The 144179-nt window shown below is 46.1% G+C and overlaps 1 protein-coding gene across 1 annotated transcript; it reads left to right on the plus strand.

Annotated features, from left to right (window-relative positions):
- Positions 1 to 24523: 24523 nt before the first annotated feature.
- On the plus strand, positions 24524 to 100250 carry LOC143766818 (uncharacterized). The gene is made up of 7 exons (XM_077254791.1): positions 24524 to 24563; positions 78043 to 78192; positions 78322 to 78501; positions 78585 to 78708; positions 78792 to 78889; positions 79088 to 79178; positions 97897 to 100250. Exons 2-7 carry the CDS (start codon positions 78115 to 78117, stop codon positions 99840 to 99842), a joined length of 2517 nt encoding a protein of 838 aa, XP_077110906.1. The 5' UTR covers positions 24524 to 24563; positions 78043 to 78114; the 3' UTR covers positions 99843 to 100250.
- The last annotated feature ends 43929 nt before the right edge of the window (positions 100251 to 144179 follow it).

Genomic DNA, 144179 nt, shown 5'->3' on the forward strand with positions numbered 1-144179 from the left:
GTTTGGGTGACTTACTAGGCTAGTCATGAGAGACGGGAGGGTCAGACTAGCCACACATCCACACACCCATCCAGGGGTGTGGTTTCAGGTATATAATGTGACCAGGATGTGGGTCACATGAGAGGCGTGTCCGGCAGGTCCTGTGTGAAACCTGTGTGGTTCCTGTGTATGGACCTGGCCGGGGGGATTGTCCTAGGAATGACTAGGGTCCCGGGGATTGTCCTAGGAATGACTAGGGTCCCGAACAATGCTGACCGGTGGGACCGTCCTAGGAATGACTAGGGTCCCGGGGACTGTCCTAGGAATGACTAGGGTCCCGAAGATGCAGGACTGTCCTAGGAATGACTAGGGTCCTGAATGCTGCTGGATTGTCCTAGGAACGACTAGGGTCCTGCAAGCACCAGAGAACGAGGTGAAGGTGCTGGATTGTCCTAGGAACGACTAGGGTCCTACAAGCACCTGAGAACATGGACTAGGCCACCGGCGTGATCCTGGTAACCTAAGGTAACGGGTGGAGGACGGGGTCCAGGACCTAAGCTGATAGGTGGAGGACGGGGTCCAGGACCTAAGCTGACAGGCGGAGGACGGGGTCCAGGACCTGTTGTGACAGGTGGAGGATGGGGTCCAGGGCCTAAGCTGATAGGTGGAGGACGGGGTCCAGGACCTAAGCTAACAGGTGGAGGACGGGGTCCAGGACCTGTGGGTACGAGGTGAGCACCAGGATCTGCTGGGCCGGTGTCTGTTACTGTGTGGGGAAGCTGGAGTCCTTCGGTGAGGTCTGGACTGACTACTGTGTGCCGGACAGGCGAGTTGGTGACCTCCGTTAGGCAGCTTACCCGGAAGAGGGTTAACAGAGTGTGGGGAAGCTGGAGTCCTTCGGTGAGGTCTGGACTGACTACTGTGTATTGACCAGGCGAGTTGGTGATCCCCGTTAGGCAGCTTACCCAAAGGCTGTTGAAGAGTCGGCAAGGTGGAGCAGGAGCTCCCGTCAGGTACCAAAGAGACTGTTGGTGCCTGTTGTGTTTTATGTAATGAACTGTGTTTAAACCCGGTTTATGTGGCTTAATAAACCGTATGGACTGTTTTGATATAAAAACCCATGCTGTGTGCTTAAATATCGCGGCTAAGCGAGTGTCCCCCAACACTCTCAGTAAGAGAAACCTTACAGTATCCAAACACATATTAATCACATTGCCTGTTATGGGGAAGATATATAGATGATGTTTTTTGCTTATGGAGAGGGACCCCCTGAGATGTTAAATCAATTTTTAGATCAGTTAAACAACATAGGGACCAAACTTACTTTCACCTTGAATAGCCATCAAACAGAAATTAAATTTCTTGATACTAAGATCATATGAGATACCCAAGGTAATCTAACAGCTGACCTTTGCATTAAAGACACATATAGGAATAATTTGTTGTTTTATCAAAGTTGTCAACCGGTGGCAGTAAAAAAATCCATTCCTACTTCTCAATTTGAAAGAGTTAGGAGAATTGTTAGTGATCCTATAAAATGTTCTCAATGGTTGGATGATATGGAAGATCAATTTTATCAGAGGGGTTATCCCAGTCGGTTACTACAATGTTAGCACAATGTCACACGTCCTCAACACAACTCAATGGTAAATCAAAGGATACCATTGGTCCATACGTTTCATCCTTTCATGCATAGACTCCATAAGAAAATCCGTAAACATTGGCCAATACTTAAAAATAATCTTCCGGAGGTCCCTGAATTTCAAGTACCTTTTCTCCTGTGTTTCTGATAACCGAGTAATATCAGAAACAAAATTGTTCGAGCAGATTTTGGTTCAGCATTAAAAATCCCTAGACAAATGTTTTTACAAACACAAAGGAAAGGCGCATTCCCTTGCCTCCAATGTGCTAATGTCTTAAAAGGCCCAAGGATCTCACATCCTCTTACAGGGGTAGATATGCCAATCAAAGGATTCTACACCTGTGAATCAAAATTCGTAGTATATGCTATAAATGCCCTGGTGGCAAAATTTATGTAGAGGAAACATCACAGGAGATTAAGGAGTGAGGAGTATGAGGCGTACGGAGCGGAGCCATGTGTGTGCAAGGTATGCGGAGCGGAGCAGCGTGTGCAATGTGTATGGAGCGGAGCTGTGTGTGTATGAGGTGTATGGAGCGGAGCCGTGTGTGTACGAGGTGTACGGAGTGGAGCCATGTGTGTATGAGGTGTACGGAGCGGAGCCATGTGTGTATGAGGTGTATGGAGCGGAGCCGCATGTGCAAGGTGTATGGAGCGCAGTTGTGTGTGTACGAGGTGTACGGAGTGAAGCCATGTGTGTACGAGGTGTACGGAGCGGAGCGTGTGTGTACGAGGTGTACGGAGCACAGCCGTGTGTGTACGAGGTGTACGGAGCACAGCCGTGTGTGTACGAGGTGTACGGAGCGCAGTTGTGTGTGTACGAGGTGAGCGGAGTGTGTGTGTACGAGGTGTACGGAGAGGAGCCGTGTGTGTATGAGGTGTACGGAGCGGAGCCATGTGTGTACGAGGTGTATGGGGAGGAGCCATGTGTGTACGAGGTGTACGGAGCGGAGCCGCATGTGCAAGTTGTATGTAGCAGAATCATGTGTGTACGCGGTGTATGGAGCGGAGTCGCATGTGTACGAGGTGTACGGAGCGGAGCCACATGTGCAAGTTGTATGGAGCAGAGTCGTGTATGTACGAGATGTATGGAGCGGAGTCGCATGTGTACGAGGTGTACGGAGTGGACAATGGCTGTGTCGGATCAGAGCAGATATTGCTCCTCGCTCTGACACTGACTGGCACAGGAGACACAGAGAGGTCTTTATCAGTGGCGTATCACAGCTGCAGCGATGTGAGCAGTCAGCGGCGCAGCTGGATGACACCATTCAGCGCCGTGGGACTGGAAGCTGCCGGCTGCTGCAAGGGTGCGCGGTGAAAGGTGTGTATATGTAGTGATGGAGAAGACAATGATGGGGGTGGGGTAACCATGTGTGACCATTATACTGTACCCAGCATTGTGTGGGGCCATTATACTGTATGGAGCATTGTGTGGGGCAAGTATACTGTATGCAGCATCATGTTGGGCCATTGTACAGTATTCAGCATAATGTGGCCATTAATACAGTATGGAGCATTATATGTGGCCATTATACAGTATGGGGCACTGTGTGGCCATTATACAGTATGAAGCATCATGTGGAGCCATTATACAGTAAGGAGCATCATGTGTGGCCATTATACAGTATGGAGCATCATGTGTGGCCATTATACAGTACGCAACATCATGTGTGGCCATTATACAGTACGAAGCATCATGTGGGGCTATTATACAGTATGGAGCATAATGTGGCCATTATACAGTATGGAGCATCATGTGTGGCCATTATACAGTATGGAGCATCATGTGTAGCCATTATATAGTATGGAGCATCATGTGGCCATTATACAGTATGGAGCATCATGTGTGGCCATTATACAGTATGGAGCACTGTGTGGCCATTATACAGTATGGAGCACTGTGTGGCCAATATACAGTATGGAGCATCATGTGGAGCAATCATACAGTATGGAGCATCATGTGTGGCCATTATACAGTATGGAGCATCATGTGGGCCCATTATACTGTATGGAGCATCATGTGGGGCCAGTACACTGTACGCAGCATCATTTGGGGCCATTATACAGTATGGAGCATCATGTGTGGCCATTATACAGTATGGAGCATCACATGGGGCCAGTACACTGTACGCAGCATAATTTGGGGCCTTTATACAGTATGGAGCATCATGTGTGGCCATTATACAGTATGGAGCATCATGTGTGGCCATTATACAGTATGAAGCATCATGTGGAGCCATTATACAGTAAGGAGCATCATGTGTGGCCATTATACAGTATGGAGCATCATGTGTGGCCATTATACAGTACGCAACATCATGTGTGGCCATTATACAGTACGAAGCATCATGTGGGGCTATTATACAGTATGGAGCATAATGTGGCCATTATACAGTATGGAGCATCATGTGTGGCCATTATACAGTATGGAGCATCATGTGTAGCCATTATATAGTATGGAGCATCATGTGGCCATTATACAGTATGGAGCATCATGTGTGGCCATTATACAGTATGGAGCACTGTGTGGCCATTATACAGTATGGAGCACTGTGTGGCCAATATACAGTATGGAGCATCATGTGGAGAAATCATACAGTATGGAGCATCATGTGTGGCCATTATACAGTATAGAGCATCATGTGGGCCCATTATACTGTATGGAGCATCATGTGGGGCCAGTACACTGTACGCAGCATCATTTGGGGCCATTATACAGTATGGAGCATCATGTGTGGCCATTATACAGTATGGAGCATCACATGGGGCCAGTACACTGTACGCAGCATAATTTGGGGCCTTTATACAGTATGGAGCATCATGTGTGGCCATTATACAGTATGGAGCATCATGTGTGGCCATTATACAGTACGCAACATCATGTGTGGCCATTATACAGTACGAAGCATCATGTGGGGCTATTATACAGTATGGAGCATAATGTGGCCATTATACAGTATGGAGCATCATGTGTGGCCATTATACAGTATGGAGCATCATGTGTAGCCATTATATAGTATGGAGCATCATGTGGCCATTATACAGTATGGAGCATCATGTGTGGCCATTATACAGTATGGAGCACTGTGTGGCCATTATACAGTATGGAGCACTGTGTGGCCAATATACAGTATGGAGCATCATGTGGAGCAATCATACAGTATGGAGCATCATGTGTGGCCATTATACAGTATGGAGCATCATGTGGGCCCATTATACTGTATGGAGCATCATGTGGGGCCAGTACACTGTACGCAGCATCATTTGGGGCCATTATACAGTATGGAGCATCATGTGTGGCCATTATACAGTATGGAGCATCACATGGGGCCAGTACACTGTACGCAGCATAATTTGGGGCCATTATACAGTATGGAGCATCATGTGTGGCCATTATACAGTATGCAGCATCATGTAGGCCCATTATACTGTATGGAGCATCATGTGGGGCCAGTGCACTGTACGCAGCATCATTTGGGGCCATTATACAGTATGGAGTGTCATGTGGGGCCATTATACAGTATGGAGCATCACGTGGAAAGAGGGACAAAGTTAGAGGCGCGCGCAGCGGCAAATTTTAGCTACACCTCTGACCACACCCATTTCACAACTAGTCATGCCCCAACCACACCCATTTAACACTTCTGATCACAATGTTTCGTAAACAATAATTATAAGCAAAAAAAAATGGCCACACAGTGCTCCATACTGTATAATGGCCACACATGATGCTCCATACTGTATAATGGCCCCAAATGATGCTGCATACAGTGTACTGGCCCCACTTGATGCTCCATACTGTATACTGGCCCCACGTGATGCTCCATACTGTATAATGGCCCCACATGACACTCCATACTGTATAATGGCTCCAAATGATGCTGCGTACAGTGCAATACTGTTATTGCCCATGCAGTGAGTGGCTGGGCTGCCAAAAATCAGGACGCACCCCAATAACCCTTTCACGAGACGTACAGGAGGGCCTCCTGAAAAAATGTTCCCATTATAAGAAAGTGGGTCTCCCATAGTGTTTGCCTATGCATTGAATGCAAGGCCTGCCCTGCCCTGCCCCAAAGTTACATGCACCCCAATAACCTTTGAACCCACATACTGGATGGCCACAGGAAACCAAGTTCACATTATTATTTTTTTTAAGTCACCTAAAGTTTGCCCATGAAGTGAATACAAGGCTTGCCCCAAATTTACACGCACTCCAATCACCCAAGGAAGAAATGTGGAGGATGGCCTCCTAAAAATGTTTTCCCAGGTTAAAGGAGCGGGTCTCCTATATTTGTAATGCCCATACACTAAGTGCATGGGCTGACAAACATTTCACCCTGAGGGGTACGCATCAACCTACTTTGTCAACATTTTTTATAATGGCATCATAAACACCCTTGCCAACAGTAACGTGGCTGTTACATCAAGGATCACATTCTCCCTGGTGATCAAGTGGTGGTGGATGATGAGGATGAGAAGGATAACAGCAAATAGCCAAAATCTGGAAGCGTATACCCATGTGTGGACGTGAAAAGGTGCATGGGAATATACCTCCCCCCAAAATATCTAGATTTCAGGTTAGGTTTCATTTTTATCATGCGCTGGTGTACAGAAGTCTGACCCAATCCAGCTCTTGTTCATTTTTATAAGATTCAGTCTGTCAGCATTTTCAGTTATCAGGCGGATGTGCTTATCAGTTATAATTCCACCAGCAGCACTAAAAACGCGTTCTGACAAAATGCTAGCAGCAGGGTAGGCCAGGACCTCCAAGGCATAGAGAGCCAGTTCATGCCACGTGCCCAGCTTTGAGACCCAATAATTATAAGGCACAGGGGAATCACAGAGGATGTTGGTACGGTCAGAAAGGTACAACCTCAGCATCTTCCAAAACTTTCACACCTTGTGACAGTACAAGGCGCCTCATGGGCACTCCGATGGGAGGGTCTGAGAAAACTGTCCCAGAATGTTGCCAGTGTTCCCCAGCCTCTGCTGTATTGGAGTTGTGATTCTCTAGCCTGTACTCCTTGGTTGTCCAACGAACTGTGACCTCTGCCACCAGCGTTTACAGATGGGAATTTTGTAATAATTCCGCAATGAGGGCTTTTTGCTAAAGCACCATTTTAGTACACCTGTCTGCCTCTGGAAGGGGAGATTGAAAGTTCTTCCTGTAGTGTGGGTCTAAAAGTGTCACTAACCAGTAATGACTGTCACCCAAAATTTTGCGAATACAAGGGTCAAGGGAAAGGCAGCACAACATAAAGTCAGCCATGTGAGCGAGACTGGCAACAGGCAAGACTTCTGTGTCCTCACCAAGAGGACGACTGACCATGCTCTCCTCCTCCTTTCTGTTGTCAGGCCATCCACGCTGAATAGACGGTATGACAGTAGTGCTTGTAATACCATCTATAGCGCGTGAAAGGAGCTCCTGTTCTTCCTCCTCCTCATTGTCACCCAAGCCATGTTGGGATGAGATGAGGCTGGGCTGTGTGTAATCACCCTGAATGGTTCCTTGCTCCATCTCATCGTGCTCCGCCTGCAATGCAACCTCTTTGATTGTGAGTAGAGAGCAACTCAGAACACAGAGAAGCGGGATGGTGAAGCTAATTAAGGCATCATCGCTGCTCACCATCTTGGTGGAGTCCTCAAAGTTTTGGAGGATGGTACATATGTCTGACATCCATGTCCACTCCTGAGGTCTTATGGAGACTAAGCTGAATAACAACAGCCTTGTTGATGCTGGTAGTCAACAACAGCCCTCTTCTGCTCACAAATCAGTTTCAACATATGCAGTTGTAAGAGCATGACAAGCAGATGCGGCAGCTCCGGGTAGGTTTTGAGAAACCGCTGAACCACGAGGTTCAGGCATGGCACTGTGTGAGCTCGCCTCGCCTCAGAGCTGCCATCAGGTTCTGGCCATTGTCACAAATGACCATGCATGGCTGTAATTTCAGCGGTGTCAGCCACAGATCTGCCTGCTCTTTCAGAGCTGTCCATAACTCTTCAGCATTGTGCGGTTTGTCACCTAAGCATATTAGCTTCAGTTCAGCCTGTTGCCGCTTGGCTGAGGCAGTGCTGCAGTGATTCCAGCTTGTGACTGATGTGGTCATTTCAGAGATGGTGGCTGAGGAGGAGGAGGAAGTGCAGGAGCTGTAGACTGTGGGGGCAACCCTGATTGATGTAGGGCTCGCAATCCTCGGCATCGGGAGTACGTGTTCCATCACAAGGTCCTGGCTTCCACTATGTTAACCCAGTGTGCCGTCAGTGAGATGTACCATCCCTGCCCACAAACACTTGTCCACATGTCCGTGTTAGGTGGACATTCCCAGTAACAGCATTGTTGAGGGCACGGGTAATGTTATGGGATATGCACTTGAGTAATGCTGGGACGGCACACTGGGAGAAATAGTGGCGGCTGGGGACCGAATACCTTGGGACAGTCGTCGCCATTTCAAGTGCAAGCAGATGAGAAAGGACCATGGGGTTCTCGGAACCGGGCCAGTTCTTAAAGTGGATGTGTCACGGCAGCAGTGACCTGGTCCATGGCCCTGGGCAACCAATCAAAGGGGAATTGAAATGGGAATAAAGTTTATGGGATGAATGTTCGTGACGCCACCTGTGGTACTCCGCAAATATGAGGTGTTAGCCGACGCTGCTTAAAGAGACTGCTGAGACTGATGGTGATGCAGCAGAGTTGGTACAGCTCTCCATAGGCAGAGCTTTAGTCCCAGGGCACTTTGGTCGTAAATGATAGTGATGCTGACGGTAGATGTGGTGCAAGGTGGGTGGCGTACTAAATAAATGTGAGGACACAGCGTGGTGGTTTCCAATGCTTTGCTCACAGTTCTTAGTTGCCCCAGCCGGGGTGCAGGCTCCCCTCCTGTGACCTCATCACAGGTCCTGTGCGCACAGAGCAGCCATATATGTGGAGTGCGGCTCTGCAGGTGGAGGTATGTGGAGATTCCCCATTACTGAGCGTGGGGGACATTAACCCCTTTCTTCACTAAGACTCTTTTGGGGTTTTTGTTGCCACTTTATAAGAATCATAACGTTGTTGTGCTGTTTCCTGTAATAGATACATACGACCCAACTATGGAGGACAGGAAGTGAGGGAATGGATTGTTCTCCTAGTACAGGGCCCCTTTCTTGGCCCCCACACAGTGTAAGGGTACGTGTCCATGTTCAGGATGGCCGGCGGATTGGACGGAGTGGCAAACTTGCTCCGCCCAAAGCTCTGCCCCCTTCTGGGGACGCGATGACGCCGGATGTGTTCATTGCACACATCCAGTATCATCGCATCCCACACATAGGGCCCTGTGTTATACCTTGCGGCGGCGCAGCGGCGCCGCAAGGTAAACTGACATGCTGCGATCTAAAAAGACGCGCCACATGTCCAGAATCGCAGGGCTGCCGGGTGCGTGTTACCACGCATAGTGGAGACGGGATTTCATTAAATCCCCTCCACTATGCTGTAACATCTGGACGCTGCGTGTTTGACGCTGCGTCTCTCTGCAGCGTCAAACACGCAGCGTTTCCTGAACGTGGAAACATACCCTAATGCCCCTGTAAGCAGGGTTCTGCCCCACACCCAGCTGCCTCGGGCACTTTACCAGGAGCTGGTACCTCAGATTCTTCCCCGCACCCCTTTCCTTTGTTGGCGCCAAATCTGTTCTGCCTTGGGTGCTCTGGCCTTTATAATATCAGTAACCTGCGTCATCAAGGTCTCCTGACCAGGTGCACCCTCTAGACTCTTCCCTCCTGAACCCCTCCCTCTTCCCATTGATGTCACATGGTCCCGTCTGGGCGGCAGATAGCAGTCTGTACAAATGCAGCACAGCCCTGAGGAGGCTTTTTTATGACTCTCCTTTTTACACCCCTTATGCAATATATATGATGCCGCTCACACAGTATAATGTTTCCACAGTACTGGCATCTCTCGTAAAAAAGGTATTTTTACACTACCGCCATACCCCCACACAGTATAATGTTCTCATAGTACCGCCATACCCCCACACACAGTATAATGTTCTCATAGTACCGCCATACCCCCACACACAGTATAATGTTCTCACAGTACCGCCATACCCCCACACACAGTATAGATCTCACAGTATCGCCATACCCCCACACACAGTATAATGTTCCTACAGTACCTCCATCCCACCACACACAGTAAAATCTTCTCATAGTACCGCCATACCCCCACACAGTATAATGTTCCTATGGTACCTCCATCTCACCACACACAGTATAATGTTCTCATAGTACCTCCATCTCACCACACACAGTATAATGTTCTCATAGTACCGCCATACCCCCACACACAGTATAATGTTCTCATAGTACCTCCATCTCACCACACACAGTATAATGTTCTCATAGTACCGCCATACCCCCACACACAGTATAATGTTCTCATAGTACCTCCATCTCACCACACACAGTATAATCTTCTGATAGTACCGCCATACCCCCACACAGTATAATGTTCCTATGGTACCTCCATCTCACCACACACAGTATAATGTTCTCATAGTACCTCCATCTCACCACACACAGTATAATGTTCTCATAGTACCGCCATACCCCCACACACAGTATAATGTTCTCATAGTACCGCCATACCCCCACACACAGTATAATGTTCTCACAGTACCGCCATACCCCCACACACAGTATAGATCTCACAGTATCGCCATACCCCCACACACAGTATAATATTCCTACAGTACCTCCATCCCACCACACACAGTAAAATCTTCTCATAGTACCGCCATACCCCCACACAGTATAATGTTCCTATGGTACCTCCATCTCACCACACACAGTATAATGTTCTCATAGTACCTCCATCTCACCACACACAGTATAATGTTCTCATAGTACCGCCATACCCCCACACACAGTATAATGTTCTCATAGTACCTCCATCTCACCACACACAGTATAATGTTCTCATAGTACCTCCATCTCACCACACACAGTATAATGTTCTCATAGTACCTCCATCTCACCACACACAGTATAATGTTCTCATAGTACCTCCATCTCACCACACACAGTATAATGTTCTCATAGTACCGCCATACCCCCACACACAGTATAATGTTCTCATAGTACCTCCATCTCACCACACACAGTATAATGTTCTCATAGTACCTCCATCTCACCACACACAGTATAATGTTCTCATAGTACCTCCATCTCACCACACACAGTATAATGTTCTCATAGTACCTCCATCTCACCACACACAGTATAATGTTCTCATAGTACCGCCATACCCCCATACACAGTATAATCTTCTCATAGTACCACCATACCCCCACACACAGTATAATGTTCTCATAGTACCACCATACCACCACACACAGTATAATGTTCCTACAGTACCTCCATCCCACCACACACAGTATAATCTTCTCATAGTACTGCCATACCCCCACACACAGTATAAAGTTCCCACAGTACCATCATCCCATCACACTCAGTATTTTGGTCCCACTATAGTGGCGTCCCACAGACACAGGATAATGTTTCCACAGGACTGGCATCCCCCTCACACACTATAATGTCCCCACAGTACTGCCATCCCCCCACTTTCTAAGGTTCCCACAGTACTGCCCGCTATATGCACAATATGGTACCATCCACCTCACTGACTACCTCCATCCACCGACAGTTAAAGGGAATCTGTCACCCCAAAATTGGCATATAAACTAAGGCCACCGGCATCAGGGGCTTATCTACAGAATTCTGCAATGCTGTAGATAAACCCCTGATGTATCCTGTTGTGAATTTGCTTTTTGCTCCCTCTAGTGGTTACTAGTTTTTTGACTCTGGTTTTTCTGTCATTCCTTTTATCCGCACCTGGGTCGTTAGTTAGGGGTGTTGCTATATAAGCTCCCTGGACCTTCAGTTCAATGCCTGGCAACGTAGTTATCAGAGCTAGTCTGCTGTGCTCTTGTCTACTGATCCTGGTTCCAGTTATATCAGCTAAGTCTGCCTTTTGCTTTTTGCTATTTGTTTTGTTTTTGTATTTTTGTCCAGCTTGTTCCAAATCTATATCCTGACCTTTGCTGGAAGCTCTAGGGGGCTGGTGTCTCCCCCCGGACCGTTAGACGGTTCGGGGGTTCTTGAATTTCCAGTGTGGATTTTGATAGGGTTTTTGTTGACCATATAAGTTACCTTTCTTTATTCTGCTATCAGTAAGCGGGCCTCTCTGTGCTAAACCTGGTTCATTTCTGTGTTTGTCATTTCCTCTTACCTAACCGTCATTATTTGTGGGGGGCTTCTATCCAGCTTTGGGGTCCCCTTCTCTGGAGGCAAGAAAGGTCTTTGTTTTCCTCTACTAGGGGTAGCTAGATTCTCCGGCTGGCGCGTGTCATCTAGAATCAACGTAGGAATGATCCCCGGCTACTTCTAGTGTTGGCGTTAGGAGTAGATATATGGTCAACCCAGTTACCACTGCCCTATGAGCTGGATTTTAGTATTCTGCAGACTTCCACGTTCCTCTGAGACCCTCGCCATTGGGGTCATAACAGTTTGCCAGGCAGTATTAAATGTTTAATGCATTGCAGAAGAGGGATTATAAGAAAGAAGATTCTGAGTTTTTTTTTCTTCTTCCCCTTTACCTCAGAGTGGCTATGCTTGCTGCAGACATGAATGTCCAGACCTTGATTACAAGTGTGGACCAGCTGGCTACTCGTGTGCAGGGCATACAAGACTATGTTATCAGAAATCCTAGGTCAGAACCTAAAATACCGATTCCTGAACTGTTTTCCGGAGACAGGTTTAAGTTTAGGAATTTCGTGAATAATTGTAAATTGTTTTTGTCCCTGAGACCCTGTTCATCTGGAGATTCTGCTCAGCAAGTAAAGATTGTTATTTCGTTCTTACGGGGCGACCCTCAGGATTGGGCTTTTTCGCTGGCGCCAGGAGATCCGGCATTGGCTGATCTTGATGCGTTTTTTCTGGCGCTCGGTTTACTTTATGAGGAACCCAATCTTGAGATTCAGGCAGAAAAGGCCTTGCTGGCTATGTCTCAGGGGCAGGACGAGGCTGAAGTGTATTGCCAAAAATTTCGGAAATGGTCCGTGCTGACACATTGGAACGAGTGTGCACTGGCCGCTAATTTTAGAAATGGCCTTTCTGAAGCCATTAAGAATGTTATGGTGGGTTTTCCCATTCCCACAGGTCTGAATGATACTATGGCACTGGCTATTCAAATTGACCGGCGGTTGCGGGAGCGCAAAACCGCAAATTCCCTCATGGTGTTGTCTGAACAGACACCTAATTCGGTGCAATGTGATAGAAAAACCGCAAATTCCCTCATGGTGTTGTCTGAACAGACACCTGATTTAATGCAATGTGATAGAATCCTGACTAGAAATGAGCGGAAAATTCATAGACGCCGGAATGGCTTGTGCTACTACTGTGGTGATTCTACACATGTTATCTCAGCATGCTCTAAACGTATAGCTAAGGTTGTTAGTCCTGTCACCGTTGGTAATTTGCAACCTAAATTTATTCTGTCTGTAACTTTGATTTGCTCACTGTCATCTTATCCTGTCATGGCGTTTGTAGATTCAGGTGCTGCCCTGAGTCTCATGGATCTCTCATTTGCTAAGCGCTGTGGTTTTACTCTTGAACCATTAGAAAATCCTATTCCTCTTAGGGGTATTGATGCTACACCATTGGCAGCAAATAAACCGCAGTATTGGACACAGGTTACCATGTGCATGACTCCTGAACACCGCGAGGTGATACGTTTCCTGGTTTTACATAAAATGCATGATTTGGTTGTTTTAGGGCTGCCATGGTTACAGACCCATAATCCAGTCCTGGACTGGAAGGCTATGTCAGTCTCAAGTTGGGGCTGTCGTGGTATTCATGGGGATTCCCTGCCTGTGTCTATTGCTTCTTCTACGCCTTCGGAAGTTCCGGAGTATTTGTCTGATTATCAGGATGTCTTCAGTGAGTCTGAGTCCAGTGCACTGCCTCCTCATAGGGACTGTGACTGTGCTATAGATTTGATCCCAGGCAGTAAATTTCCTAAGGGAAGACTGTTTAATCTGTCGGTACCTGAACATACCGCTATGCGTTCATATATCAAGGAGTCTCTGGAGAAAGGACATATTCGTCCGTCTTCTTCCCCTCTTGGTGCGGGATTCTTTTTTGTGGCAAAAAAGGACGGATCTTTGAGACCTTGTATTGATTATCGGCTTTTAAATAAGATCACTGTCAAATTTCAGTATCCTTTACCGCTGTTGTCTGACTTGTTTGCCCGGATTAAGGGTGCCAAGTGGTTCACCAAGATAGACCTTCGTGGTGCGTACAACCTTGTGCGCATTAAGCAAGGTGATGAATGGAAAACCGCATTCAATACGCCCGAAGGTCATTTTGAGTACTTGGTGATGCCTTTTGGGCTCTCCAATGCGCCTTCAGTTTTTCAGTCCTTTATGCATGACATTTTCCGGAAGTATCTGGATAAATTTTTGATTGTTTATCTGGATGATATTTTGGTTTTTTCTGATAATTGGGATTCGCATGTGGAGCAGGTCAGGTTGGTCTTTAAAATTTTGCGTGAAAATTCTTTGTTTGTCAAGGGCTCAAAGTGTCTCTTTGGTGTACAGAAGGTTCCCTTTTTGGGGTTCATTTTTTCCCCTTCTGCTGTGGAGATGGACCCAGTCAAGGTCCGAGCTATTCTTGATTGGACTCAGCCCTCGTCAGTTAAGAGTCTTCAGAAGTTCTTGGGCTTCGCTAACTTCTACCGTCGTTTTATCGCTAATTTTTCTAGCATTGTGAAACCTTTGACGGATATGACCAAGAAGGGCTCCGATGTAGCTAACTGGGCTCCTGCTGCCGTGGAGGCTTTCCAGGAGTTGAAACGCCGGTTTACTTCGGCGCCGGTTTTGTGCCAGCCTGACGTCTCACTTCCCTTTCAGGTTGAGGTGGATGCTTCGGAGATTGGGGCAGGGGCCGTTTTGTCGCAGAGAGGCCCTGGTTGCTCTGTTATGAAACCTTGTGCCTTTTTCTCTAGGAAGTTTTCGCCTGCCGAGCGAAATTATGATGTGGGCAATCGGGAGTTGTTGGCCATGAAATGGGCATTTGAGGAGTGGCGTCATTGGCTCGAGGGTGCTAAGCATCGTGTGGTGGTCTTGACTGATCACAAAAATCTGATGTATCTCGAGTCTGCTAAACGCCTTAATCCGAGACAGGCCCGCTGGTCATTGTTTTTCTCCCGCTTTGATTTTGTTGTCTCGTATTTACCAGGTTCAAAGAATGTGAAGGCCGATGCTCTTTCTAGGAGCTTTGTGCCTGATGCTCCTGGAGTCGCTGATCCTGTTGGTATTCTTAAAGATGGAGTTATCTTGTCAGCTATTTCTCCGGATCTGCGACGTGTGTTGCAGAGATTTCAGGCTGATAGGCCTGAGTCTTGTCCACCTGACAGACTGTTTGTCCCGGATAAGTGGACCAGCAGAGTCATTTCCGAGGTTCATTCCTCGGTGTTGGCAGGTCACCCGGGAATTTTTGGCACCAGAGATCTGGTGGCCAGGTCCTTTTGGTGGCCTTCCTTGTCAAGGGATGTGCGGTCATTTGTGCAGTCCTGTGGGACTTGTGCTCGAGCTAAGCCTTGCTGTTCTCGTGCCAGCGGTTTGCTCTTGCCCTTGCCTGTCCCGAAGAGACCTTGGACACATATCTCCATGGATTTCATTTCTGATCTTCCGCTATCTCAGGGCATGTCCGTTATCTGGGTGATATGTGATCGCTTCTCCAAGATGGTCCATTTGGTTCCTTTGCCTAAGCTGCCTTCCTCTTCCGATCTGGTTCCTGTGTTTTTCCAGAACGTGGTTCGTTTGCACGGCATCCCTGAGAATATTGTGTCAGACAGAGGATCCCAGTTCGTTTCCAGGTTCTGGCGATCCTTTTGTAGTAGGATGGGCATTGATTTGTCGTTTTCGTCTGCTTTCCATCCTCAGACTAATGGACAGACGGAGCGAACCAATCAGACTTTGGAGGCTTATTTGAGGTGTTTTGTCTCTGCTGATCAGGACGATTGGGTGACATTCTTGCCGTTGGCTGAGTTTGCCCTTAATAATCGGGCTAGTTCCGCCACCTTGGTTTCGCCTTTTTTCTGCAACTCTGGTTTCCATCCTCGCTTTTCTTCGGGTCATGTGGAGCCTTCTGACTGTCCTGGGGTGGATTCTGTGGTGGATAGGTTGCAGCAGATCTGGAATCATGTGGTGGACAACTTGAAGTTGTCACAGGAGAAGGCTCAGCGCTTTGCCAACCGCCGCCGCGGTGTGGGTCCCCGACTACGCGTTGGGGATTTGGTATGGCTTTCTTCCCGCTTTGTTCCTATGAAGGTCTCCTCTCCCAAATTTAAACCTCGTTTTATTGGGCCTTACAAGATATTGGAAATCCTTAATCCTGTATCTTTTCGTCTGGATCTTCCTGGGTCGTTTGCTATTCACAATGTATTTCATAGGTCCTTGTTGCGGCGGTACATTGTGCCTGTAGTTCCTTCTGCTGAGCCTCCTGCTCCGGTGTTGGTTGAGGGCGAGTTGGAGTACGTGGTGGAGAAGATCTTGGATTCTCGCCTCTCCAGGCAGAGGCTTCAGTACCTGGTCAAGTGGAAGGGCTATGGTCAGGAGGATAATTCCTGGGTGGTCGCCTCTGATGTTCATGCGGCCGATTTAGTTCGTGCCTTTCATGCCGCTCATCCTGATCGCCCTGGTGGTCGTGGTGAGGGTTCGGTGACCCCTCACTAAGGGGGGGGTACTGTTGTGAATTTGCTTTTTGCTCCCTCTAGTGGTTACTAGTTTTTTGACTCTGGTTTTTCTGTCATTCCTTTTATCCGCACCTGGGTCGTTAGTTAGGGGTGTTGCTATATAAGCTCCCTGGACCTTCAGTTCAATGCCTGGCAACGTAGTTATCAGAGCTAGTCTGCTGTGCTCTTGTCTACTGATCCTGGTTCCAGTTATATCAGCTAAGTCTGCCTTTTGCTTTTTGCTATTTGTTTTGTTTTTGTATTTTTGTCCAGCTTGTTCCAAATCTATATCCTGACCTTTGCTGGAAGCTCTAGGGGGCTGGTGTCTCCCCCCGGACCGTTAGACGGTTCGGGGGTTCTTGAATTTCCAGTGTGGATTTTGATAGGGTTTTTGTTGACCATATAAGTTACCTTTCTTTATTCTGCTATCAGTAAGCGGGCCTCTCTGTGCTAAACCTGGTTCATTTCTGTGTTTGTCATTTCCTCTTACCTAACCGTCATTATTTGTGGGGGGCTTCTATCCAGCTTTGGGGTCCCCTTCTCTGGAGGCAAGAAAGGTCTTTGTTTTCCTCTACTAGGGGTAGCTAGATTCTCCGGCTGGCGCGTGTCATCTAGAATCAACGTAGGAATGATCCCCGGCTACTTCTAGTGTTGGCGTTAGGAGTAGATATATGGTCAACCCAGTTACCACTGCCCTATGAGCTGGATTTTAGTATTCTGCAGACTTCCACGTTCCTCTGAGACCCTCGCCATTGGGGTCATAACAGTATCCTTAAAGATAAGAAAATGAGGTTATATTATACTTACCTGTGGGCGGTCCCTGTGCAGTTCGGGTCCATTGGGCGTCGCGGTTCGGGTCCATTGGGCGTCGCGTTCCGGGTCCATTGGGCGTCGCGGTTCGGGTCCATTGGGCGTCGCGTTCCGGGTCCGGCGCCTCATATCTTCATACGATGTCGTCCTCTTTTTTTCCTGCCACGGCTCCTGCACAGGCGTACTTTGTCTGCCCTGTTCAGGGCAGAGCAAAGTACTGCAGTGCGCAGGCGCTGGGAAAGGTCAGAGGGGCCCAGCGCCTGCGCACTGCAGTACTTTGCTCTGCCCTCAACAGGGCAGACAAAGTACGCCTGCGCAGGAGCCGCAGCAGGAAGCAAAGAAGAGGACATTATCGTATGAAGATGCATTACAGAATGCTGTAGATAAGCCCTGATGACAGTGGCCTTAGTTTATAGGCCAATTTTGGGGTGACAGATTCCCTTTAATTAATAAATACTCACTTAGCCTCATTCTTGGTGCAAATACTAATGAACCCAGGATCTATGAGATATTTACCATACAATAGTTGGATAGGCAGGAGTGTATCATCCATAAAGGTAGCTCACTCGGTTGCTATGATGCCTATGAATTGACAGGGCTCGGTGGGGTGTGGTATTGGTCACCCTCTCCTTCCCATCGTCACAATTTCTGCGATATCCACACTCCCATACCGCTGAATAGATTAGGCTACTTTCACACTTCCGTCGGTACGGGCACGTCGCAATGCGTCGGGCCGACGTACCGACGGACGTTGTGAAATAACTGCAAGATGTGGGCAGCGGATGCAGTTTTTCAATGCATCCGCTGCCCATTCTGCAGTCTGGGGAGGAGGGGACGGAGTTTCGGCCGTGCATGCGCGGTAGAAAATGGCAGACACGTCGCACAAAAAAAGTTACAATGAACGTTTTTTTGTGCGTCGCGTCCGCCAAAACACAACGGATCCGTCGCACGACGGATGAGACGTGTGCCCATCCGTCGCGATCCGTCGGTAATACAAGTGTATGGGCAAAAAACGCATCCTGCAAGCACATTTTCAGGATCCGTTTTTTGCCCATAACGACGGATTGCGACGGAGGACAAAAGACGGAAGTGTGAAAGAAGCCTTAGTGAATCAGGGAGTGGAAAGCTCCGGATCCACCATTCAGCCTTTGCTTCTGAGTCTGAGACTCCGTGCACTGCAGGCACAATGACGTCACTACATCACACCTGTAGTATGGAGCCTCAGTACTCACACCGCACAGACCAGAGCAGCGCTCCTCAGGAACCGGGTTGGCTGAGTAGTGTGTGGGTTTTTATCTCAAATATCAGGAATTGTGGGGGCATCATATTAAGAGAAGAGCTGTTGGGACTCTCATACTGAATGTGTGGCTGGTAGGGGCCATTATACTGGGGTTGTGGTGGACTGTAAATGCCTCCATACTGAGTGGGGTTTTTTATTTTGTGTAGCAGTATGTGGTGGCCATAATTAGAGATGAGCGAATATGTTCAGGAAGCGATCACCAAACATAAATTCGGCAGGAATATGATACATTCGGATTCATGATCGGTAACACGAGCATTTTTCTTAACATCGGAAAAAGTCAGTAACATTCAGTAAAAGATATAATAGAAGCCGGCAATACATGTGCTGCATTTAGTAAAATCACAGCCACCAATGTGGGAGACTGGGGATCAAATCCTGGCTCTGACCTGTTGGACATAATATACCAGTAGTGGTCCATAACACTATGGTGCCTACCTCAATAAACATGAGTGTCACGAGCAGAGATTCATGCCGGCTCAGACGACGACTGGATTCACAAGGTCCGCGTCAGATGTTAAGGAACCAGGACAATCTTATGATAAATGGACTACTGGACCGAACCATACATATGCCCTGCCAGTTATTAGATACCCTGCTGGCATAGTGTGCTGGCCAAAAGAAGAGATTGAAGCTGCAGATGTGAAAACACAAAAGCTCCTCACAATGCATGGAGGTCTCCACCCTAAGACTAACACCCAAAGATTGTATACCAACAGAAAGGAGGGTGGTCGAGGCTTGATAAGCATCCAAGCCACCATCACGGATGAGACAAGAAGAATCCAGGAATACATCAGAAAAATGGCACCAAAAGATGAGACGCTGAGAGAAAGCCTAAGGCAGCAACAGCAACAGATCTGGAAGGAAGAACAGGAACAGGAACCGCCATGGCAAGACTAGCAGCTGCATGGGCTGTACCATCGACAGATAATGGAGGTGGTTGACATGAAGAAATCCTGCCAATGGCTGGAGAAAGCTGGACTCCGAGACAGAACAGAGGCACAAATCATAGCGGCACAAGAGCAAGCACTAAGTGCCAGATTCACAGAAGCTGGAATCTACCACTCAAGACAAGACCCAAGGTGCAGACTATGCAAAGAAATCTCAGAAACCATCCAACACATAGTGGCAGGATGCAAAATGAAAGCAGGAACAGCGTATACTGAACACCACAACCAAGTAGCGGGAATTGTATACAGGAACATCTGCACAGCATATGGGCTAATTCCCCCTAAGTCCAGGTGGGAGACCCCAGAAAAAGTGGTGAAGGAAAGGGTTAAAATCCTGTGGGACTTCAAGATCCAGATGGATAAGCAGGTGTTGGCTAACCAACCAGACATTGTGATAGTAGACAAGAATCAAAAGACAGCAATGATAATAGATGTGGCAGTGCCAAGTGACCGCAACATCAGAAAGAAGGAATATGAGAAGCTGTAGAAAGACCAGGGCCTCAAAGGAGAACTGAAGATGTGGAAGGTGAAGGCAACAGTGATTCCAGTGGTGATAGGAGCACTTGGAGCCATGATCCCTGAGTGGGAAGAATGGCTACAACAGATCCCAGGAGCAACATCTGAGCTCTCTGTCCAGAAAAGTGCAATGCTGGGAACAACTAAGATCCTGTGCAGAACCCTCTAACTCCCAGGTCTCTGGTAGAGGACCCGAGAATGAGAAAGGACAACAAAGACCACTAAAGGCTAAGTATACAGTTGTGAGCTGATATTAATAGCCTGGGAAGGTTCATGGGTATTACCCCCTTCCCAGGCTATAAACATCGGCCCCCAGCCATCGGCTTCCCTCTTCTGGTTACGAAAATTATGCGGGAGCCCATGCCATTTTTTTTCAGAAAAATTATCTTTTATGAATTAAATAAATGTACAGTAAGCTGCACACACTGTACTAATTGTATATGTCAGACATCTGTATATGTATATCTACCTATTCTACCTATTCTATTTGTATTTACTGTATGTAATCCATCTCTTCTATCCTGTTAGCTCCTGCCGTGATTTTACACTAACGCAGATGGTGAATCACAGGCTTTTCTTCTATCTGTCTATCTATCTATCTATCTATCTATCTATACACAGTACAGACCAAAAGTTTGGACATACCTTCTCATTTAAAGATTTTTCTGTATTTTCATGACTATGAAAATTGTAAATTCACACTGAAGGCATCAAAACTATGAATTAACACATGTAGAATTATATACTTAACGAAAAATTGTGAAACAACTGAAAATATGTCTTATATTCTAGGTTCTTCAAAGTAGCCACCTTTTGCTTTGATGACTGCTTTGCACACTCTTGGCATTCTCTTGATGAGCTTCAGAAGGTAGTCACCGGAAATGGTTTTCACTTCACAGGTGTGCCCTGTCAGGTTTAATAAGTGGGATTTCTTGCCTTATAAATGGGGTTGGGACCATCAGTTGTGTTGAGCAGAAGTCTGGTGGATACACAGCTGATAGTCCTACTGAATAGACTGTTAGAATTTGTATTATGGCAAGAGAAAAGCAGCTAAGTAAAGAAAAACGAGTGGCCATCATTACTTTAAGAAATGAAGGTCAGTCAGTCCGAAAAATTGGGAAAACTTTGTTTTTGCCACTGCACTTGGGACACTTTCAATCAAGCGCTACAAGGAAATTGGCTCACATGAGGACCACCCTACGAAAGGATGACCAAGAGTCACCTCTGCTTCTGAGGATAAGTTTATCTGAGTCACCAGCCTCAGAAATCGCAGGTTAGCAGCAGCTCAGATTAGAGACCAGGTCAATGCCACACAGAGTTCTAGCAGCAGACACATCTCTACAACAACTGTTAAGAGGAAACTTTGTGCAGCAGGCCTTCATGGTAAAATAGCTGCTAGGAAACCACTGCTAAGGACAGGCAACAAGCAGAAGAGACTTGTTTGGGCTAAAGAACACAAGGAATGGACATTAGACCAGTGGAAATCTGTGCTTTGGTCTGATGAGTCCAAATTTGAAATCTTTGGTTCCAACCACCGTGTCTTTGTGCGTTGCAGAAAAGGTGAACCGATGGACTCTACATGCCTGGTTCCCACCGTGAAGCATGGAGGAGGAGGTGTGATGGTGTGGGGGGGCTTTGCTGGTGACAATGTTGGGGATTTATTCAAAATTGAAGGCATACTGAACCAGCATGGCTACCACAGCATCTTGCAGTGGCATGCTATTCCATCCGGTTTGCGTTTAGTTGGACCATCATTTATTTTTCAACAGGACAATGACCCCAAACACACCTCCAGGCTGTGTAAGGGCTATTTGACCAAGAAGGAGAGTGATGGGGTGCTACACCAGATGACCTGGCCTCCACAGTCACCAGACCTCAACCCAATCAAGATGGTTTGGGGTGAGCTGGATTGCAGAGTGAAGGCAAAAGAGCCAACAAGTGCTAAGCATCTCTGGGAACTCCTTAAAGATTGTTGGAATACCATTTCCAGTGACTACCTCTTGAAGCTCATCAAGAGAATGCCAAGAGTGTGCAAAGCAGTCATCAAAGCAAAAGGTGACTACTTTGAATAACCTAGAATATAAGACATAATTTCAGTTGTTTCACAGTTTTTTGTTAAGTATATAATTCCACATGTGTTAATTCATAGTTTTGATGCCTTCAGTGTGAATTTACAATTTTCATAGTCATGAAAATGCAGAAAAATCTTTAAATGAGAATGTGTGTCCAAACTTGTGGTCTGTACTGTATATATTTTTATTTAATACAGAGCTAGATAGCAGAAAAGCCGGTAATTCAATTGTCGGCTTTTGCTATCTCCTTATCAAACCCGACAGGGTATGAGACATGATTACATACAGTAAACCATTTCATATACGTTATACATTTACATATTCCTCACTAATAATGTTAGAAGTGTCTGTGTGTAAAATTTGGGAGCTCTAGGTGTTAAAATAAAGGGTTAAATCACAGAAAAAACTGGCGTGGGCTCCCGCGCAATTTTCTCCGCCAGAGTGGGAAAGCCAGTGACTGAGGGCAGATAATAATAGTCTAGAGAGGGACCATGGTTATTGGCCCCCCTGGCTAATAACATCTGCCCCCAGCCACCCCAGAAAAGGCGCATGTGTAAGATGCGCCTATTCTGGCACTTAGCCTCTCTCTTCCCACTCCCCTGTAGCATTGGCATATGGGGTAATAAGGGGTTAATGTCACCTTGCTAAGTTGACATTAAGCCTGGTTAATAATGGAGAGTTGTCAATAAGACACCTATCCATTATTAGTCCAATGGTTATAAAGGGTTAAATAAACACACACATTATGAATAAAGTATTTTAATAAAATAAACACGTGGGTTTTAATATCTTTATTGTACTGTCAATCCAACTGACGACCCTCGTTTTTCTGAAAAAAAAAAGGAAAAATAAAAAAGCAACAATATCCCATACCTATCCGCCATACTGTCATGTTCAACGATGTAAATCCATCTGAAGGGGTTAAATAAATTTACAACCAGAAGCCTGATAATGCAGGCTTTGTAGACTTGCGGTGATGCGCCCCCTGGTGGCATAAACTTAGATGAACTCTAGAGTGAAAAAATATTCAGAAAAATTCCCACGCTAGAGTTCATATGAGTTTATGTCACCAGGGGGCGCATCACTGCAAGTCTACGAAGCCTGCATTAGCAGACTCCTGGTTGTAAATTTATTTAAACCCTTCAGATGGATTTACATCATGGGACATGACTGTACAGCGGACAGGTATGGGATATTGTTGTTTTTTATTTTTCTTTTTTTTCAGAAGATCGAGGGTCATCAGTTACATTGAGAGTACAATAAAGATATTAAAACCCCATGTTTTTTATTTATTTCATTAAAATACTTTATTCATAATGTGTGTTTATTTAACCCTTTATTACTGTTGGAATAATAATGAATGTGTCTTATTGACGCCTATCCATTATTAACCTGGCTTAATGTCACCTTACATTAGCAAGCTGACATTAACCCTTTACTACCCCATATCCCACCGCTACACGGGAGTGGGAAGAGAGTGGCCAAGTGCCAGAATAGGCGCATCTTCCAGATGTGCCTTTTCTGGGGTGGCTAGGGGCAGATGTTTGTAGCCAGGGGGGGCCAATAACCATGGACCCTCTCCTGGCTATTAATATCTGCCCTCAGTCACTAGCTTTACCACTCTGGTGGAGAAAATTGCGCGGGAGCCCACGTCAGTTTTTTCCGTGATTTAACCCTTTATTTTAACAGCTAGAGCTACAAAATTTTACACACACACACACTTCTAACATTATTAGTGAGGAATATATAACAATAAAAGAGATATGCAATGGTTTACTGTATATAATCATGTCGCATATCCTGTCGGGTTTGGTAAGGAGACAGCAAAAGCCGGCAATTGAATTATTTGCTTTTATACTGTCTAGCTCTGTATTAAATCTAAATACATGTGTGTCTCACTGACATATATATATATATATATATATATATATATATATATATATATATATATATAGCCCATGGATCCATTATATGTCCATTTTGCAAGCCAGTGAGAAAATCTCGCCGTACGGATGACACACGGATATTTTTTAGAGAAAAAAATCGCATCCTCGCACTGAATTCGGATCACTGTTCAGGAACTTTTCTGTGTATCTCGGCCGTAAAAAAATGGACCATATTTTGATACGTTACGTCTGACCCAAGCCTTAGCCGGACACTGGAAGGGGTTAATAAGCGGGATTTTGGCATTTTAGCCCCTGGTGTGGAGGCGATAGCACAATCATATGCCGCCATATACTAGACGTCCGGTAACCGGTGATAATCCCCTCATGTGTGGGGTCTATTTGTCTCCAGAGAAATCACACGTTACATTCCACACAGAACATTGTGTAGAAAAGGCGGCGCGAGGTGATTGTGCCAGTAGTGAGGGCGAATAATGGCGGGAATGTCACTGACTGAGGAGAAGTCTCCATGTAGCGTCTTCACTGCGGATCACGTGACCCCTGACTCCTCCCCCTGTGACCTCATCACAGGTCCTGTGCGCACAGAGCAGCCATATCTGTGGAGTGCGGCTCTGCAGGTGGAGGTATGTGGAGATTCCCCAGTACTGAGCGCAGCCGGGGACATTAACCCCTTCTGCACGGAGGAGACTCTTTTGGGGTTGTTGTTGCCCCTTTATAAGAACCATAACGTTGTTGTTCTGTTTCCTGTAATAGATACATACGAGCCAACTATGGAAGACAGGAAGCGAGGGAAGGCTACTTTCACACTTGCGTTTTTTTGCTGTCCGTCGTGGTGCAGCAAAATGACGTATCGACTGACGTTACGAAAATAGGGAAATCCTTGTGCGACGGATCCAATGTAATGACGGATGCGTCATACACAAATTCCGGGAATTAAATGTCCGGGGACGAGAGAGAGAGACTTTTTTCCGGAAATGAAATTCCTTCTGGGCATGCTCAGAGTTGAAAAACTGGATCCGTCGCTGGATTCCAGTGTGTGACGGTCAGCGATGGATCCTGCTTCCATTAAAGCCGACGACGGACAGCGCAGGATGTGTCGCTGACCGATTTTCTGACGTGCAGAAAAAGCGTTCCTATGAATGTTTTCCTTGCACGACGGACCGCTATTTCCCGACGGATCCAGTGCATGACAGACGCAACAGATGTCCATCCGTCACAATCTGTCGCTAATACAAGTCTATGGGAAAATGCAGGATCCTGCATTCTCAAAAAAGGACGGATTGTGACAGATTCAAAAAAATGCAAGTGTGAAAGTAGCCGAACAGATTGTTCTCCTAGTACAGGGCCCTTTTCTTGGCCCCCACACATCAGGGAGTGGAAAGCTCCTGATCCACCATTCAGCCTTCACTTCTGAGTCTGAGACTCCGTGCACTGCAGGCACAATGACGTCACTACATCACACCTGTAGTACGGAGCCTCAGTACTCACACCGCACACACCAGAGCAGCGCACCTCAGGAACCGGGTTGGGTGAGTAGTGTGTGTGTTTTTCTCTCAAATATCAGGAATTGTGGGGGCATCATATTAAGAGAAGAGCTTATATATAAAACAAACATCAGTTATAAGTAATTCCAAAAAAAGATATTGTTGGCGACTCTAGTAGCAATATTGAAACCCAGGAGAACTAAGAATCCAAAACAAGCCCTGAGGAAGCGGGATTTATCACACGCGAAACGCACGTTGGGGTAGCTGACCGGGATCTGGACGGGACCTGTTACATTTATGGGTAATTAACTTTAATCCCATTCTTTACATTATAAATTGGATTTGTATGGACATGCGGCAATATTATTGGCAGTATTTGTGCAGCTTACACTTGTTTAATTGAATCGCCACATGCCTAAGACAGCTTTACTGATATGTTGGTGACATATTGACTGCATATTTGGCAACGTGTGTTCGCATTTGGCATGTCTAATAATGTCCTGGTTCTTACTGGTCCCTGATTCCGGATCACTGTTTGTATCCATCCATGGATCACTCACATGGATCACTCACATGGTTTTAATTGACTACTTAATGGTAATTTTATATTCTTGTAATGTTTAAATAAAGTTACATTAGATTATTTACCTTTTGGCTTGTTTTGGATTCTTAGTTCTCCTGGGTTTCAATATTAAGAGAAGAGCTGTTGGGACTCTCATACTGAATGTGTGGCTGGTAGGGGCCATTATACTGGGGTTGTGGTAGACTGTAAATGCCTCCATACTGAGTGGGATTTTTTATTTTGTGTAGCAGGTTGTGGTGGCCATAATTAGAGATGAGCGAATATGTTCGGAAAATGATCGCCAAACATTAATTTGGCACGAATATGGTACATTCAGATGCATGATCGGTAACATGAGCATTTTTCTTAACATCGGAAAAAGTCAGTAACATTCGGTAAAAGATATAATAGAAGCCGGCAATACATGTGCCGCGTTTAGTAAAATCACAGCCACCAATGTGGGAGACTGAGGTTCAAATCCTCGCTCTGCCCTGTTGGACATAATATACCAGTAGTGGTCCTTTAACACTATGGTGCCTACCTCAATAAACACGAGAGTGTCACGAGCAAAGAGAGTCATGCCGGCTCAGACGTCGCCTGGATTAACAAGGTCGGCGTCAGATGTCGAGAAACCAGGACAATCTTATGATAAATGGGTATCATGTCGGATGCTGTTCAGACCAGGTCGTCCGACAGACAGCGGTAATTCTGCTTTTGTCCACTATGCGCTCATTGGCGTCGGCTAGATTTTATCTAGCTGGTCCAGGGTTAATTTACCTGGTGCTCGGATTGGAAGCTGGGCCATGCCCACTGCCTTTAAATAGTTCTCCGATTATAGCTTCTGTCTTGTGCGTGGTTATCTCGGTCTGGAGTGGTGAGCTAGTAGTTGGAGTATCGTTGCTGGTGGTGTATTTCCCTTTGTCTTATTTGCTCCTTCCTATATTTGTATTTGTTTTGCCCTTTGCATTTATAGTGTATTCCTGAGTGACTGCGGCGTGGTGCTTATTTTTCCGTTATCCTTGTCTGTGCTTACTGTGGGTATTGGAGTGTGGACTCTTCACTGGGTGGTGGGTGGTAGTTTCAGCCTAGGGTTGAAACAGGAGATAGGGCGAGGGTGTAGGCCCAGACATGCACACCATCAGTGTAAACTCTGGGAGAGGGTCAGTCAGGGTTTCCCTAGTCTGAGGGAAATCGCAGGGGCCCGGGTTATTAGCTCTTTCCTACCTAGGTCTCCCGTGACATTATAATCGGCCAACATTATTTCCATGGATCCCATGATTTCCATAACCCGCCAGTTGGAGGCGCTGTCCCTACAGGTCACTGAGTTAAGGGGGGCAGTGCAGCAACAGGGACTAGCAGTGTCTAATGTGCAAGCTGGAGTTACAGGTAAAGTTGCTGAGCCTAAGTTTCCTTTGCCTGAAAAATTTGCTAGGGAACTCAGTAAATTTGTTTCTTTTCGTGAAGCTTGCAAACTGTATTTCCGTATGCGACCGATCTCCTCCAGTAATGAGGCTCAGCGTGTGGGCCTGGTGTTGTCATTATTAAGCGGGGATCCCCAAGCATGGGTGTTTTCTTTGCGGTCTGATTCTGCTACATTTAACTCTGTGGAGAGTTTTTTTTCTGCTCTAGGACACATTTACGACGATCCGGACAGAATGGCTCTAGCAGAATCTAAGATACGCACTATTTGCCAGGGGGAGCGTGTTGCAGAGGATTACTGTTCTAAATTTCGCCGCTGGGCGGTCAACACAAAGTGGAATGATCCCGCGCTGCGGAGTCACTTTATTTATGGAGTTTCTAATAGGGTTAAAAATGCCCTCCTGATGTACGAGACTCCTGCTTCACTAGATTCCGCTATGAGTCTTGTTGTCCGCATTGATCGCCGTTTGCGTCAGGGGGATCATGAGACGCCGCCTGTGGGTAAAGGTTTAGGTTCACGTGAGGTTGCAGCAGGTGAGCCCACGGAACCTATGCAAATCGCAGGGGTATCACATGTTAAGAATTGAGCCCCTGTACTCAGGAAGCAGGGAGCCTGTTTTTACTGCAGTAAAACTGGTCATTTTATTAATATCTGTCCTCTGCTGTCAAAGAAAAACGCAACGGCGGAAAACTTCTAAGCTCAGAGGGTGTGGAGGAGTCCAATCTGAGCTTATGCATATCCTCCATGATGGTTTCTCAGTGCATGCTCCCTGCCAAAGTTGTTGTCGCTGGCAGAGAGCTGCCAATCACGGTTTTTGTGGATAGTGGTTCTGCCACAAATCTCATTGATGAGGAGTTTGCGCGCACTGCTGGTTTTAGGATCGAAAAACTCCCTCATCCTATCTGCGTGGTCACCATCAATTCTGCTCCTCTCCCACAGGGGGAGATTACTGAGTTTGTGGCTGAGGTTAAACTCCACATTGGGGTTCTTCATTTCGAGCAGGTTACATGTAAGGTGCTCAAGAGTCTTCTGGCACAATTGGTTCTGGGTTTTCCATGGTTGTCTACACACAACCCGGTTATTGACTGGAAAACTCAGGACATAATTCAGTGGAGTGATTTCTGTCAGGAGAATTGCTTGGCCACATGTGTTTCTGCTGTGACTCCAAGTGTTCCTGAGTCACTTCTGGATTTTGTGGATGTGTTCTCTGAGAAGGGTTGTTCAGAGTTGCCACCACATCACTCCTATGACTGTTCTATCAGGTTTAAACCAGGGGCCAAGTTGCCAAAAGCAAGGATGTTTAACATCTCCGGTCCGGAGAGACAAGCGCTAAAGGATTACATTGCTGAAAGTTTGAGCAAAGGACACATCAGGCCTTCATCCTCACCAGTGGCAGCAGGGTTCTTCTTCGTTAAGAAGAAAGATGGTGGACTACGACCGTGTCTGGATTTCATGGAGTTAAACCAGATTACGGTTCGTGATCCATACCCTATGCCATTGATTCCGGATTTGTTCAACCAGGTGGCAGGTGCTAAGTGGTTTACCAAGCTTGACCTCAGGGGGGCGTACAACCTCATAAGAGTCCGTCAGGGTGATGAGTTTTGAAAATGTGGTGATGCCATTTGGGTTGACAAACGCACCTGCAGTGTTTCAACATTTCATAAATGATGTGTTCTAGCATGTTTTGGGGAAATTCGTTATTGTGTACCTAGATGACATCCTCATATATTCTTGCGACCGTGATACTCATTTAGATCATGTCAGGCAGGTGTTACAGCTTCTCAGAGAGAATAAGCTATATGCTAAACTGGAGAAATGTGTATTTTCTCTAGTAACCCCCCACGACAGCACACCTGGAGGAGGATGTTACCCCTTTCCTAATAGGGACAGGAAATGACAAGAGGTTAAATAACCCCTCCCTCATCCTCCCTTCAGTGTTCTTTCCTGTCCCTACTAGGGATGAAGAGGTCATCCCAGGTGCACTGTGCCGGCAGCGGTCACCGGGGGGTATACAGACAATCTGGCCGGGCAGCTGGGATCAGACTTACGTCCATTCCCTGTCGCTGCTCCCGTCTCCTCTGACTCGGGACTCTCCGCCGCCATTCCGCACCTGCGGGTAAGGTCTGGGGCGTTCTTCGGCTGGAGGCCTCTCGGAGCTCTCCAGCCCTTCTCCTCCTCCGTACACGCGCGCGTGTAGGTACTTCCGGTCTGAAGCCGGCGGCCGGATATGACGTCAGATGCCGGCCGGCTTCTTTGAATCAGGAAGTTCCTCGTGCGTTCCAGCCAGGAACGCTAGGCAGAAAGCAGGGAAGACGTCGGCGTCCTCCCCCCACGTACTTCCGGACACCGGAGGAGGAGGTCCTCATGCAGGAGGACAGGTGCTACGTCCGGTCGCCTATATATTCAGGCCCTGGACAGGAAGACATCGCAGGTAGGACCACTGTGTGGTGAAGACTATGGAGATGTCTGCTTCCTCGCGCTCTGCACCTGCAGAACACAGCACCATCCCGGCCCCAGTGAGTAATCTGGCCCCGGGTGTCCATTCCCTGATGTGGGTTGTAGTCTTATGATTCCTTCTCCCCTTCCTTTTTAGGGGGACAAGGAACCCACATCAGGAAGCAAAACAAAAATGACCCGCAAATGCGCAGTCTGTATGAAGAAGCTGTCCTCTTCATATAAAAAATCTTTGTGCAAAGAATGCACAGACAAAATTGTCAGCGAGGAACGGCCATCCCTGATAGAAGAGATTAAAACCTTAATCCAGCAGGAGATTAAAACATCTCTAGCCACTCTTTCCCAACCTACACCATCTCCTAGTGCCCCTCCTGAGGCTAAGAAAAGAAAACTTAATCCACAGGAGGAAGAGCAGGAGGACTCTCAGGGAGAGACATCGGACGAACCCCCAGAGGAGGGTGAATTATCCCTGGACTCTGAGACTGTCCAGCAAGAAAGATACTACTTCTCTTCATCTGATATGGAAGAACTCCTTACGGCTGTAAGGAAAACTATGGAGGTTGAGGAAGAAAAGACGGCCCACTCGGTGCAAGAGGAGATGTTTGGAGGACTTCGTTCTAGGAAGCGTCAGGTGTTTCCTATTCACCAAAACATCCGAGATTTAGTTCGGGACGAGTGGGAATCCCCAGAAAAGAAGCTGACTACTCCAGCAGAAATTAAAGACAGATTTCCTGTAGATGCCGAAACAGCGTCATGCTGGTCAGAAGTCCCAAAAGTTGACGTCCAGATTGCCAGAGTAGCCAAAAAGACCACGCTACCATTCGAGGATGCCTCCCAACTGAGAGACCCTCTGGAACGCAAGATGGACGGACTACTAAGGAAGTCGTGGGAGACGTCAGCATCTTTACTGAGCATCAATTCAGTATCCACTTGCGTTGCTAGATCGATGCATCGCTGGCTGGGACAGCTAGAGGAGCACTTGTCCTCAGGTACTCCAAGAGAAGATATTCTGGCCTCCTTGCCTATCTTCCAGAAAGCAACAGGCTTTTTAGCAGATGCTTCTGCAGAATCCGTGAGAGTGACGGCGAGATCATCCGCACTGTCAAACTCAGTAAGGCGTGCACTCTGGCTAAGATCCTGGTCTGGGGATATGACTTCCAAGATGAGGCTGTGTTCCATTCCTTTTAAAGGAAAGTATATGTTTGGACCAGCCTTGGATGATCTTTTGGAAAAGGCTTCAGACAAGAAAAAGACCTTACCTGAACCTAGAAACCCTAGGAAAAGACCCTTCCGCGCTCAGCAGGAGCATACCCCTCAATACAGAGGGAAGGGTAAAACAGGTCGCTGGAGCTATCCGAAAGGAGGGAAAGACAGGAATCTTTTTCTTTCACAACCCCAAAACCAGAGAAAGCAATGACGCCGTCATAGTGGGGGGTCGGATTTCGAACTTCCTCCCAGTCTGGCAAAAGATCGGGGTGGATCAGTGGACCTTAAAATTGGTCAAAGAGGGGATGAAAATAGAGTTTACATCATACCCCCAAAAAAGAATGAAAACTACAACGTTATCAACACCAAAGCTACAGTCCACCCTGATAACTGGGATAGAAGATCTCTTAATCAACAATGTGATCTCCCCAGTCCCAAAAGACGAAAGAAACAAGGGCCATTATTCCAGCCTATTTCTGATAAGGAAACCAAACGGAACCCATCGGATGATAATCAATCTGAAACCGCTGAATCAATATGTAACCTACAGAAGATTCAGAATGGAGTCCATCAGATCAACAGTACCCTTAATAGGGCAAGACTTCGTCATGGCAACCATCGATTTACAGGACGCATATTACCACGTCCCAGTCCATCCAACCTATCGGAAATTCCTAAGGTTTGCAGTCACCAGCGGAGAAGTTATAGACCACTTCCAGTTCAATGTCCTCCCATTCGGACTATCAGCAGCTCCAAGGATCTTTACAAAGGTCATGTCCGAGGTGATGGCGTACATCAGAAGTCGGCAGATATGCATAATCCCATACCTCGACGACCTCTTGGTAGTGGGCCCCACGGTTCCAATTCTACAGGAACACCTTCAGACAACAGTCCAGATCCTGTCATCCCTGGGTTGGGTGATAAACCCCAAAAAATCGGATATGGTTCCGTCCACAACAAAGATCTTTTTAGGGGTCTTATTAGACTCCCACAGACAAACCTCTTTCTTACCCGAGCAAAAACGGTCCCTGCTTACATCAAAGATAAGAACATTACGGGACAAGAAGTGTGTATCTCTAAGATGGGCCATGTCGGTTCTAGGTACCATGACATCTTGCATCCAGATGGTGGCATGGGCTCAAGCCCACACCAGGATACTTCAGACATTTATTCTGTCAAGCTGGGACGGATCCCCAGGTTCTCTAGACAAAAAGATCCGGATACCACCGTATGTAAAGTCCTCATTAACATGGTGGCTACAAAAAGAGAACCTAATAAGAGGAGTTCCCTGGTTGCAGGTCCCAGCAGTGACCATAACAGTAGATGCCAGTGGAAAAGGTTGGGGAGCCACGGTAGACCAGCACATATTCCAGGGATCCTGGTCAGCCGAAATAGCACAAAAATCCTCAAATTTCAAAGAGCTAAAGGCAGTGGAAGAAGTCCTCAAAACAGCGGTAATTCTTGTACAAAATTCCCACATAAAAATATACTCAGACAACATGACAACAGTTGCCCACCTTCGCCACCAGGGAAGTACAAGACACGAAGATCTAAAGACAATATCAGCAAGAATATTTTCGTGGGCCGAAGAACATGTTCTCTCCATATCCGCCCTACATATAAAAGGGGAGATAAACGTACAAGCCGACTTCTTGAGCAGAACAGAGGTCCATCCAGGGGAATGGAGCCTAAACCCAGAAGTCTTTCAGATACTAGTCAAAAGATGGGGTCAGCCAGAAGTGGACTTGTTCGCAAACAGCCAGAACACAAAGGTAGACCAGTTCTTCTCGCTAGATCCGATGAATCCGGGGTTAGCTGTGGACGCATTGGTCCAGCCATGGACATTCACGCTAGCATACGCTTTCCCGCCATTGCCAGTCCTACCAAAAGTCCTGCAGAAAATAAGGGCAGAAAAACTCAAGGTGATCCTAGTGGCTCCACTTTGGCCCAAAAGAGGTTGGTTCGGGGCCCTCATCAGTCTAAAGATAGATGGGCCAATAGCACTTCCACCGGTCAAAGACCTTCTCTACCAGGGGCCAATACTGCATCCAGATCCCGAGAGGCTACACCTAAATGCCTGGCTTCTGAATTCTCAATTTTGAGAACTAGAGGACTATCAAAGAGGGTAATTAAAACATTACAAAAGAGCCGCAAAACGGTTACTAATTCTATTTACCATAAGATCTGGAAGACGTTCATCACATGGTGTGCTCCTGAACAACCTAACCCAGATAAGCCAAACCTAGCCAAGATCCTGGATTTTCTACAAGATGGGCTAGAGAAGGGTCTCAGACCCAGCACCCTCAAGGTACAAGTAGCAGCCTTGAGCTCCTATTTTAACCAGTCTTTAGCGGAACATAGATGGGTAAGAAGATTCATGACGGCGGCATCCCGCATATCTCCAAGACCCATAAATATAGTTCCATCCTGGGACCTGAATATAGTCCTGAAAGGACTTACACTGCCACCGTTTGAACCCTTATCTTCCATAACCATGGATAAACTCGCTTGGAAGACCACCTTCCTAGTAGCCATAACAACAGCCAGAAGAGTGGGTGAACTACAAGCCCTATCAATCAATGAGCCCTACATGAAGATTCTTCAAGACAGGCTTATCTTGCGATTAGACCCATCCTTTCTCCCAAAGGTAGTCTCCGATTTCCACAAATCGCAGGAGATAATTCTTCCATCTTTCTATCAAGAACCAAAGGATGAGGAAGAGGAACATTTCCATACCTTGGATGTTCGAAGAATGGTACTCTATTATCTTCATGCATCAGAGAAGTTTAGGAAAGATCAAAATCTGTTTATTCATCTTCTCGGCCAGAATAAAGGGAAGAAGACTTCCAGATCCACAATTGCAAATTGGATAAAACGAGCAATCCTGGAGGCTTATCAAATTCAAGGCCTTCCACCACCAGGAAAGCTCACAGCCCATTCTACTAGAGCAACAGCTGTCTCCTGGGCCGAGAAAGCCAGTGCTTCCATCGAGCAAATTTGCAGAGCGGCTACGTGGTCCTCGGTCCATATGTTCTCCAAACATTACAGGCTTGACCTGATGTCAAAAGAAGACTTAGCCTTCGGAGAAAAAGTCCTTAGTGCTGTAGTCCCTCCCTAAAAATTACTCTTGGGTACTGCTCCAGGTGTGCTGTCGTGGGGGGTTACTAGAGAAAATAGAATTATTCTTACCGTTAATTCGGTTTCTAGTAACCCACCACGACAGCAGGAGTAATCCCTCCCTTTGCTTAATATACGTTCTGAAAAGAATAAATATAATTTGAAGCATTCATTCTCCTGTGGTCCTTTATAATAACACTGAAGGGAGGATGAGGGAGGGGTTATTTAACCTCTTGTCATTTCCTGTCCCTATTAGGAAAGGGGTAACATCCTCCTCCAGGTGTGCTGTCGTGGTGGGTTACTAGAAACCGAATTAACGGTAAGAATAATTCTATTTTCAGTACAGGAGTTGCCTTTCTTGGGCTATATTGTGTCTGTTTCTGGTTTTAAAATGGACGCCGCTAAGGTGCAAGCGGTGTTGCATTGGGAATGGCCTGATAACCTAAAAGCACTTCAGCGGTTCCTTGGGATTTCTAACTACTATAGGAAGTTTATCAAGGATTTTTCTATCATTGCTAAACTGCTAACTGACATGACTAAAAAGGGTACCAATTTCTCCGTTTGGCCTGAGGCTGCTGTGTGCGCATTTGAATCTCTTAAAAACAGGTTTGTTTCGGCTCCCATTCTGGTGCAGCCTGATGTATCGAAACCTTTTGTTGTAGAAGTCGATGCGTCTGAGGTTGGTGTGGGAGCGGTGCTGTCACAAGGCTCATCCTTGAGCGGTTTGCGTCCATGCGCCTATTTTTCCAAGAAACTGTCACCCGCCGAACGTAACTACGATATCGGCAACAGAGAGTTTTTGGCAATCAAATTGGCCTTTGAGGAATGGCGACACTTCTTGGAGGGGTCGGTTCATCAGGTTACTGTTATTACCGACCATAAAAATTTGCTTTATTTGGAGTCTGCCAAGCGTCTGTCTCCCAGGCAGGCTCGCTGGGCATTGTTTTTCACGCGGTTCAACTTTGTTGTCACTTACAGACCTGGTTCTAAAAACACTAAGGCGGATGCTTTGTCCAGGTGTTTTCCAGGGGGAGAGCCTCGGGAAGATCCAGTACCCATCCTCCAAAAGGGTGTTGTGGTTTCGGCTCTCAGTACCGAGGTTGAGGCTGAGATTGCCGAGGCCCAGGAGGAGGTACCATCTGAGCTCCCATCAACAAATCTTTTGTACCGCTTCATCTCCGCTTAAAGGTTTTGGCAGAGCATTATGATGCTGTCCTGGCTGGCCATCCTGGGGTTAGGGGTACCTTGGAGTTGGTGTCACATCGGTTTTGGTGGCCAAAGATCCGACAGGACGTGGTCTCATACGTGTCAGCTTGCACCACGTGCGCTAGGACTAAGACGCCCCGCTCCCGTCCTGTTGGCACACTACTTCCTCTCGAGGTACCTAGTAAGCCATGGACGGAAATCTCCATGGATTTTATCACTGACTTGCCCTCCTCAGCTGGGAACAAGGTCATCTTGGTGATTGTTGATCGGTTCTCAAAAATGTTGCACTTTGTGTCTTTGCCTTCATTGCCTAACGCTAAGACTCTGGCTCAGGTATTTGTGCAAGAGGTGGTCAGACTTCATGGGGTTCCGTCTGACATTGTTTCTGATAGGGGGTCTCAGTTTGTGGCAAAATTTTGGAAAGCATTTTGTTCACGGCTGGGGATCAAGTTGTCTCATTCTTCGGCGTTTCATCCTCAGTCAAATGGTAAGACCGAGCGTATGAACCAAAATTTGGAACAGTACTTACGCTGCTTTGTTTTGGATAACCAGGAGGAGTGGTCGAAGTTCCTTCCTTTGGCTGAGTTTGCCATCAATAATCACCATCAGGAGTAATCTGGGGAGTCTCCGTTTTTTTGTGTTTACGGGCCTCATCCTCAATTTTGTACTTTGAGTCAGGGGGGCTCTTCCGGCGTCCCAGAGGAAGACCAGTTAGGAGCACAATTATCATCAGTCTGGAGGAGAGTTAAGTAGCGCCTGTTGAGTGTGGTGCTAGGTACAAACGTGTGGCTGACAGTAGGCGTGTGCCAGGTCCGGACCTGAGTGTGGATGACTGGGTGTGGTTATCCACAAAAAACATAAGACTCAAAATACCATCCCTTAAATTGGGTCCACGGTTTATTGGTCCATTTAGGGTCGCCGCTGTCATTAACACAACGTGTTCCACAGATCGTTGTTAAAGAAGGTGGTGGGTCTTGTGGACACGACACCAATGCCTTCTCCAGTCTTGGTGGATTGTAATTTGGAATTTGAAGTCTCCAAGGTGGTTGACTCTCTTGTAGTACGCCGCACTTTACAGTACTTGGTACACTGGCGTGGTTATGGGCCTGAGGAGAGGTCCTGGGTAACAGCCTCGGACGTTCATGCGGATCGGCTGGTCAGGTTGTTTCACCGCCGCCATCCGGACAAGCCAGGTCCTATAAGCCGTGAGGGCCCTGGGGTCCCTCGTAGAAGGCGGGGTACTGTCATGTCGGATGCTGTTCAAACCAGGTCGTCCAACAGACAGCGGTAATTCCGCTTTTGTCCACCATGCGCTCATTGGCGTCGGCTAGATTTTATCTAGCTGGTCCAGGGTTAATTTACCTGATGCTCGGATTGGAAGCTGGGCCATGCCCACTGCCTTTAAATAGTCCTCCTGAACATTGGGCGTCGCCGATTATAGCCTGTCTTGTGCGTGGTTATCTCGGTCTGGAGTGGTGAGCTAGTAGTTGGAGTATCGTTGCTGGTGGTGTATTTCCCTTTGTCTTATTTGCTCCTTCCTATATTTGCATTTGTTTTGCCCTTTGCATTAATAGTGTATTCCTGAGTGACTGCGGCGTGGTGCTTATTTTTCCGTTATACTTGTCTGTGCTTACTGTGGGTATTGGAGTGTGGACTCTTCACTGGGTGGTGGGTGGTGGTTTCAGCCTAGGGTTGAAACAGGAGATAGGGCGAGGGTGTAGGCCCAGACATGCACACCATCAGTGTAAACTCTGGGAGAGGGTCAGTCAGGGTTTCCCTAGTCTGAGGGAAATCGCAGGGGCCCGGGTTATTAGCTCTTTCCTACCTAGGTCTCCCGTGACAATGGGCTACTGGACCAAACCATACATGGACAAGGCAAGAGAACCTGGATCTGATGAAATGCTACTATAACATCAGACCAAATGGGAGAGGATATATGAAGCATATGAGGAAGCTCTGGATGGACACAAACCCTGCATGTCCACTAACTGAGAAACAACTAGTCACCCAACTTTTCAATGTCATAAAGAGAAAGCTATTATCACATATATGAGATGGATCACCTGCACTGCAGATCCACCACACATGGAAGAACAACATGTGCAATGCCATGAAGATCCTGATCCAACCCTGCAACTAGAGATCTCTGTAGCTTGTCTGAAACAGAGGATCTTAAACTAAATACCATCAATACCAGAAATAGACTGCCAAGGTTCAGCAAAGAAACACCACCAGACAGTATGCTAGAGGACGCCAATAGAGCAGCTCTTGCATCAATACCTACCACCACCATAACTCAAACTAATAACCTGATCTATGCTACTGCCTCAGCAATCATGGAAATGCTTGGCCATACAACCAGCAAGAACAACAGAAGTACGTGCTCCCCTTGGAAAAGAAGACTGTAGACAAAGATCAAGGTGCCACAAAGGGGAAGTCAGCCAACTATCAGAAATACAGAAGTGTGTAATGATTAAGAATAAGACCAAGCTGGACAAGTACAAAGGCCTGACCCCCAACTGAAGAGACTGCTAAACAAAGGCTCACAGCACTTGTGGCAAGACTAGGGAGATACATTAGAGAAGCTGAGGCCAAGAAGATAAATGCCTTGTTCTCCAAAGCACCATCCAAAGTGTAAAAAACACAACAGCAGTGCAATGTGGCTGCAATATCTGAGAATCAAACACAGCAACCACCTAGAGCAAGAACCAGTCATCATTACAGAAGCAGACATCCAACAGCGGGTCAAGAACATGAAGAGCTGGACAGCACCTGGCACAGACATGATCCTCACCTACTGGCTAAAGAAATTCACATCGGTACAAGAATGCATAGCAATGCAGATGAACCAACTGCTAGAAGCAGGCCACCACCCATCTTGGCTAACAAAAGGAACAACAGTGCTGATCATGAAGGATCCTCACAAAGGAACAATTCCATCCAACTACCGCCTAATAAACTGCCTTACAACAGCATGGAAACTTCTGTCAGGCATCATAGCCACCAAGCTACAGAACCATATGAATCAGTACATGAATTCAGCTCAGAAAGGCATTGGGACTGACACCAGAATCTCTAAGCACCAGCTCCTAGTAGATAGAGTAGTCGCTCAAGACTCAAGATCCAGACAGACCAATCTCAGCACAGCCTGGATTGACTACAGGAAAGCCTATGACTCAGTGCCACACACATGGATCTGTGAATGCTTGGCTCTGTACAATGTCAACAGAAAATTGCAAACCTTCCTCAGAAACTCAATGGGGCTATGGAGAACAATATTGGAAGTCAACTCAAGACAACTAGCACAAGTGACCATCAAATGCGGTATATTACAAGGTGGTGCACTGTCCCCATTGCTGTTCTGCATAGGCTTGAACCCCCTCAGTCAGATAACACAGGTCAACAAAAAAAAAAATTTTTTCTGGTGTCCAAAATATTTTAATGAATTTAGGGTATTTTTGGGGTGCTGATTCTGAATATGCTATCAGTTTTGCCAGATTGGCTCAAGTTTTTGACATTTTTGGTATCTTATTTATAGCACTTGTTGGTAAATGCGACGCATCATCTCATTAATTTCTTTGGATTAGTACTTGAACTGAGCAGTTCTCAATATAGTTTTGTGTTAATTAGTGTTCTAAAAGTTTGTTCATAGCTTGATTTTTGCACTAACTTTATGTTGTTGTCTGTTTTCCAGTGAAAAGCATGAACTCATCAAGAAGAAGTTGTCTTAACGATCCAGACTCATTCTGTTACATTTGTGGTGAATACACACTGCCAAAACATAGAAGAAACATAACAGACTTCTTAAAAAAAGTGTATTTTGCCTATTTTGGGGTTATGCTTGGGGACCAAGACAAGTTTTGGGCACCACACATAGTGTGCAAAGCATGTATCGAATTATTACGAAAATGGAGCAAAGGACAAAGAAAAAGCTTCAAATTTGGTGTTCCAATGGTGTGGAGAGAGCCAAAAAATCATCATGATGACTGTTATTTCTGTGCAGTGCAAGTGCAAGGATTCAATAAGCATAAGAAACGAAAATGGGAGTAACATGGAATCTGCAAGAAGGCCTGTCCCTCATTGTGAAGATGTGCCTGTACCTGTGTTTACCATAAATAACAGTCATCATGATGATTTTTTGGCTCTCTCCACACCATTGGAACACCAAATTTGAAGCTTTTTCTTTGTCCTTTGCTCCATTTTCGTAATAATTCGATACATGCTTTGCACACTATGTGTGGTGCCCAAAACTTGTCTTGGTCCCCAAGCATAACCCCAAAATAAGCAAAATACACTTTTTTTACGAAGTCTGTTATGTTTCTTCTATGTTTTGGCAGTGTGTATTCACCACAAATGTAACAGAATGAGTCTGGATCGTTAAGACAACTTCTTCTTGATGAGTTCATGCTTTTCACTGGAAAACAGACAACAACATAAAGTTAGTGCAAAAATCAAGCTATGAACAAACTTTTAGAACACTAATTAACACAAAACTATATTGAGAACTGCTCAGTTCAAGTACTAATCCAAAGAAATTAATGAGATGATGCGTCGCATTTACCAACAAGTGCTATAAATAAGATACCAAAAATCTCAAAAACTTGAGCCAATCTGGCAAAACTGATGACATATTCAGAATCAGCACCCCAAAAATACCCTAAATTCGATGAAATATCTTTGGCACCAAAAATGCTGTTGACCAGTGTAATTACAGAGTCTGGCTATGGATACAAGTTCAAGAGTGGAAGCCCCATCAGCCACCTTCTCTATATGGATGACATCAAGCTGTATGCTAAAAACGAAGCAGACATCAATTCACTGATCCACCTGACAAGGATTTACAGTGAAGACATCGGGATGTCCTTCCAACTGGAGAAGTGTGGCTGGTTGGTAATAAAGAGAGGCAAGGTAGTCCAGACTGATGGAGTGGAATTACCAGCAGGGCACATAGCAGATGTACAGACATGCTACAAGTAGTGTTGAGCATTCCGATACCTCAAGTATCGGGTATCGGCCGATACTTAGCGGTATCGGAATTCCGATACCGAGATCCGATACTTGCCGCGTATCGGATACCGGAATCGGAAGTTCCCAGGATTCAAACTGCACAAATTTGCACGAATTCAGCCAATGAGAATGATTCCAAGTGTGGGCACATCCTGTTCAGCATGGAGGGCATGAAACTACTGGCAAGGCTGTGATTGGCTGCTGAAATGATGTCATGCTGCAGTTTAAAAGTCGCTGGCGCCATTTTGCGCTCACTCTGCTGTGAATTCAGATAGTGACAGGACGCTGTTTGCTGACTGAGGGCCAGTTTAGAGATAGCGATTTGCTTCATTGTTCTTTTCCAAGGCTAATTTAGCAACCGCTGTGTTCACCTACTAATCACCTTGCTTTTGCCTTGCAGCGCTGTTTTCACAGCGATCTGCAAGGTCTGTGTGTGTGTGTGTGTGTGTGTGTGAGTGCAGCCCACTCTCTAGTCTGTGTGCAGCCAATAGGCCATAGCTGGTTGTATTCAGTTCAGGGAGGGTGGTTCATTGCCTCATACTGTTCTATTTTATTTTTTTTTTCAAGTAGTGTAGTCTGCTGCTCATTTTTTCTAATAATTCCTATTAGTGACTTTCCACCCGTATCCAGCTAACTTGTGGAAAAACACTACATAGGATAAAGTAGAGGAGGTTTTTTGGGCCTTGCAGCGCCGTTTACGGCTGTCTGCATGGTCTCCGTGTGACTGCAGCTCACCCTGTAGTCTGTGAGCAGCCATAGCCTGGTTGTATCCAGCTCAGGGTTCTTCACTGCGTCATACCGTCAAATCAATTTTCCTTTTGTTTTAAGTAGTGTAGTCTGCTGCTCATTTTTTCTAATAAATAATTCCTATTAGTGACTTTCCACCCGTATCCAGCTAACTTGTGGAAAAACACTACATAGGATAACGTAGAGGAGGGTTTTTGGGCCTTGCAGCGCCGTTTACGGCTGTCTGCACGGTCTCCGTGTGACTGCAGCTCTCTCTGTTGTCAGTTCAGCCCCCAAAAAATAAATAATAAAGTTCACCAAACACACCACTTTACATTTGTGTAGGCCACATTAGCTCATATTAAAGTCTAGTCCACACTTTAGAAAATTAGTTTTTCTTATACCTGTTAGGAGCTGTTCAGGAATAAGCACACAAAGCCGTTAGTACTTTTCTGCTTATCTTTATCAGTCAACCAAGATGAAGAAGGCAGGGAGTAAGGCACGTGGGCGTGGGCGCGGAGCAGGGAGAGGACGTGGGGATTCTGTGCCTGCTGCGGGTACCGGTGACTCATCAGCACCCACTTTCAGCAGGGAACAGTCGTTCATGCGCAGCTTTGTCGGAGAGCGCCGTACACCGCTGCTGCATGAAGACCAAATTGTTGGATGGATGGCAGCTAATGCATCAACTTCAATTAGTGCCACATCCTCTCAGACACAGAGCACTGGAGAGCACCCATCTGTCTCTTCACCACCTGCCAAATTGCCCAAGCAGACAGAGAGCCCAGGATAGGAGCCGTCTCTACTTCTGTTCTCTGAATCTCTTGGCTTGGAAACAGGGGGCCAGCCAAGCAGCATTGGAGAAATGGAAGAAGAGGCAGGGTGCAGTGATGCCCAACCGCTTTTTCTCTCTTCCTCTGAAGAGGCGGGTGGGCCAGTGCCTCCGGTCACCACATCGCAGGACGCATCCGCTGATGACACTCAGGTGCCACTTTCTGGTGCGTGCTCTGCTGCTGAGACTACCCAGGAGGAGCAGTTGGTGGCAGAGGGTAGTGTAGATGATGAGGTCCTTGACCCATCTTGGCGTGAGGGACAGGAAGGTGGTGGGAGCAGCTCTGAGGAAGAGATTCCCCGAACGGGCCAAAGAGGCAGAGGGAGGGGGAAGACTGCGGATCCTGCAGCCTCCGCTTTGGCACCCATTCGGAGCGTGTCTCTTCCAAAAGCCAAAAAGGGCGCTCCAAAGACTTGCAGTGCCTGGTCCTTTTTTGACACAGTTGCAGATGACATTTGCTATGTCAAATGCAAGGTTGTGTCATCACAAAGTTAAAAGAGGTTAAAATGTCAGCAACCTCAATACCTCCAACATGTGGAAACATGTGCGCACCAGGCACGCGGCGGAGTTCGAAAAACACACTGTAGAGCTAGGCCAACCAACAGCGGCAGCTACCACCTCTTCAGCTCGTGTTGCCTCTTCCTCCAGCTCACACGCAGCTGGTTCGGCTTCCTCCCAGGATCGCCGTGGAAGAACCTCTGGCCCTGTTGTCCAGAGACCCACTGTAATTCCACCCGCAGCACCACGTTCCCAGTCATCCACACACTCCCAGCCCAGTCTACAGCCATCGGTAGTACAGGCATGGGAGAAAAGGCGGCCTTTCTCGTCAAACCACCCACGAGCACAGGCTCTGACTGCAGGCATTGCCAAACTTCTGTCACTGGAAATGCTGTCATTCAGGCTGGTGGAGACTGACAGCTTCCGTGACTTGATGTCATTGGCAGTCCCACAGTACAATGTGCCCAGCCGCTTTTACTTCAGCAGGCAAGCTGTCCCTGCCCTGCACAAGCATGTGGAGGGACACATAAAACACGCGCTACTGAACGCCGTCAGTAGCAAGGTCCACCTCACTACCGATGCATGGACCAGTCAACATGGACAGGGGCGATACCTTTCCCTCACTGCCCATTGGGTTAATGTTGTTGAGCCGGGTACAGATCATGCGAGTGGCGCAGGACGTGTCCTGCCCACTCCAAGGATTGCAGGAATCCATTCTGTACGCATTGACTCCTCCTCCTACACCAGTTCCTCAGAATCATCGCTGCAGGAGCCGTCACAGTCCACCTCCACATGGACCCGTGATGAACGTTTACCTGTTATGACCGACAAGAGCACAGCCGTGGCCAAACGTCAACAGGCCGTCTTGAAATTAATTTCTTTGGGGAATCGAAGCACACAGCGCAGGAGCTCTGGAATGCCATAAAGCAGGAGAGCGATGTGTGGTTTGTGGCAGCGAATCTCCAGCCAGGCATGGTAGTGTGTGATAATGGCCGAAATCTGGTGGCAGCTCTGGGCCTTGGCAACCTCACTCACATCCCATGTCTGGCACATGTGCTCAATTTGGTTGTGCAGAGTTTTTTGAGGGACTATCCGGATCTTGATGCACTGCTGCACAAGGTCCGCCTAGAGTGTGCTCACTTGCGGCGTTCCAGCACGGCAAAATCACGCATTGCGGCTCTGCAGCGCCGACACCGCCTGCCGGAACATTGCATCATATGTGGCCTACCTACCAGGTGGAATTCCACGTTACATATGTTGGAGCGGTTGTGTGAGCAGCAGCAAGCTGTAATGGAGTACCAGCTGCATCAGGCGCAAAGAAGTCGCACTCCGCGCCATTCAGACTTCACAACCACAGAGTGGGCCACTATGAAGGACGTCTGCCAGGTTTTGCGTCCCTTCGATTATTCCACGCGGATGGCGAGTGCAGATGATGCACTAGTCAGCATGACTGTCCCCCTTATCTGCCTGCTTGAAAAATCACTGCAAGCGCTAAGGGATGATGTTGTGGAAGAGGTGGAGGATGAGGATTCACCATTTCCATCATCTTCTGGACAGTCAGCGCCATGTGGTTCCTCACAAACGCGTAGGCAGGGGACACTTTGTGAGGAGGAGTCAATGGAGGAGGAAGACATCCGTCCAGAGGAGGGAGTTACACAATTGTCCAGTACTCAGTGTGTACAGCGAGGGTGGGGTGATGACGAGCGGGCAGAGATCACGCCTCCAGCAGGGGACAGCGTTTCTTGGCCAGTTGGCAGTCTGCAGCACATGGTGGATTACATGCTGCAGTGCCTGAGAAACGACCGCCGCATCGCCCACATTCTCAACATGTCTGATTATTGGGTGTTCACCCTCCTCGATCCTCGCTACCGGGACAACGTAGAAAGCCTCATCACACCGTTGAACCGGGAGCGAAAAATGCGGGAGTACCAAGACACACTGGTGAATTCCATCATCTTCTCCAGTCCAACTGAGAGAAGTGCTGCTAGTGCATTACAAAGCAGCTCAGTGCGTCCAGGCAGTGGAGGAGGCTCTGCACAAAGAGGGAGCAGAAGCAGTGCCTCTGCCCAAGGCAAGACCAGTATGGCCCAACTGTGGCACACTTTTGTGTGCCCGCCACAAAAGTCTACACTATCACAGACGGCTCCAGTCAGCAGGAGGCAACGGTTCCGTCAGATGGTGACAGACTACATGTCTTGCCCTCTTGCTGTACTCCCAGACGGCTCTTCCCCTTTCAAGTTTTGGGTCTCAAAGCTGGATACATGGCCAGAGCTAAGCCAGTATGCATTGGAGGTGCTGGCTTGCCCTGCGGCTAGTGTATTATCGGAACGCGTCTTTAGTGCTGCAGGTGGTGTACTAACTGACCGTCGCATGCGACTATCCTCCGATAACGTTGACCGGCTTACTTTCCTGAAAATGAACAAGGCCTGGATCTCGCAGGAATTTGCCACTCCTCTTCCTGATTAAATAATTAGGTGACTGTCTACAGTATCCAGGTCTCCTGTTGTGTTCATCTTTCTACTACCTGAACTTAAAATCCTGGGCTCCAACACCGCCAGTTGAGGCTCAGAAGTGCCATCTGCACAGTCAAAACATACGACCCAGTGTTATTGGGTTTCAGTAACGTCAGCTGATCCCCAGCTGTGTAGCCGGCAATGTGTCCTGCGACCGCCACGCTGACACAACAACTGAAATGTAAGGGAACCTGTCCCCCCCCCAAGGCATTTGTTACTGAAAGAGCCACCTTGTGCAGCAGTAATGCTGCACAAGGAAAAGGTAGCTATTTTTGTTTAGCTCCTTACACACGCAGAACTTAACACTTATAAAATGTGTCCACTGATACCGTAAAACCGTCCCGGAGGTGGGACTTTCCTTCGTAATGTGACGCAGCACAGCCGTCATTCTTACCCCCCCCGGCGCGGTGCGCTGGCTCCTCAGCATTGTTTGATGCTGTCTCGAAGCCTGCGCTGTTATGTTATCCCTTGGCCAGGCACACTTAGCGCTGCCCCTCTTCTGACATCATTTGGTGTCAAACACTAAGGTGGAACAATATAAGGTCACCAACATAGTATTTAAACCCAGATAGGGTATATTCAGTACAGAAAAACTGGGACCAAGGGCAGGAACATATAGGACCACTGCCTAAATTAATCAACAACCAAAGGAAAAAGAAGCAGCATAAAGTCCAGATAAATATGTAAACAAACTTTATTAACAATTTATTACAGGTTTAAAATGAGCAGAGGGAAGTGGTCCCCGTGCTGTACTCAGCACGCACCTACAGAAACAGGGGGTATGTGCCTGTAGTATATATATGCCCACATTATAGCCAAGGCTAGTATAGCAGAAAATTAAAGTGACTGTGCATAGGATTCAAAGAAGCCTGCATTGGACACACATGTCCATAAGATTAGCTGACAAGCATATTTCATACTAAGTATATAATACTATACATACCAGGTAATGTGGAAACAAGTCACGGCGTGGATTGGCACTTCACCCCTGTATCCCCCGACGCACGTTTCGGCTATCGCCTTTCTCTTGAGAAAGGCGATAGCCGAAACGTGCGTCGGGGGATACAGGGGTGAAGTGCCAATCCACGCCGTGACTTGTTTCCACATTACCTGGTATGTATAGTATTATATACTTAGTATGAAATATGCTTGTCAGCTAATCTTATGGACATGTGTGTCCAATGCAGGCTTCTTTGAATCCTATGCACAGTCACTTTAATTTTCTGCTATACTAGCCTTGGCTATAATGTGGACTGGGCATATATATACTACAGGCACATACCCCCTGTTTCTGTAGGTGCGTGCTGAGTACAGCACGGGGACCACTTCCCTCTGCTCATTTTAAACCTGTAATAAATTGTTAATAAAGTTTGTTTACATATTTATCTGGACTTTATGCTGCTTCTTTTTCCTTTGGTTGTTGATCATTTGGTGTCAGGCTGACTGCGCCTGTGCGGCCGCACTGGCCGAGATCCCGCCTCGCAGTGTCTTCTGATTTAATCCCACTGGGGGCCTGAGATCCATGGACATGCGCAGTGCATATCTGAATCTCCGCCTCTCACTCATCTCCCTCTGCCTTCTTCAGACTGTGCTCCGTCAGCTGATCCCTAATAGCATGCCACGGCCGTGATGCCGCACAGTCTGAAGAAGCCGAAGGGAGGGGAGTGAGAGGTGAGGATATGCACTGCGCATGGCCACGGATCCCAGGCCCGCGGTGGGATTACATTAGACGACACTGCGAGGCGGGCTCTCGGCCAGCGCGGCTGCACAGGCGCAGCCAGCCTGACACCAAATGATGTCAGAAGATGGGCAGCGCTAAGTGTGCCTGGCCAAGGGATAACATAACAGCGAAGGCTCCGGGACGGAATTAAACAACGCTGAGGAGCCGGGGCACGGCGCCAAGGGGGTAGGAATGACGGCTGTGCTGCGTCATATTACGAAGGAAAGTCCCACCTCCGGGACGGTCTCACGGTTTCAGGGGACACATTTTATAAGTGTTTAGTTCTGTGTTTGCAAGGAGCATAATGAAAAGAGCCACCTTTTCCTTTTGCATCCTTTGTGCTGCACAAGCTGGCTCTTTCAGCTACAAACGCCTTGGGGGGGGGGGTTAAAGGTTCCCTTTCGACTTTCTCCAATCAGGCTTCGGCCTACACTGTGTTCCTCTCCTTCTCCTTCTGTCCCTGGGCTCCAACACCGCTAGTTGTTGTCTGGAAGTGCTGTCCGCACAGTCAACAGTTGCTCCTCTGTTATTGGGGTTCAGTAACGTCAGCTGTTCCCCAGCTGTGTGTGGCAATCCCTCCTCTCTCCTCCACCACCTCCTCCTCCTTCTGTCCCTGGGCTCCAACACCGCTAGTTGTTGTCCGGAAGTGCTGTCCGCACAGTGAACAGTCGCTCCTCTGTTATTGGGGTTCAGTAACGTCAGCTGTTCCCCAGCTGTGTGTGTGGCAATCCCTCCTCTCTCCTCCACCTCCACCTCCTCCTTCTGTCCCTGGGCTCCAACACCGCTAGTTGTTGTCCGGAAGTGCTGTCCGCACAGAGCCAAACACCTCGCCAATGTGTTAGTGGGGTTCAGTAATGCCTGCTGCTCCCCTGCTGTGTATACGGCAACGTGTCATGCGACCGCCACGCAGGCACAACAACTTAAATGTAAGGGAACCTTCCCCCCCCCCCCAGGCGTTTGTTACTGAAAGAGCCACCTTGTGCAGCAGTAATGATGCAAAAGGGAAAAGTGCCTCTTTTCGTGGTGCTCCTTGCATACGCTGAACCGAACACTTCTGAAATGTGTCCCCTCACACCGTTAAACCGTCCGGTCGGAGGGACTTTCCTTTGTCATGTGACGCAGCACAGCCGTCATTCTTACCCCCTTGGCGATGTGCGCCGCCTCCTCAGCGTTGTTTGAATCTGTCCCGGAGCCTGCACTGTTAGGTTAGCCCTTGGCTATGCACACATTTTGCGCTGCCCGTCTTCTGACATCATTTGGTGTCAGGCTGGCTGCGCCTGTGCGGCCGCGCTGGATGAGATCCCGCCTCGTAGTGTCTTCTGATTTAATCCCACTGCGGGCCTGTGATCCATGGACATGCGCAGTGTATATCTTAACATCCGCCTCTCACTCATCTCCCTCCACCTTCAGACTGTGCTCCGTCAGCTGATCCCTAATAGCATGCCACGGCCGTGACGCCGCACACTCTGAAGAAGCTGGAAGGAGGGGAGTGAGAGGTGAAGATATGCACTGCGCATGCCCATGGATCCCAGGCCCGCAGTGGGATTACATTGGACGACACTGCGAGGTGGGATCTTGGCCAGCGCGGCCGCACAGGCGCAGCCAGCCTGACACCAAATGATGTCAGAAGACGGGCAGCGCAAAATGTGTGCATGGCCAAGGGCTAACCTAACAGCGCAGGCTCCGGGACAGATTCAAACAACGCTGAGGAGGCGGCTCACATCGCCAAGGGGGTAAGAATGACGGCTGTGCTGCGTCACATGACAAAGGAAAGTCCCTCCGACCGGACGGTTTAACGGTGTGAGGGGACACATTTCAGAAGTGTCAAGTTCAGCGTTTGCAAGGACCATAATTAAAAGAGCTAAGTTTACCTTTTTCTGCATTAGTGCTGTACAAGATGGCTCTTTCAGCTACAAACACCTGGGGGGGGGTTAAAGGTTCCCTTTCAACTTGCTCCAGTGCAGGCTTCGGCCTACACTCTGCTCCCCCTGCAGAGCCTGGGCTCTAACACCGCCATTTGGTGCCCCGAAGTGCTGGCTGCACAGAGAAAAACACCCGCCAATGTGTCAGTGGGGTTCAGCACCGCCAGCTGTTCCCCTGCTGTGTAGCCCACAACGTGTCCTGCAACAGCCACGCAGACACAAAGCTGCCGCCAGTGCAGGCTTCGGCCTGCACTCTGCTCCCTCTCCTCCTGCTGACCCTGGGCTCTAACACCGCCAGTTGGTGCCCGGTACTGCTAGCTGCACAGAGAAAAACACCAGCCAATGTGTCAGTGGGGTTCAGCACCGCCAGCTGTTCCCCTGCTGTGTAGCCGGCATCGTGTCCTGCAAAAGCCACGCAGACACAAGAACTGAAATTGAAGGGAACCTGTCGCCCCTCCCCCAGGTGTTTGTATGTTTTACAGCCACCTTGTACAGCAGTAATGCTGCATGTGTGCAAGGTGGCTCATAAACTTATTCTCCTTGCACACGTGGAACGGAACACGTCTACAATGTGTCCCCTGAGACCATTAAAACATCCCTGAGGTGTGACTTTCCTTTGTAATGACAGGCTGCAACCCCCTTGGTAGCACAGCCCTTCTTCTGACATCATTGTTTGGCTGGCTGCGCCTCTGCGGCCGCCCTGCCCGACACAACGCCCCTCGGTGTCTTATTTATTTTGACTGCGAGGGTGTGATTGACGGGCATGAGCAGTGCCTATCTTCGCCAGACTGTCACTCAGCTCCTTCCGCCTTCTTCAGACTGTGCGGCTTCATGGCCGTGGCATGCGATAAGGGATCAGCTGACGCCGCACAGTCTGTAGCAGGTGTAAGGACCCTAGCGAGAGGCGAACATATGTACTGCGCCAGGCCATGAATCCCAGCCCCGCAGTGTGAAACACTGTAAAGACACTGCGGGGCTGGGATTCATGGGCATCGCGAACCGCACCAGCTGACATGAAATGATGTCAGAAGACGGGCAGCGCATAGCCAAGGGATAACGCAACAATGCAGACTCCTGTACATCAAAATGCGATGCTCAGGAGGCCGCGCCAAGCACCAAGGTGGTATTTTTGCCAGCTGTGCTGCGTCTCATTACGAAGGGAACTCCCGCCTCCAAGACAGATTGACTGTATAAGGGCCAAAATGTTGTACGTGTTTCATTCAGCTTGTGCAAGGAACAAAATTAAAAGAGCAACCTTTGACTTGTGCAGCACTACTGCTGCATAAGGCGTGGCTCTTCTAGTTTGTAACCCCTGAGGGGGGGGTTAAAGGTTACCTTTAAAATTGGTTCAATTAGGCTTCGGCCTACACTCTGTTCCCCCTGCAGAGCCCGGGCTCCAACACCGCTAGTTGCTGTCCGGAAGTGCTGGCTGTGCAGCGCCCCAGAGTCCTGGTCGTTGCAGTAATGTCGCTCTGCCGCTAAGGGGAGTGATGTTACGTCTGACTGCACTAAAGGAGTTCACCTGATCAGGTAACACTCACACTACACTTCACACTCCGGCCACCAGGGGGGGTGGTTCTATCTAGTAGGCCACTCCTCACACTCTGGTAAAACTGGGGGTTGGACAGGAAGACAGAGAGAAGTAACTGGGAAGAGCTAGAGAGAGGACCTGTCAGGGATGGGATCCTGACAGATTCCTAAGAAAGGACAAGAAGTGAGGTTTATTGTGCTGAGTGAGAAAAGCAGGAATACAGCAAAGAGGCAACAAGGAGAATACCAGAAGGAGTTGTGCTGTAAGACCGAGGCAACATCCTTCTGAGGCGCAAACAGTCGGTGGCCGGAACGCCGAGAAAGTAAGAGACTTTAAGTATCACTTCAAACCACGGCAGGGCAGCCAATTATAGGTTGGCTGTCTCACAAAAACACCTAAGCAGACAATGGAGGCAGCTGTGGGAGAGGGGCGACTCTAGAGTCCCGGAAGAACTCCAGGCCTACCCCGTCATACGGGTGCGTCCTAGCCATATTATCTGGGGGACGGAGAGAACGAAGATCAGAGACAGACAGAATAAGTTGTGAGGACTATCCCGGGGTGCTCAGCAGGGAAGGACTACAACACACAGGCGCTAGAAGGTAGACGCTGATTCCCACCTGTTAAAGGGGACTCCTGATGTGCCTTCGGACCGGCCGGTCTCAGACAGCCCGGTTAACAGTGCCCTGGATTGGACACCTCGAGACCTTCAGTAAAGAGGTAAAGAGACTGCAACCTGGTGTCCTCGTTATTTACTGTGACCAGCACTGCACCGCACTACCACCACCATCCACACCTTTCATTGGGCGCCCCTCAGCAGGGTCACGGACCGGGTCTAGCCACCGTGACAACCCCAGAGCAGAGACTGACAGGCCCGGTATCGGGTACCCCTCGGCCCTGCGGCAGTGGGGGCGCTGCAGCTGCACAGAGCAAAACACCCACCACTCTGTCAGTGGGGTTCAGCACCGCCAGCTGTTCCCCTGCTGTGTAGCCGGCATCGTGTCCTGCAACAGCCACGCAGACACAAAGCTGCCACCAGTGCAGGCTTCAGCCTACACTCCGCTCCCTCTCCTCCTCCTGCTGACCCTGGGCTCTAACAACGCCAGTTGGGGCCCAGAAGTGCTGGCTGCACAGAGCCAAACACCTCGCCAATGTGTCAGTGGGGTTCAGCACCGCCAGCTGTTCCCCTGCTGTGTAGCCGGCATCGTGTCCTGCAACAGCCACGCAGACACAAGAACTGAAATTGAAGGGAACCTGTCCCCCCTCCCCCAAGCGTTTGTATGTTTCACAGCCACCTTGTACAGCAGTAATGCTGCATGTGTGCAAGGTGGCTCAGAAACTTATTCCCCTTGCACACGTGGAACTGAACACGTCTAAAATGTGTCCTCTGTGACCATTACACCGTCCCTGAGGTGTGACTTTCCTTTGTAATGACACGCTGCAACCCCCTTGGTAGCGCTGCCCGTCTTCTGGCATCATTGTTTGGCTGGCTGCGCCTCTGCGGCCGCCCTGGCCCACACAACGCCCCTCAGTGTCTTATTTATTTTGACTGCGAGGGTGTGATTGATGGGCATGAGCAGTGCATATGTTCGCCTGGCCCTCATCTCCTTCGGCCTTCTTCAGACTGTGCGGCTTCATGGCCGTGGCATGCGACAAGGGATCAGCTGACGCTGCAAAGTCTGAAGCAGGTGTAAGGACCCGAGTGTGAGAGGCGAACATATGTACTGCGCCAGGCCATGAATCCCAGCCCCGCAGTGTTTTAACAATGTAAAGACACTGCGGGGCTGGGATTCATGGTCATCGCGAACCGCACCGGCCAACATTAAATGATGTCAGAAGATGGGCAGCGCTAACAGCGCAAGGCCAAGGGATAACACGACAGCGCAGACTCCTGTGCAGCAAATAACGACGCTCAGGAGGCCGCGCCCAGCACCAAGGTGGGATTTTTGACAGCTCTGCTGCGTCTCATTACAAAGGGAACTCACGCCTCCAAAACAGTTTGACTGCTTAAGGGCCTAAATGTTATACGTGTTTCTTTCTGCGTGTGCAAGGAGCAAAATTAAAAGAGCAACCTTTGACTTGTGCAGCATTACTGCTGCCCAAGCTGTGGCTCTTGTAGTTTGTAACCCCTGAGGGGGGGTTAAAGGTTACCTTTAAAATCGGTTCAATTAGGCTTCGGCCTACACTCTGCTCCACCTGCAGAGCCCGGGCTCCAACACCGCTAGTTGCTGTCCGGAAGTGCTGGCTGCACAGAGCAAAACACCCGCCACTCTGTCAGTGAGGTTCAGCACCGCCAGCTGTTCCCCTGCTGTGTAGCCGGCAACGTGTCCTGCAAACGCCACGCAGACACAACAGACCCAAAGCTGACGCCAGTGCAGGCTTCGGCCTACACTCTGCTCCCCCTGCTGACCCTTTGCTCCAACACTGCTAGTTGGGGCTCTAGGAAGACAAGCTTGAATAGGTCCTTATCCTGGTTCCAGCACCGTCCGCTGGTTCCGGGCAGAGCCTTTGGCTTAGGTGCCTCCTTCTGGGTATCCGAGTTCCACCAACGTCAGGTGGTCCTTGGTAGTGCTTTCAGGCACGGGTACCTCCTGCTTAGTAACCGGGTTCCAGTAACGTCAGCTGGTCCTCGGTAGTTCCATTGGCTCTTGGACCTTCGGCTACCCATCCGGGTTCCAGTACCGTCAGCTGGTTCTCGGCAGTGTCTTTTTCTCTTGTACCTTCTGCTCCCCATCCTGGTTCCAGTACCGTCAGCTGGTTCCGGGCAGAGCCTTTGGCTTAGGTGCCTCCCTCTGGGTATCCGAGTTCCACCAACGTCAGGTGGTCCTTGGTAGTGCTTTCAGGCACGGGTACCTCCTGCTTAGAAACTGGGTTCCAGTAACGTCAGCTGGTCCTCGGTAGTTCCATTGGCTCTTGGACATTCGGCTACCCATCCGGGTTCCAGTACCGTCAGCTGGTTCTCGGCAGTGTCTTTTGCTCTTGTACCTTCTGCTCCCCATCCTGGTTCCAGTACCGTCAGCTGGTTCCGGGCAGAGCCTTTGGCTTAGGTGCCTCCCCCTGGGTATCCGAGTTCCACCAACGTCAGGTGGTCCTTGGTAGTGCTTTCAGGCACGGGTACCTCCTGCTTAGTAACCGGGTTCCAGTAACGTCAGCTGGTCCTCGGTAGTTCCATTGGCTCTTGGACCTTCGGTTAGCCATCCGAGTTCCAGTTCCATCAGCTGTTTCTCGGCATTTTCTCAGCCTTCTTGTACCTTCTGCTACATTTCCAAGTTCAAGACCCTAAAGACGACGACCCGGAAGACCACCCCTAAGATGACGACGACACCAGAGACGACAACCACTGAGATGACGACGACCCTGGAGACGATGACCCTGAAGACCACCCCGATGACGACGACCCCGGAGACGACGACCCTGGAGACGACGACGACCTGGAAGACCGAGAAGCAGAAGAACAAGAGGCTGCAGAACAAAGAGCAGAAGAACATTAAGCATAAGACTAAATATCAGAGCAAAAGATATTATCTAAATTATAAGCAGAAGAAGACTAGGCAGTGTATGGGGGTGAGTCCGTTCCTCCTCGTGGTGCCCCTGGATAAAGCCTGATGCTGCAGGCCAAACTGAACGCGGACAAATGTAACTTTTTTGTGATAGGCAGAACGGAAGGTGTAGTCTTCAAACTTTTATAGATAACAACTACGGGAATGCCTGTCACAAATAAGAATATGATGAAGAAGTTGAATATGAAGAAGATAATAGTTAAATAAAAAGAATATGAACAATGTAACAAAAAAAATAATAGGTAGAAGATGAAGAAGAAGATGAAGAAGGTGAAGAAGTTGATGTCAAAGAAGCTGATGATGAGGATAATGAAGAAAGTGTGGGAGAAGTAAAAAAGAAGGTGAAGGGCGTGGAAGTAGTGAAACATCAATATCTGACAAAATAAAAAAAAAAATTAACATAGTCAAAATCTTTCTAACGCCGAACGTCATAAAAAAAACCAAAATCCTGCTATTCTATTTGATTGGGCTAAACCTCTGTGCCTTTAATGTCTCCGCCACCTCCCCCAATATATCCTACATTATTCTTGGTTGTTTTCCTTCATGTAGAATGAACCTACAAGGAAAGAAAGGGTTTATTTTAATTCCGATATTTTCGTCCCATTGACTTGCATTGGGATCGGGTATCGGTATCGGATTAGATCCGATACTTTGACGGTATCGGCTGATACTTTCCGATACCGATACTTTCCGATATCGGAAGGTATCGCTCAACACTAGCTACAAGTACCTCGGCATCCCACAGGGATACGGTAACCATGATGAAGAGGCAAGGAAAGCAGCAACATCCAAATACCATCAAAGTGTAAGACAGGTCCTGAAGAGCCAGCTCAAAGGGGAGAATAAAATCTATGCCATCAATACGTATGCCCTGCCAATTATCAAATACCCTGCTGGCATAGTGTGCTGGCCAAAAGAAGGGATGGAAGCTGCAGATGTGGAAACACAAAAGATCCTCACAATGCATGGAGGTCTCCACCCTCAGTCTAACACCCAAAGACTGTATACCAACAGAAAGAAGGGTGGTCGAGGCTCAATAAGCATCCAAGCCACCATCACGGATGAAACAAGGAGCATCCAGGAATACATCAGAAAAATGGCTCTAAAAGATGAGATGCTGAGAGAAAGCCTAAGGCTACTTTCACACATCAGGTTTTCTGTGTCAGGCAAAATCCGGCTAATGTTGGAAAAAATGGATCCGTTGCAAATAGTGAAAAAACTAATGCAACGGATCCGTTTTTCTGCCGAATCTGATTTTATTTTTAACATGGAGTTTACAGTAAGTTCCTTCCTGGAAATTGAGAGAGAGAGACCAGAACGGAAAATCTGCATGATTTCAATGGAAAATGCTTTGAAAACCGGATCCGGATTCCAGATTCATTGTTTCACAACTCCGTTTCACGTGTTTTTGGCCGGTTCCGTCACTGTGCGCTTTTTTCGCAGCACAAAAAACATTCCTCTGGATGTTTTCTCCGTTCGTCAAACGACAATTTGGACGGATCCGGAAAAAAACGGATGAAACATCTGGCCATCAGGTGCAATCCGGCGCTAGTACAATTCTATGAGAAAAAAACGGATCCGGCATAAAAAAACGGATCCGTTTTTTTCAAAACTTGCCGGATTATGCCTGAAACAAAAAACCTGATGTGTGAAAGTAGCCTAAGGCAGCAACAACAACAGATCTGGAAGGAAGAACAGGAACAGGAACATGAACAGGAACATGAAGTGCCATGGCAAGACAAGCCATTGCATGGGATGTACCATCAACAGGTAATGGAGGTGGCTGACATGGAAAAATCCTACCAATGGCTGGAGAAAGCTAGACTCTGAGACAGCACAGAGGCACTAATCATAGCAAGCACTAAGTACCAGATCCATAGAAGCAGGAATCTACCACACAAGACAAGACCCAAGGTGCAGACTATGCAAAGAAACCTCAGAAACTGTCCAACACATAGTGGCAGGATGCAGGCATGAACAGCGTTTACTGAATGCCATAACCAAGCAGTGGGAATTGTATACAGGAACATCTGCACAGCATATAGGCTAATTCGCCCTAAAGGTACCGTCACACTAAACGATATCGCTAGCAATCCGTGACGTTGCAGCGTCCTGGATAGCGATATCGTTGAGTTTGACACGCAGCAGCGATCAGGATCCTGCTGTGATGTCGCTGGTCGTTGATTAAAGATCAGAACTTTATTTGGTCGTCAGATCGCCGTGTATCGTTGTGTTTGACAGCAAAAGCAATGATACCAGCGATGTTTTACAATGGTAACCAGGGTAAATATCGGGTTACTAAGTGCAGGGCCGCGCTTAGTAACCCGATGTTTACCCTGGTTACCAGTGTAAAATGTAAAAAAACAAACAGTACATACTCATCTTCACGTCCCCCGCCGTCCGCTTCCTGCACTGACTGAGTGCCGGCCGTAAAGTGAAAGCACAGCACAGCGGTGACGTCACCGCTCTGCTGTTAGGGCCGGCACTCAGTCAGTGCAGGAAGCGGACGCCGGGGGACGCGAAGGTGAGTATGTACTGTTTGTTTTTTTACATTTTACACTGGTAACCAGGGTAAACATCGGGATACTAAGCGCGGCCCTGCGCTTAGCAACCCGATGTTTACCCTGGTTACCCAGGGACCTCGGCATCGTTGGTTGCTGGAGAGCGGTCTGTGTGACAGCTCTCCAGCGACCAAACAGCGACGCTGCAGCGATCGGCATCGTTGTCTGTATCGCTGCAGCGTCACTTAGTGTGACGGTACCTTAAGTCCAAGTGGGAGACCCCAGCGGTGGAGAAGGATAGGGCTAAAATCCTGTGGGACTTCAAGATCCAGATGGATAAGCAAGTGTTTGCCAACCAACCAGACATTGTGATAGTAGACAAGGATCAGAAGACAGCAGTGATAATAGATGTGACAGTGCTAAGTGACAGCAACATCAGAAAGAAGGAATATGAGAAGCAGGAGAAATACCAGGGCCTCAAAGGAGAACTGAAGAAGATGTGGAAGGTGAAGGCCACAGTGATTCCAGTGGTGATAGGAGCACTTGGAGCAGTGACCCCTAAGTGGGAAGAATGGCTACAACAGATCCCAGGAGCAACATCTGAGCTCTCTGTCCAGAAAAGCGCAATGCTGGGAACAACTGAGATTCTGCGCAGAACCCTCAAACTCCCAGGTCTTTGGTAGAGGACCCGAGAATGAGAAAGGACAACAAAGACCACTAAAGGCTTAGTACAGTTGTGAGCTGATAATAGCCTGGGTAGCTTCTTGGGTATTACCCCCTTCCCAGGCTATAAACATCGGTCCCCAGCCATCGGCTTCCCTCTTCTGGTTACGAAAATTACGCTGGAGTCTACACCATTTTTTTCAGAAAAATAATCTTTTATGAATTAAATACATGTACAGTAAGCTGCACACACTGTACTAATTGTATATGTCACAGACATCTGTATATGTATATCTACCTATTCTACCTATTCTATTTGTATTTACTGTATGTAATCCATCTCTTCTATTCTGTCGGCTCCTGTGGTGATTTTCACTACCGCAGCTGGTGAATTACTAGCTTTCCTTCTATCTGTCTATCTATGTAATACACACATATATAATGTGTGTGTCACTGACATCTGTATATCTATGTATTCTATGTGTATATATCTGTTCTGTATATTCTATTCTAGCCTTTCATGCTGTGATTTTACTGAACGCGGCACATGAGTTGCCAGCTTTTAGGGGCACCCTCTATACTTGATAACCAACCTTGCTGAAGCTGACAGCTGAGGGTTGCAGCCCCCAGCTGTGAGTTTTTCCTGGCTGGTTATCAAAAATACAGGGGAACCCACGCAGTTTCTTTTTTTGTTATTTATTTACAGCGCAGTAGCGGCTGATGAATACACCCATCATCCGCTCCGGCTTTCACTGATATTAGCAGCTGTAGGTGTCGGATGATGGGAGCTCTAGTCCCATCAGCTGACACCAGTGACCGGAGGTAAACTTTTCACCTCCGATCACAGATGAGCGGTCACGCTGTCTTCTGACCGCCGATCAGAAGCGCTACACCAGTGATTACCACGCTGTCACACAGCTTGGGAAACACCGGCTTTTGTGCTGTGCATGTTCGGCTGTATTCGGTGATTTAAACAAGGATTAAATCAGCGTATATTGCAGAATTCGGTGATTGTGAAATGAACCGAACATTTAAATATTTGCTCATCTTTAGCCATAATACTGTGTGAGGTGCTGTGGGGCCGTCATACTGTGTGGAGACCTCATACTGAGCTACATGGACACACACGAGAACAATTTTCTTGTGATAAGTCAGATAGAAAGTGAGGAGTACAGACCTTTGGTCTATATGATTGCAGTCCTCCTGAATTGATAGGGTGTTGTGTGTCAGGAGGGAGACATCAGATATTACCTTCTGAAGGTAAGCAAAGATATAATGGCAGTAAGAATTCGGATTCCAGGCAGGGAGCATAGTGGAGACAAAGAGCAGGAAGAGGTCATTAGCTCAGGTTTGATGCACTATTGTGGCTTATAACAAAAGTTATGTACTGCCACATGTAACCGGAAAGTTCCTGACTGCACAATGCAGAAGAAGCATTCATAAAGTGTTGTGCTTGCTAGCTGATGGATGTACTTCTCATCAAGTTCTTGTTAAGTAAAGGATAAGTCTATTTTTGTACTTTGGTCTCCCTCATTCATCTCCATACCATCTGGTCTGGGCCTACGACAGCATGCAATCTGCAGAGTCGGGAGATGTCACGGTTCACACCGTGCTGCCAACACTATGTCACAGATCCCTGCAGTATGTCAGGGATCCCGGGGAGGATATCTTTATCGTCCCCACTACTCACCAATTTGTCATGATCCAGGGTTATTTGGTTGCCCCTGGTTCCTTCTGAAGGGGATTTATCTATATCCCAGTTCCGGTTTGGAACTTGCAGCTCTCTGGCACCACCTTTACCCTCAGGTTAAATTAGGCACTGGTAATTAGTTGCCAGAAAGGCTGCCTGCTATGTACTGGCTATTGGGCACACTTCAGCGAGGGCAATATAACTACTCCCACACAGGCGGGAACAATATTTATCAACGCCGCCGTCGCTGCAAAGATTCCCAATCGCACAGAACAAAGTATGCTGCCACCAGCTCCGATTAACGGGTTCAGAGCCAACCCAAATCAGTAACGCAATTCACTTCAGAGGACGCACTGTCATATAGAGCAGAAGAGACAAGCTAGCAATTAAATACTTTACTCCACGAAAAATTAAGCAGTGTTTACAGTACAAAGTATAAAAAGATATTAGAAAGGAGACCATTCGTATGTACATTGCAACTACAAATAAAATAAGGATTAAAATAGAAGATTACACTCACATTTTGCTTAAGTCATTGTGGGCTAACCATGCTGGTTGAGGATCCAGACATCACAATGCATGACAAAGGGTCTTCATGCATTAAAGGTCCCAGGCAAGAATGGAGGCTGGGCTAAGTGGAGTAACTTATACTTCTAGTCTTGTGACATCACTAAGGGGCTGAGTAATGATATGCACTGATCTGATAGTTATTTACGTTCTTAAAGTCTGGAGACAAAGGCATTCCTGAGTGAGAGGGGAGGGACAATGGGTGGCTTTGCAGGATTGGTCACCTGCAGTTTAAAGCCACACCCTGCTCACACACTAGTTTCAAGTTACCCAGTGTTGCTGCTCTAGGCTTTGCCTTTGGGTGGAGGAATGCAGAGGGGGGCAGAAAGGGGGGTCGCAGCTGCATTGTGTGTGTAGAAAGCCATGTCCTTCTGAAACTAAACTCACAATATAATATGGCATTTTTGGCATTATCATGACAGGAGATATGACTCTGCCAAATATATACTGTATACATATAGTAGGTGAAAAGCCCAGCATTGCCCAGGCATAGTAACTAACTGTGGTTAGTTCTAACAAATTATAATGATTATTCTCCATCCCATAGTCCAGAGCCCATATACTATTATTATTATTTATTTACATGGCACCATTGATTCCATGGTGCTGTACATGAGAAGGGGTTACATACAAATTACAGATATCACTTACAGTATACTAACAATTACAGACTGATACAGAGGGGAGAGGACCCTGCCCTTGTTGCCCTTGCGAGCTTACATTCTACAGGATGGTGGGCAAGGAGACAGTAGGTTGGGCGGTTGCAGCAGTTCCGGTGTTGGTGAGGCGGTAGCTCCGGTAGTGGTGAGGAGGCAGCGGGGTCAGTGCAGGCTGTAAGCTTTCCTGAAGAGGTGGGTTTTCAGGTTCCATCTAAAGGATCAGAATGTGGTTCATAGTCGGACATGTTGGGGCACAGAATTCCAGAGGATGGTGGATATTCGGGAGAAGTCTTGGAGGCGGTTGGGTGAGGAGTGAATAAGTGTGGAGGAGAGAAGGAGGTCTTCGGAGGACCGGAGAATATGTGAGAGAAGATATCGGGAGATTAGTTCAGAGACATATGGAGGAGACAGGTTATGGATGGCTTTGTAGGTCAGTATTTGTAACTTGCACTAGATACGCTGAGGGAATGGGAGCCAGTGAAGAGATTTGCAGAGGGGAGAAGCGGAGAAGTAGCGAGGAGAGAGATCATTTAGTCGGGCAGCAAAGTTAAGGATGGACTGGAGAGGTGCAAGGGTTCTAGCAGGGATGCCACAGAATGTGGCCCCATAGCACTTTTTTTTTTCTCAACGCTGTCACCAATTCCCCCTTTTCTGAATCCACAGGCAGATGAGTGGCTGGATTCAGAACATTATATCTTTTTTTATATAAGTCACACATTAATGTCCAAATATTGTTTATACCCGTATTTGATTGGGTAGAGTACCCCTTAAAGAACTAAATTTGATTCACAAAATATGTTACCAAAAGAAAATTATATATATTTACGAAATGTGCTGAGTCATAAAATGGGGGAGCACAATGCCATAGGCCACAGCAAAGCACAAGCTTATTCTAAGAACGTAGCAGCCCTATATAAATTCATAACTAACAGTTTCAAATACAAAAAGAAGGGATTTGAAAAATACCAAATATCAATGCCAGTTGCTTGCGATAAGGTATAAGAAGTGGAAAAGACAAATAAACAGTGACTATGGTTTGAGCCAATATAATGAATGGCTAAAAAAACTATATATCATATGAAGACAACCTAGAAATACATGGTAACTATACCATCTTGTGTAAGGAAACTACTAAACTGGCAAATGAATGGAATTAAGTGTAACTATAATAGGGCATGATTTACCTGTGGTATAATGTGCACGTGGAAGACCGTGGCGTCCCTCTGCCCCAAGTGTTTATATGAAAGGGGACTTGTGACTGTAATACCCTCAGGAGAGTACTGTATAGTGGCCTAGACAGCACTCAACTCTGCTCTCAGCAAATTCATAGGGGTATTGTCACTAACAATAAGTTTGTAAGCACCTCTTGGCTGTCTCGTGATTCTAGTCTTATTTGTTTAGTCATAGGGGCTTCAGTCGCTTGTCCCTTTACCCTCACGCATTCCACAGTCTCGTCAGTAATCATGTCTGGCATTATCAAGTCTTTGTGTACCACAGTTCCAGCTGCCTCAGTGTCAGTCAAGAATTCTGTCTCTTTCCCTCCCGGCCTTGGTATGGTGGTGTTGTGAATTCTGCTCTTGGGCTCCCTCCGGTGGTTGTTAGTGGTAGTGCAGTTGTCTTGGAGTTGTAATCCGGGCAGGTGTTTCTGCTGATTGCAGCTTTACTAGGTATTTAGGTCTGCAGGATCCATTACTCCTGGCCAGTTGTCCATTGTTCTTGGAGGGATTGCTTCTCTCTCTGGTTCCTCATGCTCTGCTGCCAATTCATCTCAGATAAGTGCCTGGTTCTTTGTCTCTGTGCACACATGCAGTGTACTTTGCAATTCAGTACTATTTATTGTGTTTTTGTCCAGCTCAGACTTTGTTTGGATTTTTCAGTCATGCTGGATTCTCAGGAGTTGCAGATATACTTGCTATGTCTTTAGTTAGATGTAGTATATTTGTATTTTCTGCTGTGGATATTTTTAGGATTTTAATACTGACCGCTTAGAATTCTGTCCTATCCTTTTCTATTTAGCTAGAAGTGCCTCTTTTGCTAAATTCTGTTTTTCTGCCTGCGTGTGTCTTCCTCTTATACTCACAGTCAATATTTGTGGGGGGCTGACTATCCTTTGGGGTTCCGCTCTGAGGCAAGATAGATTTCCCATTTCCATCTATAGGGGTATTTAATCCTCCGGCTGTGTCGAGGTGTCTAGGGAGTGTTAGGTACACCCCACGGCTACTTCCAGTTGCGGTGTCAGTTTAGTGTTTGCGGTCAGTACAGATACCACCTACTCCTGAGAAAGTCTCTCATGCGGCTCCACGGTCACCGGATCATAACAGTACAACTGGCCAACAATGAGTTAAATGCATCTCAGAAGAAGGGAAGAAAAGTGTTGAGCCATTTTTTTTTCTGTAGCCTGTTTTTTCTTTCCTTCCCTCTTTTCCTCTGGGTGACTGAGGAGACTTGTGCTAGCATGGATGTTCAGGGATTAGTTTCTCGTGTAGACCAGCTTGCTGCTAGGGTACAGGGTATTTCTGATTATATTGTTCAGACTCCGCTTTTAGAGCCTAGGATTCCTACTCCTGATTTGTTTTTTGGGGACAGGTCCAAATTTTTGAGTTTTAAAAACAACTGTAAACTGTTTTTTGCTCTGAAACCTCGTTCCTCTGGTGATCCCATTCAGCAGGTTAAAATTGTCATCTCCCTGTTGCGTGGTGACCCTCAGGATTGGGCATTTTCACTGGAATCTGGGAATCCGGTCTTGCTTAATGTAGATGCCTTTTTTCAGGCTCTAGGATTATTATACGATGAACCAAATTCTGTGGATCAAGCGGAGAAGACCTTGTTGGCCCTGTCTCAAGGTCAAGAAGCGGCAGAATTGTATTGTCAGAAATTTAGAAAATGGTCTGTGCTGACTAAATGGAATGAGGATGCTTTGGCGGCAATTTTCAGAAAGGGTCTTTCTGAATCTGTTAAAGATGTTATGGTGGGGTTTCCCACGCCTGTTAGTCTGAGTGATTCTATGTCTCTGGCCATTCAGATTGATCGGCGCTTGCGGGAGTGCAGAACTGTGCACGCTGTGGCGTTGTCCTCAGAGCAGATGCCTGAGCCTATGCAGTGTGATAGGACTCTGTCTAGAACGGAACAACAAGGATTCAGACGTCAGAATAGGTTGTGTTTTTATTGTGGCGATGCTTCTCATGTCATTTCAGTCTGCCCTAAGCGTACTAAGAGAATCGCTAGTTCAGTTACCATCAGTACTGTACAACCTAAATTTCTGTTGTCTGTGACCTTGATCTGCTCATTGTCATCATTTTCCGTCATGGCGTTTGTGGATTCAGGCGCCGCTTTGAACTTAATGGATTTTGAATTTGCCAGGCATTGTGGTTTCCCCTTGCAGTCTTTGCAGAACCCTATTCCTTTAAGGGGCATTGATGCTACACCTTTGGCTAAAAATAAACCCCAGTTTTGGACACAGGTGACCATGTGCATGGTGCCAGCCCATCAGGAAGATTGTCATTTTCTGGTGTTGCATAATTTGCATGATGCTATTGTGCTGGGTTTTCCATGGTTGCAGATACATAATCCTGTGTTGGATTGGAAGTCTATGTCTGTGACTAGTTGGGGTTGTCAGAGGGTTCATAATGACGTTCCTTTGATGTCAATGTCCTCTGTTGTGAACTGTGTTTCTGGGCTCCCTCTGGTGGTTACTAATGGTATTGTGTTAGGTATGTCTTGTTGCAGGCCTGAGCTCCAGCTGTATCGTTAAGCAGCGGGTGTTCCCTATTTAAGTCTCTTCTGGACTCAGTCTCTTGCCTGGCATCGTTGTATCCAGACCTATTTGGTCTCCTCTGGATTCCTTTCTGTCTGTCTCATGCAAGAAAAGCTAAGTCCGTTTTGTACTTTTGATCATTTGCATTTTCCAGTATTTTTGTCCAGCTTGCTTACATTTGACTTTCTGGCTCGCTGGAAGCTCTAGGGGGCTGATATTCTCCCCCCCACCATCAGTCGGTGTGGGGGTTCTTGAATATTCAGCGTGGATGTTTTTGTAGGGTTTTCTGCTGACCGCATAGTCCACTATCTATTTTCTGCCTATCTAGACTAGTGGGCCTCACTTTGCTGAATCTAGTTCATCTCTACGTTTGTGTTTTCCTCTTGCCTCACCATTATTATCTGTTGGGGGCTTTCTATCTCTTTGGGGTTCAATTTCTCTGGAGGCAAGTGAGGTCTTATTTTCCCTCTAGGGGTAGTCAGTTCTCCGGCTGGATCGAGACGTCTAGAACCAACGTAGGCACGTTCACCGGCTGCTTTTAGTTGTGTGTGTTAGGATCAGGTATGCGGTTAGCCCAGTTTCCACCTCCCTAGAGCAGTATTTTGGTTTTTGCTATTTTGTCGGTATATCAGAGATCCTCTACCACTGGGATCATAACAGTATGCCAGGCCGAAAAGAAAATGTTTAATGCATCGCAGAAGCGGGATTAAAAAGAAGTTCTGAGGTTTTGTTTTTTTTTTTTTTTTTTTTTTTTTTTTTGTTGCTGCAGTTTGCCTAGCTTCTTCCATCCCCTTTTTATTCTGAGTGGTTGGAGTTCTGCTGCAGACATGAATGTCCAGACTCTGACTTCTAGTGTGGATCAGCTTGCTGCTAGGGTGCAAAGCATTCAGGATTTTGTTATCCATAACCCTATGTCTGAACCCAAAATACCTATTCCTGAGCCGTTTTTTGGAGATAGATCTAAGTTCCTGAATTTTAGGAATAATTGCAGATTGTTTCTGTCTCTGAAACCTCGTTCCTCTGGTGATTCCGCTCAGCAAGTTAAGATTGTTATTTCCTTCTTGCGCGGCGACCCCCAAGATTGGGCCTTTTCTCTGGCGCCAGGAGATCCTGCATTGGTGAATGTTGATGCGTTTTTCCTGGCGCTTGGTTTGCTTTATGAGGAGCCTAATCTTGAAAATCAGGCTGAAAAGATGTTGCTGGCTATCTCTCAGGGTCAGGACGAAGCTGAGGTGTATTGTCAGAAATTTTGGAAATAGTCCGTGCTTACTCAATGGAATGAGTGTGCTCTGGCCGCAAATTTCAGAAATGGTCTTTCTGAAGCCATTAAAGATGTGATGGTGGGGTTTCCTATCCCTACAGGTCTGAATGATTCAATGGCTCTGGCCATTCAAATTGATCGACGTTTGCGGGAGCGCAAATCTGTTAATCCTTTGGCGGTGCTGTCTGAACGGTCACCTGATTCTATGCAATGTGACAGAATTCTGACCAGAGCCGAGCGACAAAATCATAGACGTCAAAATGGGTTGTGTTTTTACTGTGGTGATACAACACATGTTATCTCAGCATGCTCTAAACGTTTAAAAAAAAAAAGGTAATCCTGTCGCCATTGGTACTTTTCAGCCTAAGTTTATTTTGTCTGTGACGTTAATTTGTTCATTATCTTCTTACTCAGTTATGGCTTTTGTGGATTCTGGTGCTGCTTTAAGTCTGATGGATTTGTCGTTTGCCAAGCACTGCGGTTTTGTCCTGGAGCCTTTGGAAAATCCTATTCCTCTTAGAGGAATTGATTCTACGCCATTGGCAGAGAATAAACCTCAGTATTGGACGCAAGTGACCATGTGCATGACTCCTGTACATCAGGAGGTGATTCGTTTTCTGGTACTGCATAAAATGCATGATGTTGTCGTTTTGGGTCTGCCATGGTTACAGGCCCATAATCCAGTTTTAGATTGGAAAGCTATGACTGTGTCTAGTTGGGGGTGTCAGGGGATTCATGGCGATTCTCCATTGGTGTCTATTGCTTCTTCTACTCCTTCTGAGATCCCTGAGTTTTTGTCAGACTTTCAGGATGTATTTAATGAGGCCAGTTCCAGTGCCCTTCCCCCTCATAGGGACTGCGATTGTGCTATAGATTTGATTCCTGGTAGTAAATTTCCTAAGGGACGACTCTTTAATTTATCTGTGCCAGAGCATGCCGCGATGCAGAGCTATATAAAGGAGTCTTTGGAGAAGGGACATATTCGCCCATCCTCTTCTCCCCTTGGTGCAGGATTTTTTTTTGTGGGCAAGAAAGACGGGTCTTTGAGACCTTGTATAGATTATCGTCTTCTAAATAAGATCACGGTTAAATTTCAGTATCCTTTGCCATTGTTGTCTGATTTGTTTGCTCGGATTAAGGGTGCCAGTTGGTTGACCAAGATAGATCTTCGTGGTGCGTATAACCTTGTGCGTATAAAGCAGGGAGATGAATGGAAAACGGCATTTAATACGCCCGAGGGTCATTTTGAGTACCTGGTGATGCCTTTTGGACTATCTAATGCCCCTTCTGTGTTTCAGTCCTTCATGCATGACATCTTCCGGAAATATCTGGATAAATTTATGATTATTTATCTGGATGATATTTTGGTTTTTTCTGATGAATGGGAGTCCCATGTGAACCAGGTCAGGATGGTGTTTCAGGTTCTGCGTGAAAACGCTCTATTTGTGAAGGGCTCAAAATGTATCTTTGGGGTACAGAAGGTTTCTTTTTTGGGTTTTATTTTTTCCCCTTCAACTGTGGAGATGGACCCAGTCAAGGTCCGTGCCATTCATGACTGGACTCAGCCCACGTCTGTTAAGAGCCTGCAGAAGTTCTTGGGCTTTGCTAATTTTAACCGTCGTTTTATCGCTAACTTTTCTAGCGTGGTTAAACCTTTGACGAATATGACCAAGAAGGGTTCTGATGTTGCTAATTGGTCTCCTGCGGCCGTGGAGGCCTTTCGGGAGCTGAAGCGTCGGTTTACTTCAGCGCCAGTCTTGTGCCAGCCGGATGTCTCTCTTCCCTTCCAGGTTGAAGTTGATGCTTCTGAGATTGGTGCAGGGGCTGTTTTGTCGCAAAAAAGTTCTGATGGCTCCGTGATGAAACCATGCACCTTCTTTTCAAGAAAATTTTCGCCTGCTGAGCGGAACTATGATGTTGGTAATCGGGAGTTATTGGCTATGAAGTGGGCATTTGAGGAGTGGCGTCATTGGCTCGAGGGAGCTAGACATCGTGTGGTGGTCTTGACTGATCATAAAAATCTAATTTACCTCGAGTCTGCCAAGCGCCTGAATCCTAGACAGGCTCGTTGGTCATTGTTTTTCTCCTGTTTTAACTTTGTGGTCTCGTTCCTGCCTGGTTCAAAGAACGTGAAGGCTGATGCACTTTCTAGGAGTTTTGTGCCTGACTCTCCGGGAGTCTCGGAGCCGGCTGGTATTCTCAGAGAGGGAGTGATTTTGTCTGCCATTTCCCCAGATTTGCGTCAAGTGCTGCAGAAGTTTCAGGCTGATAGACCTGATCGTTGCCCACCGGAGAGACTATTTGTCCCTGACAGATGGACCAGCAGAGTTATTTCTGAGGTTCATTCTTCAGTGTTGGCGGGGCATCCTGGGATTTTCGGTACCAGAGATTTGGTGGCTAGGTCCTTTTGGTGGCCTTCCTTGTCGCGGGATGTGCGTTCCTTTGTGGAGTCCTGTGGGATTTGTGCTCGGGCTAAGCCTTGCTGTTCTCGTGCCAGCGGGTTGCTTTTGCCCTTGCCTATCCCGAAGAGGCCTTGGACGCACATTTCCATGGATTTCATTTCGGATCTTCCGGTATCTCGGAAGATGTCTGTCATCTGGGTGGTGTGCGACCGTTTCTCCAAAATGGTCCATTTGGTGCCCTTGCCTAAGCTGCCTTCCTCCTCTGATTTGGTTCCTTTGTTCTTTCAGAATGTGGTTCGGTTGCACGGCATCCCTGAGAATATTGTGTCTGACAGAGGATCCCAGTTTGTGTCCAGATTCTGGCGATCCTTTTGTGCTAAGATGGGTATTGATTTGTCTTTTTCGTCGGCTTTTCATCCTCAGACTAATGGCCAGACCGAGCGAACTAATCAGACGTTGGAGACCTATTTGAGATGTTTTGTTTCTGCTGATCAGGACGATTGGGTTACCTTTTTGCCACTGGCCGAGTTTGCCCTTAATAATCGGGCTAGTTCTGCCACTTTGGTTTCGCCCTTTTTCTGCAACTCTGGTTTTCATCCTCGTTTCTCCTCGGGCCAGGTTGAACCTTCTGACTGTCCTGGGGTCGATTCTGTGGTGGATAGGTTGCAGCGGATTTGGAACCATGTGGTGGACAATTTGAAATTGTCACAAGACAAGGCCCAGCGTTTTGCCAACCGCCGCCGCGGTGTGGGTCCCCGACTTCGTGTTGGGGATTTGGTTTGGTTGTCTTCTCGGCATGTTCCTTTGAAGGTCTCCTCTCCTAAGTTCAAGCCTCGCTTTATCGGTCCTTATAAGATTTTGGAAATCCTTAACCCGGTGTCTTTCCGCTTGGACCTTCCAGCGTCATTCGCCATTCATAATGTGTTCCATAGGTCCTTGTTGCGGCGGTACGTGGTGCCTGTGGTTCCTGCTGTTGAGCCTCCTGCCCCGGTTTTGGTTGAGGGCGAGTTGGAGTACGTGGTGGAGAAGATTTTGGATTCTCGTATCTCTAGACGGAAACTCCAGTATTTGGTTAAGTGGAAAGGCTATGGTCAGGAGGATAATTCCTGGGTTGTCGCCTCTGATGTTCATGCGGCTGATTTGGTTCATGCCTTTCACGCTGCTCATCCTGATCGCCCTGGGGGTCTTGGTGAGGGTTCGGTGACCCCTCCTCAAGGGGGGGTACTGTTGTGAACTGTGTTTCTGGGCTCCCTCTGGTGGTTACTAACGGTATTGTGTTAGGCATGTCTTGTTGCAGGCCTGAGCTCCAGCTGTATCGTTAAGCAGCGGGTGTTCCCTATTTAAGTCTCTTCTGGACTCAGTCTCTTGCCTGGCATCGTTGTATCCAGACCTATTTGGTCTCCTCCGGATTCCTTTCTGTCTGTCTCATGCAAGAAAAGCTAAGTCCGTTTTGTACTTTTGATCATTTGCATTTTCCAGTATTTTTGTCCAGCTTGCTTACATTTGATTTTCTGGCTCGCTGGAAGCTCTAGGTGGCTGATATTCTCCCCCCGCACCGTCAGTCGGTGTGGGGGTTCTTGAATATTCAGCGTGGATGTTTTTGTAGGGTTTTCTGCTGACCGCATAGTCCACTATCTATTTTCTGCCTATCTAGACTAGTGGGCCTCACTTTGCTGAATCTAGTTCATCTCTACGTTTGTGTTTTCCTCTTGCCTCACCGTTATTATCTGTTGGGGGCTTTCTATCTCTTTGGGGTTCAATTTCTCTGGAGGCAAGTGAGGTCTTATTTTCCCTCTAGGGGTAGTCAGTTCTCCGGCTGGATCGAGACGTCTAGAACCAACGTAGGCACGTTCACCGGCTGCTTTTAGTTGTGTGTGTTAGGATCAGGTATGCGGTTAGCCCAGTTTTCACCTCCCTAGAGCAGTATTTTGGTTTTTGCTATTTTGTCGGTATATCAGAGATCCTCTACCACTGGGATCATAACAGTCCTCTTCCACCTCTTCTGAGGTTCCAGAGTTTTTGTCTGATTTTCAGGATGTATTCGATGAGCCCAAGTCCAGTTCCCTTCCACCGCATAGGGACTGTGATTGTGCTATCGACTTGATTCCAGGCTGTAAGTTTCCCAAGGGCCGACTTTTCAACCTGTCTGTGCCTGAACTTACCGCCATGTGGAGTTATGTTAAGGAGTCTTTGGAGAAAGGGCATATTCGGCCATCTTCTTCACCGTTGGGAGCGGGATTTTTTTTTGTTGCTAAGAAGGATGGTTCCTTGAGACCCTGTATTGATTATCGCCTCTTGAATAAGATCACGGTCAAGTTTCAATACCCTTTACCTTTGCTTTCTGATTTGTTTGCCAGGATTAAGGGGGCTAGTTGGTTTACTAAGATTGACCTTCGGGGGGCATATAATCTTGTTCGTATTAAGCAGGGTGATGAATGGAAAACTGCATTTAATACGCCCGAAGGCCATTTTGAATACCTTGTGATTCATTCGGACTCTCTAATGCTCCATCTGTTTTTCAGTCCTTCATGCATGATATCTTCCGGAATTATCTTGATAAATTCATGATTGTATATTTGGATGACATCTTGATTTTTTCCGATGATTGGGAGTCTCATGTGGAACAGGTCAGGATGGTATTTCAGATCCTTTGTGATAATGCTTTGTTTGTGAAGGGGTCTAAGTGTCTCTTTGGAGTGCGGAAGGTTTCTTTTTTGGGCTTCATTTTTTCTCTCTCATCTATAGAGATTGATCCGGTTAAGGTTCAGGCCATTCATGATTGGATTCAGCCCACATCCCTGAAGAGCCTTCAGAAATTTTTGGACTTTGCTAATTTTTATCGCAGTTTCATTGCTAACTTCTCCAGTGTGGTTAAACCCCTGACCGATTTGACGAAGAAAGGCGCTGATGTAGCGAATTGGTCCTCTGTGGCTGTCTCTGCCTTTCAGGAGCTTAAACGCTGATTTACTTCTGCCCCGGTGTTGCGTCAGCCGGATGTTTCTCTTCCGTTTCAGGTTGAGGTTGACGCTTCTGAGATTGGCGCAGGGGCCGTTTTGTCCCAGAGGGATCCTGTTGGTTCCTTGATGAAACCGTGTGCCTTTTTTTCCCGTAAGTTTTCGCCTACTGAACGCAATTATGATGTCGGCAATCGGGAGTTGTTGGCTATGAAGTGGGCGTTTGAGGAATGGCGACATTGGCTTGAGGGAGCCAAGCACTATATTGTGGTCTTGACCGATCATAAAAATCTGATTTACCTCGAGTCTGCCAAACGACTGAATCCTAGACAGGCTCGATGTTCCTTGTTTTTCTCCCGTTTTGATTTCGTGGTCTCGTACCTTCCGGGTTCTAAGAATAATAAAGCTGATGCCCTCTCTAGGAGTTTTTTGCCTGATTCTCCTGAGGTACTGGAACCGGTCGGCATTCTGAAGGAAGGGGTGGTCCTTTCTGCCATTTCTCCTGATTTGCGACGGGTTCTGCAGGAATTTCAGGCTGACAAACCTGACCGCTGTCCAGTGGGCAAACTGTTTGTTCCTGACAGATGGACTAGTAGAGTGATTTCTGAGGTTCATTGTTTTGTGTTGGCTGGCCATCCTGGTATTTTTGGTACCAGAGATTTGGTTGGTAGGTCCTTTTGGTGGCCTTTTTTGTCGCGTGATGTGCGTTCCTTTTGTGCAGTCCTGTGGGACTTGTGCGCGGGCCAAGCCTTGTTGTTCCCGTGCTAGTGGGTTGCTTTTGCCTTTGCCGGTCCCTGAGAGGCCCTGGACACATATTTCTATGGATTTTATTTCAAATCTTCCGGTTTCCCAGAGGATGTCGGTTATTTGGGTGATTTGTGACCGGTTCTCTAAGATGGTTCATCTGGTGCCTTTGCCTAAACTGCCTTCCTCTTCTGATTTGGTTCCATTGTTTTTTCAGCATGTGGTTCGTTTGCATGGTATTCCAGAGAATATTGTGTCCGACAGAGGTTCCCAGTTTGTTTCTAGGTTTTGGCGGGCCTTTTGTGCTAAGCTGGGCATTGATTTGTCTTTTTCTTCCGCATTTCATCCGCAGACAAATGGCCAGACCGAGCGAACTAATCAGACTTTGGAAACTTATTTGAGATGCTTTGTGTCTGCTGATCAGGATGATTGGGTGGCTTTCTTGCCATTGGCCGAGTTCGCCCTTAATAATCGGGTTAGTTTGGCTACCTTGGTTTCGCCCTTCTTTTGTAATTTTGGTTTTCATCCTCGTTTTTCTTCAGGGCAGGTTGAGCCTTCTGATTGTCCTGGTGTGGATTCTGTGGTTGACAGGTTGCAGCAGATTTGGGCTCATGTGGTGGACAATTTGGTGTTGTCTCAGGAGGAGGCTCAACGTTTTGCTAACCGTCGTCGGTGTGTTGGTTCCCGGCTTCGGGTTGGGGATTTGGTCTGGTTGTCTTCCCATCATGTTCCTATGAAGGTTTCTTCTCCTAAGTTTAAGCCTCGGTTTATTGGTCCTTATAGGTTTTCTGAGATTATCAACCCGGTGTCTTTTCGTTTGGCCCTTCCGCCCTCTTTTGCCATCCATAATGTTTTCCATAGGTCTTTATTGTGGAAATATGTGGTGCCCGTTGTTCCCTCAGTTGATCCTCCTGCTCCTGTGTTGGTTGTTGGGGAGTTGGAGTATGTGGTTGAGAAGATTTTGGATTCTCGCTTTTCGAGGCGGAGCCTTCAGTACCTTGTCAAATGGAAGGGTTATGGCCAGGAGGATAATTCTTGGGTTTTTGCCTCTGATGTCCATGCTGCTGATTTGGTCCGTGCCTTTCATCTGGCTCGTCCTGATCGGCCTGGGGGCTCTGGTGAGGGTTTGGTGATCACTCTTCAAGGGGGGGGTACTGTTGTGAATTCTGCTCTTGGGCTCCCTCCAGTGGTTGTTAGTAGTAGTGCAGTTGTCTTGTCTTGTCTTGTAATCCGGGCAGGTGTTTCTGCTGATTGCAGCTTTACTAGGTATTTAGGTCTGCAGGATCCATTACTCCTGGCCAGTTGTCCATTGTTCTTGGAGGGATTGCTTCTCTCTGGTTCCTCATGCTCTGCTGCCAATTCATCTAAGATAAGTGCCTGGTTTTTTGTCTCTGTGCACACATGCAGTGTGCTTTGCAATACTGTACTATTTATTGTGTTTTTGTCCAGCCCAGACTTTGTTTGGATTTTTCAGTCATGCTGGATTCTCAGGAGTTGCAGATATACTTGCTATGTCTTTAGTTAGATGTAGTATATTTGTATTTTCTGCTGTGGATATTTTTAGGATTTTAATACTGACCGCTTAGAATTCTGTCCTATCCTTTTCTATTTAGCTAGAAGTGCCTCTTTTGCTAAATTCCGTTTTTCTGCCTGCGTGTGTCTTCCTCTTATACTCACAGTCAATATTTGTGGGGGGCTGACTATCCTTTGGGGTTCTGCTCTGAGGCAAGATAGATTTCCCATTTCCATCTATAGGAGTATTTAGTCCTCCGGCTGTGTCGAGGTGTCTAGGGAGTGTTAGGTACACCCCACGGCTACTTCTAGTTGCGGTGTCAGTTTAGGGTTTGCGGTCAGTACAGATACCACCTACTCCTGAGAAAGTCTCTCATGCGGCTCCACGGTCACCGGATCATAACAGGTGGTCATCAAGGCAGGACCAGGTCCGGAGGGGACAAGAACAGGGCACACATTTGTCACTGGGTTGTCAGTTTCCTAGTCTGAAGGTGAAGGAGGTCGAAGATTTGTCTGAGTGTCCATTTTCTCCACAATTCCAGCACTTCACCGTTTCTAAGTCCTTAGGTCCCTTACTACGTCTACTGTTTTCCTTGTGCTCCAGCCTACATAACACGTCGTCTTATTGTCCTAGTTTGTTCAACTCCTTTAGGAACCTTCAGGAGCACTTTTGAATCTACATTTCTCCATTCAGGTCTGGCTGTCTGTACTGCGTCTCGTAAGTCTTTGGTCATACCGTCAATGAATGTATTTACCAATATTTTAACATCAAGTGGGTTTATGGGACTGTACCCCGTGTCTGCCCATTTCAGCTGTAACCATCCAAAGTACATCTCTACACTCTCTCCTTTTGTCACATCTGTAAAAGTCTTAATTTGCATCCTAGTACGTCACCTGCTTTTGTGCTCACTAACTCCCTAGGTCTGCCCAGGTGTACTTATACGTCCACCATATTGTCTTTATTTGTCTGTAAAATGGGAAAGGTTGGTTCTCAGGGTCAGCCAATTGTTTTAGCGTAGCTAGCTAGCCAGAGGGCCTCCAGGGATAATACTCCTGTATCTGTCTTACCCTACCTGATGTGGTTGGTTCTCTGGTGGTGGGGGTGACTAGATGTCCGGTTGGGGGTGACATGACATGCTGGTCTACAGCTCCTTCCCAAAAGGATTACGGTCAGCTTACTCCCAAAAGTTAATGTCCCCACTACCCACAATCCTGTGTCAGCTTGTTATGTCACTACATGTGATCTTGTCTGGACAGGAGTCAGTGCAATTCACTTAGGTCAGGTTGCAGCACAGATCATACAAGTATTTCAACAGTCTGGGTTTGTCTGACCACAGTGTTTACAAGTCCATCTGTCTTGTCTGGGTCTCTGGTTATACAAAGGTATGACTGTAGCAGTAATATGTCGGTCATAGTCAGACTTTTGAGCATCAAAACATTCATAATACACCTTACTTCCGTCCTGCTGCACTCTCTCAGATGCCATTTATTCACTTGCTATTTTCCTCCCTTGTCTGTGCCTTTTTGTACATTCAAACATCCACACACTGGCATTTTTGCCTTTCTCAATATTGGTCCCACATCTTTCACTGCTTCCTTTTTCAATCTGTATAGCGGATCCCATTGGGGCACTGACTGCACACACAGAACAAGTTGCCCATGGCTTCAACTTATTCCTCAGACAGCTCACCTTTATTCTGCAAATGCCCTTTTTAGTGTGCCTTACCATCTACGGGCGGCCACACGTAGCAAGTCAGAGTGAGTGTCAAGATTTAGCGGGAAGGCTTTTCCTGCCTCTCACCCGGTAGACCTAAAGGATGTAATGGGAAGGCTAAAACTGCCTCTCACCCGTTAGATCAGCTGGCTAGAAAAGGAAGTCCCAGGTGTGTTAGGCCTCTAACCCTCCAGCTCAGCTTCATGGAGTGGGAAGGCTTTTCTTGCCTCTCACCCGCAACAGAAACCAGCTGACTGTAGCAAGAAGGCCCAGGTGTGTTAGGCCTCTCACCTACTACATCAGCAGTGCAGTTGGCTACCTCCTCCATTGATCCTCAATTTGCTATATCAATCACTCACTTGAAGCAGGAGAATCTTTTACCAATCTTTCAATCACACTGATAACCAAACAATCACTTACAAGTTTCCTTCTAAAACTAGGCACAGTTCTTTTCACTTTCAACTTCAACTTACAATATTTCTTTCTACTTCAATACATACAGTACTATTGCTTTAAACACAAATCTCTCAGCGTGTACTAAACCAAGGACAGAATATTTGAGCACAGCTCCATGCCCCCCTTCCTCTGGCACACAGCACAGAGAGGAGAAATCACAAGCAATTCGCGCAGCGATTTGCTTCCCCCCATCAGGTATTAACCACAGATAAGAGCTTGGTGTCTTACACACAGAAACAGAATAAGTCTGAAAACTGCTGCAATCTCTACAAAACATTCATCCTGGACTCTAAACAGTTAGATAAGTAATGATACTTATGTGATCACTCATTCATACGTGCTCATTCAGGGATTGGGTTTTTTTTTTTTTTTTTTTCCTTTCACTTTTCAGTTGATTTTTACAAGAAGAAAATCCCTTATCTCAATCACTCCACCTAATTCAGCTCAAACTGAGTTGAATAATGTCTTCTGTCACATACAGAGGACCATACCTAACGGAACCCCTCATCAATCAGGGAGGGATTTATTTATTTATCCCTTATACTCATTTACTCACCTCTCATCTCATTCAGAGGTGCTCATAGACATACATACAAGGTTCACACAGCCTGCCTATTTTGCACTTTGGAATTAACACAACTCTATATAAAAAAAAACTGCAGCAGTGTCCACTGACACTCTGAAAGCACTTTAAGGCCAAACAACAAAAAACACGGCCTTATACAAAATACAGCTTCATATAATGTACTGCCAATCCAAAATGACCAAAATAACAACACTGCACAGAGCCTGTCCCAGCTCTGTATTACACACACACACTAAACAAATACACAACCAATTAGGATATTGACAAATAATACAGATAAAAATTATCACAATTATCATCTCATAACTCTATTATTCAACTCTCATACGGACATAAACAGACAAAACACAAAACTCACTGGTGATATGGATTCTTTGAACCATGTTCGCAGCCTTTTACCCAGAGGTATGGACAGATCCAGAAGAGAGATTGCAAGTGCAAAACAGATTGTAAGAATAACATTTCTCACCTTGCTGCAGCTGGTGTTTTGCATGTCCAATCTCCCAGGAAGCTCCCACATACGGATTCCGAATAGGCTGGTTACCATGGCCCCACGTTGGGCGCCAATACTGTCGTAGCTGTTTGCGTTCTGACCCAATGTCAGGCACACAGATCACCAGTGAGGCCAAATCAGGTGGTTACGCCCGTCATTTTACAAGCGCGCTTGGAGACAAAAAGACACCTCACACATATCCTGTGAGCAAGTCACTTTTATCTGAAGTAATGCAGCAAGAAGCAATATTTTATACCATTTACAACAAATGTAACACACAATGTAATTCATGTAGCCCCCACCATCACACAGGGTCATACTGACCTTTATTCCTCACCACGTACCAAAAACATGTTGTGACTGACTATTGAGAACATACATGATAAGAAGTGTAGTCTCCTTGAAGGGAAGACCATCAGACTACTGTGTCAACAGATTATAGCAAATAAAGGCAAGAGGCACTTAAAGGCAACCTATTAACCCTTCTATATCAATATAATAAAGAACAAAAATAGGAACAGCATCACATATTACCGCAATCGTAGTGCAAAGCTTTCCAAACCAGTGGTCCAATGGCTTCAATCATAAGAATAAAAAAAGAAAACCGCACACAAAAAAATAGAAAAAAGTGGGCTTTTAATGCGTGAACGGCGTGGCAACGTTTCGGATATGGTATCCTTTTTCAAGCCATCCTTGAAAAAGGCTACCATATCTGAAAGGTTGCCACGCCGTTCAGGCATTAAAAGCCCACTTTTTTCTATTTTTTTGTGTGCTGTTTTCCTTTTTTATTCTTATATATATGGATAGATTTTTTTTCTTTACGTTGGAGGGCCCAATTCCAGCTATTGCTGTCGGACCTGTGATTTCTATCTACTCCACTGTGTACAAGATAATAGAGTATAATAAAGTAGTTATGGATGAGACTTAACTAACTGTGCAGTGACTCTGCTTTCCATATAGTGATGGATATTTCTTGTTGCTGAAACTATGATTTTTTCACTTTAAACCTTTGTTAAACCCCTCTGATCAGTGCGGTCATCCAACATACAAGCCTCTGATGGCTCCGGTGATGCTCTGTACTACTGTAGTGCCGTGTATCATCACTGCTGTCAGTGTAATACTAACGGCCCCTTACACATGAGATAAGAGTTGGCTGAACGGTCATTTGGCAGACCGCCATCTCTCCCGACTCCCCCATACACACAAATATTCCAGCTTTTCTGGGGTCTGTATGAGAGAGTCGCCTCCAGACTCCTCTAGTGGAGGATTATCTACAGGAAGAACAAACGGATTATCCTCTGAAATTTAGGATGTCAGATCCTTCTCTGCCCTGACATCATCTGTCGGGAGGCCCCCAAATACATTATATGGTCGCCCAAACCTCAAAATCTGTGCTTTCATGGAACTTGTGTGTATGGGGGCATTAAAAGGTAACTTATTGGACGCTGCCTCTGGCCCGGCCTAATAGACCTTCATACATTGCAGCCCAGACACCATTATTAGGCATGTAAGTATCGTAATAACTAGGCCGCCCCATACTATCGAGTACTTGGAGGCGGGGGGCATTCAGCCAAACTCTGTCACACCTTCTTAGATGTCATGTTTGCTTTTCACAGCAGCAAGTCGTTAAGCTGCCAGGGTTTCTGTTGAAGTCTCATCTGTGCCGTCCTGCGGTGCACATCTATGCTCTGGTGCACAAAAAGATTTATTTCTTTTTAATAAATGTTTAACATGTTAAAAATTATAAAATGTGTCTTCTGCTTTCTCTGGTGTTTTTCCTGTAATATAGGAAAGCCTAAGCCCAGAAATAAACCCCATGAATCACTGTACATAGAGACTTTTGGATCAGATGATTTCTGTCCGCGTTGAATGTGGAAACAAAAAATCTTTTCTAAAAGCCTCAAACTTCTGTGTGGGAATCAGACCTGAGATCTAACGTGACAGACGATTACAGTGCGGGGAAGACGGGAAACCTTCATATAGACGGCCGGTGGTGATGGAGTCAGTGACCGACTCTGGCCAAATATGTTTCTAGAGCCGTAGTAGAAGATGAAGATGTCATCCTGATCCTCATCATGAAGTAGTTATTTCTCATGTCGCGTGTAATGAATATCTCCTGCAGTATTGCTAATGGCGATTCCAGGGTCAGTAAATGAGACGAGAATTAGCGTTAAGGAAGATGAGTCTATGAGAAACGTATTCAGCTGCCGACTCCGAGGAAGAAACTACTTGTTGTCTGTTGCCTAAATATATAGGGTTTTATTAGTAGATGTAAAGAATAAAACTAAATACTGTAAAATAATAAATCTTCTCATATGTTTCCCTTATTATCTCCAGTATTGTATTATTACACAGGATTCTTCTGATGTTACATCGGCTCATCTTCTCATTCAGGTCTCTACCATATCGGATCCTCTCAGTGAAGATCTTCTACAAAAGAAAGTTTTCCTGATTTACCCATCAAGGATGGATATGGACAGAGACAAGATGGCGGAGAGGATATTACACCTCACCCTAGAGATCCTCTTCCGGCTTACTGGAGAGGTGAGAGATTCTGATGACGTCACATTACATCATTCTTATCTATGGGAATAACAGATGGACAGAACTGGAGAGGTGAGGACTCTGGAAATGTCTGTAGTGAGATTTATTAATGTGTCTCTCCATTACCAGGATTACACAGTGGTGAAGAAGACCTCTAGTGATCGCTGTCAGGTCCCTGTGTCTGAGGGATGGGGAAGACCCCTGAGCCCAATCACGGGGCCTCCACCTCACCCCCTGATCCATGAGGACATCAATGACCAGAAGATCCTAGAACTCACCTACAAGATGATTGAGCTGCTGACTGGAGAGGTGACACTGCTGGGAATGCTGGGACATCATACAGTAACACTATGAAGGGATCGGAGGGATGACGGTATCATTGTATGTGTCAGGTTCTTATAAGGTGTCAGGATGTCGCTGTCTATTTCTCCATGGAGGAGTGGGAGTATTTAGAAGGACACAGAGATCTGTACAAGAACGTCATAATGGAGGTTCCCCAGCCCCTCACATCTCCAGGTAATAGACAGGACTAAATACACACGGCCTATAATTATCTGTATGTAAAGAATGAATTCACTCCCTGTATGTGTTTCCTCCAGATCTATCCAGTAAGAGGACAACACCAGAGAGATGTCCCTGTCCACTTCTTCCACAGGACTGTAACCAAGAAGATCCCAATGCTCCTCTGGACCATCAGGTAGATGGAGAGAAGGTGTCAGGAGAACTCCCCTATGATGTGTAGACGCTGGTGAAGGTCTTGTGCTCAGTCTTGTTTTATCCACCAGTATTATATGTTTTATACTTGTGTAATGAGAACGGTGGAGATGGCAGGATTAGAGCTGATCATAGATGGGACTTCTCCATGTGTCGGTGACTTTTATAATATTTGTTTCAGGGTGAACATCTGACCCATATTAATACTACAGAGACATATGTGAGGGGGGATGAGTGGTGTGAAGAGGAGATTCCCACATCTGACTACCCAGGTGAGGAGTAACCACTAAATGTGGAGAGGTCACAGATTCTTCTCAGTCACCAGCTGTGGCTGCTTTATCGGTGGTGTAGTCCGGCCGTATTACCATGATCACCATTTTGCCTCTAGACCACAACATTCTCCTCCACCCAAAACTGTTCTAATGACTTTGGTAATTGAAAGCCCTTTTCTATAAAACTTACAACCTGGTAGATCCACCTACTCCCTGGTATTAGTGTGAGGGTGATCATGTCGTGGGGTCTCCGATTCAAAGTCAGAGGGGCTGTCAGCCCCTGTAGTGAGGGATCGGCAACCTGTCATAAGCCAATACAGATGCATATATAATCAGAGCACCACATAAAGCCCCGCCCACAGCCCGCCCCAGAGCACGAGAATCTCATTAACTGAAAACTACAAATACGGATTAAACAACAACCACAAGACTGATTTCATCACCAGGTATCAGTGTAATCAGTATAACGGCACTGACCTGACAGTGTCTGTAGTCACTGAGCACAATCCTGCTGACAGGTTCCCTATAAGACATCTCCGCTCTGCACTATTATACACAGTTCTCTTTAAATGTGTAATATTTCTTCTTAAAACTCATCTGACAGAAAATATTGGAGCTTCCGAGGTTTCACCACTAGCTACTCATTTATTACTGATGGAGACTGTTCAGTTTGATCATTTCAGTAGATGTTATTGTCTATAGTCAGTTTCTGATTACAGTAATGTCCAAAATACTCTGATTTAACCTCTAACCTCACCCAGTTTTGTGTTCTTAATCAGGCCCCAAGTAACAGGTTCCTTCTCCGGTATCACACAATCAACAGAGCCAGCGAAGAGTGAACAATCCCAAGACCTTTATTTAGGCAAAAGTACGAAAGGTCCATATACGATCCACCACACAAAGGATACAAATATTCCAAAACACAAATGCCGTTCAATTACAGGATGAAAGTCCAACAATCCAGCACAGAGGATAACAGTCCATATTCCCTTCTTTCTCTCTCTGACGTGCTGTGTTCACTTCATAGTTCCAAACAAGACTGATCTGTGTCTCACCTCCCCATTCACAGGCTAGGGGGGTGGGTCGCAGGGGCTCATTGTTTTAACAAGCTAGGTCAACATGTCATTAGCATATTAGCAAACAACATTATTCACTGACCCTGTGGAGAGATAACAATACAGAACGGTGGGGAGAATATCAGATGGCAAATAACAACTCAACACCATGAAAATAAGTAAAATAGAAATATACACAAAATGATACCCACATAGCATATCACACCATCACAGCCTCTCCCCCCTCATAATAAGTGAGCACGCCATTAGGTCTACACAGACCACTGGCCTGCTCACTTTAGTCCACTTTGCTCCACTGTTTATAGTTCCTTGTACAGTGGCAGGGGTTGCAATAATCATGAGCACTTGTTGTCCATAAATTCCCGGGTCCTGGCTTTACGGTCATACCAGGTTTTTTGACTGGACTGGGCCGTTCGCTGATGTTCATTAGCCAAGGTAGCTAGCTGGGCGAGACAGTCTCTGAACTCTAGAACGTAGGGAATGATGGACGTTACGGTATCTGCGATATCTCCCTCCAATTGTTCTTTCAGAAGAGTGAGAGGTCCACGGACCTTCTGCTCCCACAAAATGACTTTGTAACTCCCCAATGTCATTTCCAAAGAGGATATCTGCAGGAAGTCCTCCCATAACTCCAATCCAACACAGTTTTTCTCCAAAACCATAATCTAAACATACCAAAGCTCGCTGTATATATTTGCGGACACCCCCCCGCCAGGACAATGGGAATTCCCGGGCCCTGGTGAATTGCCTCGGGTCGAACCACATGGGGATCAGCGATAGTCAGGAATGCCCCCGTATCTCTAAATCCCGACACTTTGTATCCATCAATTAAGACATCCTGCAGGTGGCAATGCCGTTGCTCTGTATTTCTGGTGGACAAAGGCCAGAGTCCATACACTCCAGGAAGGGTATCTCTGGTGCCGTGGTCAGTGGTCCACTCTGGTGGGGGCGGTGGTAGCTTTTCCTCATAGTCCATGAGCCAAGAACCAAATTTGACGATATCGGTACCAAGCGGAGTGACTAATTCTCTTTGGTATTTTTAGGTAGATGCATGTCTGTAGTTTATTTTTTGATATGATAGCCCTTACATATACGTAGCTTATTAACCCCTTCAGCCCTAGGCCTATTTGTACCCAAGTGCCTAAGCCAATCTGACCTGTGCCACTTCATGGGCTAATAACTTTGGAACGCTTTCACCTATCCAAGCCATTCTGAGATTGTTTTCTCGTGACATATTGTACTTCACGTCAGTGCTAAATGGGAGTCAATATATTTTACCTTTCTATATAAAAAAATGCTAAATATTCGGAAATTTTGGAAAAATCGGCAATTTTTTAACTTTGAAATTCTCTGCTTTTTACAAAAATACTGATACCCCCCATAATAGTTATTAATTTACACTCCCCACATGTTTACTTCATATTGGCATCATTTTGAAAATGAAACCTTATTGTTTTACGACGTAATAGGGCTTATAGTTTTATGCGCAATTTTTCACATTTACAGCAAAACCCACTTTTCAAAGGACCAAGTCACTTCTGAAGTCACTTTAAGGGGCTTACATAACAGAAACCACCCATAAATTACCCCATTTTGCAAACTACACCCCTCAAGCTGTTCAAAACTCATTTTTAAAAACTGTTAACCCTTTAGGTGTTCCACAGGAATTTTAGCATGAGCCAAGAACCAAATATGACGATATCGGTACCACCCGGAGTGACTAGATGTAGTATTTGTAACAAAATTTAATCCAAGTTATGTAAATACACACTGAACATGTCATGTGCATATATATATATATATATATATATATATATATATATATATATATATATATATATATATATATATATATATATATATATATATATATATATATATATGTTACTCCATAATATCTTCAACATCGGACTCTGAATCTGACTGTTGTTCTACTGGCTCGTCTTCAGTACCCTTGTTCTGGCATGTCTGTAATCTGCACATGTCTGTGCACTTCAGGCCATTGCTGAGGCAAGTACACTGAGGAAGTTCACATGACCGCACACACTTGCAGGACAGTAGCTGTATAATAGCTTCTGGTGCTGGTGCCCCTTGCATCCACTTGACAACAAGCTTTCCGTCGTTATCTATCATCCAACCGCAGTCTGTTGGGTTTGCAACCCATGGCTGGCTCTGCAGACTTCTCCTCCAGATCGCAGCCTGGTAGTTTGCACGCAGTGCATGCATGAAAAGGCAGTCCTGGCAAGGAGGGAGTTGACTTGACTCTACCACTCCACGTCTGGCACAGAACAGCTGATAACGGAGCCTGTTTACCTCAGTTGTTTGGGTAGTTGGCAGGTACATGTGGCAGGTGATTTCCTGTAACTTCTCAAAAAGTTCGGTAGACACTTCCCATGAACGACCAACTTCCTGAAAGGCATCCTGGTATGTCTTGTTCATCTTCAACTGCTTGAGTGTCGTCATCTTCCCACGGCCAGCGAATGCACTGACGGTGTCACAGCCTGTAAATGCATGCATACCAATCAATGAATCACATACGCTGCCTCCCAATGTTCGGCTCAGAGTGGTGATATCCAGGAATCTTGTCCGGTTCTGTGTACCGCATTTCTGGAACAGGTGGGATGGGATTTTGTGGCACATGCCCAGACACAGGACCATGACATCAGTATCCTCCGAAGTGATGATGACCGACTTGTAACCAGATTCTGCTGCATGAAGAGCATGGAGAAGGAGGCGTGTGTCTGCTTCTTCTTGATTTGACTTAAGGTCAGCAGCCTCTTCCCACTGTTCTTTGGTGATCTTAAAGCAGAGCTGCTCACATGTGACATACAGCTCCTTCTCCTCAAGCTTCTCCCTGTGGTGTTTCGCCTTCCATTCTTCTACCAGAAACTTTATGAGACTTGCCTTGTTGGAGGAACTACTTAGAAGCTTTTTCCACTGCTGGATGTTGTGCCCATGTTGAATGTTCTTGAAATGGATCCCTGTGCCTTCATATCTGTTGACTCTTTCTGTATCTTTGATGGATGTCTCCTTGTAGACGTCAAAGACAATATCAATGCGCTTGCTCTTAGCACCCTCATGGATAGCGCGACTCATTGCTGTGCCTGCTAGCTGGCCAAATGTTGCATTGTTTCCCTTCAGTTTCTGAACCAGGCTCATCCCATCAATGATGGTTGCAGAGGGCTCGGGGATCACTTCTGCAGGACGAGCATTCCTCTCCAACTCCCTTGCGAGGGCAGCCTTGTTGGTCTTGCGGATAGACCCATCACCATTGGCAAGTGCCCATGGCAATGGACCCAGGGGATGAGTCAAGACATCACTCATTTGTAGCTTTCTGTTCTCAGCTACAAGTATCATCTGGCCAAATAGGTTTCTGTCAGCCTTCAAAATTACCTCCTTGCCAAGACCTTGTCTGCGTGTCTTCATTTGGATGTTAGAGAACGTTTTAAGTTTGTTCTTCGTCATCTTGTCATGAAACAATGTAGTTGGCTTATCGGTACCCAAACGCTCATCCTTGAATGTTTGATATGCATCCTCTCCTATACTGTATGCCCCTTGAAGGTCTTTGGCTACATCTGGTGGTGCTACAGTCGCTGTTGACAAACTGATAAGTTCACCATTATGCTCTTTGTTGAAGGGGTTCACCCAACCTGTCTCCAGCAGTTGAACGAAAGATTGGACATCGGCTTCATCTCTTCTAATCCTAGACACCTGTAGGTCTGAATGGCTGAAGTCAGTATATTGTTGGCCTACCAGGGCCCTCAGCTGCCTCAAGTACATACTGCGGTACTCTGATGTCAGGTAGAACCTGGAAACAGCTCCAACTTTGAGGCTGAAGCCTTTTGTGCCCCCTGGTGTCTGGGTGTCTTTGTTGATTGTCTCTTCAATGGTCTGGTCCACAGGAATTCGTCCAAAAGGATTCTTGCTACCGATCTGGACCGAAAAGCCACCTTGCATGAAGTATTCATGGACCTCTGGGTGTTCTATGGGCAGCCGAGACATTGTGGCATAGTAATAGGTTAGGTATCGGGCATAGTTGACCTTGTCATAGGCAAAACACCATGGTATCATCTGTCGGATTGCTCCTAGGTGAAGCATCCAGTTGCCTTCTCTTGAAGCTCGAACCAGGGCCAGCATGGTCTCGACCATGTATGTGTCAGTGTGTACGTGTATGTGTCAGTGTGTGTGCGTGTGTTGGGGCACCTCAGGGTGTCTTCAAATGTGACATAGCCCCCTAGATTTCTTCCAGTAAAATTTGCACTCCAAAAGTCATTTGGCGCTCCTTCCCTTCCGAGGCCTGCCGTTCCCCAATACTGCAGTGTACGACAACATATCGGGTGTTGTTGTGTTCGGGAGAGATTGGTGAACAAATAGTGGGGTGCATTTTTTGCTGGTACACCTCTTAAAAATAAAAAAATGAGCCTAAAATGACACCTTCATGTAAAAAATGCACTTTTTCCATTTTCTCAACCAAGTGTTTCCAACTACTGTGAAACACTGGTTGGGTCAAAGTGGTCACTATACCCCCTAAAAGATTCCTTGGGGGTGTAGTTTCCAAAATAGGGTCACTTTTTGGTGTTTCCACTGTGGGGGTACCTCAGGCAGCCTTCAAATGTGACATGGCCCCCTAGATTTCTTCCAGTGAATCCGCCACCCAAAAACCACATAGCGCTCCTTCCGTGTTGAGCTGTGCTGTGTGCCCATACTTTAGTTTACGAGTACATGTGGGGTGTTTCTATAAACTGCAGAATTAGGGTAACCAAGTTTGGGTTTGCCGTTAACCCTTGCTAGGTTGCAGGTAAAATTGGATTACAATGTAATATCTGGAAAAAAAATGAAATTTTGAAATTTCGCCTTCATTCTGCTAAAATTCCTGTGGAACACCTAAAGGGTTAACAGTTTTTAAAAATGAGTTTTGAACAGCTTGAGGGGTGTAGTTTGCAAAATGGGGTAATTTATGGGTGGTTTCTGTTATGTAAGCCCCTTAAAGTGACTTCAGAAGTGACTTGGTCCTTTGAAAAGTGGGTTTTGCTGTAAATGTGAAAAATTGCGCATAAAACTATAAGCCCTATTACGTCGTAAAACAATAAGGTTTCATTTTCAAAATGATGCCAATATGAAGTAAACATGTGGGGAGTGTAAATTAATAACTATTATGGGGGGTATCAGTATTTTTGTAAAAAGCAGAGAATTTCAAAGTTAAAAAATTGCCGATTTTTCCAAAATTTCCGAATATTTAGCATTTTTTTATATAGAAAGGTAAAATATATTGACTCCCATTTAGCACTGACGTGAAGTACAATATGTCACGAGAAAACAATCTCAGAATGGCTTGGATAGGTGAAAGCGTTCCAAAGTTATTAGCCCATGAAGTGGCACAGGTCAGATTGGCTTAGGCACTTGGGTACAAATAGGCCTAGGGCTGAAGGGGTTAATAAGCTACGTATATGTAAGGGCTATCATATCAAAAAATAAACTACAGACATGCATCTACCTAAAAATACCAAAGAAAATTAGTCACTCCGGGTGGTACCGATATCTGGCCCGGCTCATGGACTATCAGGCGGGATGGAGTGCACAAGATGTACTGGACGAGGTGGGGCTGCGTGGGGCTCCCTCCGAATCCTGGAGGGACAGCTAGATTGAAAATGTCCAGGTTGCCCACACCCGTAACATCTCCTCTCTGTGATACCCCCAGGTCATGGTCGGAACTGTTGGGGCCCAGGATTATCAGCTGTGATTGTCATCAGCCTGTGGCTGGGTGGACAGGCAGATATACTCAGAGGGGGACGGGACGCGGTCGAAGGCCGTGGTTCATTGTCCAGAAGCCTCCTCCATTGCGGTCGGATAGCAAGGGCTTCATCGGCCAGGGCTGCAGCTCTATCCACAGTGCACGGCGTGCGCTCCCGGACCCATTCCCGTACCTCTGCAGGGCACTTGGCAAGAAATTATTCTATAAGGAACGCCTGTATAACATCTTCCACAGTAAAGGCGTTTTCTGCTTCCAGCCATCTCCGACATGCCTGGGACATCTTATGTGCATACATCCTAAACGATTCCCCCGAAGTGCATGGGAGGTCTCGGAACTTGGCCCTACATGAGTCTGGGGTGATAGCATGGTAATCCAGGATAGTCTGCTTTACAATGTGATAATCCCGATTCCGCTGTGAGTCAATGGTTCGGTAAGCCTCCGCCAGGCTACCGTTCAGGAGTCCCACTAACAAATGCATCCAGCCAGAGTGGGGCACCTCCATCACTCACACTGCTGCTCAAAGTCCTTGAAGAACCCCTCCTCATCTCCGGAAGCCTCATCAAATGGCTTAAAGTGTATGCGGGTGATCCGTACAGGCTCCCGGATCGTTGGGTTTACATTCCACATTGCATTACTCCCTCTTTTAAGCTCCATTACTTCTTGTCTCCGTTGTGCCCGGTGGGCAGCCTCCTCCTTGTACTCCTGAGAGACGCCTGGGCCCAGAATCGCCATCTCTTCTTCGTACCACACCACCACTGGCTTTTTGGGGTGGGGGTCCTTGTCTCCTGTGCTCGTCCTTCAGACATATGGGAGCAGGTGGTCTGGCTAGCACCCACCAGTAGATCAATTAAGGCCTCTTTAGTCAGTCCCTGGTAGTTCAGGCCCAGGTCTCTGGCTCTCTCCTGTAAACTGGATACAGTCCAATTTCTGTACTCACTCTGTGTATGGTTCTCCATTAGGTTACGCTCTGTTGATCCCACTGCTGCCACCAGTTGTCACAGGGTCATTCTCCGGTACCACACAATCAACAGAGCCAGCGAAGAGTGAACAATCCCAAGACCTTTATTTAGGCAAAAGTACGAAAGGTCCATATACGATCCACCACACAAAGGATGCAAATATTCCAGAATACAAATGCAGTTCAGTTACAGAATAAACGTCCAACAATCCAGCACAGAGGATAACAGTCCATATTCCCTTCTTTCTCTCTCTGAGGTGCTGTGTTCACTTCATAGTTCCAAACAAGACTGATCTGTGTCTCACCTCCCCATTCACAGGTTAGGGGGGTGCAGGGCCGTATTTGCCACTAGGCACTCGAGGGCATGTGCCTAGGGTGGGGACGATGCGGGGGGCGGCACCTGAGCAAGCGAGCAAGGTGGGGTTTTTTTCGTTTTGTTTTTCCCCACCTCCCGACCGCCCCAACCCCCGCCCCCCCAGCCCCCCCCCCCCCGGGACCAGCCTCCCACCCACCCTCCGACCGCCGCCCCCCCACCTCCCCCCGCCCTCCTTGAAGACGATACTCACCTTGCTCCAGCGATGCCTGGTCTCAGCTTCTGTAGCGCGTCCTGAGTGAGCGGTCACGTAGTACCGCTCATTAAGGCTCATGAATATGCGCATATTCATGAGCCTTAATGAGAGCGGTATCACGTGACCACTCAAGCAGGAAGAAGGAGCTGCGAGCCTGCGCCTGTGCGCCGGGAGTCGGGACAGAGAGCTGGAGGGATGTCGGCGCGCCCGCTTAGTGTGAGACAGCTGACAGGTGAGTATGAGGGACAGAGGACAGGGGGGATTGAAGGAGGACGGTAAGCCGCCCGTGCCATGGGAGAAGGAGCGGGGAGCGGAGGGGGGTGGTGGAGTGATGAGCCATGCATGGGGGGGAGGGGGGAGTGATAAGCCATGCATGGGGGGGGAGGGGGGAGTGATGAGCCATGCATGGGGGGAGTGATGAGCCATGCATGGGGGGGAGGGGGGAGTGATGAGCCATGCATGGGGGGGGGAGGGGGGAGTGATGAGCCATGCATGGGGGGGAGGGGGGAGTGATGAGCCATGCATGGGGGGGAGTGATGAGCCATGCATGGGGGGGAGGGGGGAGTGATGAGCCATGCATGGGGGGGAGGGGGGAGTGATGAGCCATGCATAGGGGGAATATGAGTCATGCATACAAGAGGTGGGGGGGTTATGAGCCATGCATACAGCCAGGGGGGCGGATATGAGCCATGCATACAGGGGGGGGAATTATGAGCCATGCATACAGGAGGTGGGGGGGAATTATGAGCCATGCATAGGGGGATATGAGCCATGCATACAGGGGGGCGGATATGAGCCATGCATACAGGGGGGGGAATTATGAGCCATGCATAGGGGAATATGAGGCATTCATACGAGGGGGTGGTGGATATCAGCCATGCATACAGGGGGGAATTATGAGCCATGCATACAGGAGGTGGGGGGAATTATGAGCCATGCATAGGGGGATATGAGCCATGCATACAGGGGAGGGGGGGTGGAGAGATGAGCCATGCATAGGGGGGGCGGATATTAGCCATGCATACAGGGGGGGGAATTATGAGCCATGCATAGGGGGATATGACGCATGCATACGGGGGGGGGGGTGGATATCAGCCATGCATACAGGGGGGAACTATGAGCCATGCATACAGGAGGTGGGGGGGAATTATGAGCCATGCATATGGGGATATGAGCCATGCATACGGGGGGGGGTAATTATGAGCCATGCATACGCGGGGGGATATGAGCCATGCATATGGGATGGGAGGAAGATGAGCCATGCATACAAGATGGGAGGGGGGCATTATACACTATTGGGCATCATATGGGGTCATTATACAGTATGGAGCATCATGTGGGGTGATTATACAGTATGGAGCATCATGTGGGGTCATTATACAGTATGGAGCATCATGTGGGGTCATTATACAGTATGGAGCATCATTTGTGGCCAATATACAGTATGGAGCATCATGTGCGGCCAATATACAGTATGGAGCATCATGTGCGGCCAATATACAGTATGGAGCATCATGTGCGGTCATTATACAGTATGGAGCATCATGTGCGGTCATTATACAGTATTAAACATCATTTGTGGCCATTATACAGTATGGAGCATCATGTGCGGTCATTATACAGTATGGAGCATCATGTGCGGTCATTATACAGTATGGAGCATCATGTGCGGTCATTATACAGTATGGAGCATCATGTGTGGTCATTATACAGTATTAAACATCATTTGTGGCCATTATACACTATGGAGCATCATGTGCGGTCATTATACAGTATGGAGCATCATGTGCGGTCATTATACAGTATTAAACATCATTTGTGGCCATTATACAGTATGGAGCATCATGTGCGGTCATTATACAGTATGGAGCATCATGTGCGGTCATTATACAGTATGGAGCATCATGTGCGGTCATTATACAGTATGGAGCATCATGTGCGGTCATTATACAGTATGGAGCATCATGTGTGGCCATTATACAGTATGGGGCATCATGTTTGGCCATTATATAGTATGGAGCATCATGTGTGGCCATTATACAGTATGGAGCATCATGTGTGGCCGTATTTTTTTGGTTATAATTATTGTATATGAAACAGTTGTGATCAGCAGTGCTAAATGGGTGTGGTTGGGACTTGGATATGGGTGTGACTAGTTGTGAAATGGGTGTGGTCAGAGGCGTGGCCTAAAATTTGCCTTTTTTTTTTGCGCCGCAACCTTTATGTCTCTTTCCCTTCAAGAGTTGGGACATATGGTACTGCATTTGCCAGATCACAGCAAGTGCCACAAATCCCATAGGGAATGAATGAAGCCAAACGCAGTGTTGCCGTAAGTGATCCGTTGTAAGTGATCCGTTACGCGGCAGATGCGAAAAAACTGCCCGATCTGCTGCAAAAGGCTATTTTCACAACAGCGATTCTTGCCAAAGTCACTGCCGATAGTGTCATACTCACCAATGGGGGAGGCAGCACTAAAAGTGCCTAGGGCAGCAGAAACTCTAAATACGGCCCTGGGGGGGTGGGTAGCAGGGGCTCATTGTTTCAACAAGCTAGGTCAACATGTCATTAGCATATTTGCAAACAACATTATTTACTGACCCTCTGGAGAGATAACAATACAGAACTGTGGGGAGAATATCAGATGGCAAATAACAACTCAACACCATGAAAATCAGTAAAATAGAAATATACACAAAATGATACCCACATAGCATATCACACCATCACACCCCATTTTTACAATCTGATGTGTGTCACTTTATGTGGGGATAACTTTGGAATTATTCACAAAGGATAATAGAAAACAAATGGATCTTACAAATTATTTTCCAACTTCTCACAATACCCTACATACGATTGTACACTACTCTCTGGGCACATGGCAGTGTTCAGAAGGGAACGAGCGCCATTTAGCTGTTTGAATGCAGATCTAGCTGGAATAGTTTGCAGACACAATGTATTGGGAGCATTGTTCATGGTCAACTGGCAGCTCAAAAGATCTCCACCATGAACATGCTTGGCACTATCTTCTCTGCTTTCCATGTCCCAAGGATTGCCTTGCTCATCGCCCTTTAACACCATTATATGGATCTGGACTTACACTGGGACCCCTAGGCTTGGACCATGGTGTTACCTGCCATTCTGTGGTATTAGATGACAAGAAGAATAGTCAGGTAGCTGGGTCAGAACCAGAAGGACAGAATCAGAAGACACGAGTAGTCAGTAAACGGGCCACAGACACAACAGTAAACAAATACACAAGCCGCAAGCTGAGCACAGAGGACTGAACCAGAGGATAACGCTGTTTCTGGCAGATTCCGGCCATGTGCTTTGATCTTTAGTAGGGTGTGGTACTTTCCAATTGGCTGAAGTAGGGAGCAGATTACTTCAGCTGGACAGCAGGAACAGATCACAGATGAGATTGGACACACCATATGCAGAAGCTTTAATATGACTAAATGACAGAAAACCAGAATAGTCAAAATTCTCATAAAGTGATTATATTTTATAAATTAATTCACTGAGGGTTATAATCTGTACATATGTGATCAAAATTGTTGGTACCTCTCGTTTAATGACAGAAAAACCCACAATTGTCACAGAAATAACTTGAATCTGACAAAAGTAATAATAAATAAAAAATGTATGAAAATGAACAAATGAAAGTCAGACATTGCTTTTCAACCATGCTTCCACAGAATTAAAAAAATAATAATAGAACTCATGAAATAGGCAACAGAAATGATGGTACCCCTGAAAATAATGTGACAAAAGGGGCTTGTTAAATCGCGGTATGTCCACTAACTAGCATCACAGAGGTCTACAGTCTTAGAATCAGTGAGTGGCCTGTATATAGGGCTACAGATACTCACTGTACTGTTTGGTGACATGGTGTGTATCACACTCAACATGGACCAGAGGAAGCGAAGGAAAGAGTTGTCTCAGGAGATTAGAAAGAAAATTATAGACAAACATGTTAAAGGTAAAAGTTATAAGACCATCACCAAGCAGCTTGATGTTCCTGTGACTACAGTTGCCCATATTATTCAGACATGTAAGCTTCATGGGACTGTAGCCAACCTCCCTGGATGTGGCTGCAGGAGGAAAATTGATGACAAATCCAAGAGACAGATAATACGAATGGTAACAAAAGAGCCAAGAAAAACTTCTAAACAGATTAAAGGTGAACTTCAAGCTCAAGGAACATCAGTGTCCGATCGCACCATCCATCTTTTTCTGAGCCAAAGTGGAATTCATGGGAGACGACCAAGGAGGACACCATTGTTGATGAAAATCATAAAAAAGCCAGACTGGAATTTGCTAAACTACATGTTGACAAGCCACAAAACTTCTGAGAGAAAGTCCTATGGACAGATGAGGCAAAAATTGAACTTTTTGGCAAGGCACATCAGCTCTATGTTCACAGTTGGAAACATGAAGCATATCATGGAAAGAACACTGTCCCTACTGTGAAACATGGCGGAGGCTCTGTTATGTTCTGGGACTCTTTTGCTGCATCTGGCACAAGGTGTCCAGAATCTGTGCAGGCTACAATGAAATCTCAAGACTATCAAGGGATTCTAGAGAAAAATGTGCTGCCCAGTGTCAGAAAGCTTTGTCTCAGGCGCAGGTCATGGGTCTTGCAACAGGATAATGACTAGTGATTAGTGAGTATACTCGTTGCTCGAGTTTTCCCGAGCATGCTCGGGTGATCACCGAGTATTTGTAAGTGCACGGAGATTTAGTTTTCGTTATCTCAGCTGCAGGATTTACAGCTGATAGAAAGCTTGAATACATGTGTGAATTCCCTAGCAACCAGGCAACCCCCACATGTACTCAGGCTGGATAGCAGCCATAAATCATGCAGTTGTGTCAACAAAAACTAAATCTCCAAGCAGTTACAAATACTCGGAGACCACCCGAGCAACGAGTATACTTGCTCATCACTAATAATGACCGAAAACACACAGCTAAAAACACCCAAGAATGGATAAGAGGGAAACATTGGACTATTCTGAAGTGGCCTTCTGTGAGCTCTGATATAAATCCTATTGATCATCTTTGGAAAGAGCTGAAACATGCCGTCTGGAAAAGGCAACCTTCAGATACGAGACAACTGGAGCAGTTTACTCTTGAGGAGCGGCCAAAATACCTGTTAAGAGGTGCAGAAGTCTCAATGACAGTTACAGGAATCGTTTGATTGCAGTGATTGCCTCAAAAGCTTGTGCAGCAAAATATTAACCCTTTCGCGCCAGAGCCTGTTTTTGCCTTCATGACCTGGCCAATTTTTTAAATTCTGACCAGTGTCACTTTGAGGTCATAACTCTAACGCTTCAATGAATCCTGGTGATTCTGAGATTGTTTTCTTGTGACATATTGTGCTTTATGATAGTGGTAACGTTTCTCTGATATAACTTGCGTTTATTTGTTAAAAAAATGGAAATTTTGCGAAAATTTCGAAATTTTCAAAATTTTTATGCTCTTAAATCAGTCATATCACAAAATAGCTAATAAATAATATTTCCCACATCTCTACTTAACATCAGCACAATTTTTTATTTTAGGAAGTTATAAAGGTTAAAAGTTGACCAGCGATTTCTCATTTTACAACAAAATGTACAAAACCATTTTTTGGGGACACCTTACATTTGAAGTGAGTTTGGGGGGTCAATATGACAGAATATACCCAAAAATGACACCATTTCAAAAACTGCACCCCTCTACGTGCGCAAAACCACATTTTAGGAGTTTATTAACTTTTCAGGTGCTTCACAGCAATGAATGGAATGTGGAAGGAAAAAATGAACATTTACTTTTCTTTCACAACAATTTTCCTTTAGGCCTAATTTTTTTTTTTTACTTTCGCAAGGTTAACAGGAGAAAATGGACTATACATTTTGTTGTGCAATTTCTCCTGAGCATGCCGATACCCCATATGTAGGGAAATCTACTGTTTGGGCACACGGCAGTGCTCGGAAGTGAAGTCACGCCATTTTGATTTTTTTAATGTAAAATATGCTGGAATAATTAGTGGTTGTTATGTCACGTTTGGAGAGCCCCTAATGTGCCTAAACATTGGAAACCCCCACAAGTGACCCCATTTTGGAAACTAGACCCCCCCAAGGAACTTATCTAGATGTGTGGTGGGCACTCTGAACCCCCAAGTGCTTCACAGAAGTTAATTACGTAGAGCTGTGAAAATAGAAAATCATTTTTCTTTCCTCAAAAATTGTTTCAATTTTTGTTATTCCAAAGGGTAACAGGAGAAATTGGACCCCAAAAGTTGTTGTGCAATTTGTCCTGAGTATGCTGACATCCCATATGTGGGGGTAAACCACTGTTTGGGTGCATGGCAGAGCTCAGAAGGGAAGGAGCGCCATATTGGAGAGATTTTGCTGGAATTGTTTGTGGGTGACGTGTCACATTGTCAGAGCCCCTGAGGTGCCAGAACAGCATAAGCCCCCAAAAGTGACAAAATTTTACAAAATACTTCCCTGAATTAATTCTTCTAGTGGTGCAGTGAGCATACTGACACCACAGTTGTTCCACAGAAAATTATATCATTGGGCAGTGAAGAAAAAATAATTACATTTTAACCACTAAAATGTTGTTTTAACCCCAGATTTTACATTGGAAAATAGGTAGATAGGTAAATGTTCACTACACCCATAGATGAATTCGCAGAGGGGTGTCATTTCCAATTCCCAGAGGAGTGTAATTTCCAAAATGGGGTCACTTCAGGGGGGATTCTGCTGTTATGGCACTTTGGAGAGCCGCAAAGTGCCAGAACAACAGAATCCCCCTGAAGTGACCCCATTTTGGAAATGACACCCCTCTGGGAATTCATCTATGGATATAGTGACCATTTTCACTATACGGATGATTTCCAGAAACACGTAGTGGAAGTTTTAGAGCAAAAATTGCAAAAATGTCATTGTAGTGCCCAATATATTGTGCCCAGCTTGTGTCTCTGGAGACATCCCCCCACCTACCCCCGGAAATTGTTAAGTCAGCTCCACTGAAATGTGTCTGTCACTAAATAAACCAAATGCTTGAATGTCAAAACAGTTTAAAAAACGTGGTTCTGTGTGGAAGATTTTAAATCGGTCATGGAGGCATAAGGCCGGCAATGATGGGCATTGTGGGCAATAATAGCGGGTATCATGCCTCATTCCTCTCTTGGAGCATACACAACATCTTCTCTGGGGGATCTTTCTTGTTTCAGTTGCTGGAATGAGTGCAATAAATGTTGCTCAGTGAGTTATGACATCTTCAGATTCTAAAGGATTGGCGGGGACAACATTTTCAAAAACCAGAATTTAAATAACCTTTTCCTGATAATCAAGGAAAATATCTGCATTTCCGGCTTTTTTGTATAACACAAAAAAATATGTGGCCACCTGAAACAAATAAATGACTAACTTTTTATACCAGGTATATGATTTTCTTGATACCTGTTATGGCTGTAGAACCTGATCTGCAAGGTCCACACCCCCCATATATTTGTTGTAGTCAATGACAGACACAGGTTTTGGAGTAGTGGATCCCTGTTGGTCAGCAGTGGCATCTTTGTGGATTGAGCTCAGGATAAAAATATCTTTTTTATCCTTGTGCTTGGGGGCAAGCATCTCTCCATTGCATAATGTTCCTGACTTCCCCTTTTGGAACTTTTCATTGACCAATGATTGTGGAAACCCCTGACTGTTTTTTGCGAATGGTCCCACAAGCCCCCATGTTATGTTCAACCAGACTTTTAAATAGGGGTATGCTGGTGTAGTAGTTGTCAACATACAGATTGTAGCCTATTTGTAATAATGAAGTTATCAGCTCCTAAACGTTTTTTCCAGATGTCTCCAGATAAGTAGGGCATCCTGGTGGGCTCAGTTGGCTATCTTTCCCTTCATAAATGCGAAAAGCTGATGTGTATCCGGTTGAACTGTTGCACATTTTATAGGGCTTTATTCCTTTTAAACCTTGCCCTCTTAGAAGGAATAAATTGCTTGAAGTGCACTCTTCCTTTGAATTTTACAAGGGACTCATCAATGGAAATTTTGAATGTTGGGGTGTAAATCTGGGAAATGCTACAATAAGAGGCAAAGCCCCTTGGACATTGGTGTGCGCCAATTCACGAGCACTAGGGACAGCGCTAGTACTGGGCATTGTTCCCTAAGTTGGAGACATTTCTCCAGAAGCGTTATTTGTCCTTCTTGTTGTACTGGTCCTTGTGTGTGAGGATGGACCAGATTCACTGCTCATTTCTGAGCTATCACCGTCGCTGCTACTAAAGCCTGCAAAATCCACATCGCCATCTGGCACTGCACTTTCTTCGCTGTCAGAACATAAAAGTGCATAAGCCTCCTCTGCACTGTAAGGCTATGTTCACACTTTGCGGGTTTTGCCGCGGATCCGCAGCGGATTTGACACTGCGGATCCGCAGCAGTTTTCCATGCAGGGTACAGTACAATGTTACCCTATGGAAAACAAAACCCGCTGTGCCCACGCTGCGGATTTCCGAGGAAAAAGCCGCGCGGCTTTTCTGCGGAAAAAAAGAAGGAGCATGTCACTTCTTGGTGCAGAATCGCAGCGATTCTGCACCCATAGACATGCATTGATCCACTCACTTTCCGCATGGGGCTGTGCCCACGTTGCGGGAAGTTAAGCGGATAATGTGCAGATGGTACCCGGGGTGGAGGAGAGGAGACTCTCCTCCAGGCCCTGGGAACCATATTTTGATGTAAAAAAAAAGAATTAAAATAAAAAATGATGCTATACTCACATCTCAGCGCTGCCCGCGGCGTCCGGTCTCAGTTGCTGTGCGAGCAGGACCTGTGGTGACGTCGCGGTCACATGACCGTGATGACGCCGCGGTCACATGACCGTGACGTCACGAAGGTCCTTGTCGGCACAGCCGCCTGCAGCACCGAGGAGATCCGGACATCGGAGGGTGAGTATAACCAATTTTTATTATTTTTTACATTACTATTGATGCTGCATATTGCTGCATATGCAGCATCAATAGTATAGGCGGAAACCCGCAGCGGAAACCGCGGAACAAACCGCGATAAATCTGCAGGGATAACCGCAGTGGTTTTGCCCTGCAGATTTATCAATTCCGCTGCGGGATTAACCCGCAGAGCAGGCCGCAAAGTGTGAACGTGGCCTAATACTGACGGACCATTTTACTCTTTTTTTTTTTTTTTTCCGGAAATAGAAAACTCTGACGTGACCCGACTGACTGACGTGACTGAGGTGACCAAATTATTGGAGAGACAATTGAGAAAAGCCTAATTCTTTAGCCTAACCCTAACTTTAGAATAAACCCTAACTCTAACTTTAGCCTAACAGTAACCCTAACATTAGCCTAACAGTAACCCTATCTTTATCCCTGCCTTTTTTTTTTTTACTTTATAACAAGATCGCTGACTGACACAACTGTTGTCAGCAGCATTTGAAACAATGGTTCTCCTCTCATCTCTCAATGACAGGAGATCTGAGGAGAAACCGCGTTTTTATGAGGCAGATCACCCAGGAAAGTAAGTTGCTACAACAACCTTTCCAAGTGATTTCTCACATTGGCTGGTGTGACGATGACGTCATCAGGACCTGAACCAATCAGGTCTAGATGAGGTCAGGGGTCACAGAAAGTGTTGCTAGCGCCAACGTTTATCTACTGTTGGCAGTCATGAAGCGGTTAAGTTAAGGGTACCATCATTTCTGTCCAGGCATAATTCATCAGTTTTATTTTTTTTTAAACTCTGTGGAAGCATGGTTGAAATGCAATGTCTGACTTTTATTTGTTCATTTTAATAGATTTTTTATTTATTATTACTTTTGTCAGATTCAAGTTATTTCTGTGACAATTGTGGGTTTTTCTGCCATTAAACGAGGGGTACCAACAACTATAATATTGCTAAATACAGGGATCCTAAATGTTGTTTGAGCACACTGAAAGACTCAGAAGTGAGAGCGGATTTTGCTGGATTGGTTTATAGAAACTTTGTTGCTTGTCAACAGCCTTTGAGCCACTAATAGTGTGGGAATCTCTGTTTTTCCATTGACAGATGATGGACCTGAGTGGGGACTTGTTTTTTGTGAGATGAGAATTGGTATTATTTTTGCCTGCATAACATTGATTGGTTTCTTTTTATTCAATATTTGGGAGGCAGAATGAACAAACAGTTGAACACCACGCATTACTGGTTCATCCAACAAGGTTTTCTATTAGACTGTGAACTGTCATTGTCTTGGTAAATAATTAAAGTTTTTTACATAGCTTGCCATTTTTATGGACAGTTTAAGTAGAATGTTCAAAAATCTAAAACTCAAGGATATGTTATTAAACATTTATCTTTTATCTTAGCAGATGACTGTACCAGGAGATCAGAGGGACAGTTGACATCTTCAATTTTTAAATCTGATGATCTTGAGATCCTACAAGATACAACTGAAGGGAATGCCATTACTCCAGATATATCATCATCCATTCACAGCAAAGATCTGTCATCTGATCCTATGAAACAGGTCCCATCTTCTGATTCATTATTGACTACTAAGGAAAAGCAAAGTCACAAAAGGGGCATTAAAAAACAAACTGCTCCTAAAGCAAATAAGTCAATTTCATGTACAGAATGTGGGAAATGTTTTAACAAGAAATGGCATCTTGTTAAGCACCAAAGAACTCACACAGGGGAGAAGCCTTTTTCATGTTTAGAATGTGGGAAATGTTTTAATCAGAAATGGCATCTTGTTCGACACCAAATAACTCACACAGGGGAGAAGCCTTTTTCATGTTCAGAATGTGGGAAATGTTTTACCTCCAAAGGGCATCTTGTTACACACCAAATATCTCACACAGGGGAGATGCCTTTTTCATGTTCAGAATGTGGGAAATGTTTTAAATGGAAATCAGATTTGGTTAATCACCATAGAACTCACACAGGGGAGAAGCCTTATTCATGTTCAGAATGTGGGAAATGTTTTAAATGGAAAGTGCTTCTTGTTAGTCACCAGAGAACTCACACAGGAGAGAAGCCTTTTTCCTGTTCAGAATGTGGGAAATGTTTTACCTTCAAAAAGAGTCTTGTTAGACACCAAATATCTCACACAGGGGAGAAGCCTTTTTCATGTTCAGAATGTGGGAAATGTTTTAACCAGAAAGGGAGTCTTGTTACACACCAAATAACTCACACAGGGGAGAAGCCTTTTTCCTGTTCAGAATGTGGGAAATGTTTTAACCAGAAAAGAAGTCTTGTTACACACCAAAGAACTCACACAGGAGAGAAGCCTTTTTCGTGTTCAGTATGTGGGAAATGTTTTATCCAGAAATCATATTTGGTTAGTCACCAGAGAACTCACACAGGGGAGAAGCCTTATTCATGTTCAGAATGTGGGAAATGTTTTAAATTGAAAGTGCTTCTTGTTAGTCACCAGAGAACTCACACAGGAGAGAAGCCTTTTTCCTGTTCAGAATGTGGGAAATGTTTTACCTTCAAAGAGAGTCTTGTTAGACACCAAATATCTCACACAGGGGAGAAGCCTTTTTCATGTTCAGAATGTGGGAAATGTTTTAACCAGAAATCATATTTGGTTAGTCACCAGAGAACTCATACAGGGGAGAAGCCTTTTTCCTGTTCACAATGTGGGAAATGTTTTAACCAGAAATCATATTTGGTTAGTCACCAGAGAACTCATACAGGGGAGAAGCCTTTTTCCTGTTCAGAATGTGGGAAATGTTTTATCCAGAAATCATATTTGGTTAGTCACCAGAGAACTCATACAGGGGAGAAGCCTTTTTCCTGTTCAGAATGTGGGAAATGTTTTAAATGGAAACCTCTTCTTGTTAGACATCAGAGCAGTCACACAGAGGAGAAGCCTTTTTCCTGTTCAGAATGTGGGAAATGTTTTAACCGTAAAGGGAATCTTGTTAGTCACCAGAGAACTCACACAGGGGAGAAGCCTTATTCATGTTCAGAATGTGGGAAATGTTTTAAATGGAAAGTGCTTCTTGTTAGTCACCAGAGAACTCACACAGGAGAGAAGCCTTTTTCCTGTTCAGAATGTGGGAAATGTTTTACCTTCAAAAAGAGTCTTGTTAGACACCAAATATCTCACACAGGGGAGAAGCCTTTTTCCTGTTCAGAATGTGGGAAATGTTTTAACCAGAAAAGAAGTCTTGTTACACACCAAAGAACTCACACAGGAGAGAAGCCTTTTTCGTGTTCAGAATGTGGGAAATGTTTTAAATGGAAACCGCATCTTGTTAGACATCAGTGCAGTCACACAGAGGAGAAAACTTTTACATTTTCTTAATGTGGGAAATATTTTACTTGGAAATCAACGGTTAATAAACATCAGAGATGTCACATAGGGGAGAAGCCTTTTTTATGTTCATAATGTTGGAATAGTTTTAACCAAAATTGAATCTTCCTAAATGGGTTGTCTCCTGTCATTCCTCATGTTTGCTGACAAAAGGATAAAACTAAACTTTATTAATTCCAAATGTAAAACTACCCATAATTCACCCCCTGAAGGTTATTCAGTAGGTGACTAATAGAAAAAACATGTACCCCATAGTTGAGTATATAGGCTGAGGTGACTTATACACACTCGCTCTTCAAGCCTCTCATTTCTACGGGTTTCATCGTCCTCACCAAAAGCGACTCCTCAGGAGACTATTTAATATTCACCTATATTCAAGCGAGACTAGACAAAAAAAAAAATTAAAGTCATGTATCATGTTATCCAAAACAGTCAGAAAACCAGCCACATATTGGCAGATCCCAGACCTCAAACGAAATTCTTCGTAAGTTTATAAGCCACTCCAGTGTCAGAAATAGATAGTATGTGAAAATACATTATAATTCTTGTGTTTTTCTCCTATAGGGACTGCCCTAGTTTGGTATTGTAACAGCTGTTAATTAGTAGTACAGACAAATTGTCCTAGACTAAACTCCGTTTTCAGACGGCCCAATATGTACCACTCAGGAAAAACTTACCTGCTCCAAAGATCAATAGCAGCTTCTAACTAATGGCCATGCTGCGGTCTGTCAAGGAATGAGTGCAATATCCTTATAAAGGCTAGGGATGTGTGCAATCATAATGTCTGGAAGATCTGTGCCATTATTTAGCATGAATATGGAGATTATCTCTGAAACTTAAGTGTTCCCTGAGCGGTATATACTGTATTGTCACATACTATCTATTCCTGACACTGGAGTCGCTTATAAACTTACGAAGTATATAGTTTGAGGTCTGGGGTCTGCCAATATGTGGCTGGTTTTCTGACTGTTTCGGATAACATGATACATGATTTTAGGGATTTCTTCGTCTAGTCCCGCTTGAATATAGTTCAGTATTAAATGGTCTCCTGATGAATGAATCCAATGAATATTCATTTCTCTTAAGTAGTAGCTCACATGACCAACAGCAGCAGGAATCCGGTGGCTGACACTGCGCACTACTGCAGAGCAATGAATACTCACAGCTGTGCTCTGCTTGTGACGTCCCTGCCATGTGCTGCTTACAAACATAAAGCAGCTGCTGGTATCTGAGCAGGACGCTGTGAGGGAGCGCCGGGTAGGTAAGTGTCATGTTTTGTTTAATTCTTATGTTTTCTGATGGGGCCATGCAGACCAGGATGGGTGTGGGGGGCAGTTATAAGGATTGGGCCATGCATACCAGGAACTGGATGGGGGCCAATCATACAAGAATACTACGATGAAATGGGGTTCTGCATACTAGGATGAGATGGGGGCCCTACATACTAGGATAGGGATGGGGCCATGCATACTAAGATAGGGATGAGGGATCCATGCATACTAGGATAGGGACGAGGGCGATCATTCCTGCCAGGATATGGGTGAGAGGGCTATGCATACCAGGCTAGGGATGAGGGAGCCATGTGTATCAGGATGGGGGTGAGGGGGCCATGTATACCAGGATAGGGGATATTAAGTACAGAGTTGACCACATTTTTTGCTTCTATTTTTTTTTGCATATTTTCCTCCTCTAAAACATAGGTGCATCTTATAGTCCAAAAAATACGGTATATATATCTTTTTTTTCGCAGCGAACTCATTGCTCATGTTTGGCCTCATTAAAATAAAAACACTCATACTCCGCTGGCGTGACGGCTCCACTCCAGCGGTGTCGAGACTCACTGTCCCGGGGTTTATGTGAGGTGGTTACATCACACGAGCCCTGCACCCGATCAGCGGCAGCTTCACTGATCCTTCCTTCAGACGTATTGAACATGAACAGGAAGCCATGGCCGCGGCTGCTCTCTGACTGCCTCATGATGGTTGATTTGTCCAAAGGTGGGGACAGTGACGTCAGCGCTGATTGGGCACAGGGCTTACATGACGTAAAAACCTCAAGAGCCCCAAGCACCAGCACCAGTGAAACGGCACCACCATGGGAGGTTTGTATGAGGATTTTTATTTTAAAAGGACCAAACATGAGGAATGAGAAGGCCTTGTCCAACTAGTTGTCAACCTTTTTAAACATCAAAAATCCCACACAGGAAAAATCCATTATACCTAGATTGTGAGAAATGAATTACAGGAAAATCGTTTTTTGTTGACCTTCAAAAATAACTCAGACTGTGAGAACTTACAGTGCCTTGCAAAAATATTCGGCCCCCTTGAACTTTTCAACCTTTTCCCACATATCAGGCTTCAAACATAAAGATACCAAATGTAATTTTTTGGGTGAAGAATCAACAACAAGTGAAACACAATTGTGAAGTTGAATGAAATTTATTGGTTATTTTAAATTTTTGTGGAAATTCAAAAACTGAAAAGTGGGGAGTGCAATATTATTCGGCCCCTTTAACTTAATACTTTGTTGCGCCACCTTTTGCTGCAATTACAGCTGCAAGTCACTTGGGGTATGTCTCTATCAGTTTTGTACATCGAGAGACTGAAATTCTTGCCCATTCTTCTGTGGCAAATAGCTCGAACTCAGTGAGGTTTGATGGAGATCATTTGTGAACAGCAGTTTTCAACTCTTTCCACGGATTCTCAGTTGGGTTAAGGGCTGGACTTTGACTTGGCCATTCTAACACCTGGATACGTTTATTTGTGAACCATTCCATTGTAGATTTTGCTTTATGCTTGGGATCATTGTCTTGTTGGAAGACAAATCTCCGTCCCAGTCTCAGGTCTTTTGCAGACTCCAGGTTTTCTTCAAGAATGGTCCCGTATTTGGCTTTATCCATCTTCCCACCAATTTTAACCATCTTCCCTGACCCTGCTGAAGAAAAGCAGGCCCAAACCATGATGCTGCCACCACCATGTTTGACAGTGGGGATGGTGTGTTAAGGGTGATGAGCTGTGTTGCCTTTACGCCAAACATTGTTTGGCATTGTTGCCAAAAATTTCGATTTTGGTTTCATCTGACCAGAGCACCTTCTTTCACATGTTTGGTGTGTCTCCCAGTTGGCTTGTTGCAAACTTTAAATGACACTTTTTATGGATATCTTTGAGAAATGGCTTTCTTCTTGCCACTCTTCCATAAAGGCTAGATTTGTGCAGTGTACGACTGACTGTTGTCCTATGGACAGACTGTTCCACCTCAGCTGTAGATCTCTGCAGTTCATCCAGAGTGATCATGGGCCTCTTGGCTGCATCTCTGATCAGTCATCTCCTTGTTTGAGATGAAAGTTTAGAGGGACGGCTGGGTTTTGGTACATTTGCAGTGGTATGATACTCCTTCCATTTCAATATGATCGCTTGCACAGTGCTCCTTGGGATGTTTAAAGTTTTGGAAATCATTTTGTATGCAAATCCGGCTTAAAACTTCTCCACAACAGTATCACAGACCTGCCTGTTGTGTTCCTTGGTCTTCATGATGCTCTCTGTGCTTCACACAGAACCCTGAGACTATAACAGAGCAGGTGCATTTACACGGAGACTTGATTACACACAGGTGGATTATATTTATCATCATTAGGCATTTAGGACAACATTGGATCATTCAGAGATCCACAATGAACTTCTGGAGTGAGTTTGCTGCTCTAAAAGTAAAGGGGCCGAAAAATATTGCACACCCCACTTTTCAGTTTTTGAATTTCTACCGAAATTTAAAATTACTAGTGATGAGCGAGTGTACTCCTTGCTCGAGATTTCCCAAGCATGCTCGGGTGACCTCCGGGTATTTATGACTGCTCAGAAATTTAGTTTATCACGGCAGCTAAATGATTTACAGCTAATTGCCAGCTTGATTACATGTGGGGATTCCCTAGCAACCAGGCAACCCCCACATGTACTCAGCCTAGCTAATAGCTGTAAATCATTTAGCTGCCGCAATGGAAACTAAACCTCCGAGCAGTCATACATACTCGGAGGTCACCCAATCGTGCTTGGGAAATCTCGAGCAACGAGTATACTCGCTCATCACTAAAAAAAAACAATACATTTTGTTCAACTTCACAATTGTGTTCCACTTGTTGATTCTTCACCAAAAATTTACATTTGGTATCTTTATGTTTGAAGCATGATATGTGGGAAAAGGTTGAAAAGTTCCAGGGGGCCAAATACTTTCGCAAGGCACTGTATATATATTATAGACAAATTGTACAAAAACATGATGCGAGTGGCGTGTGTTCAAGGTGAGAATATTATATGGGAGTTTTATAGGATAAACCAAATACCAACAGAAAATAAATGACCCAAAACAAACATCAGTAAAAATAACTCCTCTTTATTAGGTAAAGTATAAAAGAATTGCGCCATTTTCCAATACCCGTCGCATCTCCATTTTTCATGATCTTGGGTGGGTGAAGGCTTATTTTTTGTGTGCCAAGCTGACGTTTTTAATGATACCATTTTGGTGCAGATACATTCTTTTGATCGCCTGTTATTGCATTTTAATGCAATGTGACAATGACCAAAAAAACGTAATTGTGGCTTTTTTACTTTTTTTTTCTCGCTACGCGATTGGGTTAATTCTTTTATATTGATAGATCAAGCAATTCTGAACGTTGCGATAACAAATATGTGGATGTCTGATTTTTTTTTTTATTGTTTTATTTTGAATGGGGCGAAAGGGGGTGATTTGAACTTTTATATTTTTTTTTAATATTTTTAAAACCTTTTTTGTTTACTTTTGTCATTGTGAAGACATATAGCATTGTATCTTAATTAACCAGATAACTATTTTTAGCAAACGAAGAATAATAGAATGTTATCTGTATGTTGGCTTTCAAATTAAGTGTTTATTTCTGGTTGGTCAAGAAAGCAGACTTTTGTTTGTGCACGTCGGCAATATTGACTTTTATTGTGGCTTATCCTTGATTACTAGTGATGTTTGCTGATATGCTAATTATGCATTGTATTATTGAGCTAGTTTGTTGACTTCTAAACCAGAGAGGGAAAAAGTATGCAAATAGTTTAAATAATCAAGTAATGCTATTTGATCTTGTCTCCATTCTTACCCTTTATGTAAATACTGAATGAGAGACGCTTGTTAAGTCTAAAAATAGGTTACATGCCTCTGTATAAAGAGACTGAGAGAGAGAAACAGCCAGAGAGATTCTGCCAAGACATCCATACATCTCAAAAGGTCCAGAGACCGGACAACAGCCATTTTACATCATGGCTCCATTACGAGGGACACAGCTCTATCATTCTATAGGAAACAACCTAGGGGTTTTCAGCCTCGGTTGGAAGAATACAGATCTGCTCCATTAACCATCGTTGAAGCATGGATATGTTTGGAGAAGCCAAGTTGTGATCCTCAGATCAACTGGCCTTGTACCTTGTATGGACTCAATAGACTGTCATCTTCCTACACTTGTTGCTACCTCCTCTCTGTGTGCGTGCCACAGGTGGAGTAACCGACCCTGGAATATGAAGCCAGGTTGTGATCCTCAGATCAACTGGCCTTGTATGGACTGTCATCTTCCTACGCTTGTCGTTACCTCCTCTCTGTGTGCGTGCCACAGGTGAGGTAGCATCCCTGGAAGATCTGTAGTCACAGCTGCTATTATCCAGGTTAGTCAGTGGAAGGGTGAGACTCTAATGTGCACCATCTTGAGTACTGTGCTGGGACTGTTCTATATGTTATCTGCCTGTTTTGTGGTTCAATAAAGCTATGCCACACTGTTTTACCCTCACCCTGTGTTGCCTGAGTAGCGTTTTGCCCATGTTAAAAGGAGAGCGGGAGTTCGGCGAGACGGTCCATGGTCCCTGCGTTTTCGGCTAGTGGGCGGCGCTCATAGCAATCTGGCAGTGACAACCATAGACTTCAGGGGGAGACCTCTGGTTGTCATGCCAACCCATCAGTGACCCGCGATCATGTGACTGGGTCACTGATGGGCGGGATTTCCAGCGCTCTTGCTGACGTACCAGAAAAGATGTGGTTCAGCGCTGGAGCCCACATCAAAGGAAAGTAGTCCAACATCGGCGTACATTTACGCCTGATGTTGGAAAGGGGTTAAAGGGGATTGTTTTTACAGAGACATAAGTGGTAATCATGTATACATACATATGTATGTATGTGTATGAAGCCAATACCCACTTCACATAGCCACACTCATTCCACACGCATACATATATAATAATCTAATAAATATATACACTGCTCAAAAAAATAAAGGGAACACTAAAATCGCACATCCTAGATATCACTGACAGAAATATTCCAGTTGTAAATCTTTATTCATTATATAGTGGAATGCGTTGAGAACAGTAAAACCTAAAAATGATCAATGTAAATCACAACTAATATCCCATGGAGCTCTGGAGTTGGAATGATGCTCAAAATCAAAGTGGAAAATCTAATTGCAGGATGATCCAACTTCAGTGGAAATGCCTCAAGACAAGGAAATGATGCTCAGTAGTGTGTGTGGCCTCCACGTGCCTGTGTCACCTCCCTACAATGCCTGGGCATGCTCCTGATGAGGCGGCGGATGGTCTCCAGAGGGATCGCCTTCAAAACCTTTATTAAAGCATCCAAGTTCCTGGACAGTCTGTGGTGCAACATCACATTGGTGGATGGAGCTAGAGATGATGTCCCAGATGTGTCGGATTCAGGTCTGGGGAACAGACAGGCCAGTCCATAGCTTCAATGCCCTCATCTTGCAGGAACTGCTGACACACTCCAGCTACATGAGGTCTGGCATTAGTCCTGCATTAGGCGGAACCCAGGGCCAACCGCACCATCATACGGTCTCAAAAGGGGTCTGAGGATCTCATCTTGGTACCTAATGGCAGTCAGGCTACCTCTGGTGAGCACATTGAGGGCTGTGCGGCCATCCAAAGAAATGCCAACCCACACCATTACTGACCCACTGCCAAAACGGTCATGCTGCAGGATATTGCAGGCAGTAGATTGCTCTCCACGGCGTCTCCAGACTCTGTCATGTCTCTCACATGTGCTCAGTGTGAACCTGCTTTCATCTGTGAAGAGCACAGGGCACCAGTGGCAAATTTGCCAATCCTGGTATTCTGTGGCAAATGCCAAGCGTCCTGCACGGTGTGGGGCTGTGAGCACAACCCCATCTGTGGATGTCGGGCACTCCATCCTCATGGAGTCGGTTTCTGTTTGTGCAGACACATGCACATTTGTGGCCTGCTGGAGGTCATTTTGCAGGGATCTGGCAGTGCCCCTCCTGTTCCTCCTTGCATAAAGACTGAGGTAGCAGTCCTGCTGCTGGGTTGTTGCCCTCCTATGGCCCCCTCCACGTGTCCTGGTGTACTGGCCTGTCTCCTGGTAGCGCCTCCAGCCTCTGGACACTACGCTGACAGACACCACAAACCATCTTGCCACAGATCGCATTGATGTGCCATCCTGGATGAGCTGCACTACCTGAGCCACTTGTGTGAGTTGTAGAGTCAGACTCATGCTACCACGAGTGTGAAAGCACAACTAACATTCAAAAGTGACCAAAACATCAGCCAGAAAGCATTGGTACTGAGATGTGGTCTGTGGTCTCCACCTGCAGAATTACTCCTTTATTGAATGTGTCTTGATAATTGCCAATAATGTCCATCTGTTGTCTATTCCATTTGCACAACAGCCTGTGAAATTGATTGTCAATCAGTGTTGCTTCCTAAGTGGACAGTTTGATTTCACAGGAGGTTGATTTACGTGGAGTTATATTCTGTTTAAGTGTTCCCTTTACTTTTTTGAGCAGTGTATATAATATCTAATGTATATATTTCATAGGCACATCATCTTGACCACAACAGCTTTCACTGCCTGTGTTGACCACATCAACCAATCACTAAGCATCTTTTATTTCACCAGAGCTGTTTAGAAGAACAAAGCTGAGCTGTGATTGGTTGCTGTGAGCAACAGTTTTCCTTGTAGACAGTTATAACTGAGGCCTATTATTATCATATCTCTGGTGTTATCGTCCTTCTGTGAAGCTGGAGATAACACAATTTATTACCGCCCGACACAGACTCCCCTCTGCCACAGACTGCAGGGGGCCCAGAATCAGGAACTTCTTTGTCTGGCATGAAGCATCTCATTAACTTCAACCACAGATTTAAAAAAGAAACACAAGACGGAATTCTCCAACCCAGGAACCATTTTATTCGGTGTAACAGCGTCACCCTGACAATGCCGGGTTCACTGTACACCTATTTATACAGATACAGCTAATGCCACTCTAAATTAGGAGAAAAATCTGGCCCTAATACATCAAAATGAAAGATATTTATTGAAAATATCAGAGTCACAAAATTATGTAACGTTTTGGTCCAAATTTGAACCTTCTTTAGGCTGAGATACATATAACGAACCAAATCAAAAAAGAATCTACAATCAGTTACAACATGTCATGGATATTTGGTAACAGTTAATACAGAAATAGAACATCGAGGCTAAATATTATAATGAATCGACATGATGACTCTGGACAGCTCACAATGCTATACAATAACTAAATTACCAAAGTTGTACATTTTATTGTATTATTGGGACTCTCATATTTTCAATAAATATCTTTCATTTTGATGCATTAAGGAGTGCCAGATTTTTCTTCATATTTATTACTAGGATTGCTATCCTTTTTCTGTGCACCCAAATTTTAGAACGGAGTGACGTGTTTTGTGACTGAATATATTTTTACCATATACACGAGCACCCGTATTTTCACTGATTAACGTACCAAGAGATGTCTGCAATCAGCTTTTCTTATAATGAGACAGATGTGGCCAATATTCGGCCTTACTAACTATGTTACTAATATTGTCTCACAAGTTACCGAATTTTTACAAATTTCCGGCAGTGAATTTAAATCATGTGATCTTGAAAGAGAATCTATTCATCTTATAGGCCTGGAGCTTCACAGTGCAACGATTGCTGAATATATATTAGAACACAACAGATTCCAAGAGGCCTCCGAGTATCACTACGTCCTACCTTGTTTCAGGATAACACTGATTTTTGTTATAGATTTAAACAGGTGTTAAATAAATGTTCACTAGACATAATGACATTAACTCTGGAATATCTCAATAAGGAAATTAAAAATGGTCAAGAAAAGATCTCCAATATTGAAGCACAGTTGAAAGACACTTTAACTAAGGTCGAATTTGACTCCATGAAATCCCGCACTAAAGAGAATTTGGACCTTTTTAAACAAGAAACTGAAAAATGTAAACGTCAAAAAAATTTTCATGACACACAAGACTATTTGCAAAAAAGAGTTTATAGATGGCAAAACCTCACTTTCTCCTCCTACTCTGGTTATCGAAATTATAGGTTCATTGATGGCTCATCAGCTTCCAGTTCAGACAATGAACGTGCTGGTCCAGGTAGATCTTTTTTAGGCTCTAGCAGGAGATACAACCAAAGAAAAGGTCGAGGAGGGGGGGGCAATGCTTTAGAAAACAATCAACATACAATCAACACCAGGTCACAGGTAATAACTCAAATTTCGTAATGAATATCTCATCAAAATCACTAGGTACTTCACAGTTATGTCTATTACAATAGGGCATGGCCGGACTGGGGCTAAAATTCAGCCCTGGCATTTGAAGGTACACACAGGCCCACTTGTCACATGGTGACTGTATAATATCTTTGTACACTTGTAGGTTACAAGAAGTGAGGGGAGTGTAACACGACTATATAACATATAATCACAGCTATATCCAGCATCACAGCTCGGTCCTATTTATTTATTTTTTTTATTTTTTACTTTTAGTTGCAGTACCAATGAAAGCCGCTACTTTACCTACATAACTGGATCTCGTAGATAATGAAGGGATTGTGGAACCTCATTCTGATGCTCCATAAACTTTGCCTACAGCCACTTTTGGTTCTGCTGCGCAGCACGAGACCCGGTGACTCTGAAGAGCGGTGACATCAGTAACGTCACCACTCTTCAGATATTCCGGGTCTTGCGCTGAGCTCGGCGACTGAAGAGCGGTATTGTTACTACTGTCACCGCTCTTCAGAGTTGCTGGGTCTCGCCAGGTCTGGGCTAGTAGTGGGGGTGTCTGATAGACACCTCTCCATTACTTACACCAGGGATTGATAGCAGCTGACATTATTAAGCTGACATCAACCCTAAAAATCATTACACATACCAGAATTAAATGCTCTGGCGGCTGGGAAAAGCAGTAGAGTTAGCGCTTATCCCAGGCGCCGGGTGCTAACTACAACTGTCATCATCCTTGCCTGGTCTCCCTGCGAAGCATTTCTGCTGTATTTACATGCGCTGATCTCAGGCCGCTAAACAAGCGATCGACAATAGTGAAGTCGTTCGCTTGTTTCCCGGCCTCTTTAACCCAACTGAGAAAGAATGAAGGGAACAGAACAATCACAATTAGATCAATCTGTCCCCATACAGTATCATGCTATCAGCAGCACATCTACAGTTTACACCGGTGATGTGCTGCTGAGAACAAGGATTTCTGTTCCCACATAAACAATCCAATCACTCGATGAATAGGCCGCATTTTGCTTGTTTAGTATAATACACCCCATAGTCCTCCATATATTATAATGTGCACCTCAGTCCTCCATATAGTATAATACACTCCTCAGTCCTCCAAATAGTATAATACATTCCTCATAGTGCTCCATATAGTATAATGCCCCGCGATTGTCATCCATGTAGTACAGTTCACTTCCCATAGTATAATGCACCCCATAGTTCTTCATATAGTATAATGTATTCCCCATAGTCCTCGATACAGTATAATGCAGCCCACATATAGTATAATGATGCCACCCCAGAGTATAATGCAGCCACTCCACAGAATATATTGTAGCCCCCTGAGTATAATGTAACCCACCAGAGAATATAATGCAACCCCTCATATAGCATAGTGCAGCCCCTGCATATATAATATATGGTAGCCCCATCATAGAGCATAATGCAGCCCCCCATAAAATATAATGTAGCCCCTCCATAGAATATAATACAGCACCCCATAGAATGTAATGCAGCCCTCCCCCATGGAAGGTAATGCAGCCCTCCCCAATAGAATGTAATGCAGCCACCCATAGAATATAATGCAGCCCCCTCATATAATATAATGCAGCCCCTGCATATATAATATATGGTAGCCCCCTCATAGAGCATAATGCAGCCCCCCATAGAATATAATGTAGCCCCTCCATAGAATATAATACAGCACCCCATAGAATGTAATGCAGCACCTATAGAATGCAGCCAGCCCCCCATAGAATGTAATGCAGCACAGCCCCCATAGAATGTAATGCAGCACTGCCCCCATAGAATGTAATACAGCACAGCCCCCATAGAATGTAATACAGCCAGCCCCATAGAATGTAATACAGCCCCCCCAATAGCCCCACAATCCAGTTATCACTCAGTGATATACTTAAAAAAACAAAAAACACCTCTCCTTGTGCCCAGCGCTGCTCCTGGCTCCTGTCTCAGCAGCTGTAGTCTGCCCGGTCACACAGCAGGTGCGCGATGATATGACGTCATCGCGTACCCGCAGTGTCAGCGCCAGGCAGAGTGGGGAATGATGGGAGAGGGAGTGTCAGCAGACGCTCTCTCCTCCATTCATTGCATTCAACTGTACCGGCGTCATAGACACCAGTATAGTTGAATGCTGCGGCGCTGGCGGGGGGGGAGAGTTGGCGGAGGAGCGGGGGAGTCAGCGCTGGCGAGCGGACCACGACTGCCACCGGCCCTTCTGGCAGTCTGGCCCTCCAATAGGGATTATCTTTTAGGCTGCTTTCACACTAGCGTCAGTACGGCCCGTCGCAGTGCGTCGGTATGGCCCGTCGCAGTGCGTCGGGCCGACGTACCGACGCATGCTGTGAAATAAATGCCCAATGTGGGCAGCGGAAGCTTACGACGCTTCCGCTGATTCATTGTAAGGTCCGGGGAGGAGGGGGCGGAGTTTCGGCCGCGCATGCACAGTCGAAAATGGCAGACACGATGCGCAAAAAAAGTTACATGTAACTTTTTTTGTGCCGACAGTCCGCCAAAGCACGACGCAACCGTCGCACGACGGTTGCGACGTGTGGCGATACGTCGCAATGCGTCGGTAATGTAAGTCTATGGGGAAAAAACGCATCCTGCAGACAACTTTGCAGGATGCATTTTTTCTCCTAAACAACGCATTGCGACGTCCGCCGAAAAACGCTAGTGTGAAAGTAGCCTTAATCAGACATATAAGTTTAAAATGTTCCAACTAAATCTAGATCTACTGAGATTTTACAGGAACTTAAGGCTTAAAGCATATTTTAATAGTCAGACACCGATACTTAAATTACCAATGGAGATCAATAGGACTCCGATAAATCTACCTGCTATAGGACTATGTAGCTCGTTTAATCCTCCAAAGAATAATCTACCGGTTGAAACATTTATTTCCTAAATTGAGAAGGAAGTATGTAAATTTACAAAACAAATTACACATGGTGAGATGGTCTTTTGGTCTAATCTCAATCAGGCTGGACGAGTAGCTTTACAAACTCTAAGGCTATGTGCACACGTATAATGGTCCACTGCGGATTTTTACACAGCGGATTTGATAAATCTGCAGGGCAAAAATGCTGCGTTTTTTGCTGCAGATTTATTGCGGATTTACCACGGTTTTTCTGCGGAGTTCACTGCGGTTTTCTATAGGAGCAGCTGTAAAACCGCTGCAGAATTCGCAGAAAGTGACATGCTGCGAAATGTAAACCACTGCGTTTCCGCGCGTTTTTTTCGGCAGAATGTGCATCGCTGTAATCTTGGAGCGTGCTTTAGCTCTTAACATCATTGACAAAATGACCCAAGAATATTTGACTAAAACAGATGCTATTATTCCTGTTTTTTACATGCTACCAAAGATACATAAAAGACTTGATAAACCACCAGGGAGGCCAATTGTTGCTTTGACCGATTCTATCTTATCCTCATCAGCAAAACTATTGGAAAAGGTCCTAGCACCCCTCATCAAAACTACACCAGCTTTCTTTTGGATACGGGGGATCTTTTACAAACCATTAAGAACCAGGGACAATTACCTGAGGGAATTTTTTACTTGCCTCTTTTGATGTAAATAATTTGTATACTTCTATACAGCATGAGAAAGGTATCAGAGAAACTAAACAGTTATTGGAACAATCCTCAATTGATTCTGACGTAATTACCTTCTTAATTGACCTACTTAAATTGGTTTTAACAGAATTTTTTTTCTTTTTGAAGACATTTTATCTTCAAATTCAAGGCACAGCTATTGGGTCCAATGTGGCCCCACCATACGCAAACTGCTTTATGGCTTTTATTTAATCAGAATTTATGTATCCAAACACATATTAATCACATTGCCTTGTTATGGCGAAGATATATAGATGATGTTTTTTGCTTATGGAGAGGGACCCCCGAGATGTTAAATCAATTTTTAGATCAGTTAAACAACATATGGCCCAAACTTACTTTCACCTTGAATAGCCATCAAGCAGAAATTAAATTTCTTGATACTAAGATCATATGAGATACCCAAGGTAATTAACAGCTGACCTTTGCATTAAAGACACATATAGGAATAATTTGTTGTTTTATCAAAGTTGTCAACCGGTGGCAGTAAAAAAATCCATTCCTACTTCTCAATTTGAAAGAGTTAGAATTGTTAGTGATCCTATAAAATGTTCTCAATGGTTGGATGATATGGAAGATCACTTATCAGAGGGGTTATCCCAGTCAGTTACTACAATGTTTGCACAATGTCACACGTCCTCAACACAACTCAATGGTAAATCAAAGGATACCATTGGTCCATACGTTTCATCCTTTCATGTATAGACTCCATAAGAAAATCCGTAAACATTGGCCAATACTTAAAAATAATCTTCCGGAGGTCCCTAAATTTGAAGTACCTTTTCTCTTGTGTTTCCGATAACCGTGTAATATCAGAAACAAAATTGTTCGAGCAGATTTTGGTTCAGCAATAAAAATCCCTAGACAAATGTTTTTACAAACACAAAGGAAAGGCGCATTCCCTTGCCTCCCATGTGCCCAATGTGCTAATGTCTTAAAAGGCCCAAGGACCTCACATCCTCTTACAGGGGTAGATATCTCGATCAAAGGATTCTACACCTGTGAATCAAAATTCGTAGTATATGCTATAAATGCCCTGGTGGCAAAATTTATGTAGAGGAAACATCACAGGCCATTAAGGATCAAATTTCACATCATAAATCTGATATAGGTTGTGGCCGACATCATTTACCCATTACTTATCATTTCCACAATGCTGGTCATTCCATTGTGCAATTAAGATTCCTAGTTCTTGAACAGATCCATAGCAATAGAAGAGGAGGAAATCAGATTAGACAAATTAAATACAGAGAGGCTTTTTGGATTCATTATTTACAGAGCACTGAGCCCAAAGAGTTAAATAGAGAGTACGATCTTGAGTTTTCATTAGAACTAATCTTAATCCACCTTTTGTTCCCCCCCCCCCCTCTTTTTTTCAGCAGCAACAACCACGTTAAAGAATATATTACATACAAGGGTTTGGAAAGAAAAATATTAATTTATTATTTTTTTCACATTATATTTTTTTTCAGAATTTTTTCATATTTTATTTTGTATTTTTCATAAGTTTCATTGTCTCTCCAAATGTATTTCTCTCTCTTTTTAAGACAATAGTAACCCTTTTTTTCTATTTTTCCTTTAGGCATTATAAGTACAAATGGTCACCGTTAGTTCACTATATTTAGCTAATCCTCTGCGTTCCAGCGATGCGTTTCACCCTGTACTAAAGAATAAAGTCGTCCCATATCACCATGTACTTCCGGTTTGTGTTCCAAATATGCGTTCCACGGGGCACTTCTGGTCGCAGTAAAACATAGTGATGCACTTCCGGAATGCCAGACCTAGTGCTTTCCGTCTGTTCTCTCTTCACTTCCGGATATGATCTTCCGGCCCCACGGACTCGCTACTCCTATAACACCTGACGTTAACCATGTTGCCAGCGCTTTACATCTTAATGCCCAATATTACTTCCAAGCACCATTTGTTTCTGGACCCTGCACTGTACTAGCCACACGGTAAGCTCCCTGTCCGACGGACATTTCCTGAACATATTACTAGATTTTGCCATCACTTCACAGCACTCCATGGGGAGCTTTTCTGTACTTCCTGTGTGCTAATTATACTGGGCAACATTACTTATTCCCATTATCTGGTAAGCAGTGTTTTATTTTTATTTATCTTCCATTCTTTCCGCGTTTTTTTCACATTTTTCTTTTTGTTTCTTTAATTTTTCTTCATTTTTTTATTTTACCGTTTTTCCTTTTTTCTATAAAAATTTCTTCTAATTTTTTTTATACTTTTAACCTTTTTTCCTTTTCTTTCTATACATTTTTTTTTCAAAAAACTTTTCTATACAATTTTTCCCCTTTTTTTAATCCTTTATTTGCCCTGTTAAATTGTACTATACACGAAGATTAATATAGATAAATGGTGTGCACTCTGTTGTATACAAGGCAGGTGCAGGCTGAACCTGGAGCTAGTCCAATCCAAGTCCTATAAGTGAAGAAACAGCCGCACTCAAGATATGATTTTTCAAATGCATAACAAAGATGAGATTTATTGAAGTCACCACAGCAATAATAAAGTGTTGAGGTGAGGTGACGTTTCGACCCTGCAACAGGTCTGTTACGGAACCCCTCAGCACCCAGATTATGTTGTGCAGTTATATGTATGCATAATAGGTTCCATGTGAGATGCATGTCCCTAATGCATCAGCCCACAGGCTGCGCCCTGGGCAGAGGGGACAAGATAGACCCCTTCTGGCCTCCCCCCCACCTTTGTTATTCCCACAGTAAATATCGGCAGGCTCCGGCCCCCTGCGGCTACCATAATGTATGTCTGGCCTGCCGCTTTTCAATGGGCCTGCCCTCTGTACCTGTGTGATATATATTCTGTGTCCTGTGAGTAAAGTGTTGTGACACTGGAAATACGTGGAGAAGCAGTGATCTTTTATATGCGCCCATGTAACCAAGGAATTCCAGCCAGCATCCTTCATTCAGACTCCAGCCAAAGCAGAGTGGACTTCCTGAAACACGGGGTGGTATTGAAAGAGGTACTCCAGCACGGTAGACCCCGCTACACTGGTGGCAGACAGCGGGATGTGATACCCCGTCTACAGGAGGAAAGGAATGAATGGAAAACAACTACCAGAAGTTAAAGAGGACTACATTAAAATATCTGGTGGAAGCCCGAGGGTTAATCGCCAGCAACAAAACAAAAGCGGATTTGATAGCAGCCATCATGGAACACGACAGTGCAGCGCCCCCAATGTGAACATGGAGGAGACTGAATTCAAGAGGGAGGTAAAGAACAGACTGGCGTTTTATGGCCCAAACCCTGCAGTAGAGCTCATACGAGAGGTGATGGCTGATGTGTGTACTGATCTGAAGGAAAAGATGGCCGAGCGGACCAGGATAGAGCTAGCCAAATTGAGATGGCAGAGTGGACCAAAGTGGAGCTGACCAAGATGGAGATGTCAGAGCGGAGAGAGGAGAGTCAGCGAGCAGGGGGAGCTCTGGCCTCCGACCAGGTACCTTCAACAGTAAGCCACAAAAAGATACAGTATAATGCCTTCCGACAGTTGGGGGAGGCAAAGGAAGACATTGATGGCTTTCTGCAGGACTTTGAGCTGCAGGGTGCATTTCATCAAGTGAAGCCGGAGGAACGGGTTTAGATTCTCGCCAGCAAGCTGACTGGCCGGGCAGCGGACGCCTATCGCACGGTACCTGATGAGGACTGTATGGACGATGAGCGGATCAAAGAAGTGATCTTGGCTCGGTACACGCTGACACCAGAGGCATACCGCCAAAAGTTCTGCGGACTTATAAAACGCGTAACCGATACCCATGCTGAATGGGCCTGTAAATTACGGCGGTCACTGCTACAGTGGGTACAAGGGAGCCAAGCAACCACTAAGGAGGACGTCCTCCAGCTCTTCTTGTTAGAATGAGTCTTTAATGGACTAACCCCCGAGACACAAGAATGGCTTCGGGACAGGCGGCCAACGACTCTTGAGGCCGCTCGTCTGGCTGATGAACATCATGATGCCAGTAGGCCTCAGTTATCCAGATCAAAGATGTTCGCTAGGGGTCCGCCCATGGACCTGGAGGCCCCCAAACCAAACCACCGAAGATTTTAGGGGGACCAGCTGAAAACCTACTACAGTCCCCCTGGGGCGCGATGCCACACCTGCCATCAGCTGGGCCACCTGCAAAGACAATGTCCCTACTGGACTCAGCATACCCAGTGGCCGAAGGCGGAAACAGCTACCTTCAGCCGGGCCGCTGTACACTGCTACCAAGGCGAAGCTGACCCGGCATTGGGGGCTACGACTAACCAGGGGGGGTGGAAGTGATGGAGGAAGTGCTGCATGAAGTAGACCCCGTGCAGGCAGCCCGGGCAGATAATCGACAACAGCATCGACAGGTCATATGGGTTAATGGGAAACGTATGCAGGGACTAAGAGATTCCGGGGCAACTTTGACCCTTGTGAAGCCTCATCTTGTCCGGGACCAAGAGAAGACGGACTGGACAGTGGCAGTCTGTGTAACAGGGGGAGCCATACATCGACTGCCCACTGCCAGGATTCACCTGAACTAGGGAGTCGAGGATGGCCTTGTTGAGGTCGGCTTGATGGAGGATTTGCCTGCAGACGTCTTGCTGGGAAATGACTTGGGGCCCATGTTGTCTGCCTTCTCGGTTGCCCCTCTGGCTGATATATACCCTGTGACCACCCGGAGACAAGCTTGAGCTGCGGAGGCGGAATCACACTCAGAGGAGGCCCGGGTAAGACATCACCATCTACAGCGCGACATGGGAAGAGCATCTAAATCACCTAGAGACAGTATTGGACAGGATCCACAAGGCCGGAATCACCCTGAACCCAAACAAGTGTCACGTGGGCCAAGCAGAGGTTCAGTATTTAGGGCATTGGGTGGGAAGTGGGAAGCAGCGACCAGAACCAGCCAAGATTGAGGCCATAGACAAATAGCCCACCCCACGCACTAAAACCCAGATCATGGCGTTTCTAGGGACAGCGGGGTTTTACAGGAAATTCGTTCCCAGTTACAGCAGCGTAGTCAAGCCCCTCACTGATCTGACCCGTAAGAACCAACTCTGCCAGGTAACCTGGACCCCAGAGTGTGAGGAAGCCTTCTGCCAGCTAAAGGATGCCCTCACCAATACCCCTGTATTGGCTGTTGTGAACTCTGTGTTCAGGCTCCCTCTTGTGGTCACTGGTGGTATGGTGTGACTTTTGCTTTGGGCTCCCCCTGGTGGCTTTGCCTGTTATCCTGCTGGTCTCTGGCTATCAGCTGGTTCGTTATCCTCTGGGAGGTTCCTATATAGCTCTGTTTTACTTCCACTTGTTGCCGGCTGTCGATGTAATCAGTGCTACTCAGATTCCTTCTGACTACCTTGCTCCCAGTCCATCCAGGATAAGCTAAGTTTTGTTTGCTCATTTTTTGATCAGCAGTGTTTATCATGTTTTCTGTTCCAGCTTGCTAAAATGTAATTCCCTTGCTTGCTGGTTGCTCTAGTGGGCTGAGTTTCTCCCCACACACCGTTAGTTGGTGTGTGGGTTCTTGAAATCTCAGGATGGATATTTTGTAAGGGTTTTTTATTGATCGCATAGACCCCTGCTCTATTTTCTGCTTTCTAGTACTAGTGGGCCTCTTTTGCTGAATCTGATTTCATCCCTATGTATGTGCCTTCTTCTTACTTCACCGTTAATATTTGTTGGGGGCTTCTATATCTTTGGGGATTATTTCTCTGGAGGCAAGCGAGGTCTTTCTTTCTCTTTAGGGGTAGCTAGTTCCTCAGGCTGGCTCGGGACGTCTAGGAATTTTTTAGGCACGTTCACCGGCTACCTCTAGTTGTTTTGGATAGGTTCAGATTTGCGATCAGTCCAGTTACCATCTCCCTAGAGCTCGTCCTTAGTTTAATCACTTGCTGATCTATTTGTGATCCTCAGCCACTAGGGATCATAACAGTACAGCCGGCCCACAAAGTGTTAATTGCATGGCAGAAGCAGGAGAAAAGAAGCCTTGAAAAATTTTTTTTTTTTTTTTCTTGTTGTTGCCGTGTGTCTAGCTGCTGTGCTAGCTTCTCTCCTCCTCTTAATCTTGGTTTGGCTCTGAGTTCAGCTGCTGACATGGATGTCCAGAGCTTGGCTTCCAGTCTGGATCATCTTGCTGCTAGAATTCAGAGTATTCAGGATTTTGTTGTTCACAGTCCTATGTCTGAGCCTAGGATACCTATTCCGGAGTTGTTTTCTGGAGATAGATCTAGGTTCCTAAATTTTAAGAACAATTGTAAGTTGTTTCTTTCTTTGAAACCTCGTTCTTCTGGTGATGCCGTTCAGCAAGTTAGGATTATTATTTCCTTTTTGCGTGGTGACCCTCAAGATTGGGCCTTTGCATTGGCGCCAGGGGATCCTGCATTGCTCAGTGTGGATGCGTTTTTTCTGGCCCTTGGATTGCTCTATGAGGAACCTAATCTTGAGAACCAGGCTGAAAAAGCGTTATTGGCCCTCTCGCAGGGGCAAGATGAAGCAGAGGTGTACTGCCAGAAATTTCGGAAATGGTCGGTGCTTACTCAGTGGAATGAGTGTGCCCTGGCTGCAAATTTCAGAGAAGGTCTTTCTGAAGCCATTAAGAATGTCATGGTGGGGTTCCCTACGCCTGCAGGTCTGAATGAGTCAATGACTCTGGCCATTCAGATTGATCGGCGGTTGCGGGAGCGCAAACCTGTGCACCATTTGGCGGTGTCTTCTGAACAGACACCTGAATCTATGCAATGTGACAGAATTCTGACCAGAAGTGAACGGCAAAATTATAGACGGCAAAATGGGTTGTGCTTTTACTGTGGTGACTCAGCTCATGTTATCTCAGCATGCTCTAAGCGCAAAAAAAAGGTTGATAAATCTGTCACCATTGGTACTTTACAGCCTAAGTTCATTTTGTCTGTTAGGGTACTGTCACACAGTACCATTTTGATCGCTACGACGGCACGATCCGTGACGTCGCAGCGATCGTATGATTATCGCTCCAGCGTCGTAGACTGCGGTCACACGTTGCAATCACGGCGCTGGAGCGATGCCGAAGTCCCCGGTAACCAGGGTAAACATCGGGTTACTAAGCGCAGGGCCGCGCTTAGTAACCCGATGTTTACCGTGGTTACCAGCGTAAACGTAAAAAAACAAACAGTACATACTTACATTCCGGTGTCTGTCCCCGGCGTTCTGCTTCTCTCCACTGTGTAAGCGCCATAGCCGGCAAGCACAGCGGTGACGTCAGACGTCACCGCTGTGCTCGCTTTCCGGCTGGCAGACGCTCACACAGTGGAGAGAAGCTGAGACGCTGGAGGACAGACACCGGAATGTAAGTATGTACTGTTTGTTTTTTTACGTTTACGCTGGTAACCACGGTAAACATCGGGTTACTAAGCGCGGCCCTGCGCTTAGTTACCCGATGTTTACCCTGGTTACAAGCGAACACATCGCTGGATCGCTGTCACACACAACGATCCAGCGATGTCAGCGGGTGATCAAGCGACGAAAGAAAGTTCCACACGATCTGCTACGACGTACGATTCTCAGCAGGATCCCTGATCGCTGCTGCGTGTCAGACACTGCGATATCGTAACGATATCGCTAGAACGTCACGAATCGTACCGTCGTAGCGATCAAAATGGTACTGTGTGACAGTACCCTTACTCTGATTTGTTCCCTGTCATCTTACCCGGTTAATGCCTTTGTAGATTCAGGTGCTGCCCCGAGTCTGATGGATTGGTCATTTGCCAGGCGCTGTGGTTTTGATTTGGAGCCTTTAAAATTCCCTATTCCACTAAGGGGAATTGACTCTACGCCATTGGCTACGAATAGACCTCAGTACTGGACACAAGTGACCATGTGCATGACTCCTGTTCATCAGGAGGTGATTCGCTTTCTTGTATTGCATAATTTGCATGATGTTGTCGTGTTGGGTCTACCATGGTTGCAGACTCATAATCCAGTCCTGGATTGGAAAGCTATGTTTGTGTCAAGTTGGGGTTGTCAGGGAATTCATGGTGATGCTCCTGTGGTGTCAATTGCTTCGTCCACTCCTTCTGAAGTCCCTACGTTTTTGTCAGACTACCAGGATGTATTTGAGGAGCCCAAACTCAATTCTCTACCTCCTCATAGGGACTGTGATTGTGCTATAAATTTGATTCCTGGTAGTAAGTTTCCTAAGGGACGACTTTTCAATTTATCTGTGCCGGAGCATGCTGCCATGCGGAGTTATATAAAGGAGTCTTTGGAGAAGGGACATATTCGCCCGTCCTCTTCCCCTCTTGGTGCGGGATTCTTTTTTGTGGCTAAGAAGGATGGTTCCCTGAGACCTTGTATTGATTATCGCCTTTTGAATAAAATCACGGTCAAATTTCAGTATCCTTTGCCATTGTTAACTGATTTGTTTGCTCGCATTAGGGGGTCTAGTTAGTTCACCAAGATAGATCTTCGTGGTGCGTATAACCTTGTGCGTATAAAACAGGGTGATGAATGGAAAACTGCATTTAATACGCCTGAAGGCCATTTTGAGTACCTGGTGATGCCTTTTGGACTTTCTAATGCTCCTTCAGTCTTTCAGTCCTTTATGCACGACATCTTCCGTGAATATCTGGATAAGTTTATGATTGTGTATCTGGATGATATTCTGGTTTTTTCGGATGATTGGGAGTCTCATGTTAAGCAGGTCAGGATGGTCTTTCAGGTCCTGCGTGACAATGCTTTATTTGTGAAGGGCTCAAAATGTCTTTTTGGAGTCCAGAAGATTTCTTTTTTGGGTTTCATTTTTTCTCCTTCTACTATTGAGATGGACCCAGTCAAGGTTCAGGCTATTCATGACTGGACGCAGCCTACATCGGTTAAGAGTCTTCAGAAGTTCTTGGGTTTTGCTAATTTTTACCGTCGCTTCATAGCTAATTTTTCTGGTGTTGTTAAGCCTTTGACGGATTTGACCAAGAAAGGTTCTGATGTGACTAATTGGTCCTCTGCGGCTGTGGAGGCCTTTCGGGAGCTGAAGCGCCGGTTTTCTTCGGCTCCGGTCTTATGTCAGCCAGATGTCTCACTTCCCTTCCAGGTGGAGGTTGATGCTTCCGAGATTGGAGCGGGGGCTGTTTTGTCGCAGAGAAGCTCCGATGACTCTGTGATGAAGCCATGTGCTTTCTTTTCAAGAAAGTTTTCGCCTGCCGAGCGGAATTATGATGTCGGTAATCGGGAGTTGTTGGCTATGAAGTGGGCATTTGAGGAGTGGCGACATTGGCTCGAGGGAGCTAAGCATCGTGTGGTGGTCTTGACTGATCACAAGAATTTGATTTATCTCGAGTCAGCCAAGCGGCTGAATCCCAGACAGGCTCTTTGGTCGTTGTTTTTCTCTCGTTTTGATTTCGTGGTTTCATACCTGCCTGGTTCGAAGAATGTGAAGGCTGATTGTTATGACCCCAATGGCGAGGGTCTCAGAGATATCAGCAAGTCTGCGAAGTACAAAAATCCAGCTCATAGGGCAGTGGTAACTGGGTTGACCATATATCTACTCCTGACGCCAACACTAGAAGTAGCCGGGGAACATGCCTACGTTGGTCGCTAGATGTCTCGCGCCAGCCGGAGAGCTAACTACCCCTAGAAGAGGAAAACAAAGACCTCTCTTGCCTCCAGAGAAAAGACCCCAAAAGTAGGATACAAGCCCCCCACAAATAATAACGGTGAGGTAAGAGGAAATGACAAACACAGAGATGAACTAGGTTTAGCAAAGAGAGGCCCACTTACTAATAGCAGAATGTAGTAAGATAACTTATATGGTCAACAAAAACCCTATCAAAAATCCACGCTGGAGATTCAAGAACCCCCGAACCGTCTAACGGCCCGGGGGGAGAACACCAGCCACCCTAGAGCTTCCAGCAAGGTCAGGAAACAGATTATATACAAGCTGGACAAAAATGCAAAACAAAAACAAATAGCAAAAAGCAAGAAAGTAGACTTAGCTTAATCAAGCAGGAACCAGGATCAGCAGACCAGAGCACTACAGATTAGCTCTGATATCAACGTTGCCAGGCATTGAACTGAAGGTCCAGGGAGCTTAAATAGCGACACCCCTGACCTAACGACCCAGGTGAGCATACAAGGGATGAATGACATACCCAGAGTCAAATCACTAGTAGCCACTAGAGGGAGCCAAAAGGTAAATTCACAACAGTACCCCCCCCCTTAGTGAGGGGTCACCGAACCCTCACCAAGACCACCAGGGCGATCAGGATGAGCGGCGTGAAAGGCACGAACTAAATCGGCCGCATGCACATCAGAGGCGACCACCCAGGAATTATCCTCCTGACCATAGCCCTTCCACTTGACCAGGTACTGAAGCCTCCGCCTGGAGAGACGAGAATCTAAGATCTTCTCCACCACGTACTCCAACTCGCCCTCCACCAACACCGGAGCAGGAGGCTCAGCAGAAGGAACCACAGGCACAACGTACCGCCGTAACAAGGACCTATGAAATACGTTGTGAATGGCAAACGACACCGGAAGATCCAGGCGAAAGGATACAGGATTAATGATTTCCAATATCTTGTAAGGACCAATGAAGCGAGGCTTAAATTTGGGAGAGGAGACCTTCATAGGAACAAATCGAGAAGACAGCCATACCAAATCCCCAACGCGAAGTCGGGGACCCACACCGCGGCGGCGGTTGGCAAAACGCTGAGCCTTCTCCTGTGACAACTTCAAGTTGTCCACCACATGAGTCCAGATCTGCTGCAACCTATCCACCACGGAATCCACCCCAGGACAGTCAGAAGGCTCCACATGTCCCGAGGAAAAACGAGGATGGAAACCAGAGTTGCAGAAAAATGGCGAAACCAAGGTGGCGGAACTAGCCCGATTATTAAGGGCAAATTCAGCCAACGGCAAGAAGGTCACCCAATCATCCTGATCAGAAGAGACAAAACACCTCAAATAAGCCTCCAGAGTCTGATTAGTACGCTCCGTTTGTCCGTTAGTCTGGGGATGGAAAGCGGACGAAAACGACAAATCAATGCCCATCCTTCCACAAAAGGATCGCCAGAACCTGGAAACAAACTGGGATCCTCTGTCCGACACAATATTCTCAGGAATGCCGTGCAAACGAACCACGTTCTGGAAGAACACAGGAACCAGATCAGAAGAGGAAGGCAGCTTAGGCAAAGGAACCAAATGGACCATCTTGGAGAAACGATCACATATCACCCAGATGACAGACATGCCCTGAGACACCGGAAGATCAGAAATGAAATCCATAGAGATGTGTGTCCAAGGTCTCTTCGGGACAGGCAAGGGCAAGAGCAACCCGCTGGCACGAGAACAGCAAGGTTTAGCTCGAGCACAAGTTCCACAGGACTGCACAAATGACCGCACATCCCTTGACAAGGAAGGCCACCAAAAGGACCTGGCCACCAGATCTCTGGTGCCAAAAATTCCCGGGTGCCCTGCCAACACTGAGGAATGAACCTCGGAAATGACTCTGCTGGTCCATTTAGCAGGCACAAACAATCTGTCAGGTGGACAAGAGTCAGGCCTACCAGCCTGAAATCTCTGTAACACACGTCGCAGATCTGGAGAAATAGCTGACACGATAATTCCTTCCTTAAGAATACCCCCAGGTTCAGCGACTCCAGGAGCATCAGGCACAAAGCTCCTAGACAGAGCATCGGCCTTCACATTCTTAGAACCTGGTAAATACGAGACCACAAAGTCAAAACGGGAGAAAAACAATGACCAGCGGGCCTGTCTAGGATTCAGGCGTTTAGCAGACTCGAGATACATCAGATTTTTGTGATCAGTCAAGACCACCACACGATGCTTAGCACCCTCGAGCCAATGACGCCACTCCTCAAATGCCCACTTCATGGCCAACAACTCCCGATTGCCCACATCATAATTTCGCTCTGCCGGCGAAAACTTCCTAGAGAAAAAGGCACAAGGTCTCATAGTGGAGCAACCAGGGCCTCTCTGCGACAAAACGGCCCCTGCCCCAATCTCTGAAGCATCCACCTCAACCTGAAAGGGAAGTGAGACGTCAGGCTGGCACAAAACAGGCGCCGAAGTAAACCGGCGTTTCAACTCCTGGAAAGCCTCCACGGCAGCAGGAGCCCAGTTAGTTACATCAGAGCCTTTCTTGGTCATATCCGTCAGCGGTTTAACAACGCTAGAAAAATTTGCGATAAAACGACGGTAGAAGTTAGCAAAACCCAAGAACTTCTGAAGACTCTTAACTGATGAGGGTTGAGTCCAATCATGAATAGTTCGGACCTTGACTGGGTCCATCTCCACAGCAGAAGGGGAAAAAATGAACCCCAAAAAGGGGACCCTCTGTACACCAAAAAGACACTTTGAACCTTTTACAAACAAAGAATTTTCACGCAAAATCTCAAAAACCATCCTGACCTGCTCCACATGCGAGTCCCAATCATCAGAAAACACCAGAATATCATCCAGATAAACAATCAAAAATTTATCCAGATACTTCCGGAAAATGTCATGCATGAAGGACTGAAAAACTGAAGGTGCATTAGAGAGCCCAAATGGCATCACCAAGTACTTAAAATGACCTTCGGGCGTATTGAATGCGGTTTTCCATTCATCGCCTTGCCTAATGCGCACAAGGTTGTACGCACCACGAAGGTCTATCTTGGTAAACCACTTGGCACCTTTAATCCGGGCAAACAAATCTGACAACAGCGGCAAAGGATACTGAAATTTGACAGTGATCTTATTTAAAAGCCGATAGTCAATACAAGGCCTCAAAGATCCGTCCTTTTTGGCCACAAAAAAGAATCCCGCACCAAGAGGGGAAGAAGAAGGACGGATATGCCCCTTCTCAAGAGACTCCTTGATATATGAACGCATTGCGGTATGTTCAGGTACCGACAAATTAAACAGTCTCCCCTTAGGAAACTTACTGCCAGGAATCAAATCTATTGCACAGTCACATTCTCTATGAGGAGGCAGTGCACTGGACTTAGACTCGCTGAAGACATCCTGATAATCAGACAAATACGCCGGAACTTCCGAAGGCGTAGAAGAAGCAATAGACAAGGGCAGGGAATCTCCATGAATTCCATGGCAGCCCCAACTTGACACTGACATTGCCTTCCAGTCCAAGACTGGATTATGGGTCTGTAACCATGGCAAACCCAAAACAACCAAATCATGCATTTTATGCAGAACCAGAAAACGTATCACCTCCCGATGTTCGGGAGTCATGCACATGGTAACCTGTGTCCAAAACTGCGGTTTATTTTTTGCCAAAGGCGTAGCATCAATACCCCTAAGAGGGATAGGATTTTCTAATGGCTCCAGAACAAAACCGCAGCGCTTGGCAAATGACAGATCCATAAGACTCAGGGCAGCACCTGAGTCTACAAACGCCATGACAGGATACGATGACAGTGAGCAAATCAAAGTTACAGATAGAATAAATTTAGGTTGCAAATTACCAATGGCGACAGGACTAACAACCTTAGTAAGACGTTTAGAGCATGCTGAGATAACATGTGTAGAATCACCACAGTAGTAACACAAGCCATTCTGGCGTCTATGAATTTTCCGCTCATTTCTAGTCAGGATTCTATCACATTGCATTAAATCAGGCGTTTGTTCAGACAGCACCATAGGTGAATTTGCGGTTTTACGCTCCCGCAACCGCCGGTCAATTTGAATTGCCAGGGCCATGGAATCATTCAGACCTGTGGGAATGGGAAAACCCACCATCACATTCTTAATGGCTTCAGAAAGGCCATTTCTAAAATTTGCAGCCAATGCACACTCGTTCCACTGAGTCAGCACGGACCATTTTCGAAATTTGGCAATACACTTCAGCCTCGTCCTGGCCCTGAGACATAGCCAGCAAGGCTTTTTCTGCCTGAATCTCAAGATTGGGTTCCTCATAAAACTGTTATGACCCCAATGGCGAGGGTCTCAGAGATATCAGCAAGTCTGCGAAGTACAAAAATCCAGCTCATAGGGCAGTGGTAACTGGGTTGACCATATATCTACTCCTGACGCCAACACTAGAAGTAGCCGGGGAACATGCCTACGTTGGTCGCTAGATGTCTCGCGCCAGCCGGAGAGCTAACTACCCCTAGAAGAGGAAAACAAAGACCTCTCTTGCCTCCAGAGAAAAGACCCCAAAAGTAGGATACAAGCCCCCCACAAATAATAACGGTGAGGTAAGAGGAAATGACAAACACAGAGATGAACTAGGTTTAGCAAAGAGAGGCCCACTTACTAATAGCAGAATGTAGTAAGATAACTTATATGGTCAACAAAAACCCTATAAAAAATCCACGCTGGAGATTCAAGAACCCCCAAACCGTCTAACGGCCCGGGGGGAGAACACCAGCCACCCTAGAGCTTCCAGCAAGGTCAGGAAACAGATTATATACAAGCTGGACAAAAATGCAAAACAAAAACAAATAGCAAAAAGCAAGAAAGTAGACTTAGCTTAATCAAGCAGGAACCAGGATCAGCAGACCAGAGCACTACAGATTAGCTCTGATATCAACGTTGCCAGGCATTGAACTGAAGGTCCAGGGAGCTTAAATAGCGACACCCCTGACCTAACGACCCAGGTGAGCATACAAGGGATGAATGACATACCCAGAGTCAAATCACTAGTAGCCACTAGAGGGAGCCAAAAGGTAAATTCACAACAGCTGATGCTCTTTCTAGGAGTTTTGTGCCTGACTCTCCTGGAGATTCAGAGCCGGCTGGTATTCTTAGAGAAGGGGTGATTTTGTCTGCCATCTCCCCAGATTTGCGACGTGTGCTGCAAGAGTTTCAGGTGGATAGACCTGATCGCTGTCCACCGGAGAGACTGTTTGTCCCGGATAGATGGACCAACAGAGTCATCTCCGAGGTTCATTCTTCGGTGTTGGCGGGCCATCCTGGAATATTTGGTACCAGAGACTTGGTGGCCAGGTCTTTTTGGTGGCCTTCCTTGTCGCGGGATGTGCGTTCCTTTGTGCAGTCTTGTGGAATTTGTGCTCGGGCTAAGCCTTGCTGTTCTCGAGCCAGTGGTTTGCTGTTACCTTTGCCTGTCCCGAAGAGGCCTTGGACGCACATTTCCATGGATTTTATTTCAGATCTCCCTGTCTCTCAGAGAATGTCTGTCATCTGGGTGGTGTGTGATCGTTTTTCTAAGATGGTCCATTTGGTGCCCTTGCCTAAGTTGCCTTCCTCCTCCGAGTTGGTTCCACTGTTTTTTCAAAATGTGGTTCGTTTGCACGGGATTCCTGAGAACATTGTTTCTGACAGAGGATCCCAGTTTGTGTCTAGATTTTGGCGGACCTTTTGTGCTAAATTGGGCATTGATTTGTCTTTTTCGTCGGCCTTCCATCCTCAGACGAATGGCCAAACCGAGCGAACTAATCAGACCTTGGAGACTTATTTAAGATGTTTTGTTTCTGCTGATCAGGACGACTGGGTTACTTTTTTGCCGTTGGCCGAGTTTGCCCTTAATAATCGGGCTAGTTCTGCTACTTTGGTTTCTCCTTTCTTTTGTAATTCGGGGTTTCATCCTCGTTTTTCCTCGGGTCAGGTGGAGCCTTCTGACTGTCCTGGAGTGGATGTTGTGGTTGATAGGTTGTATCAGATTTGGAATCATGTGGTGGACAATTTGAAGCTGTCTCAAGAGAAGGCTCAGCTCTTTGCCAACCGCCGTCGATGTGTGGGTCCCCGACTTTGCGTTGGGGACTTGGTGTGGTTGTCTTCTCGCTTCGTTCCTATGAAGGTCTCCTCTCCTAAGTTCAAGCCTCGGTTTATCGGTCCTTATAAGATTCTGGAAGTCCTTGGCCCTGTGTCATTTCGTCTGGACCTCCCAGCATCATTTGCTATTCATAATGTGTTCCATCGCTCGTTGTTGCGGAGGTATGTGGTGCCTGTGGTTCCTCCGGTTGAGCCTCCTGCCCCGGTGCTGGTTGAGGGAGAATTGGAATACGTGGTGGAGAAGATCTTGGATTCTCGTATTTCTAGACGGAGGCTCCAGTATTTGGTTAAATGGAAGGGCTATGGTCAGGAGGATAATTCTTGGGTTGTCGCCTCTGATGTTCATGCAGCCGATTTGGTTCGTGCCTTCCATGTGGCTCATCCTGGTCGCCCTGGTGGTTTTCATGAGGGTTCGGTGACCCCTCCTCAAGGGGGGGTACTGTTGTGAACTCTGTGTTCAGGCTCCCTCTTGTGGTCACTGGTGGTATGGTGTGACTTTTGCTTTGGGCTCCCCCTGGTGGCTTTGCCTGTTATCCTGCTGGTCTCTGGCTATCAGCTGGTTCATTATCCTCTGGGAGGTTCCTATATAGCTCTGTTTTACTTCCACTTGTTGCCGGCTGTCGATGTAATCAGTGCTACTCAGATTCCTTCTGACTACCTTGCTCCCAGTCCATCCAGGATAAGCTAAGTTTTGTTTGCTCATTTTTTGATCAGCAGTGTTTATCATGTTTTCTGTTCCAGCTTGCTAAAATGTAATTCCCTCGCTTGCTAGTTGCTCTAGTGGGCTGAGTTTCTCCCCACACACCGTTAGTTGGTGTGTGGGTTCTTGAAATCTCAGGATGGATATTTTGTAAGGGTTTTTTATTGATCGCATAGACCCCTGCTCTATTTTCTGCTTTCTAGTACTAGTGGGCCTCTTTTGCTGAATCTGATTTCATCCCTATGTATGTGCCTTCTTCTTACTTCACCGTTAATATTTGTTGGGGGCTTCTATATCTTTGGGGATTATTTCTCTGGAGGCAAGCGAGGTCTTTCTTTCTCTTTAGGGGTAGCTAGTTCCTCAGGCTGGCTCGGGACGTCTGGGATTTTTTTAGGCACGTTCACCGGCTACCTCTAGTTGTTTTGGATAGGTTCAGATTTACGATCAGTCCAGTTACCATCTCCCTAGAGCTCGTCCTTAGTTTAATCACTTGCTGATCTATTTGTGATCCTCAGCCACTAGGGATCATAACAATTGGCCACAGTTTTAGGAAGTTTTGCCCCCAGCAGTTCGCCCACAGCAGTTTGCCCACAGGTACACTTCGCCCCCGAACATTTCGCCCTCAGGTTGTTTTGCCCCTGCACATTTCGCCCCCGGATGTTTCGCCCCCAGATGTTTCACTCCCAGCAGTTCGCCCCCAGGTTGTTTCGCCCCTGCACATTTAGCCCCCGCACATTTGGCCCCTCAGTTCGACCCCGGATGTTTCGCCCCCAGCAGTTTGCCCCCGGATTTTTCGCACCCAGCAGTTCATCCCTGGATGTTTTGCCTCTAGCAATTTGCTCCTGGATCTTTCGCATCCGTGAAAGACCTGCCTGAACTGAACATTGGCATGTTCGCTTATCACTAATAATACACCATATGAGTCTAAGATATAGAATTCTGATCAAATTAGTTTTTTTTATTCTAAAACTTTGTTTTCTAGATGAGTAATTTTACAAACAGACAGGAAAATAGTAGGATTTCATTGGTTACTGAGGTCGTGCCCCCTTGGTAGCAGAACGGATCCTGGCTCCCTATGATACATTCAGGGCTGCTTGTTCACAGCCCTCTGCAAAGCTCCCCTTCACCCTCCGCTCATGTGCTCTGTCCTGGACAAGAGGAGGGCTCCCCCCTGCCTGTGTAAAGCCATTACAGGATGGAACACATGGGGGGGGGGGCTTTGCGGGGGGGCTTTGCAGAGGGCCGTAAACCAGCAGCCCTTTATACATCATAGGGAATATATTGTTAGTTGCATGCTCCTGTGCAGCCACGCCCTCTAGAATCCATCCACAAGTACTGCTACTAAGGAGAAACAACCTCCTTAGCAACCACTGAAATCCTGCAGCACATGGAGCTTTAACTTGGATGAGACATTTCACACAGACGTGAAGCTGCTGGAAGGTCTCCTTTGGAAATGAATATCATGGGCACAGGTACTATAACATAACATGTTTTTTGTAGAGTTATGCTTTAACTGTATATATCAAAACTGTTTTAACAAGAAACATAAAAAGGCATAGAGGGGAAGGATTAGAGAAAAAGAGAAAATACAAATTACAGGATATAATGCTTGAATTAAAACACTGCTCTCAAAACATACAATATGTGACCAAGAACTAAAATTCAAAGCTGTTGGCAATGCCTCTCAGATAATCCATCAAGCTTCTATTATTGAAATCTTGCACGATACGTTTAACCCTTGCTGAAATTTCAGCATACTTTTTGTTTCTTGCAGCGATGGGATTTCCCACTATTATCTGAATAATTTCAAAACTATGGAGCTCTTGTTGATGTTTCAGACAGTTAATGAACCGGTATATATTTTGGAAAAGAATACCACATGTTTCTTGAAAGCTACGGTGCCATCCTTCGACATCATTATTTGTTCGCTGTTGATCATTCAATGTTCGTTCATACACATTCCAGAATTGAACTGGAAACAAAGGTGCTTGACGTCCTCTGCGATTCATTCGACCGATATAGCTGTTTTCAAAATAGTTGGCAATAGGTATTGCTTCTTGTGGAAAGTCAGGATCTTCCACCAATTCTTCAAATGATTGAACAACATTCTGTGGTGGTAGAAAGGCCAGGGCAGGTATCATGCGTATCCAACGGGCAAATTCATGGTCACCTTGGTATTGCATCTTGAGTCCTTCATTTTGAACTTTACGCCAAACCGACTGTGATAGGTGGAAAAAACAACCAGTCTTCACAAGGTTGGGGAATTCACTTTCAAATGCCTGTACTGCAGCTAGTTCAAAATCCAACATCAGGTTGTCTGGCTGCAGTCCAGGCTGCAAGTTCTTCAGCTCTTGCAGCAACCTCTGGTATGTAGAACGGCTCTTGTCTGTCAGCAAGGTGTACACTAGCGGAACAACAAGGCCGTCGTGGACTACATGGATTGTGTAAAGTTGCTTAAACAAGGCTGGTGTAGTGAAAAACATGCCATCAGCAAACCACTCTTTACTTTGTGCCAGTAGATGGAGATTGTCTCTTGTTCCAAATATCAACATACGGCTGTGTCCATTTCCTAATTTGAAATGAAAGTATTAGTAGAGGAAATAACAGAAAAAGTGTAACAAGCAGCAGAGAATTTTGTGATAAATTCACAAAAAAAAAAATTACCTTATCCGAAGTCTCTGTTCATATCTCACATTAAAAACTCACATTTTGCTCCAGATTTTCTGATTTCATAATAAAAAAACTGAAGCAAAATCTAGTGTGAAGGGGCCAACCAATAGTTTTTTACAACATATTGTCCCAGTGGAAAATGATATATTTTTGTCCAGTGGAAAATGATATATTTTTGTTTAAAATTAAAATGACTTCCAAACTTGAAATAGGTCACATTTTTAAGGTACCTTTAGACCCTTCAACTAGACGGCCGTTCAGCACGGCCGATCACCGCCATGCTGAACGGCCGTCATTGAGAGGATTGTGCAGGACGCAAAAAACGCCAGTAAAATCACTTTGGCCTAAGGCATAACTGAATGGTCCATTAGGCTGGGGTCATATGCAGCATTAATGTGTAAATCCCATCCACATGCTGATGAAAAAATTTTGTTTACAAAAAAACATGCAGTGCAGCATGTCAATGTATGCTGCCATTATACAAAGAAAATTCCAGCCATTCAGACAAGGGGCTGAAATCCTGCACTAAAACCTGCACTAAAACCTGCACTAAAACCTGCACCTAAATCCATAGAGTTAAGTGAAGAGTTTGATACAGAATTACAATACAATACAATTGCTGGCACAAATAGACTCCTGTGGGATCTGCAATTGCTACCGCAATTACAGCCGCTGCGGAGATGCCGCTCCGCAATCCCCTTCGTCAGTGGGCACGAGGCCTCAGGCTTTATCCATACAAGCTGGATTTACAGGCGTATTCCGTGCTGTGTTTCCTGCCTGAAACCCGCCCTTTCATGTCTATGGTGCGGGTTACGGGTGGATTCCGGCTGGGGCCGGAAAACGCCCCACCAGAAAAGCTTTTTTTCCGGCGGATCCCGTGCTTAACTCGCCCATTCAAGGGAATGGGCAAGAGGGAAACCTCCCGAAAAATGCCTGCAAACCATGGGAAATACGCTCGGTTTAGGCCATAGCAGGCCATGGCCACACCCATAGCAGAGCTTGGCCACGTCCCCTATTTGCAGAAGTGTTTTGCCAAAGTGCTTGCAAAGTGCTTAAAAAGTGCTTGCGAGCAGCAGGCAAAACGCCTCTACAAATCCTGATGTATCTCACCTGAGCTCCGGAGTTTAGCCCGACCTGTCCACAGATCTGCTGGACTAAACTACGAGAGCAGAGGATTCAGCCGGCGATGGCAGTTCAGCCCGTGCATGCCGAAGACAGGCGAGGCTGAACTCCGGGGCAGCATCCAGGACAGGTATGGCCAGTACAATGCTGCATATTTGGAATTAGTGTTGGCCGATCCGATCACTGAAGATCGTAATTTATTACGATTTTCAGGCTGATCGTTATTTAAAATTTACGATGCGATTTGTAGCCAGATCATGATGATGATCTGAATTAGAAATCGGAATCCTCCGTAATCTAAAAACACTGTCCGGGCATACACGCACGAACAGTGTGTATGTGTATATGTATATATATATATATATATATATATATATATATATATATACACACACACACACTGTACGGGCGTACAGCGTGTGGGCATATTTAGCTTTAGTAAATGGCTCCAGGCTGCGCTGTTAAAAAAATAAACAAACCCAGTTACTCACCTCTTTCTCCAGTGTCCAGTACTGGCTCCGGCTCCTAGCCCAGCAGTGCAGGGAATCCCGAAATCCGGGCGGCGCATCGCCGCCTCTGTGCCTGCCGTACTATAACTACAATGGAGAGTGATCCCAGGACCGCTCACTAGACGGTCCTGGGAAAGCACCACATCATGTCACAGAACAGCCCGACACATGTGCAGAGGTGATGATGCACAACCTAGAATGCATAGCGTTGGGATTTCGGAATTCCCTGCACCGCCGGAGACAGCGCTGCACACCGGAGAGAGAGTTGAATAATTGGGTTTGTTTATTTTTTAACAGCGCAGCTTGGGGCCATTATATATATGCAAGAAAGCTGGAAGAAAAGTGGCTCAACTGAGATTGTTGCTGAGGACTCAGTGTGCTGCTAGAGCAGGGGTTGGCTTCCGCCCGTACTTAAAGGAAAGGTGCCGCAATTTTGTTTTTGTATTAAAAATTATTGTTTATATAAACAATTATTTTTAATACAAAATTATTTTGTTTAACCTTAATATCTTTTTTATTATTAATTATTTTTGCAGCCACTGGGCGCCGCCATTTTGCTTTGCAGGAGTGTAAGAGTCCCAGCACGACACTTACACTCTGTAAATACGGCAGCCCTGGGCATAGGACTCAGCAGTCGGGAGCCGACCGCATATCTCCTGCTCTGATCTGGCCACGCCCCCCTGGGCTGTCTCCACATCACAGTAGAGGCAGGAGGTCAGCGCCATCTTTCTTCAGCCCACAGTGTGTGAGCTCCACTGTGACTGAGAGCTGTGCTGTTGGAGGGGCAGCTCCATCTGTCTCCCCTTCACACTGTCATCAGTCGGCTGTTCCCTGTCCTCTGCTGCCTGGTGCCCTGTCTCAATCTCTAAAATCGCTAGAGAGGGTGAAGCGCTGCGTTCTGATGTCCTCAGGAGCTGCAGAGAGGTAACAGGGGGGGAGGGGGAGAATCTCTGTGCTGCTCCGACCCGACCCTGCCTCTCACTGCAGCCACTGATCAAGGACATCAGACCGTGTATCTATCACTATACTGTGCTGAGCCGTGTATCTAATCCTCTCCTGTGTGATACTGTCTGCTGTGCCGTGTATCTAATCCTCTCCTGTGTGATACTGTCTGCTGTGCCGTGTACCTAATCCTCTCCTGTGTGATACTGTCTGCTGTGCCGTGTACCTAATCCTATACTGTGTGATACTATGCTGAGCCATGCATCTAATCCTATACTGTGATACTATGCTGAGCCGTGTATCTAATCCTCTCCTATGTGATACTGTCTGCTGAGCCGTGTATCTAATCCTCTCCTGTGTGATACTGACTGCTGAGCCGTGTATCTAATCCTATATTGTGTGATACTGTCTGCTGAGCCGTGTATCTAATCCTCTCCTGTGTGATACTGACTGCTGAGCCGTGTATCTAATCCTATATTGTGTGATACTGTCTGCTGAGCCGTGTATCTAATCCTCTCCTGTGTGATACTGACTGCTGAGCTGTGTATCTAATCCTGTCCTGTGTGATACTGTGCTGAGCCGTGTATCTAATCCTCTCCTGTGTGATACTGACTGCTGAGCGGTGTATCTAATCCTATACTGTGTGATACTATGCTGAGCCGTGTATCTAATCCTATACTGTGTGATACTATGCTGAGCCGTGTATCTAATCCTATCCTGTGTGATACTGTGCTGAGCCGTGTATCTAATCCTCTCCTGTGTGATACTGACTGCTGAGCCGTGTATCTAATACTCTCCTGTGTGATACTGTGCTGAGCTGTGTATCTAATCCTATCCTGTGTGATACTGTCTGCTGAGGCTACTTTCACACTTCCGTCGGTATGTGGCTGTCGCAAACCGACGGACGTTTGTGCTAAATTTAGCACAACGTGGGCAGCGGATGCAGTTTTACAATGCATCCACTGCCCAATGTGATGAGTGGGGAGGAGGGGGCGGAGTTCCGGCTGCGCATGCGCGGTCGGAAAAAGCGGAAGCAACGGACAAAAAACGTTACATTTAACTTTTTTTGTGCGTTGCGGCCGCCAAAACACGACGCATCTGTCGCACGACGGATACTACGTGTGGCAATACATCGCAATGCGTCGCTAATGTAAGTCTATGCGGAAAAAACGCATCCTGCGGGCATCTTTGCAGGATGCGTTTTTCTCCAAAACGACGCATTGTGACGTATCCCTAAAGACGGAAGTGTGAAAGTAGCCTGAGCTATGTATCTAATCCTATCCTGTGTGATACGGTCTGAGCTATGTATCTAATCCTATCCTGTGTGATACTGACTGCTGAGCCGTGTATCTAATCCTATCCTGTGTGATACTGACTGCTGAGCCGTGTATCTAATCCTCTCCTGTGTGATACTGTCTGCTGAGCCATGTATCTAATCCTATCCTGTGTGATACTGTGCTGAGCCGTGTATCTAATCCTATCCTATGCACTCCTCTCCCCCCTGCATGTCTTTCCCCATTGCACACAACTCAATGCATGCGATAACGAGATGCAGGGGTCATGCTGTATTATGGCATTATGTGAGATCTATATGACGGTATTATGTGATCTGTATGGTGGTGATTATGCTTGATCAGTATTGTGAGAATTATACGGTGCTATTGTGTGTGATCTATATGGCGGTATTATGTGAGAACACTGGCAGTATTATGTGTGATCTATATGGCGGTATGTGAGAACTGTATGGCAGTATTATGTGTGATCTATTTGATAGTATTATGTGTGATCTATTTGATAGTATTATGTGAGAACACTATGGCAGTATTATCTTCAGAAAGGGGACACATTCTATGGTGGTTCTGGCTGAGCACCTGCACGCTGGTCTGGGGTAATAGAGGGGGCAGCATGACCTCCAGTTAGGTGCAATCATGGGAGGGCTGGTGAGGCAGCTGAAGAGAGGGGTCTCATTGTTATCGTTACTATATGGCTACATTTCCTTCCCAGCGTCACCCCGGACTGCGCCTGCCGCTTCGCTTTCACACATCACCAGGACAGGTTGGAGAAGACAGGAGCTGAGGAGGGGAATGGGGTCGTTCCATGCAATGTCTGGATCAGAACAGGACATCAATCCGCAGAAATGTTTCCTGGATTTCTGTGAAGCAGACGGTCCATCCATGTGTATAAAAGACAGCGCTCTATGTACAATCCCTGGCTGCTCCGCACAACGAACAGGGTGCCCCCCATAGACCAGCACACTGCTCTCCTGAAATACTCTGTGCTGCTGTCACCCTGCTCCTCCACCATATATCTCCCTCTGTGACCCCCATAGACCAGCACACTGCTCTCCTGAAATACTCTGTGCTGCTGTCACCCTGCTCCTCCACCATATATCTCCCTCTGTGACCCCCATAGACCAGCACACTGCTCTCCTGAAATACTCTGTGCTGCTGTCACCCTGCTCCTCCACCATATATCTCCCTCTGTGACCCCCCATAGACCAGCACACTGCTCTCCTGAAATACTCTGTGCTGCTGTCACCCTGCTCCCTCCACCATATATCTCCCTCTGTGACCCCCATAGACCAGCACACTGCTCTCCTGAAATACTCTGTGCTGCTGTCACCCTGCTCCTCCACCATATATCTCCCTCTATGACCTCCATAGACCAGCACACTGCTCTCCTGAAATACTCTGTGCTGCTGTCACCCTGCTCCTCCACCATATATCTCCCTCTGTGACCCCCATAGACCAGCACACTGCTCTCCTGAAATACTCTGTGCTGCTGTCACCCTGCTCCTCCACCATATATCTCCCTCTGTGACCCCCATAGACCAGCACACTGCTCTCCTGAAATACTCTGTGCTGCTGTCACCCTGCTCCTCCACCATATATCTCCCTCTGTGACCCCCATAGACCAGCACACTGCTCTCCTGAAATACTCTGTGCTGCTGTCACCCTGCTCCTCCACCATATATCTCCCTCTGTGACCCCCCATAGACCAGCACACTGCTCTCCTGAAATACTCTGTGCTGCTGTCACCCTGCTCCCTCCACCATATATCTCCCTCTGTGACCCCCATAGACCAGCACACTGCTCTCCTGAAATACTCTGTGCTGCTGTCACCCTGCTCCTCCACCATATATCTCCCTCTATGACCTCCATAGACCAGCACACTGCTCTCCTGAAATACTCTGTGCTGCTGTCACCCTGCTCCTCCACCATATATCTCCCTCTGTGACCCCCATAGACCAGCACACTGCTCTCCTGAAATACTCTGTGCTGCTGTCACCCTGCTCCTCCACCATATATCTCCCTCTGTGACCCCCATAGACCAGCACACTGCTCTCCTGAAATACTCTGTGCTGCTGTCACCCTGCTCCTCCACCATATATCTCCCTCTGTGACCCCCCATAGACCAGCACACTGCTCTCCTGAAATACTCTGTGCTGCTGTCACCCTGCTCCCTCCACCATATATCTCCCTCTGTGACCCCCATAGACCAGCACACTGCTCTCCTGAAATACTCTGTGCTGCTGTCACCCTGCTCCTCCACCATATATCTCCCTCTGTGATCCCCATAGACCAGCACACTGCTCTCCTGAAATACTCTGTGCTGCTGTCACCCTGCTCCTTCCCCCATATATCTCCCTCTGTGACCTCCATAGACCAGCACACTGCTCTCCTGAAATACTCTGTGCTGCTGTCACCCTGCTCCTCCTCCATATATCTCCCTCTGTGACCCCCATAGACCAGCACACTGCTCTCCTGAAATACTCTGTGCTGCTGTCACCCTGCTCCCCCCACCATATATCTCCCTCTGTGACCCCCATAGACCAGCACACTGCTCTCCTGAAATACTCTGTGCTGCTGTCACCCTGCTCCTCCACCATATATCTCCCTCTGTGACCCCCCATAGACCAGCACACTGCTCTCCTGAAATACTCTGTGCTGCTGTCACCCTGCTCCCTCCACCATATATCTCCCTCTGTGACCCCCATAGACCAGCACACTGCTCTCCTGAAATACTCTGTGCTGCTGTCACCCTGCTCCTCCACCATATATCTCCCTCTATGACCTCCATAGACCAGCACACTGCTCTCCTGAAATACTCTGTGCTGCTGTCACCCTGCTCCTCCACCATATATCTCCCTCTGTGACCCCCATAGACCAGCACACTGCTCTCCTGAAATACTCTGTGCTGCTGTCACCCTGCTCCTCCACCATATATCTCCCTCTGTGACCCCCATAGACCAGCACACTGCTCTCCTGAAATACTCTGTGCTGCTGTCACCCTGCTCCTCCACCATATATCTCCCTCTGTGACCCCCCATAGACCAGCACACTGCTCTCCTGAAATACTCTGTGCTGCTGTCACCCTGCTCCCTCCACCATATATCTCCCTCTGTGACCCCCATAGACCAGCACACTGCTCTCCTGAAATACTCTGTGCTGCTGTCACCCTGCTCCTCCACCATATATCTCCCTCTGTGATCCCCATAGACCAGCACACTGCTCTCCTGAAATACTCTGTGCTGCTGTCACCCTGCTCCTTCCCCCATATATCTCCCTCTGTGACCTCCATAGACCAGCACACTGCTCTCCTGAAATACTCTGTGCTGCTGTCACCCTGCTCCTCCTCCATATATCTCCCTCTGTGACCCCCATAGACCAGCACACTGCTCTCCTGAAATACTCTGTGCTGCTGTCACCCTGCTCCCCCCACCATATATCTCCCTCTGTGACCCCCATAGACCAGCACACTGCTCTCCTGAAATACTCTGTGCTGCTGTCACCCTGCTCCTCCTCCATATATCTCCCTCTGTGACCCCCATAGACCAGCACACTGCTCTCCTGAAATACTGTGCTGCTGTCACCCTGCTCCCTCCACCACATATCTCCCAGAATCCTTGCTGCCTGCCATCCTCTGTGACTGTCTACTTGTCAGTGTAAGGCTGCTTTCACACTAGCATCGGTACAGGCCCGTCGCAGTGTGTCGGGCCGACGTACCGATGCATGCTGTGAAAGAAATGCCCGACGTGGGCAGCGGAAGCAGTCTTACGACGCTTCCGCTGCCCCATTGCAAGGTCCGGGGAGGAGGGGGGCGGAGTTTCGGCCGCGCATGCACGGTCGAAAATGGCGGACTTGATGCACAAAAAAAGTTACATGTAATGTTTTTTTGTTGCAGCGTTCCGCCAAAACACGACGCAACCGTCGCACCACGGTTGCGACGTGTGGCAATACGTCGCAACGCGTCGGAAATGTTAGTCTATGGGGAAAAAACGCATCCTGCAGGATGTGTTTTTTCTCCTAAACGACGCATTGCGACGTACAGCCAACAACGCTAGTGTGAAAGTAGCCTAAGGCTGCCGTCACACTATCAGGATTTGGTCAGTTTTTTACCTCAGTATGTGTAAGCCAAAACCAGGAGTGGGTGATAAATGCAGAAGTGGAGCCTATGGTTCTATTATACTTTCCTCTAATTGTTCCTCTCCTGGTTTTGGCTACAAATACTGAGGTAAAATACTGACCAAATACTAATAGTGTGACGACAGCCTTACTCTGCAGTCACCAACAAAATGGCTGCTCACTGGGTTCCTGAATATCATCCTCTCTTATCCCTTAGCAAACACCCAGGAGGGGCGGAGAGGAGACATCACACACATGTCAGCAGGCTCCGCCCATAATTACTGCAGTGCTGTAATGTGAGCTTGTTGTACACGAGGTTTTTCTGAAATTTCAGCAGCTGCTCCCCCTAGTGTTTAAAAGTGGAAATTCCAAAACTTTTCAAGTTATTTTTCATATTTTACTAAATTATAAACAAATGATAATATTTTTTAAGAAAATGTAAACATTAATTCTTTACATTTTTACAATTTCTGTAAAAAATTTTTTTTTGATGGCACCTTCCCTTTAACATGCATCCATGAAGAAAGACCTCCGCGCTGCTGAAGTCCTATCACCCACCCACATATATACATATATACTGTATACACACACACTGTTCAGACGTACAGTATATATATATATATATATCTATCTCTAGCTCTGGAGATTGGATCGGAATCATTCCAATCTTTCGGGAAGATCAGCCCGATCTGATCCTATCTTTCCAGTGATCGGCCAACACTAGTTGGAATCAGTAGGCCTCACTACATTATATTACCCTGAAAGTTTCCCTTGAAGGCAAAAATCACATAGTATTTTATATCAGCACCTTATAGTCTAACATTTTTCACATTTGTGCAAAATAAACTTTGTGTTAAAACAATTCCATTATGCATAATTATTGCAATGTTAAATGGTTAAGTAGCTTACCAGAGTCATGCAGAAGGAACTGCTGCTGGACACCATCAATGCTGATCTCCTGGAACTCCAGGGGGATAACAAGTTGATCAAGGGTTTGAGGTAACCTCGGGATATTGCCAAGTTGCCTTGCTGATCGTATTGTCCTCTTCAGTGATGCTTTCCTTGGGAGAAGTGCTACAACATTAGAATGGGCTCCTGAAACGACGCCTGTGAGAATCTGTTGTGGTGTCTCCTGTGTTGTCCTTGCCCCGGTGACTGCCTCATTAAGGCTGGTTTCACATTTGCGTTTGTGGCCACAGCGTTTGTACCGCATATAAACACATGCATCGTGTTTTCCTATATTTAACATTGAAAACGCATGCGTTTTTTTTTGTTCGCGTTTTGCCACGTTTGCCGACGCATGCGTCGTCTCATCGTTTGCGGCTTGGCGCGGAAATGCAACATTTAGTAATTTCTAGAGGTGTCTATTTGCCACCAGGAAACGCATGCGTTCGATCGCGCAAGGATTGCGACAAAAAAACGCATTGCTGTCAATGTAAACGCATGCGTTTTTAAGCACATGCGTTTTGTTGCTTTTTTGAACGCATGCGATGTACAGTAAAATGACACTGACAGGTTAGAATAGAGTAGATATATACACATAGAATAGGTATATATACATATATATATGTCTGTGAGACATATATTTATATTTAATGCAGCGCTAGATAGCATAAAAGCCGCTAATTCAATTGCCGGCTTCTGCTATCTCCCTTCAGTCGCGGTGATGCGCCCTGTGCTGGATTTACTCATATGAACTCGAGCCTGGGAACGTTTCAGAATATTTTCAGATATCTGCCCTCAGTCACTGGCTTTACCATTCTGGCGGAGAAAATTGTGCGGGAGCCCACGCCAATCTTTTTCACAATTTAACCCTTTAATTTAATAGCTACAGTGCCCAAATTTTGCACATATGCAGCGCCCCCACTGCCGCAGGGCCGAGGGGTACCCGGTACCGGGCCTCTGAGTCTCTGCTCTGGGGTTGTCACGGTGGCTAGGCCCGGTCCGTGACCCTGCCGAGGGGCGCCCAAATAATAGGGTGTGGATGGTGGTGATGTTGTGGTGGTGCGGTGCAGGTCGCAGCAAATAACGAGGACACCAGGTTGCAGTCTCTTTACCTCTTTACTGAAGGCTTCAGGATCCTCAGTCCGGAATACGGTTAACCAGGCTGCGCAAGTCCGGCCGGTCCGATGGCACCTCCAGAGCTCCCTTTGCAGGTGGAAATCTGTGCCTACCTTCTAGCGCTTGTGTGTTGTGGTCCTCCCCTGCTGTGCTTACGGGATAGTCTCCACAACTGTTGTGTCTGTTTCTCGTGTTCCCTCACAACTCGATTCTGATGTTCTTCCACGTCCCCCAGATCTTATGGTTAGGACGCACCCGTATGACGGGGAGGCTCGGAGCTCTTCCGGGACTCTAGCGTCGCCCCACTCCTGTTGTTACCCCCCTGTGTCTTCCTAGGTCAATTGGGTGAGACAGCCCGCCTATAACTGACTGTCCTGCCGTAGGTTTGAAGTTTGGCCTGGAGCTCTATACTTCCTCGGCGTTCCGGCCACCGGTTACGCGCCTCAATAGGATGTTGCCTCGTCTTACAGCACGACTCCTACTGGTATTCTCCTTGTTGCGTTGATCTCGTTTCTCACTCAGCACAATAAACCTCGCTTCTTGTCCTTTCTTGGGGTACCGCCGCTATATCGTGCAGGCGCGGTCCCGTAGCATTCTCTCTGGTTGCTAGGCCTCTGTCAGGATCCCACCCCTGACAGAGACCCCTCTGAATCTTCCCCTACAACACCCTCTGCCACAAGGTGCTGCCTGGTTCCAACCCAGTCAGCTTTCTGATCTAACTTCCTATCCAACCCCCAGTTTTACCAGACTGTGAGGAGTGGCCTAATACATAGTACCCTTAGCTCCCCCTGGAGGCCAGACTGTGAAATGTATTGGTGTCTGTGATACCTGGTCAGATGAACTCCTTCAGTGCCATCAGACGTACCATAGCCCCCCTTAGCGGCGGAGCATCAGTACTGCAACGACCAGGACTCTGGGGCGCTGCACTCCCCCCCCCGGTTAAATCCAGTACTCCTGGACTGGGAAGAAAACAACAATACATGTCAGCAAAAAGACATACAATTTTGAAAATGCAAGTACAAGTAAACTTTTTAACAGAGCTTCCCTTTATGGGAGGTGAGGACACTTGAACGTTACAAACATGGTTAAATACTTTAAATAACATACTATAAATAACTTTTCTTACCCAACCGGGTATTCTACTAAGTGCAAATTTCTGAACAATAATTTAACATTGCTTTTAAGGACGTACTCGCTGAATCCACTAAAGACCTTCTTATAAAACATTATAAGGCTAATCAACTTTTCTGCATTCTCCTTCTTTACATCTGCAGGATCGCCTGTCCTATCTGCTCCAGGCCTACTGCCTCTCCTTTCTGTTACAGGACCGCCCCTTTCCGCCCGGGCCTACTGTCTTTCCACTACTATACACGGTATAGAACTTATCATCCATCTTTCAGTTCGGATTACTGAGCCATCTCTGTATGGCTCCTAGGAGGACTCACTGACTAACCCCGTACGGGTTCACTTTCTGTCCTCATTCTTCTATCAACATCATTAAACATTTCTCACAATCAACTAGTTAGCTACATTTAACTTCTTCTTTCAAGACATTATTGCCATTTAACCATCTTAAGGCAACACTGTTCATAAGTGCAATATGTGAACATTCCCTTTTAGAGGGGACCAAGTCTCTATGAGGTAGTGCAACTTCTCAAGCTGCAAGTCTGTTCGCAGTAAGGACTCCGGTGCTGGTTCCAAGACCAGTGTTTTCGCAAAGAGTCCTTTCCTTGTGTAAAACCAGTAGAGAGCACCTTTAAGAAGGTGCAAACTATGTACAAAAAGTTTGTAATCATGCATTGTTCATGATTCAGCAGTTCTTTCAATGATGAATAAACAGGAAACAAAAACAAAAAGCAAAAGAAGGGATCCCGGGTAAACAAAGGGATCCCTTTAAGAGTTAACCCTGATCGGGTTGTAGCAGCAAAAACATCAGAAGGACAAACAGTCAACTATATACATGTTCAGAAGATCAGGACATTTACTTGAACCAC

This window comes from Ranitomeya variabilis, chromosome 4 (genome assembly GCF_051348905.1).
Source record: "Ranitomeya variabilis isolate aRanVar5 chromosome 4, aRanVar5.hap1, whole genome shotgun sequence".
In the NCBI taxonomy this organism is placed as follows: domain Eukaryota; kingdom Metazoa; phylum Chordata; class Amphibia; order Anura; family Dendrobatidae; genus Ranitomeya; species Ranitomeya variabilis.

Excerpts from the sequence above, each read along its gene's own strand:
- LOC143766818 (XM_077254791.1), top strand. The coding sequence starts at position 78,115 with ATGGATATGGACAGAGACAAGATGGCGGAGAGGATATTACACCTCACC. Across the intron at positions 78,890-79,087 it reads ATGCTCCTCTGGACCATCAG|GGTGAACATCTGACCCATAT; the intron begins GTAGATGGAGAG and ends TATTTGTTTCAG. Across the intron at positions 79,179-97,896 it reads TCCCACATCTGACTACCCAG|ATGACTGTACCAGGAGATCA; the intron begins GTGAGGAGTAAC and ends TTATCTTAGCAG.